Genomic DNA, 115,764 nt, shown 5'->3' with positions numbered 1-115,764 from the left:
GACAACTTAAATGCAATCTTTGTTATACATATTAACTTCCTAGGGCATTAATGGTACATTTGTTTCATTTTCGAGTAGATGGCTGAAATAAAAAAAACAACAAACCCCAAAACAAGTGTGCCTTAGAAAGGGAATTGCACTCAAAAGAGGGGGTTAACTCCTGGTGGCCTGGGTAGCGTGTTTCTTCCAAAAGGCACATTTCATTGACAGAGCTTTTCCATTGTTTGAAGTGCACAAATGGCCTTTCTTTTTAGTGAAAGAAACAGTGTGTCCATCCACTGCCACTGTCCAGCCAGTGTGGCTGCTTTGGTGTTGCAGCATTAAATTCAGAAATGATCTGAATAGTTACATTTCTTGCAGTGAGGGTTCTTACCAGGAATGATGCCTATTTTTTTAACACATCAAGAAAACAAACTATTCTGTTTAATGGCAGTTTGAGACAACTGGAAATTTCTGCTTTTTCAAAAATCCTAAAGGAGGAGATATCTTTGAGAAATGCATCACAGTGGCTTTAAACTGAGAGTAGAGTTAGTTTAGATAATGAGAAGAAATTCTTGACAGTGAGGGCAGTGAGGCACTGGAACAGGTTGCTCAGAGAAGCTGTGGATGCCCCATCCCTAGAAGTGTTCAAGGCCAGGTTGGACAGGGCTCTGAGCAACCTGATTTAGTGGAAGGTGTCCCTACCCATGGCAGAGGGTTGGAACTCCATGATCAGCAAGGTCCCTCCCAACCCAAGCCATTATATGGTAATAACTGACCCTCCTCTTACCAAGACAGCTGTGCTTGTGCTCCTGCCAGTGAGGCAAGTTGAGTTTGAAAAAATACTTGGTAAAATTGGGGCAGAACACGAGTGTGCTATTGCTGTGTTTGTTTCAGAAACTGCTCATCTTGGGCATTGAGAATCTGGCAGCTGACAGGCTTGAAAATACTGCTTGGTCCACTCAGCATTGCAGAAATGAGCAAGATACAGAATGAATCAGAGTGTAGGAAGTCTACTGAATTTAATGGTAATATTACAAGGCTGAATTGCCTAGTCATCTATCAGTGAGTAATGTGCTATGAGAGTAAAAGGAAACTTTTTAATAATTAAAATCAGGTACAGGAATGATCCCATAAAAGTTCTTATCTGGTTTCCCATGAATAAACAGCAAGGTAGGTATTATTACTGTTGTAAGAAGAAAGTTCTGATAATGAAAAATACTACATGTATAAGCATTTTCTTTATAATGTTTCTCATATTAGCAATGTTTCTTCCTCTGAAGAGTACAAGCAGGTATGCTGTTTCCAGTTTCCTAATCAGACAATAAACCCCAAAAGGTCACATGCTAGCAAAAGGACTCCCATGCTCAGCAGTGGAAGCAGTGTGTGCTGAATGTGCCACTGCTTGCTGTAGGTATAGTTCTCATAGTTGAAATAGCAGGGAGCTCCCTTTGCCTGGTTTCCAGCTGGACTGGTCCATATCATAGCCAGTACAGACCAGAGCTTGTGTGAATCTCTCTATGCTCATTGAGTATGAGGGTATTTCTCATGTCAAAATCAAAACCAGGCTTTGGTGCTGGCTTGGATTTAGAAAATGTGCTGGGAATTCCGGGTGATGGTGAGCCTTTGCAGCTGGACAAAGCAGAAATACCCTAGTGGTTCTTTGCCTGTGGTATTTGAATAAAAGGGTTTTTATGGTTAAAACTTGCTATCTAGACTCATAATGCTCTGTGTGTAGTTCACAAGATTGGTTACAGGCCTGAATTGGAGCTCATTTATAGGCATTTTTCAGCAGGTTAATGCTGTGAAATGTAGTGCTACCTTTTATATATTGCTGTGAAAACATCCAGAAACCTCATCTAAAATTCACAAACTATTCAACATGGCCAAAATGGTTTCAGATCCCATAGAAATTCAAACCTGGCCACAGCCAAGTGTTAGAAGTCATACCAACTATGCCAGCAGTTGATTTAGAGTAGTCAAAGCATTGGATTCAGTGGAGGAAACACCTACTGACTACCAATGGAACTAAATGAGATTTTTTTAATTTATATTTTCTTGCATTCTATAATTTTCCAGGGGTGTGAGGGCAGGTCGTTTAAATCCCAAGTCACTGTGCACAAGATGGGCTGATGCATGATGAGGCACCTGGAAAAAAGCTTGGGTTGCTGTTGTGGGTTATGCACCCAAGCTCATTCTATCTTGGTAGGAATCATTTTGCAAACACAGCTGAGTTCCTTTGCATGTTTAGCTGACGCACCTGCCCCTCACTTTGCCTGGAGACGAGCACCTGCACTCACCTATGGGTTATTGACTCAGCCGTGGGTTATGTACAAAGGTGAGGAGGACACTGCCTCGGCAGCAGCGAATGGCGCACGCTGCTCGGAGCCGTGCTCGCCATCCTTCTGGAAGCTGGCAGGCACGGCAGGGCTGAGGCTTTTTGTGCGGGCAGACAGTCGCGGTGCAGCACATGCACGGCTGAGCGCCGGCCCGGCACAGCTGCAGACACTTTGCGGCAGTTTAATTCCCCTCAGTTGTGCTGAATTCCGTGCCCTCGCGTGTGAGGCGTTCTCGGCCGAGGCGCGTCCAGCGCGGGCTCAGCGTCCCGGCCACGGTAACGCAGCCGCTGCCGGACTCCCGGTGCTGGGCCAGGCACGGCGGCCGGGATTGGGCTCCCGCCGGTTTCCAGCGGCCGGGATGGGGCGGTGGAGCCCGGGAAGCAGCGGTGCTGAGCTGTGCCGTGTTCCGCTGCGGAGCGCCGGAGCGGCCGAGCGCGGGGCCTCGGGGCGGAGGCTGAGGCGGTCCCAGCGCCCGGGGGCACCGGGCTGCCGGAGCGGGCTTTCTGAGCTGACAGGTGCGGTTTTTAAAATGTATTATTATTATTATTATATACTTTTTAATTTTTTTAACCGAACTCCCTTTTATGAGTTAACTTTTTACCGCTGCCAGCGCCGCCCTCGCTCGGTGTGAGCACGGCCTGGCGCGGCGCAGAGGCCGCAGCGCCCGCTCCCCCTGAAGCGCAGGGCATTGGCACCCAACGATCAAACCGCGCTGTCTTTGCTGCGAACTCTGCAAAACAGGGTTATCCCAGCAACACAGTCCTCCTTTAAGCTGCCCAGATCGCCTTTAATTGGCTTAGCAGAGCAAATTTGAACAGATGCTTTTGGTTTGGGCTGCTGCTCCTGTGTGTTTCCAGAGAGAGTGACTCTCTCCTACAGGCACCCCTTTAGAAACCACAGAAATTAATTTGCGTACCAAGGCTCCATCTTGGTGCAAAGTACAAACTATTATGTCATTGTCTTGGTTTCTGCTGAACTAGAGTTCATTTTCCTCTCAGCAGCTGGCACAGTGCTGTGTTTTGGACTCAGTATGACAATACATTGATAACACACTGATGTTTTGGTTGTTGCTAGGTAGTGCTTACCCAAATCAAGGCCTCTCGAGCTTTATATTTCAGTTTCATTATGTATGACAGGGATTACAAAGAGCACGTTCGAAGTTCAGAGTCACCTGATGGATTCGGGTGATTTTACCCAGGTCAGCTGTAAAGCTGCTGATGAACCCGAGTCTATCAGATCACCACGGGCGGGTTATGGGGCTGGGGCATTTGGGGTGTGAAGGGTTCCTGAGGGAACTGTGTGTGTTGGGAGAAAATAATGAGGTGCAGGGATGTAGTTACAGCCTGCAGAGCAAATGGTGCCGGGTTCCTCTCGGAGCTTTGCTGCAGCAGCCGGAGCGGCAGCTCCCTCAGTTGGCAGCGAGGGGAATTCCCACCAGGCATAGGGATGATGTTCTTTGCAGCGAATGATAAAACGGGAGAAGTTTGCCTGCAGAGGCACTGGCCTTGGAGAGCTTCAAATCTCTGCTGGACAAGGCTCGGTGCAATCTCTTTCAAAAATTTTTAATGTGATTTTAAAAATTCAAAAATGCAAAACCTTCCAGTTAGTTTGCAAGAACAGTAAAGTGACCTCAGGGAAGGTAAAAATAAACTATACAAATTTAAACAACAATCATTGCATAACTGTTGGATGGGATCGTGATTTATTAAGCCGAGCCAATGATGCAATTCTTCCATTTGAACCTGTCATCGGACTTTAAGCTATGACAGCCATTAAAACAAGGTGTTGAAATAAACTTAACTTAGACCTTTGAATCTCAAAATATTGAACCAAGACTAATAAAGCATATTCAATCACACAATTGTTCTCACTTAAAATAGTAGTAATAATAGTAAAATTAGTAAAGGAAAAAAAGATTTATATAAAAGTTAATACAAATTAATTATAATATTGTTGATTTTATCTTAATTTATTCTGGTTTTAATGTCTAACTTTTGTGTATATTTTATTGTGTATATAATATGTTAGTACAGTAGCTTGTGTGTACAACCTGTAAATAAATATACATATATTGGGGGGGATGTGCTCAAAAATTTCTTGCTTAATCTTTCTTGTATAATCAAGAAAATTTGGAGGTCACAGATGTAGAGGAGTAGCAAGCAGTGTGGCTGGTTAGTAATGTAGGTATTTAGAGAGTAATATAGGTATTTAGTTAGTGATATGGGCATTACCTGGACATTTAAAAGCTGTTTTTCAGAAAGCACTGTGTTTGTATGTGATGGCTTGGGGTTTATATCACTGCAGATAACAGGTAATTTCTGTAGTGTGGGCAGCATGCCAGGAGAGTTAAATTGCATGTTGTGCAGGCTTCTGAGCAGGCAGGGCAGTCAAACAGTGAATATCTCTTGGTTTACCTGAATTAAATTCAAGCAATTGAATTAGCTGTGGAAGACTCGATATCCATTCCCAATACACTAAACTAATCAAAGACCTGAAACCTGAGGGGTAGAGAACTTGAATATGCATTTCCTTCTGCACAAGAAAACTTTAAAAAGCACTCATTGGCAAGTTGTGTGAAGTAATTTTGCCTTTACAGCTTTTGTTGACTGATCATTTAAAATTTAGCAGATGTAGAGGTTGCAGTTTGGGAACTGTAAAATCCCATCCCCTCACTTCACAAATATCACTTCAGTAATCAACCCCTGCTGTTTCTTTGATGTATTTATGTTTCAGTTCAGCAAAGCACTTACATTCACCCTTGAAATGTAACTTGTCTTTAGTCACTTGCTGCTCAGCAAAGTTCTGGTGCGTGTGCTTGGTATTAAATGTTTGGAATACAGGTAGGTGCCTCGGCTGAATTTGGGTCTGAGTGATTTGAACTTTTGCTACAACGAGGTTTAATATCAGGCATAACTGCAGCAATTTTTTCAAGGCAAAAGTGAAATGTTTGCTCTCTGAGAATGTGGTGCCTTTAAGATGAACATGTGTTATGCTATAATTTTGTGTTGGAGAATAAACAAATTGCATTTCATCATGGGCAATGTGTAATATTATACTGGCATGAAACCCCTCCTGAGATTTAAACTGTAGGTTTATTGAGCATGGTAATATTTTCCTATGTGATCCTGAGTTGATGTGTCATCTGAGGGATGTGACTGGAATACAACAGAGAACAGACTGGACAGAGAAGTGAACAGAGATGAAGCAGAATGGTGCAGGAAACTTCTGGCATGGGCTGTGTAAACTTGTCAAAGCCTCCCACATTTCTCCACATGCATTAGCAGTAACAAGATGCCACGTTTCTCTAATCCAGGTGATTCACAATCCTGGTTTGCAAGAAAGACACTGGGAAAGATGTCCAAAGTTGTGGGTTTACCACTGTCTTCTTCTGAAGACGTCAATGTTTTTGTCATGCATTAACTTGCATTTTGAACCATTCCTAGAAAAGTTTGAGCCTGTCAGTGAAGCAGCCCGCCAAGAACATTTGTTTGAGAAGGCGTTAATGGAAAGGAATTCCAAAGGGATTAAATGGAGTTCTTGACTGTACAGAAACAGGAACAGGAACCCACATTTTGTCATCTGTAGATGATATTCAGACCACATTGTCAAAATTCAGACTATGAGAGGATCTTCTTTCATTAAACATTATGAAAAGAGAAAAAGGTAATTTTCTCTAATAGTACTTCACCAACTATTGTAACCAAACAAGAAATCTCTTCTGCTGAATCTAAAGCATAGAGACTTCAAATGCTTTTGTTTATCCTCCTTAAGCAGCAAATTAATCTTGTTTTAAAGGGATAAAGCTTTTGTCCCTTGTCAGCCACACACTATTTAATCCCTTCAAGCTGATTTTTACTCTTAATTAATGATGTGGAAGTGTTAATGCATTGGAGATGTTCTTACATATTTTTAACACACTCTGGTACTTAAGACAGCAGATGTTTTATATCAATACCTCTGTTTTATCAGCTAAATCAATACCTTTGTTTTACCAGCTAAAATATATCTGAAGTAGAGATTTAAAGGCTGAAGACTTAGAGAATTTTGTCTAAACTTTCTACTTAAATAAATATAAAGCTACTGAATTGTTTAGCTCTTCAACAGTTAAAATTGTTAGGGCTTATGTAAAGAGATTAAGAAACTGAAGAAAGACAAATTTCAGGGATGTGATGAAAGATTTATATATTTTTCCCAAAGCAGAAAATAAAATTCTAACATTAAGCATTGTGTTCAAAATTCTGTACTACCATTTTTGAGCATAGATTTTAATCTGGTTTTGTCTCTTTTCTCAGTGAAGTGCTAACTTCTTAAATCCCCCAAACATAGCCATATTGTGAAAACCCAGAAGCCTTTCCTAGAAAGCTTGGTTATAGGTATCTGGCTCTCTCCCATTGACCTGCAGAAGTGCTCTTTCAGACTTCATTACATAACCAGTAAATATGAATACCTATCCCTGCTTGTGCATTCCAATAAGTATTTATTCTCTAATTGCTACACTACCATAGTATAGGAGCTCCTTCCTTGTTAATGTCTCGTGGTTGGGTTTGCCTGTTTAAAAAGAGGAGGCTTGCCATGGTGATTCCACCATTTCAGTTTTCAGGGTGTTTTGATGACTGACAGTGCTCATGCAAGGTATTACTTCAATAGCACAGGGCTGTTACTTCAGGCAATTACACAATGGTTGCTCTCCGAGTAACCTAACAAAGCATGGAGAGTTCTGGGCTGCTGCCAAAGAGAATCCCAAATTCCTTGTCTTCATTTTGGTGTAAGCAAATTAACTGACCCTCCTAAACTTCCTCTTGGAAACAGCATTTTCTCTGGCTCTTGGTAGAAGCAAGGTCACCAGAGATGAGGTACCAGAGCTAAAGGATGAAAGAGGGGCTTTGTTCCGAGGAAATGGTACATGTTGAGTACAATGGTCTGTTGTTTAGAACCTGTGGCAGTGAATGCAGGAAGAAGTGAAATAAGTTTTCACATATTTAATTTAACAGCCCATGTATGGGTGTGCTGTTGAGAAAATTACTGCTATGGTTCCTTGAATGAATTGTATATTTGTATAACAAATGAGTTATTGAACCAATATACAATATCTATTTTAACAGCATGCCCTTTTGGTAACAATTCCATCTCTATTGCCCAGTAGTATGAAAGTAGTAAAAAATGTTTCCTGTTTCTGTATGGGAAAGAAGAATATAGGGATTTGTTATAGGGTTATAAATAGCATTTTATTTTTATAATTTTTTTGCAAATTGCTTATGTCAGCGAATTGGGAATAGAGAGAACTGCTGTCATCACATCTGTGTGATACTGGTGAGATAGTAAGAAGTGTCAAATGGTGGTGATAAATAATTTTTAAATGATGCAAAAAATTTGAGAATGCTTAGAACAAATGATAGACTAAAGGACCTTGAATTTTTTGCTTTCAGAGGAAAGATTGAATTACATTAATATGTACCCATAGTGGGTGCAGTAATACTGAACTCCTTAATCCATCAACCAAATCTGTTCCACATCCACACTTGGAATTTGAAGTCAGATATAAAATATGACTTAAGTATTGGGCTATTTACTACTTGAAATCTTTTTGTTAAAACCACATCTTTTTGTTGTCCTGTATGCAGGACAAAGCCTGCTTAGTTTTGGTTCAGTAGTTTAGGTGGCTTTCCTGTCTTTCTTCTGCAGTCCCAACCTCTCCTAGTAAACACAAATAGTGGTCTGGGCTTGGGTGTTTGTCAGAAGCCAGATTCTGTAAGAGGGAATTAGTCCACAAGTGCTGTTACATGCTAAAACATGTCCTGCATTTATTCACTGCTACTGTTTGTCTGTTCATTGGATTCACCTCATTCAGGAGCTCCTGTCACCAGTCTTACAAATGGTCCAGTTGCAGAAAATAATGTGGCATTTATTAATGTTATTGCAGGAAATAATATGAGGTGAAATCTGCTGAAATCTTAAAGCTTCCACCTGTTGCACCTGCTGCTGAATATGCAAATTTCCCCAGAGGTCTCAGCAGTCTACTGAAAATGCTTTGCTGGAAGCCCCAGGTAATGCATCTGAGCTGATGTTCCTCTGCAGGGAATGCAAAGGAAACTGTTGTTCATACAGGAGGTTCTGGGTGAAAGGCTGAACGTTCAGGCTGCTTGGCTTTATTTGGAGCCAGTTTTCAGTTCTGACATCATGGCTCAGATGCCTGAAGGAAAGTGTATAATTAATTCAATTTCAGGTACATACTGCTGTCTTAAGAGTATAGAGTTAAATTGTAGTATGCACCAAAAAATTGCTTCTGATAAAACAGTAATCCATTTTTTGTTTCATCTTAGCTGCCTTACTTAGGGTCTTTAAAAAAATCATTGATTCAGACAGAATCAGAGAAACATTGGTTGGGAGGGGCCTCTGGAGTTCAGTTAATCTGACTCCTTTCAAAAAGCAGAAACTTTAGGCACCACTCCATCAGGTCAGGTGCAGCTTTGTGTATCCAAATTTCAGAGATCTCCATGAACACAGATTTCTTGCAGATTACCTCCAGAGGCTTCAGAGCTCCTAGGGAATAATTTTTTCCTGCTGTCCAAGCTGAATCTCCCAAGCAAAGATTTGTACCTGTTACTGGCTACAGTTAAACTCTGCCTTCATTTCCACTTCACCCAACTGAGCAAGTCCAGCTCTCCCAGACTCCTCTCATGCATGCTCTGCAGATTCTGATCCTCAGGGAATTACCAGCTACCTTGTGATTCTGGTAATCCTGTTATATAATTCTAATAATGATTCCAAAAAATTGCCTTCATTCTGAAGATACTTGCTACTATCAAGGGATTTCTAGTAGGATATTGCTTTTTTAATGTATTTGTAAGTGGGCTTATTGAACTGTTCAAAAAAAGGCAAGAAATTGAGAACTTTGCTGGGTATTTCTGAATATTGTGTGCTGAATGATCCATTTTGATAACATCATCTAATTCATATATTCAGTGCTACTCAATTACAAATTTCTGTTGTTTTTTTTTAATCTGCTACGTGCTATCACTGACAGGGGAAAAAAAGAAAGTTCGTGCAGGAGAATTTAAATGTGAGAATAGAAGTTCAGCAGTGTCAGGCTGATTTTGGCTAAATGCGCAGGCACCAGTTTCCAGAAGGTGGCACTGTCCTTCCACAAATGCAGGTTCATGGCTTAAAAGGATGCTCTTCTCCAGACTCTATGAATGGTCTGTCTGCTTCTTAAAGCATAAAGCTAATTTCAGTCTGTTCAGGCCGATTTTTTTTGCATTTATATGACATTGGGTAATAAAATGGCTTTAATGGCTTAGTTTTTCATTGCAAATTTGAATAATCATACATTATTCCTTCATTATAAATATCTAATTCAAGCAAAGTGTGTTGATGAGGTTTAAATTACTTAGTGGTTTAATTTCCACTTCTCATAAATTTGAAGAAAATCTTGGGTACAGAAGTTTTTCTGTCTTCCCAGGGCAGAAAGCAGAAGGGAAAAAAAAGGCAAAGAAAAAAAAGCAAATGTAAAAAAAATTCCCAGGCTGCAATCTGTGATATATTAAAAGTTATATTTAGCAACTTGATTATTGATGGTCTTTTAAAAGGGTGCTCAGGCTAGTTCTGTACACTTGATTTATGTGCTTTTCTTGATACTTTTTCCCCCCCAATTGACACTGGCAGTGTCTCTGACAAAATAAGTTACACTGATGTTTTGAATCACTGGGAATGATGCCATTCCCTTTTTATTTCATGCCTTAGTTGTAAATAGGAAACTATGTTGAAGCATAAATTATTTTTTCCTTAGCTTTTTCTCATGTGAAAGAAAAAGAACAAGCAGGAAGAATCCCATTTATAAAACTGGAAAAGGCAACACAGCTTTGATTTGCTTTACCAGTTGCAATTATTCCATTTGCTCTTGATAAATATACTAAGAAAGGGAAAAACCTCACTTTTCTCTTGACAACGTGTAGTTATACAATTGTGCATTAAAAACTGTTTTATAAACCAAACTATGAACTGTGCTGGCATGCTGAGGTCTTGATTGTCTGTGTATAGCTGAAGTTTCTGCAGCTTGGTGTGATGTGAGAGGCAGGAGGCACAGGGTGAATGTGTTTCCTGCACAAAGGAAGGCTGTGATTATTGCAGCAGGGAGCTGCACCCCATCTCAGTCCCTTAGATCAGCACACAGCTCTGGTGGTGTCACCAGATGGGAAGGGTTTGTGTGACACCAGCAGGGCGTTAAACCAAAGCTGAGTGCATTTTGCAAACATTCAGAGCTTCTGGGCTCAAACTGATGTTGGAATTTACTGTTAAATACTCTGAACTGAAGCTGAGAAGGAGTTGTGGGTCCAGTCTTCCTTGTCCTCCTGTGAGGAGTTTGTTTCTGGGACACCTTTGGCAGCCCTGGCACTGCCCAGCAGTGCAGCCTCTGTCCTTAGGTGTCCCTGTGCCATCAGTGACCCCAGCTGCTGCTCGCTGAGGTTGTTCTGCCTGCTCTCAGTGCCTGCCCTGACAGGGTGGGTCTCCTTTTGGGATGGGCTCTGGACACTGCTCCTGCTGGGAATCCTTTGGGCACATCTTCGTGCTCTGATGTCCATAATTGTTGTTACTGTCAGCAGTTGTTGTGAGCCCTCAGTAGATTGATTAGGCTGAAATTGTCTCTGTAACTCTGTGTGGAGTTGCTCATGATGGATACAGTTGTGTGTTTTGTTTTCATCCTGGATGTGAGTTCCTGGCTGTGTCCCTTCAGGGGCAGGCACCAGGCACAGCACAGGGACCTCAGGGTTGGCTGCCATTTCTGTCACCTCTGTTTCCATCTCACCTCTGGCCATCCCAGCACCACTCAGGGTCTGGGGAATGCACGCTGCTTTAGGTGGGAGAGGAGATGCCTTGGCAAACCTTGTGTTTCCAGGCTTTGGGAATGGAGCAGGGCATTGGTATTAATCAGCCCCCATTTCCTTGCAGGACTTTGCCCTGATAGAACATTTTCAAGGGAAATATAGGCTGATATAAGGAAAAAGTTTTTTACAGAAAGGATGATAAAGTTCTGGAATGGTCTGCCTGGGGGGAGGTGGTGGAGTCACCATCCCTGGATGTCTTTAAGAAAAGCCTGGATGTGGCACTCAGTGCATGGTGAGGTGTTGGAACATGGGTTGGACTCGGTGATCTTGAAGGTCTCTTCCAACCTGGTCATTCTGTGAATTTTGTATTTGGATCAGTTCACAATGTCCTGGCATGGAACTGAGCTAGAATAAATTCAATCATGGTTTAAATTCAAGCCTGTACTGCAACTGAGTAGAAGCATTTGTTTGGTTTGATTTCTTCATTGTAAATGTGCATCAATTCCTACATTTCAGTGTGTCTTTGCTCCACAACTCCTTACTTGGTGAGCAAGATTAAAAACTAGTGATGATTAGGCTATAAATGGGTCATAAGACAAATTAAGTGCCAGAACCTGATGTTCGCACAACTGTATTTCTTTAAAGGTCTTTTCAAAACCTTTTTGGCATTTGTATTAACTTTCATCTTATACAGTAGATTTTCTAATAATTCACATTAATTTAATTTGAGAAATTAATTTGGACAGCACTAGAAAGAATTTGGAAAGCACTCCATATCTTAATGTATATTTTGTCATCTGTACAGTGTACAAATACAAGAACCCAAATACAAAAAACATTGTTTATTTAACAATGTGTCTTGACAGGTCTTATTCAGGTGCTGTTGTGAAAAGAAAAAAAATCCAATTCTTGTCTTCTTAAAACAAGTAGAACTTTGTTTTGAGAACAAAATTCTTTAAAATATGTATTTAGTTAGGAGATGTCTCAGGATCAGGGGATACCTTTCTAAGATCTGCCTAGTGTTAGTACTGAAGTCAGTATTGCCTGTGTACAACTGCTGTATCAATACTCCTATCTTGTGTATATATTTATATATTTTATATGGTAGGAAGGATTATTCTTTGCATTGAATTCTGATACTTGATTACTGGTTAAATGTGTCACTTCGTTGTTGTAATAAAAGTACACTAAAAAATCCATCAAAATGTATGAATTGTTCATGTTGCTTAATTGCACAATGCAGTTAATAGCCAGTGTTAATTGATGTTGCTCCAACAGAATGATGGGAGTTGTGCTCTTTGATCAATTGATCCTGTTTTGAAATGATTTTCAGAAATAATAATTCATGTTTTGAATAATTTCATACAAGCTGCCTAACTACTTTTCTGGTGAACTCTGGCAACGAGCAAGGACAGTAAATTGTAAACCTGACAATGGTTGAGTAAAGTAGAATGTGAAATAGAGATTCAATTTGATTAAGACTTCCTGCAGTGCTGCGTGGTGATTCACTTGAAAAGACAATAATATTTTTATCTGGAATAATTTCTTTTCCAGAACAGACATCTGCTGACAGCAGTAACAGCAGACAAGATACTGGAAAAACTGAGGAAGTGCAATGAATTTCTGGAAATAATTCTCAAGGGACTTAATAAATACTTAGACAAAAAGCATCTGGTTTTCACCAGATTCTTTTTTTTTTAATTGAAGTAGGAACTTCTTGAGGTTTTTTCAAAGGCCAAAGAACTTAATTGGTATGGAAGTATTTAACAGGGATCTTGTTGAGTAATACAACCTTTGCTGTAAGGAGAGGAGCTGGTTTGGGTCCCTATTGACAGTGTGCAGTGACTGCAGTGCAAAGTCATCCAAGAACAGAAATGGAAACCAAAATGCTAGTTCAGTGCCAGAGAAACATCCCTACAGTGCAAAGAACAGGACAAGAAATCTTGTGAGGAAAAAAAAACTTAAAGGTGTTGGTTTGTTTTTTTTTTTAATAATGGAAAACTATTGTGTTACCGGTTGTGCCTGGTTGCTCTACTGAATTTCCTTAATGTTTGCTATTGCTAGGAAGGTATAAATAATAACTTTATGTACTGAAGGTGGGTTAGCTGTTGAAGACAGAATTCTTGTTTGTCCTCATTAGTTTATACGTTACAGACACTGTAAGTAAAGTTTTACATCTTTAAACTGATCTTCAGTAAATACAGTGGGAAGCATCTTGCAGTGGGTAGTGCACAAGAATTATTGCTGAGGATAAACCTTTTTTAATCCAACTTTAAATGGTCTTTTAGGTAAATTGTTCAGATGTTTTTCTTAAGTATATATTCTTAGGTAATATTGGAAAGAATAAAATGGAAACAGTAAAAGGACATGGGTGTTTCCTGTGTTGCAGGAATTAAGTTGTGTATGCTGTTTTGTTCTGCAGATATGTACCATTGATATTTTACATTTGGGTTCAAAAATTTTTTTTTCAAAGAAAACTTCAAAACGTTTTTTTACATTTGGGTTCAAAAATTTTTTCTGTAAGAACTTTTGGGTGTCAAGATTACCTTGACTTTGAGTGTTTTTGAACACCAAAGTGAAAAAAAAAGCCTCTCAAGCCCGTGTTGGGCTACTGGTGAATGAATGACATCGTACTGGTATCATAGTGAAGAAGAACTATTTAATACAGAGAAATAAAAGTAGTACAGCAAAAAATAAGAAATATAAGAAAACATAATCATGCCTAAGACCAGACATTCCACTTCTTAACTTTTACAACTTTTTGCAGGCAGCAGAGGATTTTCTAGGACAGGATAATAGACAGACTGAGGACACTGTCACCTTGGTGTGAGGAGAGCTGGCTAAGCAGAATCGAGTGACTCTGGGAGCACTTGTTGAGCTTGATGCTCCTGCTGAGGATGTTCTTGCATCTCTGGTAAGCAAAAAAGGCAAAGATGAGAGTGACTTTGAATGGTTAAGTGAGCTTAGGTGCTGCTGGGAGGTGAGTGATACCTCTCAATCCTATTAGAAGGTAATATCTGTTCACAGTTTTTCAATTTCTGCTTGCTTGCTCACACAGGGAATGGCTACACTACAGTGAGAATTTCTGCTGATAAGAGAATACCTGGAACAATCATTTTATGGATTGCTAACTAGGATGGCCAGTAGCCAGACGTAAACAGTTTTTAATTAAAATTACTTGCTTCGTCTCTGCTGAGTCTCAGTGCATTTGCTGAATTTGCAGGGAATGTTACAGACAGAATTTGTTGACTCAAAGACTGTATTTTGGTTTTGTGATGCTGCAGGATAAAGAGTGCTATAGGGATGACAATTTCAGTTGAAGATTTTAATGTACTTATAATGCACAAATAAAATAATATTGACAGTACTTACTGGAAAATATGAGTGCTTTCACTGGATAATGGTAGGATACAATATTTTACATAAATCAGGACAAGGTCTCTTGTAATACAAAAGACATTTTATGTGAAATATAAAATAATAAAATAAAAAAGTAGGGGTCATGTATTAACCATAACTACAATTATTAGTCATGATTGCTTCTGTTTACCTTTTAGAAAGTCCATTAACTTCCTCAATAACTAGACAAGACAGTTTTACTCTGCAATCCCATGAGGAGGATCTTATTTTAGGTAATGTTTAGTTTAAAAACCAATGGTTTTGTTTCATACTTTATTATCTATTGATTGATAATTTTTTCTTTATTTGGCTTGCATTGAAAGGAGTGTCTCAGCAGTCCTGCAGTTGTTTCCAACAGTGTGCCAAAAAAAGTGATTTTTTTTTGTTTTTCTTTAAATGGGTCATAACCATGGAGTTTTATATGTAAGTATGTATTAAAAAATAGTTAAATTTCATTAAAAGGATTGGTCTATCAGTTCAATTTAACAGCAAAAGAGAGGTGAAATTACTGGTGGGATACTTATGCAAAAAACCAATAGTACAGATCAATTCATGTAAGATACCTGATAAGGTGCAGAGCCTGATTTTCAGCTGTGAATTTTTCTAGGAAGGCATGGAAGCAACATTCTCTTCAGATAGCAACAAAGGTAACATCTTCTTAGAGTGCTGCACAAAATTGCGGCATTCTTGAGATGTCCTCGGAGGTTTCTGATAGTCCCATCCAGCCCACAGGATATTTTTTGGTATGCATACCTTTGATGCATTGAAGAAGTGTGGTTTTTTTGATGCTGTTTCTGATTTGGAACATCTGGAGCTGAGAGTTGAGCAGTAAATCTGCTCTGAGCACCCAGGTCAGTGTGGCCCTTGAAAGCTGAGTCATGGCAGGCTTTTATTTGGCACACCATTATCTGAGAAGGTCTTTGTTACTCAGCTAAAAGATTGGTAACTGCATGCTTGGGGGACTTCTCAGTTTGGGAACAGCTACTAATATTGTAATACCTGCTGTTAGAAAATGATTTCAAAAGGTGGACTTTAAAGAGCTGCAACTTTTACACCCATATGAGTGGGGATTAATTAACTGAGGCTAGTACTTGTAAAGTTCTGCTCCAGCTCGTCCTAGGGACATTGTAGCTTACTTTGATGCTTGGTTTTGGAATGATGAAGAACATTTTCAGTACATGTTACATCCAATATTCCCCTCAGAAAAATATCAGTATAAAAGAGTGAAATCCTCAAAACTGGAAAACAGATCCTGGGTTGTGAAAAGCTGTTAATATTTTCTTTTATTTTGTGTACATACATTTTATGATAATGTCTACTTATTTTGAAAAGCAGGTCCAAGTTAATGAACACTGCTAAAAATTAAGAGACAAGAAAATCAGTCTGTCATTTGAGGATGGATTTTGGATATTATCCTGATTTCCCCTTTTCCTTCAATGCACTTACTTTGGCACTAGAAATACTACAGATATCGAGCATTGACTGTACGTCTGGAAGCAAAACTACTTGTTGAAATTAGAGGATGTATGCTGGCATTCTGATTGTATATGTAATTTTTTTCAAGTAATTATTGTATTAATAATTCAATCACTCAGGCTAAACGGTTGACAAATGTTAATGAATTCAAGACTTGTACAGTTCATCCTCCATTTCACTTTTACACAGCTTTGATCAAAATTCTTTTTGAACTAATGGAAAGATGATTAGCATTTTAAAACTAAATAATGATAGCTTTTAATTTTGAAGGATGAGATAGAATCTACCTCAAATTGATGGTACATATTATGCCTGTAGTTGTGAGTTTATGGCTGGATACTACGACTACAGGAACAGTATAAAATGCAACTGAAGCTTTTTGTAACAACAATTTTTTTCAAAAGCAGAATTAGTGAGCAACCCAAGGATAATTTGCAAACATACCCAGTGACTGCTTATGTATTCCTGTCAATGAAGAAGGATTTTATAGATGATGAAAGCTGTGTGTGTTGGGCTGATATTAGAGAACTATTCTTTAATTATTCAAATACTAAATCTGAAGTGGGATATGCTGAAAATAATATGTGACTGAAACTTTGAAGTAGGGAAAGAAATAATGCAGGTTTTAGCTGAGTTTTACCCAAATGCTAAATTCCTGTTTCTAGACTGTGCTTATCATGCAGGTTTCCTGTGTTCAGTTTACAGTCTGCAATTGCTGCTAGCAGCTTATGTTGAAAATGTAACCTGGATGCATCTCCCTTGGGTCTCTCTTTGGGCACTGACAAGTGACTGAGCCATGTAGAAATCTGGGAGCTCAGCAGTTCTTCCAGTACATTTCTGACCCACTGCTGAACACTGTTATGTGAGAGTCTCTTTCTAGCCCTGCTGATGCTACTGCCTCATCTGACAGATATTCAGGTTTCCAATCCTTATTGCTTCTCCAGACCTATGGTGTTAATCAACTTTCCCTTATCTGTGTTTATCAAATCACTCAAAATCCTTGTAACTTTACAAAGTTCACGCTTTATAGATGTCATGCTGTGCTGTGGGTTATAAATGTATTTCCTGAATCTCTCAAAGCATTTTACCTGTGAAAGCTTTCTTCTCTCGTGGGCAGGCTGCACAGTGTCCCTTTCAGATGTTTTCCTGAATCTTTCTGAAAGGGGGAAGGAAGGCATCCTCCTCCAGCTGGTGATGGGTCATTCCCAAGTACAGTGATCCATAACAGAGGAGGTTACTGCCTTTCATGGTATATTTCTCCACCAAAACTTCCTCACCTAAATTTAGGCTTTCTTCCACAATACCCATTTTCATTAGTGAAAAATTCCTGTTGTTTTAACTTGAAAATATTCACTTATGCATGCAACTGTATTAAAGCTGTTCAAAATTTCAGAGGGATATTATTACTTTGAATTAAATATAAAACTAAATGTGATTAAACTTTTTAGCAGGTAAGAGCTCTTATTCTAAATACATTCTTTCAAAGAGGAAAATTGTTTTTTATAAACAAAGAAAATACTTTAGTATTCACCTCTCTCCTCTTAAATTGCACTGAGTATGTGCCTGCTATGATTTCATACTGATGGGCTTTTGCTGTAATGACAGAAGGGAATAAATTCCCTTAAAAAGCACTTTGAGGTAAACATTTGAGGAGCTGATATTTCAGTTTTGAAAGTTTGTATTTTTCCCTTTGGTAATGCAAGAAGATGGCCTCTGCTGATGGCTCCTTAGGGAGCTATCAAACAAACAAATGAATAAAGAACATGGAAAAAGCCAATAGTTTGCATATAATCAACCTCGGAGACCCTCAGTTTATCACAACACTGGAAAAGTGCATTCAGTTTGGCAGTGCTGGAAGGTTGATGACTAAAGAAAGTGTAAGTTACAGAAGGACCTGGAGGGGGCACCATTAGCTAAAAAATGAAAGTAGTGAATATCCAATGTTCTCATAGTTGAGGGAACTAGATATGGTTTTTCTCTCCTTGTTTTGAATCAAGTGAGTATTATTGAAGCCCGCACTCCAAGTTATACTTAAAACTATACTAAGGTACTTCTTAGCACAATATAATAATCCTTTAAATTTATATATTTAATTGTTTTATGAGAATTGCCATTTCTTTTTTTTCATATTAGAATAATAGTATTGCTACACATTATCTTGCTGGAAAATCAGTTAAGGTGAGAATTCTGAAAATAAATGTGCAACTCTGTTCTAATTTTAAAGTGATTCCTTGGCTAAAACTTGGGAAGAATTCTTGGCATTTGTTTATTCCTCCTCCCCTGCCAACACTTTTTACACTGCTGGGTGACTGGTACCACAAGTGTTGACATTTCTCATATCCGATACTTCACCTTGCAATTCTGACATTCGTTCATCCTGGCAGGAATTTATTTAATTAATTACTTTTATCACCCTTCCCAGCTTGGATCTCCTGATGTTGGTTGCTCACCTTTTTTATAAAAATATTTACAAGACTTAATACAGTAGTCACTTCACATGCAAAAGCTACACTGGGCTTTTTTTATCTGTAGTTAAGTTTAGCAGAACTATTTAAGATATTGCTAGTAATCATTTTAGTCAAAGCTTGGTATTTTGGGATCATATTTGAATGTACCTTTGAGGTAACCTTTATCACCAAGGCAGTCTGTGTTCTACAAATCTAACTCTTTGACTTTAAATCTTACTCTTCTACATCTCAAGAAATCCCCTGTATCACTGTGGGCCTGAATTAGAGTATGCAATAAATAAAATTACCTCACTTTTTGATTCTGAACCTTTCCTTCAGCAGAAATATGAAGATACAGAGCCTGAATGCCAGCTGCCAGTGTAGATTCCACCATCAGCCCCAGGGAATGGTTGGTGTGAGCCCTTTTTGGTGCCTTTACCCAGTGAAGGCAAGAAGCACTCCAGCAGAGAGTCCAGCAGCGACTGAGGAAAGCCACAGGAGCAGCAAAGGCAGGGGTAGGCAGCCCCACAGAAAATGCTCTGTGAATGGATAATTCACATAGCCCTGTTTGGCTTCCTTCGCTAGTCAGGCTCTTCTTACAACAGGCTCTAGGCTGAGATTCTTTTAACCATTCTTTTCTCATTTAAACAATGTTACTTTTGTGACTTGAAAAAAATTTACACTTTGTCCCACAGTCATCTTTGTGTCAGTATTTTGTGCATAAATTGTATGTACATCCATTTAACTGATGAGGAGCCATAACTTTGAAAGAACTTAATGGTAATAATAATGCAGTAATTATTACAGTAATAATATTTAAAATTATCCATTTCTTGTTAACTGAATAGAAAAAAACAGAAATAGATTGAAACACAGATCAAACAACATAGCTTGCTCTCATTCTTGATCTGTCAAAAGCATTACACTTTTTAATTATTATAGATTACAATCAGGTAATTACAATTACCTAATTTTTATGATAATAGATTACAATTAAGTCTCAAATGATCACCATGCCTGAAATACAGGAATGATCCTCTGAGTAGCTCTCTGCCAAGGGCTTGGTGACCTAGGTAATCGGGAAAAAGCTACAGAGATTTTCCACATCTTTGTTTCTACCTTGAAAAAAGAGTTTGAAGTAGTTTCTGCAAATCCTTACACTGCATTTCAAACCACCTGAATGGACTTCACCTGATTTTGGCTGAGGTCTTCAAGGTATTCAGACAAATAAAAAAATTATCCTTCTATCTTACTCTTCATATCTGACCATAACCACTTTCATGTCCAGGTAACACTTTTGCCAGTTCACTTTTCTTACTGTTAATTTAAATGATGAAAATCTATCACCAATATTCAGTGAAATGACCCAGGACTACTTAGACTCTTTAAAAAAATGATTAATTGTGCATTTTTTTCATGGTAAATATGAAGGCTTTAGAAATACTTTTTAATTAAAGAAACAGCATAAAGTATGCAGAGAGAAAGAATGGATTTTTGGTTGGAAATGCTCATAAAAGAGTACAATGAGAGATATTAAAGGAACTTAACAGTTCCAGCTTCTTCACTTGACCAGATTGCAGGAGATGGGCAAGTAATGAAAATTAAGCTTTCTTTGGGCCCTTACAGAAAAAGTATACAGCAAGTTGAGGACTTTAGTTCTTTAGGAAATAGTCACTTTATGGATTGATGTATCAAGTTAAGGGGTAATTTATGCTCAAGACAGGGAATTCATAAATGCTTTGAAGAAGGTTGAAATACATGTTTTTAGAATCCCCAGCACGAGGATTTTCTTTCAGTGGAAAGACAAGTCAGGGAATTTCAAAAGCTGCTGTTCATTCACTGCCTGAGACCTGACAAGTAGTGTACAAAACTTTCACCTTACTGAGAAAGGTCTGTCTGCATCTTAAAAACTAAAAATATTTGCAAGCATGCATGCACTTACATTCTACAACAGCTTCTCATAAAGGAAAATAGGAATTAATATTTTAAAGGAACTCCAGCAAGTTTGAAATTGTAAAGAAAAGCTTTTAAAAACAGAATAGTAGGACTTTAGCCTCTGTTGTTTCAGTTGCACACTAAAAATCTCCAGAGCTCTTCCTTGAGACTGTCTTACACACCTTATTTATTACACCTGCTGTTTTTGCTGGATGTCATTGTCTGGCAGTTTGGTCTGATCTAGAAAGACAGCTTGGGGGTAAGCAGGAGTGCAGACATTGCAGGTGCTTAAGCAATTATTGCAGACACACAGATCCATTTAGTTCCCTGGAAAGTGTTTTGAAGCAGAACTGGTTTGATTTGAGTCTAGGTATAAGGTTTTAATGCAGATCACAGAAAGTACTCTTGTTTTGAATCTTTATTCAAAAAAACAAGTCAGCTTGCTAAAAACCAGAATAGAAGTATTTGCTTAGACATTTTTCATCCAGCGGCAGGGTAGTGGAAGTTCTCTTGGCTCCCCACCAGCAGTAACAAGGAAGCACACGGTGAGAGCCCGGCCATACCTGTCTGTACTCACTCCTGATCCAGGAGCAGTTCTCTACACACACTTCCTCACACCCCTGCTCAGCTTTGGACTCGCATTCAGACCAAGGCAGGAATGTTTGCGCCAAAGTAAGAGACCCCTGCAGAGCCAGAGGTCACAGCTCGCTTGTGCTGGGCTCCTCCGGGCCGGCCGCTGAGCCTCCCGGCTGCTGGGCTGGAGGCTCATCCCCGTCAGGCGGCGGGGCCGGGAGCGAGGGTCTGGAGCCAAAGTAATTCACCAGCCTCTGCCTCGTCGCCGCGACTTCTTCTTGGAAGGAGTTTATTGTGCGGCTGCCAACTTTGCACTTGAATCAAAGCAAGAGATGGAGCCGTTCAGCAGAGCAGTTTAACTCCGTAGTTCAGCCACATTCCAGCCCCCTCTCTTGAGGCTGCATTCGGGTATCAGTGCTTCACGAGAGCAATCATAGCCTGGTCAGCTTAGTGCACAGCCCTCCCAGCTATCTGTGACATATCCTTGGGCCCGAGCGTCTCCACCTGAAGCTGCTGCTTCAAATGTTTTATATACTTAGAAATACGGCCCTATTATGGCCAAGATCCCTTTTGTACCTTGAAACATTGCTCTAAATCATTCACAGTTCAAGTTAGGTAACACCACTCTTAGTCCTCCTTCTAAGATATCACTGTGCCACATTTTTTGGTAGGTTAATCCTAGTTTTTGTACTTTAATCTGTTGCACAGTGACCTTAAATGCTTAACCTTTGACAGTCACCAGGAATATATTTAATACAGAATTAAATAATTAAATTATAATTTAATTATTTAATTATAATTATTTAATATATTTAACTATTAGCAAGGCAGAGGTCTTATTTGTGCAAACCCACCAACAAGTAATATGCAGAACACCTTTTACTGTTCCTCATCAGGGAATTTGGTTCACTTGATCCTTACTGTCCATAGGATTAGGGCTCATAGATCAGCTGATCTTGATCAACTGAGCTGCTCAGTTGTGTGCTTTTTTACATGTCAACACTGTGGCATGAAACCCCAGAAGTGGGGAGGAGTAAAATACTTGAAATGAGCTTTAAAGTTTAATTAGGCAGATTTATATGTTAAACTGGACATGTGAAGAAATAATCTGGTAAAATTTTGTCTTTTTGTGTATGTTGTTGATCCCTCCTGAGAATGATAGAGCTACTCATTCTTGAGTTTTGTGCATTAACTATTGCACCCTATATATTTTTTCTTTGTTTTGATGAGTTGTTGGAAAAACACTTCTAAAGGAAGCAGGTGTGCATTCAAAAGCCAGACAATAAATTACCCTGAGAAGTGCTTAGGTGCAGATGCTTGGAAATCTTAGCAAGAAAAGTTGTTTATATTCTAGCTTTGCATTTCAGATGATGTGGTTAACACTTACAATGCAGGTCCTCAGCCGTGTCATCTCCAGCATGTAGTACTCCTCCATTGTCAGCTCATCAAAGTGCTTGGGAAGGGATAAAAAGTCACAGGTGTGACGTTTGGTGTGTTCCTCCCTGCAGTATAAACCCAGAATAAGAACAGATGTTAAACCCATACAAGTGCATTTCAGGAGAGGAAGAGATCTCTTCAGTACTTGTGCTATCACCAGAAATAGTATCATATAGAAAAGATGAAAAAGATTTTAGTGGATCTCAGATAAAAGCTAGTTGAAAATTTTCACAGTTACTGGGCAAGATAAGCTTCTAGTTTTGTGCACTGTCATACTGGAAATCGACAGGGACATGAACTCACTGTAAAATTACTAAATTGTTGTATCTGTGCTTACCATGGGTCATCATTTGGTTCCCAGCCCACCAGTTCTAACAAGCAAAAGAAACATTTTGCCACATCTGGTTCATTTGTACTTGGACAGTGGATGAAGCCAGCCTTTGCCATCTGCAGGGGACAGTTCAGAAGTTTAGAGCATTATCCCACACACACTACTCAAATTTACTCATATTTCCTGACACTTTGGAATCATATCTAGTCAGAACACCAAAAATTAAGTTTGTTTCAGTAACCAAACACCTTCTCAGGTAACTCTAGCATTATGACTCATCTGTGATTCTGGTTGGCAGTGTCATGTGTGTGCCAAAGTAGAAGTCAGGTGGATTTTTTATTTAAATAATTTCCATTTCTGAATTTGAAGTAGTGATCATTCCACTACTTTATCCTTCCTGCTGGATCCGTACTTGTTTAACTGAGGCTGCTTTGTCACAAATAAAAATTTTCAGTTAGAAAGACTATTTAATACAAGAAATTAAGTTTTAAATTAGAATGTTTTTATGTTTCATTTTTAATTAGAATGTTCTTTAAAAAGAGCAAAAAAAAAAAAAGGAACAAGAACAGTAGCTATTAAAATCTGTAAGCAGACTGAACACAAAAACAGAAAATCCCACTACAGTATTTCTGAGCAGGGAACAGAGGAAAGCTGAGAATTTAACTTTTCATCTTCAGGCTTAGTGGACTCCTCTTGAATCTGAATATACTTAACAATGACTTCACATTAGGCATAGTATATATAAATTAAGGCAGAGGCAAAACAACCATTTTCAGACTTACATTCTCTGGAGTGCACTTGCAGTTTTCCTGGAAGGGCCATGTGGTGAAGGTTTTTAAACGGGTCTCATAGTCATACATCTCCTTAAAGTCAGTTAAGAGCTTGGAAGCTGAGCTGAGCTCCTGCAGCAGTGTCTCCATCTGTGAAGCCTGCAGTCAGTGAAGAGCAGAGCCTCCCTCCTGCTCTCACATTTAAGGCCTTTGCTAATTGGTAACACATTGCATCTGGAGAGTAGGGGAAGGCCTAACAGAGCCTTAGTCCCTAACACAGGTGAGTTTATGGCAGGACAATCAGGGGAAATGAAGCTGCTGGAATTTCTTCCCCTTGGGTCACAGTCTGTGTCCTTGGTCACACAGGACAAAGACACTTCTTTAACTGAAAACTTTTTAAACTTTCCTTTTTTAACTGAAAGCGCCTATGGGTAAGATTTTACAGTTGAAATGTCAAAAACTGCAGGTTAAAAACTCTAGTTACAAATACAGAAACTTTGCATATAAAGTTTTAAAAAATACTATTCTGATTGCAAGCAAAGGGGTTGAATTGACATTGCTATTTGAATCCTTCAGTGTTTCATGAATTTCACATTCAGAGATTAATTAGTAGGATTGTCTTTGCAAATAGTATTGCATTTCTTTAAAGAGGAGGTGGTTATTTTATAATTATTCTCTGTTCTTTTAAAATGTTATAGAGCATGCCCAGATGCTGGATGATAATATTTTAAAAGGTATGTATCTGTAAGGGTTTACAGTATCCAAGCATTAAGCTGTCATTTTATAAACTCTCTCCTATTTTGCTACAGAGTCCAGTTAAATTCAGTAGAAGTTTAAACATCAGTGTCATCAAGACTGCTGCATGCAGCAGTTTTCTAAGCCAAGATCTTAACACCTCTGAAGGATGTTGCATTGTGAGACTTGAAAATTTAAATCTTCTCTGAAATACAGATGGAGTAAGTGCAGAAAATAATCCAGCTCATTATTCTGTCTAGATGTGGTGACAGAAATGAGATTAAAGAACATTTGTATAGGACTTCCAGTGTCAGCTCTTAGGGCATTGTTTTTACCTGGATTTATAAATGCTACATCATTGATTCCTCTGGGACTGTACTGATGTCTACTGTATATGCAGGAATACTGTCCTTAAAGTTGATATTCAGATATTTAGAGTAACGTGTTACATGAAAATAAGACACTTTAATTCCTTGTTTTTTTCTTATTTTTCTAATTTTTAATTTTTTTTTTTTTCCAGATAATACCAATGGTGCAGGAATTTATCATTCATAACCTGGGCCCTCCAAGCACTGACATTAATAGTTTCTCCTAGTTTAGACTCCAAGACAGTTTTTCTTAAGTTTGCTGATGATCAGGTACTTTAATCTCTTTTTTACTGTAGTTGATGTTTGTGTGTGCACGTGTAAGTGTATTTGTATGAAGCAAGGAACTTAGTTTAACTAAAAGTTGAAATGCCAAACCAAACCCAAAACCTATTTTTAACTGCCCAAAAACATGGTAAAGTTTTTAGATCTCATGCTTCTCATTAACATAAGGCACCAATTCATGCACATGGATTGTTTTCAGGAATTAATAATTTGCGTATTGTTTAAAAGAAACTGTAGGTTAAATATTTTGGCATATTTTATAATCTTGTCATCACAAGATTGTCATGATCTATTTAACTAATTAGTTTGTGTCATTTCAAGTAGAAAATGCAAAAATGGGACAGAGCCGTAATATTTTAAATGTTTCTTGTAAGCAGTCTTATCTGAAAATGCTATTTTTTTCAAAAATGCGTTATGTGTAATGTATTATTTAATAATAATTTAATATATTATTATTATTTATTATTATATAATATATATTATATTATTATATAATAATATATTATATTATTATTATTTAATAATAATTTAATATATTATTATTAATTGATATATTATTATATATAATATATAATATAATTATTTAATAATAATTTGATATAATACACATGCGTTATGTGTAATGTATTATTTAATAATAATTTAATAATTTAATAATTTAATAAACGCAAAAATGCGTTATGTGTAATGTATTATTACATTACACAAGTAATGTGTAATGTATTATTACATTACATTAGTATTATTACATTACATTAGTATTATGTGTAATGTATTATTACATTACACAAGTAGAAAATGCAAAAATGGGACAGAGCCGTAATATTTTAAATGTTTCTTGTAAGCAGTCTTATCTGAAAATGCTATTTTTTTCAAAAATGCATTATGTGTAATGTATTATTTAATCAAAAACACCACAGTAATATGGGACCTTGGAGTCCTGGGTGATATTTATGCATCAGAATTGAAATATGGATTTTTTTTGCTTTGATTTTTTTTTTTATGGCATTTAAAACAAACAAAACATTCCCAACAGCCCAAATCAGTTCTTATGTAGAAAAGAACTGCTAGAATACTAGAAAGTAAGATTATACATGTACTAACACATCCTAAGATGTATTTCTTGCATTACCTGCTTATAATTCTGTCAGAATTCTGTGCTGTTGAGAATGACAGGTACATTTCAAGTCTACCTGTAAAGGTGTCCTGCATTTTACACTAGGTTGTCTACATCCTTCAAGAGAATACTGTTTGCAGAAGTGTTCTGACACTGTCAGAATTTCATAGGTCCAGATTAAATGGATGGGGTAGTTGGAGCTTTTCACTGGAAGATACATAACAGGTGGCATGACATGAAAGAAAATATTTAAGTTGTATTTTAAACAATGCAGTACATTAAATATCTGATATCCACTGTCGGATCCTGACTTTTACAGTCAGTGCAGAAAACCTGTGAGTAATGTTGCAACCTTGTAAATCAGTTAAAGCCGACCCTGATGGAAGTGTGTCTATGATCTGGGAGGAGAGAGGCTCAGAAATGAAATAGTTGTCTTCCAATGTAAGGAAAGTAGTTTCAATTACTGCCAATAGCAGAGAACATTTATTTTTTATTTTCTTGCTTGTCTCACACTTCCTCAATTGAAACTTGTTGCTATGCCATTAATAATACAGTTCTCTAAGTGTTTTTTAAGAAAAAGGGAAGACTGGGAAAACCTATCCACTGTTTTAATAATTGGATGTGTATTTGCAATCACATTTTACATTAATTTGCATTGTTTTTCTATAATTAATGTAGATTATCTAAATGAGACTGTGTATTTAGCTAGATGGTCTCAACTGAAAACCAAATCAAACATTTCTACCTCATTTCTTTGGCTAGTAATCAAACTTGGTAAGGATAAAAAAAAAGCTAAAATATTATATGAACAATATTTTATAACATGTTGGTGTTAAAAAATGTTTGGATGCATGGTCTCATACATACATTTGTACCTAATTTATATTAATTAAGTCTACACGAATAAATAGCTATGAAAAATAAAATTGCTTAGAGGTCTTAAGAAACTCTGGAAATGATGCTCATGACCGTTTAAAGACCTCCTGCTGAAGGCCTTTGGTTGCCAAGAAAAGGTTTCCCCTGACTCACAAAGTGTGTGAGCAGGAAGAAGCTGGGCTCTGAGTGCCTCAGCTCTGCTGTGCAGGACAGGAGAAAAGAAATTAACTGTTCCTGCAAGGTGTAAAACATCCTACTGCCACCCCTGCTGGCTGGCTGTGATTTATGCTGTGCCAGGGACAAGAGCAGTCCCTGGCAGAGTGAAAGCAGCCGGGATGCAGCAGAGGAGCTCTGGCAGAGGGAATTTCCTTCCCTGTCTGCAGAGGTGGGTGTTTGCCAGAGCAGCCTCTCGGGAATTTCCCAGCAATACATGGCACTTCTTCATGGTCCAGTTTCCTAAGCAGCCCAGCATGGCCAAAGTCTGTTAGAGTCATGGATGGGCAGGAACAGGGGTGTTCCTTTCACTGTCAGGCTGTAGTGATTTTGGTTATTAATGTGCTTAAACAGGCACGTTCAAGCAAGAACGTCATTAACAGGCAAGTGGCTCAAGCACCTTCACAGAGGTGTTTCTTTCCTGAAGGAGAGTGGGGGGTAGGGAGATGTGAGGGGGATGTCCTCCTATTACTTCACCAAAGGTTCTGAACAAATTACAAATATAGTTCCTAGTAGGGAGGGAACCTTTGTTTGCCCTGAAAGATAATGATTTCTATGTAGTAAACATTTATTGATACTTTTTTGGACTGGTTTGCTTTATCCCAGTTCTCAGTGCATCACCCACTCTTGCCTTCCTGCAAATAATTTTATCACTCATAATTTTTTTCTTTTTATGCACCTAAGAGGAGTCCAGCTTCTCCCAACCTCAAGAATTTAAGTATGTTTGAATTTCTAAAAAAATAGATAAAATTACGAGCCCAGCTATGGCCTTGTCATAGCATACACTTCTTTTAGAAAGATGTCAAACAAATAGAGGTATTTTTAGAAAAGTTTTCCATAAACTTGTATCCAGGGAGTTTCAGCTGCATTACTATGGAAATTTTTAGTGCTGTTTCTCTTCAAAAGCAGCAATGGCTTGGTGACTTGAGGGATGATTATTAAAGAGTATTTGAAGGGCTGGAGATGAAATGGTTCAAGCATGAACTAGCAGAAGTAATTAGCAGCTTTTAAACTTTCCAGTGAGAATTCTGGCTGTTTTCCAAGTGAATTACAGTGATAGTGATAGGGCTGCCCAGGGAACTGCTGGGCTGCTGCTCAGATCACTGTCCTGCTCTCCTGCAGGAGCTGCCAGCTGATGCTCCTCACTGTGACTGGGGAATGCAGTTATGGTGCCAGAGGCACTGACACTGGGATTGGCTCTGGGAGTGTTCTGAAGATGTTGTTTTCCTCGGAATTCATTACAAATGTCAATGATGTACTTGATCCAAGTGGTGTTTATTTTGCCTCTCCTGAAGGAGATGTATGATGTCAGAACAACAGAATTACCAACAGCTTTTTTTTTTTTTTAATAGATGTATCTTTACTGAAACTGATGTGTCTCAGTGTTTTCTCAGTCACTGCTTGGTGGCTTAATCTCATCTTCTTTGAGGCCTTGTTTCAGTAACTTCTAAGAAAGGGACATTATGTAAACACCACCCAATTACTGCCATCTAAATTGACTCTGTGTGAGTCAGCACTCAGGGGACAGTGAGAAACACAGCCCAGTGAAGTTAAAAGCATTTTAAATAAATAGGATAAGAGAAATTGTTCATTATATTTACTGGAGGCAGAAAGGCCACAATAATCAGCTTAATTCATCAGACAGCAGTTGTGTCAGTCTCAGCAAAACACCTTGGAGAGGGGCTGCAGCCCCTTACACTTGGTATCTCATTTTAACAGAATTTTTGTCAGTTCCCAGAATTTTTAGGAATTATATCTTTGTATAATTTCTATGTTAGTTAACACATTTTATTCATCACTCTAGGAAAGCTGTAGTGGTTTTGAAGTACAGCTTGTGGCCTCTTGTGGGATGGTTGGCTGCTTCTGCATCTTTTTTTCTCTAGAGGTATTTTCTCCCCACCTTTTCTCAGTACTGAAGCTGTACTGAATATACAAAGACACTTGCACAGAATCCTTCCCAGAGATCTTTGGAATGGCCACAAATGCTGCTGTTACCAAGGATCAGTCAGGAACACAGCTGCTATTTGATGACATTGTTACACAGGTATGATGCAAAGCCACACACCACCTTACCCTAATTTTCTACTGTATATCCATGTTATTATGCTCACATTCCCCCCTGAGTTTTCACTGTACTTTATTGTGTTGTATCTCTATTCCAGTGAAATTACTTTTCCACTCAAGAATGTTTTAAGGCCTTTTTTTGGGGGGGTTCTATTTTTTCTGTCAGTCTTCCCAAGGAAACATTTTGTGACTGTATAGTCAGTTACAGATCTCCTGCTTGCTCCAGCTTTTAACAGTGTTCAACCCTTGGCCACTTCTAGTCCAGTGTGTAAGCCAGGTACAGTAGTGCCACCACAGTTCAGGAAAAAAAAAAGGCACGGCTGTAGGCAACTGGATTTTGTTAGTTCTAAGCTAGTAACTTTTACTGCAGTAATAGAGGGAATTCTGCTGCTTCAGAGGCAGCAATGCCACAGTGAATGAAACAAGAATAGTGAGGAGGGTTTACAGGTAGTAAACTCTGCTCTGGGCAGACCATGTTTCTGAAGGATGGGAGTGAGAATTTCCCAGGATGGGCAGCTTTCTCCAGAAGAGGCTATGGACCTTTTCCCTGAGCAGTCCAATGGCAACAGGATCAGCCAGACAATCACAATAACTTTCCATGGAATCCCCCATCCACTGTTTTGTTTTCAGTATTGCTCCTACCTGACTGCCCTAGACATAAATGTAGGACAGAGCATTTTTGTTGGTTTTTAATTGTTTAGCAACCCTGTTAAGCCAAGTATTTTGATACCTTCCTTTTCAGAATTTCTTTTAGAGGCTTGTAGTGTTGTCTGCTGAACTGAAAGGAATACTAAAACACAAAAGTAATCAAACCTTAAGAAACTCAACAAAAATATCTGCTCCTTGAATATTTTTTTTATTTTCTGAAGGCTCCTTATGTATAAGGAACATACATAAAATGAACACAACACTGTTGACAATGAACAAAACAGCATTTGATAATTTCCAGCTTTATAAAATTTTTTAAAAATGATTTAGTTATAACAAAAAAAACCAATAGCTCAGCAAGTTATCTTATTGGACCATTATCACATTTTAAACCATAGACTCAGTTGTTAATGGGGAGAGGAGAGAAAAAAAAATAAAAAAAATAATCACACTGCATCTAGCAACTACAACATTTTCTAAGCATAATCACAGCGGATTGAGTGCAATGTGATTTACATCAGAATTCACATGGGATGTCACACAGTGACAGCATTGTAAAATATACAAGTAACATTTATGCCCTCCAACAAATACAAGTTAAATGAGACTCTGGATTCAAGCCAAATGGAATGTTGAAGCCAAGTAGAAATGTAGTGGAATTCAGATTGTCTGTAACATGACTCAAAAGTGTACATTAGAATCATCTGGAATTCAATACTGGTGGAAACATAGAGAAGTCACAGCTGTTACACTGCTCTGTTACACTTGCAATAAATACTAGAAAATAAAAGTAAACAATCCATATTCCATGAAAAATACAGTACCTACCTTCAACGACCATGTTTTTTCCCTTGTCTGAAGATGGTCTTGGAAGGAAGTTAACTATTTTCCTACAGAGGCAGTGTATTGAGCTATAACCACATTCCAACTAACACAACAGTAAATATACTACTGGAAATACAGAAATCTTCATTTGAAAAGAATTAAGAGAAATAAATCTTAAAAAAAAATCATTTGATAAAACACCAGCTGCATAATGACCCCCTTATATTTCAGAATTAACAGAAAAGAAAAAAAGTCAGTCAGTTTAATACAAAAGAAACAGAGATTGTTTAAACTCAGATCTTCAGAAGGTATCCAGGAAGTTTTGTCTCATTGACTTAACATGGGCACTATGCAAAAATGTCATCCGGGAGTTTTACACTGCAGAAATTCAGCAATCTGAAGCTAACAACAGTGTGTTTGCTAATTAGGGTTCTACACTAAACATGTTTAAAGAGGAAAAAAGAAAACCTGAGTTCAGAACATCGAATGGCCACGTGCCTGAACTCTGGGCTTTTGGCTTCTTCACTGAAGAAACTGCACCCTTCTTTGAAATGGACCCTTAATACTGTTTCCTGATACTGCATTAGGAAGAAATACTGGCAACCAACTGATACCTTTAAAACACATGAGCTGCTCTCAGTAAAAGCTAAACTGACGGATGAAGCTTCGAAAGGAAAGGGCCACAGGAAACACAGCAAGTTGAAATGGAATGCAGAGACCCACTGGCTCTCATTAAAGGCGTCAGGATTAAGTGTTTTTAGCAGCTACACTGGCACCAAGCAGACCGGAACTTTAAACTTACGGCACACAGTCAAAGTACAGCTTTTACCAGGCATACACAGTAGAGAGACAAACTGGATGTTTGGAAAAAAAGCTACTGCCATGCTTAGGACTGGTACGACAGAATCAACTTGCACTCCCCACAAACTCACAATTTATTTTTTTAAGGAGATGGGTACAAGAAGAACTAACTCATGTCTGGCAATAAATACCTGTCAGCACAATCTGATCTAGGACAGCTGGTCCCAGCAAGTTAAGGCCCAAATTTTCAGTCTATTCTTCTAAATGACACATACCATGGTTCTACCACATCTGCTTTTTAATAATCTAATTTAAATACCAAAATTGTAAAAAAATATCATAGAAATGAACTCCTTTATACTGGAAGTAGAAATCTTCTTACATATTCTTTACTGCCAGAAATGGCTGGTGTCACAATGTCTGATATCAAGGCATTGTAGGAACAGATTTGATGCGCTGTTACAGTATTGTAAATACCCTACCAGTACAACATACACAGAGCATGATTTAACCCTTGTGTCCAGCTTCAGCAACTAGCATCTTGCACCTTGGTTTAACATGAAGAGGAGAAAACAGTCCAAAATAATAATTTTTAAAAATGGAGAAATTCCCACATGGATTCTCTTGTTAAAAGAGTTTGCACAAATTCACAGCCACAATTCTTCAGTAGTTTATGCTGCAAGTGGCACACAATACATGTTTAGCGTCTGTAAGGAAGAACCAGAAACAGCTCAATAACTCCAAGGTCAGGGATTTCCCCAAGCTAACACTAATTCTAATGCATTTTGCATTTTCCTACTAATACAAAGGAACAAACATCCAATAAATCTCAGCTGGGGAAAAACATCATCAAACTGACCCTCGATAGAAGTTACACTTTGCAGAGTACACGGCAACAGCCTGCCTTCTTACACAGGAGCTTTGCAATGATGGAGTGCAGCTTAACACAGCTTGTAAGAATTTAAACAGTGTTTAGGCTTGGGGCTTCTTTTTAAAAATTTAAGCCAGCACAGTGGTTTCCAGCCATGTCCTGCTGTAAGACAGAATACTTCAAGTCACCACTACGCAGAAAAATCAGCACAGGATTAATACACATATATATACAGAGGTGCACACACACACAAGTATATGTGTGCACATCTGTCTCTATCTACACAGATCTATACATACATAGAGCTGTGAGCTACTCAAGACTCATGTAGCACTAAAAGTTTCCTTGGGTTCCTTGCACAGGTGTGAGTTTCAGCTGCAACATCTGGGTTCTGTCCAAGTGCACTAACAGAATGGTATTTTCCAAATGAGATCTTGTCCTGTACTTTTTCTTTGTTAAGCAAGCAGTGCTCCCTCTACAGCACCCTGACCTTGGCCCTTATTTCTCAGATTTAGGGTTTCCTAAACATCACTCACTTGAGTTTAGGAGTTGTGTTGGGTAAGCTCATCTGATGGGATTAGAGAAAAGCAGAAGCTACTCTAGGCAGAAAGGAACCTCCTGTCCTTGTGTAAGCAGTGCAAGCACCACGTGTCCTGTGAGCAGTGTGCAAACAGCCACACAGTGCAGACTCAAAGCCAGACAGCAACAGATTGGAACCACAGTGATTACCAGCATCAGGTCAAAACTGGATGTCAAGCACTATTTTGTCTTCATAGAGGGCAATCACCAGCATGATGGCAAATCCAAGAAGCAGGCCTAGATTCTGAAGAATAAACTGCCCCACAGGACAGTAACCATGCTCTTCATTATCTCCATCTCCATGAAGCATTTCTGGAAGCTAAAAGATACAAAGCAATTGAGGAAGTTACTTCATCTCTTTTCCATTTATACATGGACAAGTTTATAAGATGATATTGTCAAGGATAAACACTCCAGGGTTCAGATATAAAACCAATACACTAAGATACAGCTTAAACTCTACAGAGCAACTACATTCAATAAAACATGATCATGTAATGTATTTATAAAACAAACTAAAAATGCCTTTCCTTGAACTTTCACTGGAGCATCCATGTAATTGAACATTAAGTTCCTCAAGATAAGGTGCAGCTCAATATTCAAGTTCTACTCCTTTAATTTTAAAAGAATTCAAGTCATACTCAAATAAACATATGACTTTGATTAACCTAGCCATTCATCATCTGAGATGCTTACACATACTCACATACACATCCCTTTTAAATATGGGGTGGTATAAGGAATGGATAAAAAAAACCACACCTCTGTGAACCTCTGCTCACACCCAGGGAGGAATCAGAATCTACTCTTATTGTGTGCCAGGTAAAGAGGTCTTTGAGAAGGAGGCTCATTATGCAAATGCCAAGACAAAACTGGTTGAGTTTCAAGTGTCTCTTGCAGAAGCTTTCCTGCTAATGGGACTTTGACTATTTGGTTACTACTATGATGGCCGAGGGAAAGAAAAAGGAATGAAGGAATCAAAGTACTGCCTTGCTTTCCTTTATCCATGACATCTTCAGTCAAAGGAAAGAAAATAAGTATCAGACACAGAGCTTACAAGGAAGTGATATTTCAGGCATTATAGAACACCTGAAGTTGCAAGAACGATCACTCTACTCAGACATTCTATTTATTTAGCAGGCCCTGAAAAGGACTTATTCACCTCTTAATAGATTAGAGTGACCTTATAAGAACAGTATATTTACAAATTAAAGTCTCCATAATGAAGTGGAGAGCGTGACAAAGTACCCCAAAAATGCAAAACGATCTCATCACCTTTGGGCTGGTAAAGACAACAAGTGAGAAAATTGCCTTATTTAAATGAAGCTCTGAAGCAGCTTAGAGGAGAGAAATCAGGACTGAATATGGGCTGGTAACATGTACACAGCAGCACTGCTGCCTGAAGGGTCTGATCTATGGTGCACACACACTTAGGGTAATGCACCTGTGTGTTCTGGAAGCAGCAGCATTTTTCCACCAGGTAATGTTTTAAAAGGTACTCACCACATCAGCAGCTGCTCATAGTAAAAGTTCAGACTGAGCCTTCCAGAGCCGAATACATGGCGATGAAGTCTCAGTGCAGACTGAGGTGCAGCACCCCAAAGCCCCAGGTTCCCGCCCAGAAGCCCCAGGCCCAGCCCCAGCGCAGGCAGCCGTACCATGTCGACCAGGGCCACGTAGAGGAACATGCCGGCGGTGACGGCGAAGATCCAGAGGGTGATGTTGTTGGCGTACTGGCCCACGGCCGTGCCGATCAGCATGCCGATGTAGGCCATCATGGCCGACAGCAGGTTGTACACGATGGCCTGCTTCACCGTCATCCCCGCCTTCAGCAGCACCGCAAAGTCACCTGCGGGGACAGCAGGGCTGTCAGTGCCGCTGCCGGCAACCCAGACACCGCCTCACCAGAGAGTGCTGCTGCTGCTGCTGCTGCAGGGGCTCACAGGCAGCCGGAGCCACAGGAACTGACCCCCCGGGAGAGCTGTACTCAGGCACAGCCATCCCTTGAGTAATATGATTGAAAGGTGCCTGTTCATCCTGCTGACTAATTGTCACAAAGGTAGCAGTGATTAACTGTGAAGGGTGAATGCAGGAGTCTAGGTCTGCTCTTCCCACAGAGAACACACCCATGTGCACACACTCGGAAGTTCTCCACAGCACGTAAAACCAGAGGCTTAGTTCGGATCAATACCTGTGAAAATTCCTCTTAGCTATACACACTTCATAATGCAAATCCAGGAAGAGGATAATGAGGCATTTGTCCCCACAGAAGATGACAATGAATTTGAATTTGAGCACTAGGAAGAATTACGTGCACAAAGAATGACTTCACATCCACCCTGAATTGGGGTAAAGGCATACCAGGGTAGTGTGTTTTTTTCTGAATTCAGGACAGCTCTGCTAATTTAGGTGCTAAAAGTAGATATTCTATAAAAACCTAGACTTCAGTCTTGTAATCAGCTCTAATAGTTTTACTTCATTCAAATTGAATTCTTGTGACCATGAGAAGTGTAAGATAATGTACAGACATCAGGGAAATTAATGTAATGTAATGTTCTTATACCCATGCCTGAAATTATTTGCCTAATCTAGAATCAAAAATTAGAATCAAGACATATCAAAATTTAAAAAAAAGGTATAAACTACTCACCCCTTATAGAAGGTTCATTTCATCATGCTATGCTGTCAAGTTCTAAGCATTGTAATATACAAATACTGATATTGCAATCCTTTATCTATTGCAGCAGCTTCACTTAATGATTGTACAGCACAGGTCAAACCATGAACACCTGCTCTATTATTTCCCCCCTATGCCCACGATTTACCTGTAGCTCAGGAGCTGCCTATCTAAAATGCTTTCCCTCATCACCTCTGAGGTTTTAGAAGTGCTTGTTTTACCTCACTTTTGATCATTCAGACCCAGCAGCTCTTCAAGTGAGCAAGCTGTGAGTACAGACATAGGTCAGTCTAGCACAACTTCACATCAGTGTGGAAAAACAGAAAATTCCTCCTCTCTCTGGCTGCTCTTTTTAAACTCTCAGGGTGGAGTAAATTTTCATGCAATGTGAAAACAACAGGTCTCACCATGGTTAGCTACCTCCAGAAGAAATGCTTCAATTAGGGGGGGAAGAATCAATGGCACTGGCAACAGTGCCTACAGGCTTTACCCTAAATGGCCACACCTGCTGAACTTGGCCACAACTGGAACAAAGCCTCTTCTGAAGATCCCACATGGAATTTTACTTATGTAAACCTGTGTTTACTTATGTGACTTAACTTTGTGTAAGACAATGCCACACAGAGTAGTGTGAAACTAGAAAATGCAGAGCGCTATGTAAAATGTATGCTCCTAAGAATATTTTTAAAACATGCTCAAAAAGTTTTACAGAAGTGCTGTAACTAGATACTACCAACATAATCCTGTAGCAGTACATACTCTGAAGCAATATTTCTCCCTCACCCTCTGAAGTTCTGGTCACCTCTGCAACTTCTGCACTGCATTGAGCTTAGCACAGTATTACAACAGCTTTTAGATAAGGATTTTGTATAGATGGAGCACAGTTTCTACACTTAGTTACCTAATTCATGGGGAAGCTCGTGACAAAATACTGCTATAGATGTACTAATTCCCCCTGTCAGTCCAGCACTAAAAGCTGCTCCTAGAAAAAAAAGAAAAAAAAGAAAAAAAAATTAAAATTATATTTCTAAATTTTCAGGTCAGAAAATCAATCGACTTTGCAGAGCTGACACCTTTCTGTTAGAATGCACACTAGTATTTTTCAGTATGTCTGTGTCCTGTCTGTATACAAATGGGAAATACTGGAAGCACCCTGGATGTGCATTACCACTGCAGGTGTTATTACTCATTTATCTGAAAGACAAACCCTGGAGAGGAGAACACAATTGGCCAAAAATGAGACATAAAGGCAACAAGCTAATAAATAACACCACTTTTAGGAACTCTCCAGTACATGAGGGCAGTTAGGAATGTACATGAGCAAGAGTCTGGCTCTCGCCTTTCCAGCTTGGAAATCCAAACTAATACTTAACCCATAATCTCTCTAGCTCCTTTGTACTTATTTTCAGAGAACATATCAGCAATATTAGTAAGCCAGACCTGGAAAATAATAAGGGTAAAAACATTGCTATAAATATCTTTCAGTACTTTTGCATAAGCTAATTGAATTCAATCGACTTTAACATCATACCTTAAATAATTCTGAGATGAGAAAACTGGTATTAAATTTCTGTACTGTAGCAGAGAAAAGCACAAAAAGAGCCTGCAGTGAGCAGTCTAAACAGGCAGCATAAAGCAGAAAGAGAAGACACAATCTGAAGACAGAGAGGGAATTTAACTTTCCTTGGGATTCTTCATAGCTTGACACATTAAAAAGATGAGCATGCTTTTCTAAAATCTACATTTTACCACAAATTCAGCTGTTTGGGCTAGACCCAGAAATATTCAGAAATGGAGTTTCAGTGCTGTGAAGTTCTCAACAGAAGGCGTGACAATTATTTTTGGCTTTAAAAGCCATTGTCTAAATGTCTTACCTGTTTTATGTGAAATTGAAGCAACAAGTTAATTTTTAAGGAGTTTAGTTTCTTTAGAAGTCATCAGAAGGAAGTGGAGAAACTATAGTAGATTCAATTGTTAACTAGAGACCCTGACAAATGCCTTATCCTCCATCCTTCAAAATGGGTGTGTTCCTTCTGCCATTAGTTGAGAACCCTGCATACCCTTACTCTTAAGCAGCTACCTTAGTAAAGAATCCAAAGTGTGCATTTCAGTCCTCTCACCATTATCCTGACTTGTATATCCAAATTAATACACTTTACAATTCAGATCACATTTAGGACATTGTGTGACTCCAAGTTGATTTAATAAATCTAATAAAATCTGTTTGGTACTTCCAATTTCTTCTGCACTTGGCTAGAAATAAATCTATACTAACTGTGAGCCAAAATAATATTTTGCTTAAATAAAAATTAAATTATCCTAAGTAATAGTTTAAAAATATTATTTCTGTAACCTGACTCACAGTGTATTTTTATTTGCAAGTAATGTGTAATTCTATGTATTAAGAATAATATAAATAGTATTACTATTATTGTTAGTAAATATCATTCTAAATAAGGCTGAAAGGCATTTATTTATAATTCTAAAGCAACTGAGACCCAAACAAGAAAGGTGTGTTACTGTGCTCCATAAATCCCAAGGTTTGCATGCACCAGTCTCTCCTTGGCAGAGACTGTGATTGTCACTGCTACTGATACACTAATTTATTAACAAAAGGTAAACTATTAAACTATTACAAATGACAGCCTTTTTATTTCTGCTCTGCAGAGACTGAACAATGGCAGTAACCACAGGTGCTAACTGGAAGCCTTACCTGTGATCACTGATAAATCAAATATTAGCAGAGTTACTAAAGGTAAGGAGAAACTGTTGAGAAATACTCAGTGCTTTTGCTTACCGATTGCTAAGCCATCACTAAAGTTGTGAATGCCATCTCCCATAATTACCATCCAAGCAATATTAGCTATCCCAGTATCTTTCAGGTCTTTTCCAGAATGACAGTGGCCATGGGAATGATGGGAATGTTTGTGATGCCAGTGGTGACTGTGTTTTCTAGCTATCATTTTATCTTCTCCATGGCTGTCATACTCGGAATCGTGCAGCTCGTGCTCTTGGGCGCCGTGGGCGACGTCGTTGTGAGAGTGGCGCAGGTTGTTCTCCTCTTCTGCAGACAGGTAGTTCTTGGCAGGGGGCTCCAGCTGCCCGTCCAAGTCAGTCAGTTCAGTTTCGTTCAGTCGGTCTTCAGACAAAACTGAATCATCTGCTCCTGCATCCAGTCAGGTGGGAGAGACACTGAGTTAATTCCTGTTTAAGCAGCAACCACTGCACCCCGACCTAAGGGTTAACTGCTCTGGGAAAGCAAAACAAGTACTTTAACACATCCCACTCTAGCAACTTTGTTGTCAGCATTCAATCCAAAAACTAAGTCTGTCATTGAGACATTTTTTCACAAATGTGCACATACAACATATAAAAGTCTCCACTGCAAGGCAGCAGCACTGCATCCATAGCACTCAAAGCCAGTTTTAGTCCAGCCTACGCTGGTACCTGTAATTTTGCTACTGACAAAGTTTATGGTTCAACACTGGCAAAGCAGAGTTGCCAGAATGATGATAACGTCTTTGAGCTGTAGAAGGGATCTGGGTGGTTTAGGAAACCCTACCTGGCTCTGTCTACATGTGCCCATACAGGTCACAGCTCAGCCTCCACTGTCATGCAGACATTTCAAATATATGTTCCAGCCGCTGCACTGCTGAAAACTTTCCATGTTCTGTGTCAGTGCCCCAAAGCCCATTTGAGATTGTTTGCATGGAGAAGGCTGCAGTCCTAACCCTCTCTTTTACAAACCAATCAAATTAAATAAACCTAATTTGAGCAAATAGGTTCTTCATCAACAAATTAATTCTGCAGCCATGCAGGCAACAGAATCGGAAGGTTATGAAGTAAAGCCTAAAGGGGGGTAGAGCATTTCTTCTGGGTACACACAGAATGAGCATCCACAGGCTGTCATGAAGGAACAGTGTGCAAAAATTGTTTTGGATACTTGAGGAGTATTCAGGATACTTGGTTGTATTTATGGAAAGAAACAGATTTTGTTTATCTGTAACTGGTCAGATGCTGGGATCTTCAAAGTGGAAGATATCCCCATTCATTGTGTGGGTGTTCATTTTTGATCTAATTTTTGCCAGGGCTGAGCTAGTCAGTAACAGCTTAACCAAAACAACATAAACACCCTGAAAACAAACAAACAAACAAGCAAGCAAGCAAACTCCCAAAGATCCACAGCCACCCAAAACATGACTGCTTCAGAAGTCTGAGAACCATCTCTATGGCATATTAGGAAATGTTCAGAGTGCTCTCAGATCTAAAGAAAACAAAATAAAAAAGATTTAATAGGGAAAAGCCTATTAAGTCTTATTAACAATGATTTGCATAATAGCAGCAAAACTGTACAAGAGGTTACATGCCACACACCATGCCCCAGTAACCTGCTCCTACTTTGGATCTCCCAGTCAGGGAATTCTGACAGTAACTGCCTACCTGCAAGGGGTTTCAGCTGAAGCCAGTCAGCATCTGGCCTGTTATTTAATTTGTGATCAGAAAGTTTCCTTCCAATTGGTGATTCTTCAGGCTGGGGTTTTTTGCACCATTTCTGCTTACTCTGCAACAGAAAGCAGGTAACATCTGGTTTGTGACAGGACATTGATGGAAATAACAGGAACTGAACTGCTGTCCAAAAATCTCCTAAATAGATCAAGATATTCTCTCTTAACATGTATGACAGAAATATGTTACCTTCAGAATATTGATCTTTATAAGGCTCAGCAACAATCCCTATTCCAGTGGGAGTTCTTAGCTCCTTACCATGGAATCTCACTCCCAAACTCTTACACAGAGATATGTTTCACTTTAGTAAGAGGGGATATTCTGACAAGGATTGCTCTTACACCTCAGAAATGCTTCTATGCAGCTATTAGATTTGTTCAAGAAGGCAAACTTGAAGCAAGAACAGCTCCTCTAATTTGTTCAACTCTTTTTTTTTGTTGCTTTATATTCCTGTAACTTCCTTGTACTTCCCTTTAAGAAAGCAGCAAGCTTTTCTCTATCTGCAGCCCATAGAGCAGATCCCAAGGATTTGCCAGAGCAGCCTAGGGGATTTTATTATTTAATTAATCTCAAAGAAGATATGCACAATGTAACAGTTTTCATCCTTTTATCAGAAGATCTAAGAAATGCCTCCTCCAACACAGAAGATCTTTTGCTGCCTGTCCAGCTCAGACAGCAGTCTGACATGAAAACAGAGAAGCTGAAAAGTTTTCACAGTCATTTTGGGAGAAGCAAGTTAGAATTTCACCAAAATAATTTTCTCCTCAAAGCTGAATGACAAAAGCAAAGGCTAAAACTGAACTTTCATCCACACTCACACTCCCCAGGGTACTTGCTCTCCTTTTATACCCCTACCATAAATACAGAGTGCTCCCAGCACTAAAAATCCAATCATTTTTTGAGAAACAAGTTAAAATTTGTCAATTTACAGAAAGCAGGTCTGAAAATTGTAGCTTTTTTCTGATGTGGAAAACCTAGATACCTGTGTTACACTGGCATTGTTAGGTAAGAGCATACTGCTACATTTCTTGTCAATAGTCTTGACAATTGCTGGCTCTATAACCAGATCTTCCTTACATGATGCTTTCTCCTGTTTTGGAAAAAAAACCCAGGAAGCTTTAGATGCAGCTTCCTCCATCAGATTTCTACACTGTTTTCCCAAGTTCCCTTGTTGAGAAAAGCAACTTCTTTAGGAAAGGGATCCCTCACATAACCAGGCAGAACACAGAGCAGCAGCAGCACTTGTTCACAGAGCAAACACAATTCCTCAGCACTCACAAGGTAGCTTTAGGGAACTCATTTTTGAACAGCAAACAATTTCAGCACCTACCTTTTGTTTATTGTAATGTTTGTACATTCTTATACAGTGCTCAATGATGAAGAGAACATAAATGCCTCCAAGTGCCAAGAGCCCTTTGAGCACGGGGTCATTTTCCTCCAGGAAGCCCTCGGCGTGCACGGCGTGCGCGTGGCCGTGCCGGTGCGAGTGCCTGTGCTCGTGCACGTGCCCTTGGCCATGGTGGTGGCTGTGGTTGTGGCCTCCGTGGGACTGGTGGGAGAGACAACAGTGACACCACTGGGGCAGCCATGACACTAAAGTGGCACTGGGCCAGAAGAAACAACAGAAACCCCCACCCTTTTTTGCTTTTTCTTCACACTAACACATTTTGCCACGTCAGTTTTTCAATAGATTATGAAGCTTCAGCTTTTCTCTCACAATGCTGAAAATGAGACTAACACTCAGAAATATCATAAGAATACCATTCTTACTCTCCCATTAGCAACCAAGCCTTATGACTTTTTAAACTATTACTGTCAATTACAGCCTAAATTCTGATCTGAAATATGAACTTAAACAAACCTCTAAAACCACAACCAAAAATGCATATTAGAATTATACAAAGAAAACATGTAAATATTAGTCTTTGTGCTAAACAACTGAGGTAACAGAATTTTAGAAGACACTTCCCCTTTTAAGAATTACAGTACACCATCATGAATTAAAAGCTGCTCACCTTCCTTGGGCAATTGCTTGATTCAGTACATGAGAGGTTACTTTCTCCCTCAAATATAGCAAGCAGGCAGGTTAATCCCCAGGAAATACTTTTAGGTACTGATACACAGCTATCAGTAAACAAGAGACAGCAATACTGCTAATTTTAAAATACTCTTGTTGGGTTCCTGAGTGTTTTACAATAGTGTGACATCAGTTCAACAATGAATATCTAACTACTTTTCCCCTCCTTTTGTTTAGAGAAACACATTCCCTTCCCTTCTGTCAGCAGAAAGTCCCCAAAAGTGTTGGTGTCCCTCACAGTCAAGTCTATCTACAGGTGCATCAGTGAACCTTTCTTTATTGACACTATCAAACAATTCCTTGAAAATTCTAGACTCATTTACAATTAAGAATAAAAGGTGAGGAGACCATACTTACATGTGGCAAGAGATGGAGCAGTGCATCTCCACTCATTGTTCCTACAGCCAGAGCTACCAAGAAAGTTAGAAGAAATTTGAAGCACCATTGGTTAATGATGGGAACCAAGATCACACCTAGCAAGGAAAGCAGGCTAATGACGGTGATAGAGATGATACCACAAAACCAGGCTGTGGGAAGAAATGAACACAGAGAGGTTATCAGAACAACACCTGCAAAACTTTTAAGCCTGATTAATGACTTTCAATTATCTCTTAAGAGGGTGACTTTCCTTTAACCTAAGATGTGTGATTGTTCATTGAAAAGGTGCTGAAAAATTTAAAGGCAGTACTGAAGTCCACAGCAAACCAGAACTACACAGGCTTATTCACAGCACAGTATAATGTAGTGAGACATCAGAAGACAATTAGCTAGAAAGAGCCCAGCAATTCTTCCTGATTGTTAGTTCCAGGCTTAGCTTTGCAGCCCTTCATGAAACTAAAAACTAAAGGTTTCATACTGGGACAGAACCATCTCTGCTACTTAACTTACAAGGGTTCTACAAGCACTAATGTGTATGTAACAGTTGTTTTTAATATGCTTCTGATGCAAAATTTTTCTGGATTCTGTATTTCTCCCCATTTGGAATCACATGTTTAGTTTGGCACTGTTTATTTCACCTGGTGCTTTGAAACATACACCTTTATTCATGAGAGGACTCAACCTTTGGCAGAGGAACTCTAAAATCAAATGCTACAGTAAGAACTTGAACAGCTGAAAGCAACTTGCTACCACCAAATAGCAGCATTTATTTCTTCTGAGAATCTTTACAGTTGCCATTAGAAGAAGTGATAATGGGATGTGGTACACCCAACATATTCCTGTTCATGAGGGAAGATGTGAAAATTTCTATGTGACATTGAAAAGAAGGAATTACAGAAGAAACAGATCCTATAAACAAACATGGCTCTTTCAGTCAGCATTTCACTCTAATAAAGTATTTTCTTTAAGTTTTAGTACAGAGGCTTTGATTTTCTTCCACAGGGTTTTTCCTAACTCCACTTTTAATCAAAAATGCATGTCTACCACATTTTGCCAGCTTTAAGGTAAGTTACAGCTCCTGACTCAGAATCCCTAACATTTCCACATTTCAGAGTACAACCTGACTTTCCTTGCATCTCTGAGGGTCCACAAGTAGGGGAAAACATCCTGGAAAATGGGGCAGGGTATGTGTGAGAGGAGAAGAAAAGAGGAACAAGTGTGTTGTAGCTGCTCAGTGTCAACATGAGGGTGAAACACCCCAAGAATTCTATCTGTACCAAACCCACTATGGAGCAGATTTATACAACTCTGCCAACACAAGTGTGGCTGCTGCAGGCTCAGTCTGGTTCAACACCAAAGCTCACAACATCTGCTGCTTTACATTTTATTTTGGGATATTCATTCTTACTAAATCTGTGGCTGTCATTCCACAACACTGCATAAAAGGAAACAATCCAGCTGAAATGCAAGGGATACAAGACCACATCCACTGGGAGAAAATGACTGGAAAAAGCTTTAGCTAGTATGAAGTGTGCACTGACAGACATGAGTACTGAGACCATAGGAAAAGAGAGTTGGTGGCAAGGCAAAGTCTGCTGTCAGATGAGGAACTGAAAAACTGAGGTTGGAAAATGGGAATACGAAAGTAGGTCTAAAGTTGAAGCAGGACCATGATGACCAAAATTGTGCCACAGGTCCCCAGACTGATCCCTGGAGCACTTCAGCCACGTAGGACCGAGAGGCTGTGCTGAAAACCCAGCATACATGGAGCTGTCCCTCAGTGCTCAGTCAAGCACACATGCACAAGCAGCCCAGATAAAAATGATACAGCCTTTGGGCAGGGCACTGCCACAGGGTGGGCACACTGGTGCATGATCAACAGCCTTACATGGAGAAAAATGGAAAGGCTCAAGTTTCATCTATCACAGCAGGGTTGGCAGATACACCTCTGAGAGGCTGGAATACTCCTGTGGATGATACAGGACCTAAACATGGCATCATGATTAACATAAGGCACATGGGATTAGAACAAGGAATCTGTGCCCCTCTCGGATTGAGCCCCAGGGAGCACTGGCATCTGCACAGGCAGAATTACAGCTTGGACTGATCTGAGACACTTCTCCTCAACAGCTCTAAGCCATCTCCAGAGCTCTAAACTAAATGCTCCCTGATTACTTGTGTGACTTCTACTGGCTTCATTCAGTAGCAGGGGGTGCCTTTCCTTTTCAGTTGTTTATGGGCCGCAGTGGTGACAATGCCCCCTCTTCAGCAGCTACACTGTCAAAGGTCAGTTCTGTGGATAAGCCCTTGAAAATCCTCAATTAGAAGATGTCACAGAACTATCTGTAAATTACAGGAAGAAACCCAACATGGCTTCATAAGTTTTTGGCCATAAGTTAATTAAATTATCTTGCTTTAGAAAACCACAGTTAGCAGAGGTAATGGAAACCTAAAGGCTGGTATCAATGAACAGAAGCAACACAGACCTGCTAACATTGATTGAAAGCTTTAACTGAAACTAAACCACAGAAAGCTCATGTTTGAAAGTGACTGGATCCTCCTAACTTTGGTGAATACTTCTATCTAAAACTGTTTATATTAGCTTATAAGGTGAGCACATGCTTTCATTTCAGTAGAGTCCTACAAGCTATAGGTTAAGTTACTCTATGACTGACATTTGCTCTACACCTCCCACAATCCCCACATTCCGATAAGGACTTGTTATTTTTTGATTCACTTCCTTACATAAGAAGGAACAATCATTATTATATCAACTGAAATCTCGCTGTAATTAATACAAGAGAATACAGGAAATTGTTATGAAGAATGATTTATCATTATCTAATCAAGCTGATTTGTTCTGCAGGTTACTATTTGAGAGCCAAATCAATGAGTTAGAACCCAAATTTTTACAGCTAACTGGCAAAGGTGTTATTTATACTCAAGATATCTGATGCCATAAAACATGTTAAATGTTCACAATAAGCTTCACTAATTTTGCAGATTAAGTCTCTTAAAACGTTAAAGGTTCTCAAGCTGAGTTATTAATGAACTCCCTTTCTCATTACAAAAATATAAAATGCAATCTTTTAAAAAGAAGCACTCATCTGTAGAAGCTTCCTAATTAAACTGGTCCAAAGCATGTGCAACATGACAGTTTTGTATAGGGTTTCAACGTTTTAATTGGCAGAAAATGCTTAGAGTTGCTCTAGCAATGCTCTTGGGAATCAGGCAGGGGTCAGCTCTTACTACACTGAGACCACAGCACAAAGCAATTTGCTGTTGTACAAAACACCCACTGTATCTGCTCTATAGCAATCTCTGAGCAGCTAACAAGACAGCAGATGTGTCACTAGAGGAGATTTATCTATAAGAAGTTAATTATTTTAATGACACTGCAATTGGTAAGAAAGATTACCAGCAATGCATTCTTCCCAGCAGTTATTAACATCTATGAGAATGCAGTTATTTCAAGCTTTATTTCTAATGATGCTAATATGCACCTATGTACTAATCAATCCTCACATTACCAATACTTTCATTTTCAAAATATAGACATTATATCTAAGATTTTTTAGATTTTTAATATTTTAATGCAACTAAACATCAACAGTTCCATTATAATTTATGAAAGATAGCAGTGGCAAACATGTATTTGAAAAGTACATTCACTTTTGAAATAACAACAATGGATTCTACCCTTAGCGTAACTGCTTTAACAGTAGTAAAAATATTTTAACTTAGAACCGTGGTGATGAGAGAAGAAGTCTACTCAGTTTTACTCAAGGTATGCACAAAAAAAAAAAATAAAACTGGCAACAGAAGATTTTGATGGAACACTTCTCATGTGCTTAGAGAGAAATACTCAGAAGATGGAAGTACCAGAAATGACAATTTAAATGCTCTTGTACTTGCTTATGCCTAATTTTCAAGTTCACCAAAAAATATGCATGTCAATTCTACAGACTTGTATCACTGTGAAAATATAAAAATAGTAAGACCTAAAATCTTATTTTCCAGTGAATGAACTGTGGTGGTAGTGTTGTTCTCTATTCCTGAATTAACAGATCCAGGTCAAATTTATTAAGAAATTTAGTGCCAAAGTAACACTGTAACTTTCCAGCTTTGAGACAAACATATGGACCGCCTCAGTCCCACTAAGAAAAAAATACACCTACCTGATGCACCTGTTTTATCTTTATTCTCAATTGATGCATTTTTATTTCTTGCAAGATCTTCCAGCTCATCATAATGTACAATACAAAGCCTTCTCTCAATCTGGTAGAGCAAAGCAGGACAGATGTACACGAAGAGCTCAGGAGATATTAGGGAGCTGGCTTCCAGACCATAGTACCGTAGCAGCTGCGTAGCATTTAAGCACTGCGAGCAAATTGTACAAACAAATGAAATATAAAAGCATCTATTTTCATGTATGGAAAATGCAGGATATTATTTGAGAACACAAACAAAGCAGAAACTTTGGTCCAAATGTTCCACCAGTGCTAAAACATGTCTTAAAGCTGATCTAAGTGGTTTATGAGAGAAAGAAACAGTAAAAATATCTGCACTGCACACTCGAGTCTCCCAACACCTACATAAGTTTTGATAAATGTCACTGAAAAGCAGTTTCCATATTCTTCACACAGTACAGCAATGGAGAAAAAGCAACAGGTGAAGAGTGGAAAAATGTAAATCCAAAATAGGTTTTTCAACACTTCTGTTTACCTACCAACCTTCCGTGTTTTGAGTTTCACTTTTTAATACAGCTTGAAACCTTGAACTCAGCACTCCCTCCATCCTTCTAGTTCAAAATTATGACTTTACAAGGTCCTGCATTTGTAGGTAACTGTAAGGGGAAGGGATTTATGGTGCTGAAGGACAAATCAGAAGAGCTTCCACCGAGCACAGTGCTACTGAAGCTACACCTGCAATTGCTTCTTAATCTCTCAGGACAAAGATATCAGAAATGTGCTGAAAAGATGCAGGTATTCTTGGAAAGAGTGTTTGTGCAGTTTTCAAAAATGTTAGTGATCTCAGATTCAGAAAGAAGTCCAAAAAAGGGGTGTGTGGTGGTAGCATTTTGGAATATTGGGAAGGGGAAAAGCTTTACAGATCAAACTCATACACTGTATTACACTATGGTCCCAAACATGCCTCTCTGTTATTTGTGGGTATGCACCTTCAGTTATTATGTGACAGCACTGAAAGCCAACTTACCAGCTCTGCATGTCACACTCACCTCTTCATGCTTGCGCTCATCCTCACTGTGATCCTTGTGCCCACGTGCCACAGGGAGGGCGTGTTTCCTCACGCTGATCTGCTTGTGCGAGGCCTCTCTCTTGCTGGTGTGGCGGTGCCCGGTGGCAGAGCCCACGCTGCCGTCCTGGTGGCCGTGGCCGGCGGAGCGGTCACCGCCGTGCTCGTGGTGGTGCACGTGCAGGTGAGAGGCGTCGTGGACGTGGTCGTGTTTGTGCACGCGGTTGTGCTCGTACTGATCGCCGGCATCGTGCTCCGGGGCGTAATCCCACGTGGCGTCTCCCGACGTCTCGCTGATCTTCTTCTGCTTCTTCTTCTGTTTGCGCTGTTTGCGCTCGGGCTGCTCCTGCGTGGTGTTGGTGTCCGTGGCAGGCTCGTGGCTCTGCTCGGCGGGGTCGCCGTGCCCGCCGGCGTCGTGGCGCGAGTGGCGCGTGCCGTTGTGCTCGTGCCGGTGCGCGCGCGGGTGCTGGTGGTGCTGGTGCCGGCGGCTCTGGTTGTGCACGTGTTTGCCCTCCTCCTTCAGCGAGGGCACTGCCGCCTCTCTCTCGGTGTCACATTTGTGATTTCTCTTTGCAGACGCACCCACCGTGGTCTGGTTTTCTGAATCTGAGTGGCTGTGAGCATGGTTATGAGGATGAAAATGCTTTCCTTCCTGTACTTCCAAAGCATACAAGTGAGAAACATGATCATGGCCAATATCATCATGATTTATCATCACTACTTTTACCTCTCCCAAACCAAGGCTTATTAACAGTTTTTCCAGGCCAAAAAAAGATAATCTTCCATTTTCACCATAGCGATCAAAAATCTTTTCAATGTAGTATTTTTGTTCATTTTCTGCTTCCAACGTTGAAAATTTACTGGGCATAGATTCTGTTCCTCCATTCTGGAAGTATGATTCATTTGAGATCTGATAGTCATTATGGTCGTGCACACGATCCTTTTTGGGACCGTTGTTGTGTCCATCTCCATGGCAATGATTGCACTGATGAAAAATAAATGTCAGCAAACAAATGATGCAAAATTTTGTGTGCATGTGTACCTTCATCTCTGTTTCCTACAAGAAACACAAAGGGATGCACTTAGCTGCAAAGCAATCTCAGTGTCAATTTATATGGCCTATCAGTTTGGTACTTATGCCAACTGAATCACTCACAAAGCTTTTTGGATATTGGCAATAAAAGAATAGCAATTGCAGTACTTTTACTGCAGAAATTGTGTTAATGTACTTTTCTTATCCCACAGTGAGACAGACTGTGTATTTTAGAGATGTGGTTTTACAAAACCATACTGACAGGAGGTGATGATAAGAAAAAGATTAACAATATTTACAGTCAGTCATATCAGAATATTTTTGTGCATATTTTCAGAGGCATCTATACTTATGATAACCAATAATATTGAAAATCTTGATAAAACACAAGCTACAAAAGAACGAAAATTATTTTAAAATAACAATGCTGTAATTTCCTGTTCACAGGGGTGACGGCCAGGTAATACAGCTGAAAACCCACACACCATTTGTTCTCTTTTTGTGCTGCTGAAGTTCCTCCACTAAACACACACTGCACAATTCCCTGTTTTGAATTCATCTATTATCAATGTACAAATAAGCTGCCATTAACTAACTTCAATGTATTGCTTATATGTTCATATTTTTAGTACTTTTCACTTACATTGGTTTACTGACTTCAAAGATCTATGTAGACAGCCATTTAAAAGTAGGGTTATATGGAAAACATCTGCTTATGCAACTCAAAAAATACTGTTAATGCTGACAACTGTTGAGCTGAAAGCACTTAGGGCTGAATTTTAGAAATTATATCATTGGGACAATATGGTTTTCAATTTAGTGTTACATGTAAAAAACTTACAATTCAACACCAGGTTGTGAAGGAGACACTGCAAAAGCTTATCTTGTGTTCATGATTGAAAACAAGTCACCATTTTACACTGCAGCAAATGCAGGCATGTGAGGGGACAGAACACAGGCCAGCTGTGCTTTAAGCTCTTGCCACTCTTACCAGTGGTTTTAGTTCCTGATGTGCACCTTGACTGGAGCTGCCACTGGCCCTCCATTCCCAGACACGAGTGACCTGCTCAGCACATCCTAAGGTGCCGCTGACTCTCACATGAGACAGGTGAAATTTGGTTACCAAGGCCTCCAGAGCTGCTCACTAAAATGTGCTTTGTGAAACTGGCCAGGAAAGTGCTCTGCAGCAAACCATAAACATTTGAAATCCATCTGACTTTCCCAAAATATCTGTTGGAAGCTCCTATACTTGTAACAGGTCGGCAGAGAAAATGAAGGAACTGCCTTCTAAGGACTTTATATGGCAAATAAATGTGTCAACACAGGATACTGGGAAAAACCTTTCTCTTGGTAATCTCTACAAATCCAAAATATGAAAGTTCACTTTTTCACTGGAGCTTCAAGAACTTACAAAACTTTTTTAAAAAGCAAAACTCTCTTTTGCAATGCTGTCCCATTTAAAAACATAAGCCCAGAAGAATATCTGGGCTTATGTTTTTAAATGTAAAATGTAGGCATCTGCATCAAAATTGATTCCATGGATGTCAGATAGGCCAATGGCTACTCATTGTACATTAATGCCTTATTTTTATAAACAACTGGTCAATTATCAGTCTGGAATAACCATAGTTTATCTCCAGTTCAGTCCCCTACATTCCAGTTACTGATTTCAGGGCTAGGATAAACTTTTTCAAGTAGTTCAATATGGTAAGTTCACCCCCAAAATTTCCTGAAATATTACTTTCATGTATTAATATATATATAAAGTAATACTACTTTTGTAGGTAAGAAACCTTTTCTCCCCCTTTGCCACATACTGGTAATACAATCAGAACAAGCAAAGTTAAATAATTCTCATTTAAACAAGCATGATCCAGACTAAAATATCTCTACCAGGAAATTCATGACTAAAGCATGCTCATAATCCTTTTCACAACCTCATGATCTTTTCCATGTGACTGTCTCATACAATACTACTAATACATTACTTGGAAACTTAAGTCATGCATCCCTAATTGTGGTGTTTAGCTTTGAATGGTACCTTTTCTCCATGCCCTAGTGGTTAAAATAGTTTGCAACCTATGACTGTGATTCGTTGCTGAAAAACAAGAGCTGAGCAGTCTCAGAGCAGTTTCAAAATCAATTACTTGTCTGTTTTCAGTTAAAACAGTAATAACCCTAGCACAGTATTTTTGATCTTCTATTGTATAATATTCTCTATCTTCCATTGCAAATCTTGTTATGGAACAGATAATTAAAAAACAAATGTTCACATAATAAAAAGTTTCCAAAAGAACAACCAGAAAGAATTAATTCTTTCTTTTTAAACGAGCTTCATTATTCTCTAGGCAACTGTAAATACCTGTCATGTTTAACCTGTCAGGCAGCACTCATGTGTATAATACTGGAAAGCTGAAGTCCAAGTTCTGTACACTTCAGTGGCACAAAATTGTGTACAGCTGATCTCATTATAGGAACATTAAGACTCTCAAATCCCCCAAGAGAATATGCAAGGGCAGCCTGAGGAGAAGGCTACACCAAAGTTGAGAAAGACTCTGCCTATTACTGCTGTCAGCCTTAGCCTGATTCTGTTCACTGTTTGATTCCCTGCTGCCTGCCCTTCACAGCTCTGAGGGGCAGAGGAGGGAAAACAGCTCCGAGCTGTGGGTCAGTGAAATACAGCACCCCTAAAGGGCAGGGCTGAACCAACAGCACCTGCTGCACCTCCCTGAGCTGCAGGGACAACCAGCAGAGTCCTTCTGACACCTCAGGCAGCGGGACAGCCCCCACGCCAAGCTGCACAATTAGAACGTGTACGTTTGCAGGGGGGCACAGATCAGGTGTGTCCCACCAGAGGGCATCTCAGGAAGGCACACGATGCTGCCTAGGGCACCCATCCCCTCCCCACACTGCAGGGCAAGAGATCATTCCCAGCACGTGGAGAACTGACTGAACTCCCACACACACAGAGCCTTCAGGTGCAAGCACATGGGCAGTAGTGCCATGGAAAACTCAGCACATCTCCGTGCAAACCACTCGCTGCCTAGCATGTTTCAGCTACTTAAACAAAGGCATCAGTCATCAGAGTTGGGTTTGGTTTTGTTTCTTTTAAAATCTTTCTTTCATTCAATGTCCCTTGGATTTCTGAAATTTATCTACAGTGCTTACTATCTATTTCAACTGTTCATTTTACATAGCACTTTATGCCTTAAAGCCTGGAATATAATTTGTGGGGACATCTTTGTTTATTTATCACTGACTGTTTCACTGAGACTAGAAAACTAGTTCAGGAATTAGGCTGTACTTTGAAACAACAAACTTGGATTCAAATAATGCAGTCATACAAAATTCAAACTGAAATGAAAGCCACATCTGTTATTCCAGCACTTGCAGCCCACGCAGTACAGCATTTTTTCTGTGTACAATGCTGACAAGAATATTTTAAGTGCCCAACTTTCTTCCCCCTAACCCTTTTCGTTGTGTACTCCCAACAATTTTAATAACCTGAAATATTTGTAATATAAATGCACTGATTTCTTCCCTTCCCACGCTCCTTCCCAAGTAATTTCAGTTTCACTCCCTTGTTGTTCAACTTTCTTATCCTTGTTTTCTCTGAAGAATGTTCTGCTCATCTATGAAAAACATCTTTGACTCGTCTAAGTTACTCAGCTTGAATGCCACAGAGAGGAAAGTGCCTTAGCAAGATTTCATGGACTTCTACAAGTTCCACACCAAACACATGCTCCAGCTAAGCCAAGAGAGAACCCAGAAAGACAAACAGGTGCTAAAAATAAGGACAAAGCCATATTTTTACCAAACTAAAGCATTCTCACTGTGAGGCAGGGCAAGTTCAGCACTTGTGTAATTAATTTCTATTAGGAACTTCTCAGAGTAACAGCTCTATGAGAAATGCCAATTTCTTAAAAAGAGAAATATTCCTTGAAATAATTATTGACTAGACAAAGACAGTTTTTCTTTCAAGTCCTAGAAATTTAACTGCTTTTCTATACTGCAGGTATTCACTCCAGTGTATGTGTAGGAGAGATGTATGCAGCTTCCCCCCATCCTGAACTGTGCAATACTTCATAAAAATATTCAGTTAAAAGTAAAAAGGCTGGAATCTGAAAATCCAGATGAACCTATATTTTTTTAATTTCACATTTTTAACAAATAGTAGAATACAAAATCCTATTAATCTAGCACACATTTTTAAGGTAAGTTTTTAAAAAAATTAATATGAAATTAATATATTGTTGTTACTGAAAGACATTTTAAGAAAGCCATAAACACATTTTAACTAAATAATAACAATCTGTTTTTCTTTTATCAGTCTTAAGCCGACAGTAGCTTCTGCTAACGGAAACAGGAAAACATGCTACAGATCAATAAAGTTGAAATTAACCATTTCTAACTTCAGTTCTCACCCATCTCCTGTACTTTCTTCCTTCTTCAATTTCAGTGAAACAGGTTTATGGATTTCAGTGAAACAGGTTTGTGGATTTCAGTGAACCTCATTCATTTGAAAACCTACAGCCCAGTAGGAGGGGCACTTTGTAAGAAGAGAGCATTAACTAACTGATCCAAGCCCTCTTTGCCAAGTTAATACCAGGTAAGACTTACAGAGTACAGAAAGCATTTATGCATAACTGAACACACCATGAATACTTCCTAAAAATCTGAACTGTGAAGTATTTGAACAGCCAAGTCCCAAGTGTAATAAAATGATCTTGAACTAATACAGTAGCAATCTACCAGCTCAGTTATCCAGAAAGGAGCATTTATTCTGAACATAAGAAAACTGGAGAGCCTTCTTCAAAGGGTCAGTTATTTGTAAGAAATTGCTGAGTACAGGATCCTTCTCAGAGCTCAAGATAATATAAAAACTTCAGAATACTTGGAAGTTCTGTAAGTACTAGTTCTGCTCACCAAGAATTAATTTGCAGTCTTTCATATATAAATTGGATGTAGTCCATGAAACACCTATTAATGCACAGAATTTATAACAGAGCCAATTTGCTTTTGTGCCAATATTCTGTATTGAATATACTGTTCCATTAGATCGTATTAAGATACCAGCCAGCACTTGTAAGATTGAAATACTTGAAAAGATAAACCACTTACAGCTGCATTTTAATACTTCATTTTTCTTCTGAAAGTAAGCAAACTGTTTTGGTTACAACCAAAGATGAAATTCAACAAATATTTTAAGATGGTGTTGCACTTAAAGCAGCAGTGCTGCCCTCCCCCACTGCTTCACTCTCTCATTCCCATGCCCACAAAACCATTTTTGGACACCAGCACATTTGTTTGCTTATCTGTTCACTGTGCAGCTGTACAACTACATTCTGCTGAAAAAAAAGCCTAGAAAAAGAAAAAAAAATATTATTTTCATGACAGATTACTTTTCCTATCTGGCTCACTGTACAGCTGCACAAAGACCACAGTCCACACAAAAAAAAGAGCCACCCAGCTTTAGGTGGGAGCACCAGTCACTGATCTGGTTGATCTGCACTCTAACAGAACATTCTGAGAGAGCACAAATACAACAACTGGCCACCTCAAAATGCACCTCAAATAACATTGAAACTTATTTCCTGCTGAACACTATTTGAAAATAATTTCTCCAACTTTCCCTTCAGAACAGAATATAACAATATTTCTAATAAAGTGTTAAAACCAGTTGCAGTACTTTTATTCTTATAACTTACACCACTATCCTTGCACTACATTGTAGTACTTGTGGTATGTTAGAAGGCATAAAAGGCAAGTCTTTGATGATTGTTTAATACCTACATCTTTATAATAAACCTCTCTTCATCACTGCTGCAATCAGAAAGGGAATTATGTATGCCTACTGCTACGCCAATGACTTATCTCACTTGAAAAAACCAGAAAAATAAATTTAGAAAAGCTGTCAATTATGAAGTCCACTCAAACATGAGACTGAAGCAAACTTTTACATGTGCCACGCCAAGTTAGTGCCTGATTGTGAAGGCCATTCCTAGAACAAAGAGGTTTCAAATTATATACTATTGAATCAAATCCGTATTTTTAGATCTGTATTTTTAAATAATGAACTGACATCACAGACTTTTCTAAGGTGCCCTACCAACAAGCCACTCAAATTCTTCTTAGCATAGTTACTCAGTCAAGAGAACAAACCAGGGGAACTGCTACTCTTAGAGAGCAGGCAGCTAGCAACTGGAACCAGTGACATCTTGAATTAGTGAGCTTCCAGATGTGTCTTTGTTCAGTAATTGTGGGAGCCAGAGGAGTTTGTGAAGGTGTCCTGGCAGATTCAGAAGTAACACTTATCCAGTCTGACACAGGAATAAGATAGCAGTACATATCTCAGCAGGCAAATCCACCAACGAAATGCCCAGCTGAACCACTTAGTGTCATTTTCATCACACATCCAGGTGAGACCTCGACAGAATTCATGCCATTTCCCTGCCATCATTTATTTGAACCAGGATTATTCTGAAAGATCTACCTGGCTACTCATTACAGGTTTGTGTAGTGATGGAGGCAACCATTCAAACTGATACAAATACTGACTGGCTTTAAAAATCACTCACCACGAACAATAAACCTTTCTTAGCAAGGTATTAGCTCAGAAGTTTAAGATGAAATAATGAAAACACAGTATTCAATACCCAATACTACTCTTAGTGCAAGATTGGAGACAGAAGAGGGGCAAGGAAGCACAATATTACTGGTAATATATCAGGCAGAAATATTAAGGGTCTGGCATTGCTTATTGTCAAGGGAAGTAAAACTGAAGGAAATTGTAACTGCATGTCCAGAACAAAAACCCGCAGAGCACGTGAGGCATCATTTTGGTACTTCACTCCTATTCAATCACTGCTTGACTGAATACAAGGAACTCCTGTATGACACTTTTCATAGGATATGGCAAAACTCAGCAAAAAATGTGGGGTTTTCCCATTGTAGAGATACATTCCTTTTATGTGTAGAACAATGTACTCCTCTAGGTGTTTCACTATGAGAATATTTTGTTTATAAAATATAATTAATCCTTTGTCTTTGCTGATTTACTGTTAACAATTAAGCTACAGTGATGGAGAAAATTCCAGTAAATTAGTTTATTTATAGGATCTCTCAGGATTTTCCACAAATATGTGGCAATCGCCCTTTCTCAACTTTATTTCTGTTTTAAGAACTCAACAACAGTACAATACTAGGCAAAGTATCATCTTCAAAGACTGGGAAAGTATTTTACATCACTCAGCATAACTGTTTACTGCAATTAATTTGAATCACAGAGCTTGATACAAGGGAAACAACAATAATTTGCTATACTTGCTGCATTGTTATTAAAGCATCTCATCTTCATCTGTTCTTTTAGGAGTCAGCATTAACCCCTCACATTCCTTTCCCTACTACTGAACATACACAGTTAGCAAAAGCCAGTGTAAGAATTTTTGCCTAAAGCCACTAAAAATGAACTTGTGTGACTCTGTATCACACTCTGCAAGACACAGATGCATAAATTTAGACTAAACACTTTAGAGAACTCAATCTCTTATCTGGAGTACAAACACAGCAACTCAGTGAAAAAATAACTAGTTATGGGCATAATACAATGAAAAGCAAGAGTTTGTATATACATCCTGATGCAGCTACTGAGTATTTATTTACTGAATGTATGGTGTGGGAGCAAGTGGACCCTGTTAATATAATACAATGCCTCTGCTGGACAATTGCCTCAAAGCACAGTTCAGAACAGCAAGGATGGAAATCTATCCTGTTTATGTATTGTAGCAGACATCAAATAAATAGGAATATTTTATATTTAGATTAAAAAACCTAGTACTGCAAGGCAACCACGTTATTTTGCAACTGAGATACTGTCTTCTAGAGACAGATGTTCAGGTCAGCACAAAAAATGCTGCTATATTCTGCAAACAGCACCAGACAATACATATGGCCTATATGACACCGTTTGCATTTCATGGATCAAAGTGATTATCAGGGTAGAGGAGGCCTGGTGGAAAGAGGCCTTCCTTGACAGGAATGGTTACAGGAACTGCCCAGAGCCCTGGGAAGTAGTGCAACCATCATGTGAAACGGAGTGCAGTCTGCCACTTGGCAGTGAAGCAGCTTTTTGGACTGCTCTGTACAAGATATGAATGAAGCAGGACTGAGAAGCAGCCCTGGTTCACTGCTCCCCCTTGCAGGAACACTCACTTGGGATATTACTGGGGATTGAATTCAACTGCCAGCTGTACAAATGACATATGGCTATCATGAACAGTCCTAGATGGAATTCAGTGCTACTCAATTGTATTTAAAATGCAAATCAGTATTAACAAAGATATTGCTCAAAAAAAATCCATAAAAAGAATGTCTACTGAGACAACCTTGAGGATTGCACACACTTTTCCTTTGTTTTTCTTTGCTGCTCCAATCTCAGTATGGTTGCATGCTATTATCAGCAATTAGCTTGGTTAAAGGGTAACTATTTATAGATATCAAATCACCAGGTGTAAATAATTTATCATTTACAGTTATCTTTGAGAATTCAAGGTATTATTTTTGTCCATTAATAATCATCACCCTAAGGAGCTATTTATGAATGTAGTGCAAGTCAGGTAATCTAGAGACCTGCATCTTTACATGTAAATTGTATGACAACCCCTGCCTGGAATTCATGTTGGATTACAGTGGTCTTTACTAGGAGCTGCGATCGGTAACTATTTCTAAAACATTTATAACCTACATGCAGAAACACTGCACAAAGTCCCTGTTTATTGTATTTACAATTTTATACAGATTCTGCATGAAACTTCTTTCACACATTCTTAACCTGAAGAGCATTTTATCTCACATATGCATTTTATCTTATCTGACCAACCTCAATGTAGATTGATGACTTTCAGACATGATCAGTTAGACAGCAGCTTCCAGTATTCCAAAGACTTTCTCCCAAAGCTAGATTGGTTCAGCTATCTCAGTGACTTCAGAACTGTGTTTTTATCACTTAAGATATTATTCAGACTTATTCACACTTATTCAGAATTGTGCTTATCAATTAAGCACCAAATTGAATGCTTATACAATTTCCTGTGCCTCTTAACAGTTCAGAAACTCTTTCTGGAGTTTTAAGTTCTCTGTGAATATTTCACATCTTGTACAGACGTGCTACTTTAATACTGACTTGTGACTGTCAACACAGAACAAAAAGAGGGGCAGGTTTCTCTCACAGACTTCATGAGGCTACAGAGAAGGTGACAGCCAGATGAGAATGAAGCTCCTGGTCACTGAGAGAAAGGCCAACAGCTGAGTCATTCCTGCTCTGCGGCAATGGAAAAAGCAGCCAGGAAACGGAAAGAGAGATGAGGCAGCACAATGTCAGAGGAGAGCATTTCCAGTCTCATGAATCATGTCCCCCAGCATGGGTGCAACACCCTACATGTAATTCCAACATCCCCTTCTTCTCAGAAGCTTTTCAGACTGACATCAGCAAACCATCATCTTCCAAGTCTTTTATGCTGCTTTCCAGCTTTCTGGGTATTAAAACCTGTACAGACTTTGCACTATCACAGAGGTAACAAAAGTGACTTCAAACAATTATTCTTTAGCTTCTTTACTCCTCGGATTTTTATTACATCCAAAAAGCCTGGAGCAATGGCACTGACTCAACAGCACTAAAAGACTGTGAATAGGGGGACTGACACAGCACATACCTTTCTCTCCTTTAGGAGGTTACACCATGGCAGGAGATGGTTTCCAGCATTTCAATCAGTTTTTGAAATTTAGGAAAAAAACCGTTTTATTAGCTTTGCCTAAGTGGTACACATTTCCTTACCAGACCTTATTAGGTGTATTTCAAGTAATATCTCAGCTGTAATTAAAGTATGATGTAAGAGCAGTAGTAATTCTTTCTGCATTAAGTGTTACTTCAGGCCTTTATCAGGAAGATAAAATTACTAGTTTCATTTAAGATAACTTCAGTAGCCCACCCCCAAAGATAATACTTTTCAGATGATAAAATTGTTTTAAATAATTGCTCTCTAAATTAAGTTGGACTCCCACAGTAAACCAGGAAGTTATACAGATTTTCTTCACATTAGAATAGAAATTGCTTCCCGAAAGGCATAAATTCTCCTAAGGAACTCACCCTGCACCTAAAGCTCAATCCTGTGAAAAAATACCTGCCCAAGGAACAGAACTGCCATCAAACTTTCCTTCTCTGAAACTTCTGCTGACATTTTTAAATGTGTTACAGGAAGTCAAGACACATTTGACAATTCTGAAAACATCCTAAAAAATAATATGCTGTGAAATACCAAGGGTTCTGACATCGCTGATCATCAAACTGAGAAGAAAATGGAATGAGGTTTTCTCATTCTAGTATCATTTTCACTGCTGACACATGCAGTTATGTCTGTCCATCAGTTTGTACAGATGCCACCATCCTTTCACCAAGTTTCACTGCAGTAAATGACCAAATTGTAACTTGCAGAAAAACTTTAATGGAGTTTGGCTTTTAAGTAGCTTTCGTAATTTTAATCAGCAATTCCATCTGATGAAAACATGTAAATATTCTCAAATTGATTTACTTCATCACTGATTTATCAAGTGCCTATCACACAATCAAAACAAACTTCCACTTCTGTAAAAACTGTGACAGAGACAGGAATAAGTCTTTACAATAGGCATAGTCATGATCAAACGACATTGAAACTGGAGAGCAAAGGCAAACAAGTCCAAACACACTTCCTTTAGGACTATATACGAGCTTAAGTCAGTGTGATCTGGGCACTACTTAAAAAGTCTCTTCAGACTTGAATCAGTCACTACTTTGCAGAAAATGTATTAAGAATAGAAAGAGTAAATTAAAGCTGCTTGACTTACGTAGTGAAGACCAGGAAGTACCTATTCCATGTTGGATACATTAATTTTGCCATACATATATATATATATATATATATATATATATTTATCTCACTGTCAAAGTAATGGTGGTCAGCATGTGCTTTTTCATGTCAAGTAAACTTTCTAGAACGTGTCTGAATTACCCTGATGATCCAATTTAATGAAATTATTTTCATGCAATGGGAAAAACATCAATTAAGACAAAGCCTGTGAGCATATTTGAATAACTTTAAACCACAGCTCTGCTGTAATTGCACATTTTATGACTGACTGGATATATGCTGCAAACTTAATGCTCGGGTTTTATGTAAGCCAACCTGGAAAGCACAAAGACCTACACAGATATTAACTGAAACAAAGCCCACTTTTTTGGATTTTTTTTTATGTAGCTAGAATCTCCAGTCATACTGCCTATTCCAGATAGGTAACAGTGTATAACAACCCCTCTGCACCCACCCATGGACACTAACGTAATGCCAATATGGAACTGCCACCATTAATCTCATCAAACACACACAATTAATTCAGTCTGTCCATCTATCTAGACCCTATTCTCCTTTAGAAATAGATTGCATGGCTGCATACTTTTTTACTCCAAAGTATGAGCTAAAAGCAGTCTAAAATAAAAATGCTACAGGACACCACCACTAATAAATGGTTACTTTAACCATTAATTTAGCACAAGAATTTAGCTGGTAAAGTATAGTGACACTGATCAATGTTGTTGGGGACCTCAGTGTTTTTTCCAGTTCTTGTCTTACATGACCACGCCAGACTATTAGCCTATAGAGCAACCATTAGTCCCTCACTTTGGAGTTACATACTGTGCCTCAGTCCCAATTCCTGTTTCCCTGCCATCTGAAGCAAAGCACATTATTCAGCAGAGGAAATCAGACTGCATTCTCTGTTAAAGTCCAATTAAAAACCCTCATATGATACCTTTTTAATATAGAAAGTTTTCTATATTTATGTCACTGTGTCAGTTACTACTACCCAAAGGGATACAAGAACATACCCACTGGAACATGCCAGGAATTACTTTTGTTAACTAGATGACAACTGCTTCCGCTCGTCTGAAAACTAACCAGGTCTTCCAGTGTGCATTTCTCAGTTCTGTATCAGGCTCGAGGTTATCACAGGCTCCCTTGGTGTTATGGTACAAGATCCTACCTTAATAAAAAAAACACATTATGATTGCTACTTACACACATACAGCGTTACGAGTGCTACAAACCAGAAGTATTTCTACTCACGCAACTCTTGTTCAGAAAGTTTTATCAACTAGCAGGCATGAACACTTCTACAAAGAGGCCCAAAAACGACAAAGATTGCTAGAGATTTTAAAGAGCAATTTTATTCCGCAGTTTCAACGTTAAGTGGGTATTTCCAAAGGACGCAGCATAAGCAGCAGAGATGGTCGAGAACAGGAAACCAATGTTTTTCCCTCATCACTTCTGTGCCTGTACAGCACAGCGACAAAGCCTCCTGACCCTTCCGCCCTTACCCTTAATTTAAGGTTACGTGCGGGTTACAGCCCGAGTGATTTTTCCTCAGCTGTTAGCGCTAAATCCCTGCCGTAAGCCCTGCAAGATTTAATGGCCTGGCTTGTTCATCACCCACCGTCCCAGACTGTCCGCAAACACCGCCAAGTCCGGCGGGCTCCGCACGGCTCCCGCACGGCGCTGCCGCCCCGCACACCCGCAGCGCCCACGCCGGGCGGGCAGGGCCGGCTCCTTCCCCCCGCACCCGCGGCCTCCACGTGGCCGCACCGAGAGCGAGTGAACGAGCGAGCTCGGCAGGGCCGGGGCGCGCCCAAAGCCGCACTCCCGGCAGGAAGGCTGCCGGAGGGAAGCGGCAGAGCGGGCACCGCGCGGCTCGAACCCGCCGGGACACGGGGCCCACCGCACCCCCCGACCCCCGCCGCCCCCCTTTCTCTCTCGGCCCGAGCAGCCCGGGCAGCCGCAGCGCCGCGGCCACGTCCCGGGCCGCCCGTTCTGGGCGCGGGGGCGGGGAGGATTTACCTGCCGCATGGTCGCCTCACGAGCAGAGGAAGAAAGGGGGTGGGGGGATGCGCCAGGGCCGCGGCGGCGCCTCGCGCTCCGCCTCGGGGGGAGCCCGGGCGCGGCCCCCCCGCCCGCCGCCCCCCGGCCCCCCGCGCGCACCCCGCGGCCTCGCGCCCCGCCGCCACGTGATGAGGCGGCCGCGCCGCCGCGCGCCCCTCTCGCCGCTCCGCATCGCGGGCGAGCCGCTGTCCGCTACCGCCGCTCGGTCCCCGCCGCGGCTCCTCGCCCGCACCGCCGCCCCCCCGCCCCGGCGCGGCCCGGGCCGGCCGCCACCCGCTCCGCGGCGCCGGGCGGCTGTGGGGGAGGGCATGTAAACAAATGGGGTTTTATAGCTACCTCACTCGAGTGCCGTGTGCATCTCCCTCTCCGCTCGGTACCAAACCGCCGCGGCGCCTCCTCCTCCTCCTCCTGCCGCTCCGCCGGCGCTATTCACAGAGCCGGCTACGCCGCGCTCGCCCTGCACACGCGGCCCCGCAGCCCGCGCTGCCCAATGCGCAGCCATTTCCTCCAGCGCTACGAAAGTGGCGTAGCGGCCCTGCCCGCCCGCCCCTCGCTGCGGCGGCTCCGCGCACGGCCCGGCCATGGCCGCGGGGCCCGGGAGCGCCGGAGGGAGCGCGGCGGGCCCGGGACAGCGCGGCTCTGTCCCGGCCGAGGGAGCCCGGCCTGCGGGACCGGGGCCGAGCTGCCGCCTCTGCAGCCGCCTCGGGAGAGGGTCCGTCTCTCCCCAACAGAGAGCAACAACGGGGTATTCGTACCTTCCTATGGAGCTACCTTCCTACAGGGGTACCTTTCTGGGCCGAGGTGGGCACAACCCCCGTTTATGTCACTCCACAAACTCCTGTCAGGCTCGCTCAGGCCCCCAAAGCCTGTGCAGGCAATGAGCGTCTCCCATGGCGCGGTGGAGCCCCTCGTCACGACACACTCCATTCCTAGACAACAACTACAGAGCTAAATAAAGCCCCCAAACCAAACCTTAGGTAAATCAAAACCCTCGCTAGCTCAACGCCGAGGATCAGGGGACATTTTGGTTTATAACGTAAGCCCTACAATATAGTGGAGTCTTTCACAACAAATCATAGTTTAAAATAGACCAGCATGTTTTGTAATGGTTATTTATAGGAAGCACGTTCAAAGGCTGAAGCACAGTTATAGGAACGTTTCAGATAAGTTTTAGGCGGTTTCATTTTTCTCTTGGAGAAATTCGCATACAATTTTCACGACATTTTCCTCCAAAAAATAGCTAGTGTTTCCTTTGCAGGCTTCAATCTGGAAGAAGCCTGCAGTGTATCTAGAATGTATCTAGAAGCAAACCGACCTTCCCTCTCTTTGTTAAGGATGCACACATTTTGCTTTTAGGTTCTTGTATTACTGAATGGAACTAACCTTTTCATTTCTAAAAATGTTCCTTTGTTAGACCAGATGATTCACACCAGCACTACCTTAAGTCTGGCCTGGCAGAGCCAGAGCCCTGTCCTATCCTGTCCTAGTCATGTCTGAAGTCCAGGGCATACCCCATGGTTGTCCCCTCCAAAAGCCTCCAAAGTTACATGATTTTTCCTTGGTGACATGTAAAGGATTACTTCTATTTGTTTAGCAACCAAAAGAAAGTTGTTACCTTTAAGAGTCCAAAAACCACATAAGCATTAAACTGAAGTCACGGTGTGAGAGAAAACCAGAGTAAACTTCTCTAAATATGATAAATGTCCATTATAATGCAGCTACTGTAGCAAACAAACAAAGACATGTAGACCTCTCAAATGACCTAAGAGCACATCAGCTGTGTGCATTACACCCAATTTTTTAGTATGTGATGCCGAATCTTTTCTGAACTTTTCTGATTAGTCTCTTATTTATCCATGAGGTTCATGTCTCAGTAACAGAATTGATAATTTCGTATCTCCTCCAACATCTTTTTCTCTCTTTAGTATTTATTTTTTGGGAAAAAAACCCCAACCATAATCCCTCCCTCATTTTTTGCTATATGTCTTACCAAGTCCATCACTAGAATATAAACCATACTAGTCCAAAGTCAGTGGCTCACATCAAGTTTTAGGAACTAATATAAAGTGATTATGAGGTAGCATACCAAAGCATTACACCAGATCATCTTGTATGTCGATTTGAATGATTTTTACCTTGAAGCAGGACCCTTATCTCTCAGAATTTTAGCACAACAAATAAAATACAGATCTGATTATGACAATAGTTATTAGACATTTATCACAGTGCCACTATTGATGACTAGGTGTGACTGATTTGTATTGCTGTTTGCTCTAGAGATAGATCCACTGAGTGGAAAAAGAAATTTAAAAATTAAGTTTTCTTTTTCCATCAGAGTTTATTCAGGGAATTGTACTCAGTAATAAATAGAGCATATGGGGTTTGTTAGCTTTTCTGAGTAAAATTCAAGTAATGCAAAATCTCCTTAAAAAAAATCAAGAGCTCTAATAAAATGAAATAGTGATGGTACACAGTGACGTTCCAGAAACTCACCCAGCCCAGGTGTACCAATAAATAGATCTCTGTTAGTGGGTTCCCTACCCTCCAGCTGTTCCCCACTCTAACATGTATCTGTTCATTTTAAATCCAGAAGGGGCCATTAGCAGGCCTGCCAGCACTCTGCTAACATTTCCTGCTAACAAATGAGTCTCATTTGTAGTTTGAGTTAGGTTAGAACCTTCCCAGTCAGTCTGCTCCTGGCTTTCTCCTGATACATTGAAAAGCCTGCTTGTATCTAGAATATTTTCCCTGTAGTTGTACATTGTATCTTGCATTTAGGCTTCTTCTCTGCAGTTTTCACCATACATTTTAGTGCAAGAACTGCGCTAAAGTATCTGAGGAAAAGAAAGTAGGACTTTCTATAACATAAGTTCAGAAACCCAAACCAAAAATTATTGGATCAGGCATTTACCATGAAAAAAAGCTGAGGAGTGTGTTTCCCTGTGAAGCCTGTGGAACAACTTTCTGTGTTGCAGGGAAGCTGGAACAGCAGAGCAGGGCAGCCAGCACTGCAACAGTGCTGAGAGCTTGAGAAAACACCAATGTATGCAACAAACCCAGACTGACTTTTCAAGCTTCAAAAGGAATATGTTACCATACTTTTAGAACAGAACTGGCTTGGGGTTTTTTCCCCTCTCCTTTCACAGGGCACTTCCTTGCTGAGTAGGACTCACACTCATATTTTGGGCTGAGGAAGGGAATTATCTATTTTTATATTTATATATATATATATATTTATTTATATACAGATCTCACTCACTTGTTTCCTGTCCCTCCTTGCAACAACCCAATTGTAGGTGAGGTGGTAGAAGGTTGACATGTATATGTATACAAAAGAAGTAGTTTGTTTAGACAAATTATTAAAAAAAACCCCAACCAATCCAAAAAAACCCAACCAAACCCCAAAGCTACTCTATAATTCTGCACACAGATTTAGTTCTTATATCGTGATAGTGCCTCTGACTGTAAACAGAAGTAAGAGTCTTGTGAGTATTCCTTGGAGAACTGGAAGAGTAATACTGAAAAATATTTTAACTGGGAGAAATTAATGTGGAAAGCTGATAGTTGAAGGTGTACACAAATCTTGTTATATAAGTGGGAGAAAAATGTCACTACTTGTTGCCAAAATGAACTTACTGGCAAATTCAGCTTTTTTTGGTTGAAGAACCCAACTTAATTTTCTTATTTTTGAAGTACTGATGTCTCTTGAAAAAGCCAAGGTAATGGCTTGAAACATCAACTTCCTCCTTTTATTTTAAATCATCTTGTCCAAGATTTAATGAGAAATTAAGGCATTTGAATGTTAGTGTAGCTGGGTTTGTGACACATGCTACATGCATATTTTCTTTCCTGCTCTTTGAAACATTTTTTCTAGTTTCTGTCCTTGCATTTCATTCATTCTGGGAGCCTGAAACAAAGTCAGAAATGCCAACGCAGACTTGCCAAGCAGAAGGATTTTACCCAATTCCTCAGGAGTGGAAGAGCTTTGCTGCAGGAAGCTTGCTCACAAGTATACTGATAAGAGCTCTGAAGTGAAATACCAGGGAATCATACAGAAATCATCATTTCCTACACTGTGTCTCAAATATGACCTGCTGACAGTTGTCTCTTCTGCTCTGAATTTCCTGGTGTATTTTCTGTAAGACCATCTCTGGTTTTACCTGCACTTTGACTGCCTGGCACTTTGGGCTGTGCTCATCTCCAGGCAGTGAGGCTGGTGCTGAAGCAGCAGAGACTTTGCTTATGGCAAGGACAGAAGGGAAGTGTTTAAGCATCAGGGGGAACTTAAACAAGAGGGTAGTGATTCTGTGATTAAAGGTTGTGCTTGGAAATAGGAAGTGGTGTCCTCTGAGGGATTTCACTGCCTCAGGACTGCTTAGTTTGTTTGCAGTGAATTTAAAGCCCAAGTTTATTTTACTCCATGGCCATATATATAAAAATGGGACCTTTAGTAGAAACTATATATGCTTCTTTTTCCACCCTCCTGCCAAACTGAGTGCTCTCTCTGAAGCCTTCGCTTGGCAGGTTCCTTTAATTAGCTCTAATTAGTTTCAACTGTGTGAATTCCAATGGTAAATCAAAGTAGATCTGGCTAGCTTTGCATGAACTAGTAAGTATAATTTGAAAGTTACTTTAGTTTTAAGATGGGGAAGAAAAGGGAAATCCATCTGAGCTTTTTTGTTTTGTTTCTAGAAACCATTCTTATGCTCCTTCTCTTACAACATGTAGATACCCCTCTGTTCAGTATCTAAACATGTATGAGCATTTGTATAGGTTTTGAAGGAAAACTATCAAAATCAATGATACCATCTGCATAATTTTAAATACAATATCAGTGTAAGTACCAATGGGAAGTCTGTTCAAACAGAAATTTAGGAATTTTTTATTTATTATTTTTTAACATGCCAAAACAAGATATAGGTTTTAAAGGTCTTTGTTTTAGAAGTTTTTGAATTGACTCTGTGGGGAAGGGCTGGGCTTTTTTGTTTTGTTTTTAAACATGGGCTGACATTTTTAGAAAAAATATAAACCCTTTTTCATTGGCTCTAGACTTAAGGTTACATAAACATTAAAGGACATAAGCAGAAGGGTGTGATGCTGCAGCAGCAGCTGAAGTCTTTGGTGCACTCAAAGGTTTGTCTGCAATTTGGGAAACAGCCAAGATGACCTTTGGCCAATTTTGCAAGGCTAGCAAACACTGGCATACTTATCCACAGGAAAGCTTGCTGGCAAACTTGGCTTTGTTAAATGATTCTTCCTTTGTTTAGTTATTATTTGTTTTAAACATAACTGTCTAGTCCTGCTCTCTAAGGCAGTCAAAAGCCCTTTCATTGGATCTGAGACAGGCGGGATTTTCTGGTTGCAGGTCTGGGATAAAATTTGACTTGGAGGATATTATAAAGTGTGTCACAGCCTTCTTCCTCTCTTGCAGGCTCAGGTTTATTTATTTTCTCCCTTCCTGCCTGCCTGCTGAAAACACCTGTTTGCTTGTGGCATCTTGTCTGTAGGCAGTGGTTGTGGGGAGATACCATCTTCATTCCAAAGGAAGTGGTGGGTGGGAAAGGCCAGTCATCTGCTTCCTGCAGCACGAGTGGGGTGAGATTGCAGAGCACAAAGAATTTCTGGTCATGTTCACACAAGACCTCTGTATCAATAAATATGGATATTATCTGTTGGAGCCAGGCAGGGTTCAAAACATTAAACAAAGCTGTGCTAGCTGCCTGGGTGGGGTAGAAATTCCTCTAAAGGCTTTCACTTATAAAAGCAAACGACTGATTCCAAAACTGACTCACCTGACCAAAGAGAAAATATTGGCTTTAATGTAATCTCTTTACAAGCTGAGGAATTTGTTTTACACCCTCTTTTCAAACAGAATGGAAAAAAATTAATGAGACTGGCCCTGACATTATTTGAAGAAATCAATGAGGAGCTTAAAATAAGAAATCAAAGGTCAGCATCTTTTTATTGTCAGTCCCTGTCAAATTTTAACCACTAATTTGGTGAATTGGTATTTTTATATATGACCTAGATTTAGCTGAGTAATGGAAGCACAGCTCTGCTCAAGCTGGATTTTAGTAGGCTGCTGGGGTGAAGTTTCCCATTTCTTTCACCTCTGTTACACATGGGAGTGGAAATGACAAATTTTGAACTCCTGCAATTCTGCCATTATCAGCAGGAAGAATCAGGAAGCCAAGACATCCTTAAGCTGCTGGCTGCCTGTTTGGCCATTGCTCCTCTGTGAAATTTTGGCAGTGGAAAGGGAAACCCATATGAATTTGAATGGATGTCTTACAGCCTCATCCCATCTTTAGCACAGATCCAAAACCTCAGAGACACCTACAGAGAACAGGTGGGACAAGAACATGCAGTGGCAGGGAAAACAAAGGTATTGTTTGCAGAAATAAAGCAAATTACTAAATGGGTGTTTTGTTTACTTTTCTTTAAACAAACTGTACCGGTAACAAAATCTAAAATCAAGAGAAAGGCTCTGAAAATCAAAAATATCAAAGGCTGGCCCACAGTTTAGGGAAAGAATTAACTTAAGGTCAGCTGTATTTTTCCTTCCATGCCTGGTAATTCAGAACTGGGAACTGAAGGGACCTGCTGGCCTTTAGGGCACTGTTAAAACTGCATGACCTTTGATTTGAAATGCTGGTATGCACCTAAACTTTGATAAATTTCCCCCATCGTTTACATTTGTGATTTTTACACCTGTATTTCACGATTTCTAGATAAAATAAATAAAGAGGCAGAAGGAAGGCGCAAATGATGTTAGGGAACACCCTAATTTCCAAACCTTTAAGTACAGCCATTTGACAGTGCTTTCAGGTGTTGCAGCTTGATTTTCTATGTTGCTGCCCTGATCCTTTGCACAGTTGGATGATAATTTTTGGGTTTAATGATGCAAGAAGGAGTGTGAAATTAAGCATAAAGATCTATGAAGAAGGGAGTAAACTTTAGCTGATACACAAGAAGATGAATCATGGAGACACCTAAATATGGTCTAAATGACAAGAAGTGTGAAAACCAGAGATGAGTATCAGTGGAATTACAGGGAGAGACAGACAATGGGGATGTGGGACAGTAGAACTGGGAAGACAACAGAGAAATGTAAATATGTTACCTAACTATTTCTGATCTGCATGACTTAGCAACCTCCTTCTGTAAACCAGCAAACTCCTCTGAGAGCAAGTACAGCAGCAGCAGGATAGACTCTCACAGTGGTGAATTCTTCCTGTTGTTGCTTAGAAGGGAACAGAAGTTTTGAAGCATTTTCTCAAGCATGGGACTAAGGAGACTGCTCGTGACAGAGGGGATGTGGTCATGTGTCTTTGCTGACCCATCAGGTGATGCATTTGCCATGTTCTAGAGCACTGAGAGCCCTGAGGACACTCAAGGGTGGCAATGCCAATAGGCAAGCAGAGAGAAAATAAAGCATTTCTGCAATGATTAGGCTGGACTAACTTTGCTGAGTTGTTGGACTGACCATTCTGTCCATCTATGGATATGTCATGCAAGTAAATGAACTCACAAGCTCAGGGAAAGAAAATCAGTCTGAGAAAAAACTCAATGCCAGTTTTTTCAACACTAAAATTGAAAAGAAAAATTTCAAACTACATTTGAAAACACTTGCTTTCACTCACACTGTTAGTGTCTTTCTACTTCTCTCAGATAACCTTGCCTTGTATTTCTTACCCCTCTCTTCATAAATACAAATGAAAAATCATTCCCATATACACAAAGGTTAACTCTTAATGAATCTTCTATAGTAGCTCTAATAAAATTATTGTGCACTTCTCCAAGAAAAAAACACGAGTACATGCCTTTTCTTGGTTAAGGAGAGCATCCCAAGAATGTTCAGAATAAAATGTTGAAGAGCAAATGCAGTTTGTTCTTTATAAAAGATTTACATTATTGAATGTATACCAAAATGCACCTCAAGTATGCAGTGATATAATTCAAAGCTAAATATTAATTGAAAAAAAACCCCAAATACTACTGCCTTTTGGACAGATAGGGGCAAAATTAAAGGACTTGTGAGTGAACTGATATTTATTTTTTCATTTAACTATGGTGCCATCTCTCACCAATTGTCTGCTCATGGAACTGCTTCCAACAGTTGGCTTTCCTTAAATATGTGAAGAGTATATATATGATTCTGAAGAGTTTTTCCCTCCTGCTCAGGTTTGTCAGTTATTTCTCAGAAGAAAAAAAATTACCCATGAAGTTGCTTCCCCTGTTCATCCATTAAAGTGAGTGGGTGGTGGCTCTCACTGAAAGCAATCTCACAGCAGCTTTTGCTTGTCATGCCACTTATGTAGTTACCAACATCCAGTACCTTAAAACAGTTCATAGAATCACAACCTTACTTGGAGCAGCATTTACTTCAGAGAATCACCATTCTCTATTTTTTGCAGACAGTTTAGCATAAATGTAGATGTGTATGATATAATTTGTAGCTGGGTAAGCATTATAATGTCATTTACATTTCCAAATTAGTTTTCTGTTAATTGTTAGATGTATGAGAGAAATCCACTGGATTAATTGCAAGTGCAGTCTAAAGTTTGAAGGCCTGTAATCTGTCAGATTTTCAGTTTACTAAAATTCTGAGAACAAGGCTCCAAAGCACGACAGAATATCCTTTGGCAAATCAATACACATAATGGAAAAAAGGAATTGGTACAGAGGAGCTTCAAGGCATTGCTTCTTAAAGATAAACAGAAACTAAAACTAAAGTCAATACTTACTAATGGTTTGCAAGGAAGCTTGAAATGAGAATATGAAGATATTGAGAATATCTTCAAGCCAGGTACTTGAAGAGAGACTGCTTGGGGCTCTCCTGCTCACATGAACCTAAGCTGGGCTGGCTCATTGCCAGATTCTAGGAAATTCTCAACCCAAAACCAGCTGACAGAGTTTTACTCAAGTTTATCTCGGATGACAGAAAAGCACTGAATTTGGACAGTGTGATTCTGGGATAACATTATTTATATTATGGAATCTGTCAAATTCATAGCATAAGAATGACCAGAATTTGTTCCTGTTTTTCCAAGGGGCTTTGGTTTTAAGGTAATGTGCTTTTCTTACTGTCAGAGAAGTATACAAATTTTGGCCCCATTGTCTCAGAAGACATTAACACACAGCTATCACTAATTAGATGAAAAATAGACTGGGTATGCAGCTTCTAAAAACAGTGAATCAGAAAATGAACTGCCAGTGCCTGGAAGTCCTGCAGGCATCCCCTTCTTGAGAGCAGCATGCACACACTACAGATCAGATCAGGCCACTTACACTATATTGAGTGCCAGCTCCATCATTCAGGACAGCAGTAGCTGATTCTTGTCATTTCTCTCTTTCTTCTCTTCCTCCTGTACAGGAGGGAAAGACTGCATGGCCTTTACTCATTTCCCTAAACAGGAAGAGTTGCTGTCTATGCAGTTTCTTTTTTAAACTACTGTATTTTTAAGGAGCTGTTTGAAGAGGGTTTTGCTATTTATTATTGTATTGAAACTGAACCTTGAGCTAGTAAAAACAATATTATGGTAGTGCTCTAGTTATAAAACCAGAGCTGCTGTTTTCACAAGAGGACACTTCAAATTGCTGCACAAAACCTTTGACTGTTGAGCACTGAGAGGTTTGCAGTGTACAAGCCCCAGTTACTGTGAACAGCCAAGCAGCAATAGATGGTTTTTCAGAGGTTATTGCTGGTAATTTAACTGTAATTTAAAACATAGAAAAAAGTGATATTTTTAGGGAAGGGTTTGGTGGATCAATATTACTGCAATGCTTTCCATTTTTTAATGCCACTTGTGTTGTACAGCAAAACAGCACAGAAACTGCATTTGTTTCCAAAATCAGTGATCTCCTGAGGCCAAAGGACAGAGTCCTTTGTTAAGGACTGTGTAAGTCCACTCTTAATTTTAATATAACCTGATCAGCAGTCACTGAGAAAGCCGAGTGAGGAGGAAAGAACAGGACTTCAAGAGTTTGGCAGAGGCAGATGGAATTGCCCCCCAAACATCTCTGTCTATTCATTGCACCCTAACAGCTGTGTCTTCCTGACATATCCCAGAGCTTTCTGTCTTGGTATGGCTCATGTTTCGCCCTTTGGCTGGAGCCACCAGTGAAGTCACCCAGCCACCTTGGATTACAGGTTATAATGCTGTCTAAACACAACACACAACTCTGCTCTCTTGTCCTCAGAAAATCTGCTTTCCTGAAGTGTGACAGATACAGTGAGAATTGCCACAGAAAGCTTTTCAGAGATGATAAAATCACAGAATCATCAAGGTCAGAAGAGGCCTTTGAGATCATCCAGTCCAACCATCCATCTTGTACTACCACTAACCATGAGATGATTCTTTATAAGGCAGTTTGTATTTTCAAGAATCTGCAAAAGCAACCAACCTCCTTTTTCCTAACATGACTTAAGTGTACGGTCTTACCTGGGTGGAGGCCCCAAAGGGACATTCTGGCTTCCAGTTGTAGGAAACTAGGCCAGCAGTTATGTTTCTTCTGGGGGCAGTATTTCCATGTCCTTTCCTGACAGTGTATTCTTCAAAAGAACATAATCTACCTGTCACTCAGTCTCACCTGAGTGCCTGGCAAGATCATGGAGCAGATTCTCCTGGGAACTATGCTAAGGCATATGGGAAATAAGGAGAGTGATGACAACCTGAGGGCATGGCTTCACAAAGGGCAAGTCATGCCTGATGAATATGTGGCCTGCTGGCATGGAGTTATGTTGGTGATGGATAAGAGAAGAGCAACTGACATCATCTGCCTGGAGCTGTGCAAAGCACTTGGCACTGTCCCTCAGTGACATGCTTGTCCCTGAAGTGGGAAGACATGGATTTGGTGGATGGATACTTGGTGTTAATGGATTGGTTAGATGGTCACACTCAGAGCCAACAGCTCAGTGCCCCGGTGGAGACCAGAGATGAGTGATGTTCCTCAGGGGCTGGTGTTGGGATTGGCACTTTTTAATATCTATGACGCAGACAGTGGGCTGAGTGTGCCCTCAGCAAATTTGGCAACAGCACCGAGCTGTGTGGTGTGCTTGGCACACTGGAGGGAAGGGATGCCATCCAGAGGGATCTGGACAGGCTGGAGAGCTGGGCCCATGAGAACTCCATGAGGCTCAGCAAGGCCAAGTGCAAGGCTGTTTGGAGATTTTTTGAAGGTCAGGAAACAGTACCTAAACTCGTGCTGGTGGTTCCTCTGTGGCAGCATTTGCCAAGGTGGAATTGTAACTGAATAGTAACAGGCACAGAGGGATGAATGAGAAAAATCTGTTGCTGATAAGGGCTCAAATATGAGACTTCAGGTAACTATTTCTCCTCACTGCCCAGTCACTCTTCTCACTGCAGGCCCTTGAAGTCTGTCACCACTGACTGCTGTCACACAGTGTCTCTCTCAGCCAGCCAAGCCCTGGTGACACAGAGGACATGCTATATGTGTGCATTTGGTCCTGAGATACTGGTGAGGAAGGGTCTGCCCAGAATTAAGTTTTATCCCTCAACTACAATGCAGGGAGAGACCTTGAGAACATATTCCTATTTGACATTTGCATAGTGAACCTACACTGGAGCAGACTTTCACAGCACCACTGAAGTTAATGCCTTAATAAAAACAACTTCTCCTCAATGGACTTTGTTTGCTTTAGCCTGACCTTATTTTCAAGGGATTAAAATTTAGCAATAATATTTTTATGGTCTTGAACTCTCTTCTGTTTTTGGAAAAAATCATGTTGTTAAGTTCAGAAAGGAGGCAGAAATTTTTTTCCTTTAATTTCACTTTGTCACATTCTAGGAGGAGCAAAACCACACACCAGAAGCCTCCCAGAAAACAAAAAAGCTGACAGAGCTTTTTTAGAGAACTTAATTCCACACTGATTTTAAAAATATATATATAAGTGATGTACACGATTTTGATACCTATAGCTCTACTACTTTGTTGAGATGTTTGAAGCTAGGATTTAGTACAATTTAGTCTCAAGTACTGCAAAGCATCCACAAACTACAGGGAAGGAATGATTACTGAAATACCTAAAAAACGGATGACCCATGTGTGAGTGACAAGGTTTTAATCTTTACCCACACACTCCAAACGTGTCCATTATCTTTGGCAGAAAGACAAAGCTGTTCGGAAAAATTGACACTGGTGTTCAGTAGGGAACAGGGAGTCCTGGGGAGACAATGGGATGTAAGACTTTCCTCCCTCCGCCCCCCATTGTGCTTGTGGCTGGTGAAGTTCCAAGAGGAAAAGATTTCTAAAGGTTTCTATTACCCTGAAACAACCATTTTCAGTAGACACCTAATGAACCCAAAGAAAATCCACTTGGTTTAATTTTTTTCCCTGAAAACGATGATCAAACAGATTTACAAAGGAACACGGTACTTACCCTTTACCAGGCTCTGATTCAAGAGTTTAAAGCGTTTTGCTGGCTTTACACAGGCAAGTAAGTATTTACCTCACTCAGTTGCTTAGTAGCTCCTGTCAAATCAATAGGAATGTAAATGTGCTATTAGAGAGTGTGTTACTCTTGCTGAATCATGTCCTTTGCATGTCACAGTCATTACTGAAAAACGCGGTTGCGACCATGCACCAAATTTGTTATGGAAGGCAGAACGTGCCATGACATCGGGCTAGTGTGTGAGTGGTGGGGTAGAAGAAGGGGGATGATGAATATTTTCAGCTCTGAGACTACTAAAGGTTTAGATATTTAGCAAATTCTGCCATTTCCAGAGAAATCCTAGATGCTGGAATCCAGGCATTTTGAAAGCCATGTGATTTGTTTAGGTACACTACATACACATTAAAAAAAAAAAAAACAAAAAAACAACCAAAACAACAAAACCCCAAAAAAACCAAAACAGCACTTTGATTTCTGCCAGGTATGTGACACCATAGCAACCACCAAAACAACATAACAAATCTGCTTTTTTAAGGAAAGGTTTCATACACACTCAATTCAGTATGGACCAAGATGACAGTGTTTGCTTCTCTATTTGATAGCAGCATTTAGGACCCTCTGGTATGCAGAGGAATATTATCCCAAATATTACATGGCTGAATGAGAAATGTAGTATACCAAGAAGCTGATACAAAACCTATGAAAATCAATATGCTCACTTCAGTCAGCTGTGAAATAAACTTCAACATTAGTTTTGGTTCTCAAGGTTCAGTTTCAATAGAGATTTTTTTTGGATGAAAATGACAGAGAAAAATATAAAAGATAAGCCTAACATCTACAATGAAGCAGTAATGCTCAGCTATCATTAAGAGTCATGGCTTGCTTTCTTTCAGACAGAAATCTTTGCACAGGAAGAAAGCTTCCCTCTCACTCCTTCATGAAAATTGTTTTAGTTTTTAGTTGCTTGAAGCCATCACAGAAAATTTCTGATTTTGTTGTAAGCAGCAAGGTGTTTGTGTTTGATTGCTTCCAACTGCCAGAAGCTGTTGCAGAAAAGTCTGCAGCATTGCTATTCCAGAAATTATGTTCTGTCTGCCTTGCTGCATTGCCTCTTTGCTTATGTTCATATGATATAATCATACATATATCATATGTTCACATATATATCCCTCTCTATCTAGTCTATATCTGTGTATCTGTCTTCATAGATATGCCCAAATCTAAAAACATTTAATGCAGAAAATCAGGGTGAGTGATCTTGCAGAGGAATGAAGCAAGCATCTTGCTATGAAGAAAATAAAATATTTATTGAGGTCAGAGGTGGACGTTTACTAGATTAAGGCAGCACAGTGGGAATAGGAAACTAGCTGTGCCTTGAGGATGGTTGTGTAGCTGAAGCAGGGGAAGATATGCTCAGAGTGCAGTTAGCTCAGCCAAACCTAATTAGGTACGCAGCACTCAGCCTGTTCATAGACCCTGTCTCCAATGATTGACACTTCTCTTATGATCAGGCTGTTTTTATTAGAAGGCTGGGGGTTTACCAGATGATTTTAATCATCAATAAGTTGAAAGTAAAAGACAGGCTCATGATTTACCTGATATAAATCTGGAAAATACACGCATGATGCTTTGTGTTGTCAAGCATAAATTACCATGTTCTTTCCAGAGTGTGATGTCTCTTGTGGGAGTAACTGGTTTGTTTTAGGATTCCTCATGTTAGATAAAATTAATGATGATATTTTCTTCTATTTCCTTGTTCAGAACATTTATTTGTAAAATCAGCTCTAAACTTAGAGTTTTCCAGGCGAATTTTTGAACACAGAATGAAATACAGGAATAAGAAAAACCCTTTCAGACAGTAAAGCTGCATTTTTAATCCCAGCAGTGATCTGTCATTCTCTGTTAAAGAGAAGATGCTGGATGTATTTTTAGACCAGCTTAATTCCACTATCTGCATGAGGTTTCTCCTTGCAGTAACAGGAGTAGTGCTTTGCTGTGGAGAGTTGACACCTCATCTGTGCAGAGGCAAGGTGCTTTCTTTTTTGTGAGAGAGGATGGTTTAAGGTTAAGCCAATAATTATGCCAAAGCTATATGCAATGAGTAGTATTAGGTCTACATTAAGAGGATATGAACTTAGAACAGCATTGCAGGGAACACCTGCAAAGTCCTTCATCTGAGAAGTCAGCCAGAGATTTGCTTCTCTTGAACTATGGTTTTTCTTCTATTATCTCTTCTGGTTACTGAAGACTTTTATTTACGTGCAGATTTACTGGAGGTGAAGTGTGAAAGTGGGCTAACTTAACTCTCACTGTTAGTCCTGCCTCTTGCTGTTTTCCTCAGAGTTAGCAACCAGTGATAAGAAATCAGAGAAGGGTATGGGAGTGCATACCAATAGAGATAACAGTGAAAAAATTGTTGAGGAGGTGGTAAGCATCTTTTATGCAGATGGAATTATAATAATGTTTTTTCTTGGCCAAAACAAGACAGATACAGTCATAAAAAGCCATGGGTTTTGAAATTCTGCTAATCTAATTGCTCTTTTGAGCCCCACGTGTTTATACTGGTGGGTACACTTTTAAAAGTCAGAATAAAAGAAAGGCACAAAGTGAACAACTCATGTTCCTAACCAGATGCATTGCCTTGCCCTTAATTCTCTCCTGAGAGGATGGAAGGGGTAACTCTACCAGCTACCCCACATCTGAACTAGAATTGGAGGTACTGCTCTAGAGAAAGGCTTGGTGGGGGTGGGAGGTGTAAGTGTGGGTGTATGTTCACTACAAACCTCAGTTTTGGGATGCAGTTCAAATATAGCTGAAGACTGGACAGCAGGAGTCCTCAAACTGAAAAATACAGTTAAGATGTACAGCATGGGTCTGCTTCACAGAGGGTTTTAAAATTCAAGTTCAAGATCATCTCAGAGTAATTAAAATCCAAGGGTCAGGATCAGTTTCAGACAAAATTAAAGAGGTAGAAAAAGCTCATAATTATACGTTCAGTGCTTTAATAGAAGAAAATATAAGGTTTGACCTGAAATGGAAAATGGAAACTAATCTGCAATATACATACGTCACTTGAGTCAGGTGCCTAAAGGAATTGGCAGTGCCAAAAAGCCTTCTGCTCCCTTCCCCTTTGCACAGGTGGATGGCCAATGCTCTGAAGTAGTATTTTAGAGAAAATTCAAAAGCCATTGCTGGCCTGGAAGAATGTCTGAAAGGAAGCATTTGAGAACACTAAAGTATCTCTTCTGACATACTTCACCAATTTTCCAAGGGACACAGGTTATGAGAAATTTTTTTATCCTCAGTTTCAGCAATTTCCAGGCTGTATAGTACTGTCCCTGAAGCTCTTGGAAAGCAGTTCTAACTATTAGTCATTCACAAGCCATTCTTCCCACATTCAGGCTTTGAGCAGATTAAGATTCCAGATTTCTCTCACTGGTACAGCTTTAGGGAAGAGTCTTAAGAAGTTCCTTTAGCAATTACCTCAGCAGTGACAAACTCTTCAAAAGTCTTAAAATTCAAGTATGACATAGATGGAGATCCCCATGAATATCTACTGGTGTGAGATGATCTGGCCAGTGATATACTTTCGTGCTTCCTAGGAATCTTCAGGTCCTGGATAGAATCTTTTTTAAGAGAATAAATGCTTTGGCATGTTGATCCCATTCTCAGTGAAAGCCTTCAGACTCCTCACATGCAGTTATTGCAGATTTGTGTAGTTGTATGAGGGTTTTCACACAGGATTGGCTTTTATCTGGAAATCTGTGGTATTTTACTGCAGCTTACATGCAGGAAGTTGAGGTTCCCTATATGTGCCACATTTATTACATGCATAGAAAGGGGTCCCCTTGCAAAGTCATAGCTGTGAGCAGACAGACCCTTCAACCTGCATAGAAGCTCAGAGATGTTGTCTTTTCACCTTAATCAGAATGGAAAACTGAGCCTTAACTGACAGGGACATAAAGGAAAGATATTCTTCTAGAGCTCTCTTTCAATGATGTCTAAAGAATCATGTTCTGAACATTAACTTTTTCAATTTAACATTAACTGTATCAGAAATGATGACATAAAAAAAGAATGGCACAGTGACATTCCTGGTGCTACTCAAACCCTATGCAGAGGGACTAAAAGTGACTTAGAACAGTGATGAGAAATGCAAAACCTAGAAGCCATTTAATGTATCTGCTATTCAAAAAATTTGATGTGTTTGGTTTTTATTAGTTTTCCTGTATGGACTAAAAGCCCACTTAGTGTTTCAGTTAGACACAATTAATTAGCAATATAATTTCTACTGGTCTGAGGAATAAGACTTGTAAATGAATGCAAATAATTAGACTATGCTTGCAAGAATTAAGATAAGCATTGCAATGCCTAAGCTTGGAGCTTGAAATTAGAAGCACAAGAAAATCCCAGTAAGTTACAAACCAGGAGAGATGCACAACTGGAAACACAATACAGAGTCTTTGACAGTCACTTTCACCCTGGCTCTCTGCCAGTAAATCCTAATTTCCTTTAGAAGGAAAGAGTACAACTCATGGCTTTACTTTGAGAGAATCGAATAGCCAGTACTTCTTTAACACCTGGAATGAGATGTAAATGTCAAAATGGGAGCTTAATAGAATTAGTTTGAGGGAATAATGAGAATATATCAAATGATGTGAGAGAACATAATAATCAGAAATACTAAAAACCCCAAACCAACCAACCCAATACAGTGGTCCCCCTTCCCCAACACCTCCCTCAAATATGTCTTGGACCAAGTTAGAAATCATAAGGGCAATGGATATAAGAACAAGTTTGATAGAGTGAAAGGTTAAGCAGTACTTAAAACCTTAAGATATCTGAACAGGCAAGACACTTCTTAAAATTTATCAGCATTGATTATTTTGTAGTATTCATTCAGTCCCAAATAACTTCAGAATTCCTCTCCCCTTCCACTGAGCACTCCTTTGTACTTTCAATGTTCATTTCCTTTGGGCCTATCCAGGAGCAGCCATCACCTGCCTGGAGAGTAATCAGATTATGCTAATGGTGCTCCAGAAGCCCAGATAAAGTTTTAACCTGCTGTGATGTAAAACACCCTTTCTTTTCAAGCAATTCAAGACACAGTCTGATGCTGTTTTCACACAGCTTGTCATGCAACCTGATACTTCATGTGCATATGCAACCTGCCAGTCTGATTTAATTGTATAACTCAGTTTACCTGCAGTTTATCAAAGATCAGACCTTAAATCAAATGCTGCATTTTGTAGAAGTGCATTTGTGAAGACTATCTCTTCTGCTCCCTGAAGCCTTTCCCTCTGCATGTTGTTTTAGGGGGACACTATGATATTGCAACCCCTAGATTTGGTGTCTGACTTGAGGTGGCAGCCCTTACCTGTGCTTGATTTTAGCTACAGATGATGCATCAGTAGCAAACTAAATTTTTAATTCTATAACGCATTTCTTAATCTAACAACAAAAAAAAAAAAAGAATCACTTTTATGCACACTTGAAAAGATTCCTTGTCTCATCAGAATGTAACTAATTTATAATAAACCTTTTTAAATGCAGGTGTTTGATGAATCCATTTGGACAAGTATGTAACCTTCTGCTCCACCACTTTCACATTAGTGCTTATCTGTTTAATGTCTAAACCAACCCTAGAGAATAGTTAAAGAGGAAGTGATGTAGTTTGCTTGTTTCTTTTGGAGCTGCTCCTGTGCACATGCCTTTAACAGTCTACATATAAATGATGGGAAAATAGTCATGGTGTGTCATTAAAGGCTGATGATGAACACACTGACAGCATATTTCTCTCATTCATTACTGCTCAAACACAATACAGCTAATCCAGCTATGTTCTTCTCTTATTCCTTACATGCCTACTCTTTTTTTTTTTGCAATCATCCAGCAGGTCTTTACTTATCAAGCTCCCTGTTTGCAAAGTAAATGGCACATACTGGGAGCCAGCCTTGTGCTGTTAATCCAGCTGCTAAGTGCATTTGGAGCGCAGCATGCTTTCATCTCATAGAGCTCTGCTTAGAGCTTTAGCACCCAGCACTCCCAAGTGAAGACGTTGCAGAAGTTACAGCACTTTTGAATTCATACAAGAGATGGTCCCATATATCACTATTACATCTGATAGCATGTTTCCCACTTGAGAACCAATTTCCTGGAAGAGTATTTTATCCCACAACAAATTTTAATCTAAAAGTATGAGCCTGAATTTTCACGTTTATTACTTCTCTTTACAAACTGAAGGATTACTTCTCTCTCTTTGCTCTCCCTGATACTTCACAATCTATGGGACAGACAAGCTAATTGATTTCTTGTAACTCCAAATTTATAAAGTAAGCCAGTTTTTAATCCTTGGGTTTACACCTGCGTCCTTAAAGATTGTGGAGCAAACTCAAACTCATTCTGCATCTGCAACTTTCTGAAGAATTCTGTAGAAGTTTTTTATGTTTCACCATTTCATTGTCTGGTAACATACTGTCTGCTCAGCTAGGATAACAGAAAGAAATAAGATAGCCACTATACTTACTGCCTGTCCTGGAGATGGGTTCTGTCTTCATAGGGAGGGAAAAGAGACTACTATTAGAGATTTTACTCTAATAAATGTAAAGCATTCCCTAAGCCTCTCCATCCACAGCAGTGCCACAGAAGACTACTGGGACAATATTTTATGGAGAAGGAGGTCTAAAACACGTGGAGGATGTTTACATGATACTGTTGCCAGGAACTGACCATGAAACAGGGCACTTTTGGGAAAAAGCTTAGCATGAAAACTACGTAAAATTCCCACCTCTGACTGCCAGTAGTGGCTTCATGGATTCCCCTGAGATGATTTACAAACAAAGGGCACCTAACTGTGCAAAGGACATGGTTATGTAATTCTGAGGCAATTTCTATGCTACAGAAATATTAGAGTAGTAATAAATTATTTCCTTTTTTTTTTCTTTGCGTCAGACAATAGAACATCAACTATCAAAGAATTACGAGAGGTAATTTCTTTCCTGTTGCTTTTACATCAGTTTTGACAGGAACTAATTACAGGTAGTTTGCTCAGACATGACATTAATAGTCTTTGTGTATCTGCTGGAAAAATAGCACATTTAACTAAATAGAGTTAGTATTATAAACAGAATTAGTGTGGTAAACATATCTGAGATACTAAATATCCATCAAATATCTGTCTGTCTAAACAAGCTGTTTCAGCACCGCAAGCCAAGTTTAGACACATGCATTTTACCGTGTTAAATATGAACATTATTCAAACCAGGGCAAGTGAGCTGTAGAGTAGAATTATTTGTATAGGTAACTGAAACAAATTAAATGCTCCCCATTACAAGCCCATATTCGAGTGCTAAGGATTTACTCATTCAGCTGGGGTAGAGTTACTTACTTAGATAAAATGCTAGAAATCTGATGCAACTGTTTGTGAAGACTTATTACATTTCTCCTGGGCAAAGATTAAAGATCAGCATTAACTTTCAAGACTTAATTTAGATGATCAAGGTTACCTTTCATATTTGCAATTGTGCATTGTCTGTATAATATAATGCTTTGCCATGAACATCTTATTTTGTTACAAGAAATTATATTATCAGTGGAAAGATTTTTAAATTGTGTGAAAATCCAGTGTGAACATACCTACATAGAGAATATTTTAGTACTTGAGAAGTAAAAAATCATCACGATTACAGAGCAGTTAGAAGAACTGCTCAAAGATGATCTCTCAAGTAGATTTCTAGGACAGAAAATAACAAGTAGCTTACTAAAATTTCATATTTATCTATGAACTGTCTTCTAGGTGCTGGACTTTCATTACAAGGTTAAGGCTAATACAGTCCAGATTTGTAGACCTGTGAGTTTTCTATCTAAATAATTCTCAGAGCTATTACAAAATAGTCAGAAACCTTTTATTTCTTGCACAAATAACAAACAAACAAACAACCCCCCACACCCATCAAGTTTGTAAACAGAATGTTCTGAATACAAATACTCTGTCAAACTCACAGGACTTCAAACCAATCTAATTGTAAAAGTTGACTGATTGAACTAAGACATAGTTAAGGGATATGAATTCAGATATCTGCCAGAAATGAAATGAATTTTATTTTTAGGTGATGCAATAAGCAGAAAGAATAACACTGCTACAGGACATACAGGAGACTAATTTATGTACAAACCCTGAGTTGATGAGTGACACATATTTTAATGCAGATAGATGTAAAAGAGTTAGATAGGACCAATGAATAGATATTTGCTGATAAGAATGAAACAGATGTGAATGCAGGGCAAGTAAAAATAGACACATCTGTTAAAGAGACACCTAAAGCAGCTAAAGTAATTTGAGAAAACATCACTAATGAGGGTGGATTCCAGGGAAGAAATGCCCAAAGTGCCTCTCACATAATAAAAATAAGCAGTGGCCTGATTTTATACTTTTTTAGATCTCCCTTGATACAGTCCTTTTTCTGAAATACACCACAAACCAGACTTGAGATACAAATATATTTCAGAATGCTCAGGAAGAAAACCAGGAGCTATGCAGGGAATCCTTTGCAGCAAAAGCAAAGCTGTTACTTAAGTATTCAAAGCTGAATACTGAAGACACACAGTACTTAACTTTGGCTGTAATCCCAGTCATTTTCAATGCCTCAACTTGTTGAATATTTCCTTTCATTGCTGTCACTCAGCTGCCCTTGTAACTCAGCTTGCATTTACCAGCTGAGTTCTGTACAGGCTGTTTAACAGAACCCCACATGCCCTAAAAGTACAGTCCTGGAAGCCAATTTTTAACTGGAGGGTGGTTAGAGAACCTCCAGATTTTACATGCTCTCGCACAAGAGGTAGCAAGTGAATTCATTTGTTTTCGTAAAGGTAAGATTTGGAACATTTAGGATTTGACACGTAACATGTCACTGAAAGAATGAGAGCTCCAAACAGAGCTATCCATTAAGGGAAATAATGCCAAAGCAAACTTTGTTGTAATAATTTCTGATTTGATTCGGAAGCAAGGGGAGTGATGGCTAGGATCTGCCATGGGACAGCCTTTCTTGGAGAATGGAGGGTTCTCATCTGTTTTTTAGAATGAATGTATTTAAAAACTCTGAGGGTCTTTGGTGATCAATAAAATCCAAACCTCCTAGATTTTTTAGATTAAGTAGGTAGGCTTAGGCCAAGGAGAGTGGGAGAGCTAGCAGCAGACAGCACCATGAAGCTTCTTCTGGGCCATTATTAAACCAATGCCTTTGCTGGCTGTAGAGATTTCAACTACTGGCTTGAGGTTTCTTTTCTTGGAATCAAGATCAAAGCTCTGATTATATAGTGGCATTAACAATTTAATGTCTTTTTTTTTTTTTCAAGAGGGGGCCTGTTACTGTTTGTGATGCTCATCCTGCCAAAATCCAGTTTGGGCTGTTGAACACTCCCTATCCAGAGCAATCTGGTTTTGTTGCTGCCTGTTTTATTGGAAAGAACATCATGCTGCAGGGTATGCATTTAATAGTTAATATACTTATTATCAAGTGCAGCTTTTGCCATCCTCTGCATTTCACAACCATGTAGGCTGGTGTTGAAGGATCACAAAATTCTAAGTATTCTTTGTTTTTTCATGTGGATGCCCACCAGGTGAAGAAGTGAGATTGAGCAAGAGCCCAAGCTGTTAGGACAGACTTCCACCAAGCTCATTATCAATGGCCACCTAGAGCCACACAGTGGCTTTAACTGACTCACACAGTCTGATTAAAATCTGGACTATTTTCTGAGGGCAAAGTCATCTCCACAGAGCCTATATCTGGAGCTGCTTCACTCAGCAGCATTGCATATGAATTTGGCTGATTAGCATTGAAGGAAGGTAACTGAGGACCTCATTGCATATAGAGGAGTCAAAGCAGAATGCTGTTGCCCAATCATCTGAAATCTGGGGCTTCAGCAGATTCTCAGGGAGAGGAAAATGCCACCTCCTCTCACCCAGCAGCTCTCTGGTTTGAGCTGGCTGTCAGTAGCTGTCCCTGTAACAGCCAATTTTTTGACAGAGAAGCTGCCAATGTGCAAAGCTATTGATGGTTTGGAGACAATGCATCTTCTGAATTGTGTAGGTGTTAATTCCAATATATTTGCCTTTCTCTCCAGACCAGACACTCTTCCCCACTGTTTGCAAAGCCTGTTTCATTCCTATTCAGAAAGCAGCAACATGAATATCAAAACTCCATGGTAGCAGTGTATTTGAAACCTAGGCTTTTGAGAGCAGGGAAACAACTCACCTAAATATGGAAATGTTTGCTTTCCTGTTTGGAATTCCCTCAAGCATGTACCTATTACTACAACCACTTACCTATTTTACCAATGAGCAGCTAAAGGGTGATGGTAGATAACAAATATTTAGTAACTAAGGATGCATCTTTTTGCTTTACTCAGAACTCTGGATGAGGGCATCCAGTTCCCAGTGAGTCTGGAAGTCAACAGGAACCCAAGAGCTGAGCTTAGCCTCCCTTTTGGCAAGAAAAGCACCACCTGGTGAACCACTTTGAAAGGCTGCAAGAAGTAAACTGGTTTGCAAACACGTAGTGAAGCCCTTTGTTCTCACAGTTCTCACAAAGAGAAAGGTGGAGATACTTCCCTGCAGTGACACCAATCAGAGGGGGCCTGAGGATGGCATGAGGGGCAGGATAAAAGAAAGGGATGGTGTTCATAGTACAATGCCCAGCCCCATGTGCTTCCTGCACTGTTCCTAGCCAGGTTCTCAGGTACTGGAAAATGATGTGTTTGAAGGTCACCCATTCTTCTGTGTTTAAACAAAGTTTTTGGTAAAGTGTTAGTCATTCACAGAAGAATTAAACCATCAGAGCTGTAGTTTCGAGCCAAGAAATCATAATATGGTTACACTCTGGGCACAAGTCCAAAGTGAATGTAGTTTGTAAAGCCTAGTTAAAATATTTGTATAGTTTAAGAATTTTTAATGCTCTCTTCCATCCTTAAAATCCACACCCATGTATACACACAGTTTGAGCATTATCTGTCTGTTTACATGCTCTTTAATCAGCTGAATTGAAAAGCATTCCTGCAAACTGCATGTGTTCATAGGAAGTTTATGGAGGTCACTAGATTTAGTAGCACTGTATATTACCTTATCTTGTCATTTTCTGAAGGAATGCATTCCTGACAATGTTTCCAACTTTTGAGTTAGGAAAAAAGGGACAAAGGAAACAAACATTTGGGACAAAGCAATCAATGGTCCTAATCTGGAAAAGCCTTCACTTGAAGATGAGGCAGTGTGATGATTTGCTGCCTTATCTACATTACATACTGGAACATAGTGCAGAGGTCCTGAGGGCAGTACTGGAGGTGAAGGCAGAGCAGCTGAGCAAATGTGGCTCTGTAGGACTGGTCTAGTAGCTGTTCCTCGCTGCCTTTGGCCGTGACTGGATGTAGGGGACAGAGAGGATAGTACAGGCAATGGATTTGAGTTGGAGCTACTCTGGTTACAGATCGGAAAGAGTTTGGTAATTTCTGGTAAAAAGTGAAAATATCTTCCAGTGGAAAAGACATTTTCTTCCACTCACTTAGAAACCTTTTGTTATCCCTGCCAGCTGTTTCCCCAAGTCTATGATTATCATATTCATTTTATGAAGTATGTATTTTATTGTAGTAAGCCCCAATATCTGTCAATGAGAAGGTCTTGCCTGTCATGCTAAACCAGCTGGAGCTAAATCAGTGTCATGGTCCAAGACAAGCAGTAGAAGTGCCTTGCTGGAGCATAGAAAATTATGCTGACAGTTCTGCAGAAATGTAACTTCTTTAGGCTCTCAATCTCCTTCTAGCATGTCCAAAACAGAAAGAAGACAGAATAAGTACTAGCTCTGCTATGGACTGGATGGAGCTCTAGGAAGCTTGTCTGCAGTTTCCAAAGTTATCCTTTGGAAAGGACTGTTTTGGAAAAAGCTTCAAAGCAAGAGAATACATCCAGCTTTTAAAGCTATTGATCAGTTTATATGTTTTAGACTTTCACCAGTACAGACTAGAAAACTTTTGATAAAAGCAGTCTCCTGGTTAACCTTTGCTATTCTCTTTAGCTCCTAAGTTGAAGTCTGCTGAAGTGTCCTTAATCTTTGCTGCATGGGCCTCCAAAGCCCTCTGTACCTTTCAGTGGATCCAAGCCCACACATTTGGGATTGTGAGCAAGGAACAAAGAAAGAAGGAAAGCCAGGAAGTCATTAATCTAGGAAAAAAGTAAAAGTTTTAACTATGGCTCCTCCCAACAACTGATTAAAGGCTAACACAGCATTTTGGCTGGAAAGACTGCTTCCCTCCTGAGCCCCAAGGTAAGCAAACACTGTAAGTGCTCTGGGGGAGTGGCAGCAGAAAAAAGGTGGAAAATTTCTCTTAGCATGGACTTTTTTGATATGGGCCCAAACAAAATCTGAGTAACTCTTCAGCTATGAGATGTGCTGATCTTAGCTATGGATGGGAGCCCCACAGCTCATAACCATTGTTAGGTGAGAGTTTTTTGTGGAATGTTTAAGCACAAAAACTGATGTAATATGGCATATGGATGTGTTGCCAGACAGCAAACAAGTGATGGCCACACACAAACATGCACATGATTTCTTTGGTGCTGGAAGTTTTACCATTCAAAACAGTTGCCCTGAATGATGGGTTAAAGATAAGCATTCAGCTTAGAACTGGGCACCATTAACTGTGTGGAAAGTACCTGCAAGTTGGAGCCAAGTGCAGTGGTAAAATATGGAGGTATTGCCTTAACTCTCTGCATCTGTGATCATAAGTGGGAAAACTACCAGCTTATTGTGATGTTGGACTGAAACAAAGTAAAGTAAGACACAGAAATAGCTTCACTAACATTCAGTGGCTGTCATGTGTACCAGCATCATCTGTATTTAACAACAGATTAGCAAGATTGTTAAAAAAACCCAAACAAAGAGAATTGAAACATAACCGAAACCAAAAACCCAACTCAAAACCTCCAAACCACACCCCCAAAATTACAAAGAAAAAAGCTATTTTCATTGGAGAGTCTAGAAGAAGCTGTGAGTGGCTATACTGCCAGGTTTACTCAAACTATATTATGTATAATTATTAAGTGACATATACATGAACTCATTTATGAGAAGCTATTAGGAGAGCTAAGGATAGAATGCTTTGAATTATGATGCTAAGAGTCCAAGCTAACTGTAAGTCCATATAAAGCTACTGAAAACCTACAGGTAATTACAGACCATCAACAAAGCTGAGAGCAAGCCAGCATCACTAAGGGAAAAAAAAAAATAAACTAACTCTAAAATATTCCACCATAGAAAACTAGGAATGGCAGTATAAGTTATGATGTAAGAGGCATCAATACCACAGTTCCACACAGTAACTCCAAAACAGAGGCTGGATACAGAGTACAAGGAAAACCTTTCCCCCACACCAGCTAGAAAAGCAATCTAATGATGTGAGTTAATGACATGACTGAGGTGTTCAAACACTGACTAACCATGGTTATCCCTTCTCTGCAGTACCACCCTGACTGCCAAGCTGAGTGCAAAAACCCCATCCCAACCCAAAACCCCTACCCTTGGCAGGCCTAGATAGAAGTATGGTACAACAGGAGATATTCTGATGCTGAGTATGGAAAGCTGCCCCCTGCCAAGTTCACTGTAGCTTGAGAAGAACTTAATAACCTCAGTTGCAGGGAGATGGGCCCAAGGCTGGAGGTGCTGCTCTCTGCATTGATCCTTCTGGCTCTTTTCAAGAGCTGCAGCAGATTAGGGGTGGGGGACAAGAGGAACTTCAAGGCGTCAGGACGATGTAATGCTGGCAATAAATTATTGAGTTCTATTTTAAACATCACTGCTTCCTGTCATTGCAGTTACAGCCACAGTCAAGTCAAAATGTTTCTTTAATTGAAAGTACTGGAAAACAACATTTTGGGCTAGGCCTTCTGTGAAAGTCCATTTGTTATAACTAGATTGCTGTAGGCATTGGGCTTTATTGAACTCAAAAATCTCAGCCTTAACATTTGCTATAGAGGTTTAAGGGAGGATTTGTGCATGTTATTGAGAGTAAAGTTAAGTGGATTTCAGAGAGAAACTTTCCAGAAATCAACACTAATTATGTTGCTTTGGTAGTAAGAGATCAAAAAAGTCATTACCAGATTAAGCATACTTTTCATATTTTGGAGGCTTTGCTAGATCACATGGCTCAGGTAGTTAATTTAAAAACTAGTCCCCCAGAGTTTCCCACTTTGCTGTACAGATAATGAGCAATTCTAAACACAGTTGGTCATTTTTCTTTTGTAAACTTCGAACAACAAAAAACCCACAAAACCCTTACGATCCATCACTAGTTAAATTTGAAAATTCAGTTCCTTGAATTAAATTCTTCTGCCTGACACTTAAAATTACTTTTACTTTTCAGCCCATATCCATAAAGTATTGCTACTCATAAAACAAATCAAATAGATATAGAAAGAGACAAGAGCAAAAATTAAAAGCAAAGTCTGGTTACCAATGCCATTTCCAGTGGAGAGATGAATTTCAAGAAGGTATGATTAATTACTAGTATTAAGAGCTGAATTATAACTACAGCGGTTCTAAATAGAGCCAGCATGTTTGGCTTAATTAATGATGGGAACAGCTGGGAATATAGACAGAAAGCATGAAGGAATGGTAATGGCTACTGGCACTTGACATGACTAAGTGACAAAACAGGATGTGATTGTTGTTGTTTCCTTGCTTCAAGTCCTTTGGAGTCAAAAAGCTAGAAGGCATTTTAAAGTTTATTTCTTTCCAAGCTCATACCTTATTCATCCTGATGTTCTAAACTCACACGTCACTTGCTAAAATTCTTTAACATCTAGAGGATTACAAATGCTTTATGAGTTTGATATAAAAATTGCCCCTTTATGGCATGGCAGCAGCAGGGAGATGGGCCCAGAATTCAGTTTCCAACAATCACAATGCCAACACAATTGAGAGCCCCAGGTCCAGCTGGGGTTGGTTGTATGCTTGTCACGAGATTAGCAGTGAATGCATTTTAGACTGCTGACAGTGGAATCCTAGGCAATTTCTTTTTCTTCATGCAGCGTTTGTTAACCTCAGTTAATATTCTAAAGAAGTAACATGATCCAGGTTTATTTATGTCTATAATCTGTTCCATCAATCTGTTAAATCATATGTTTACATTTCGAGTAAAGGCCCAATTACTAAACTTTATTCACCTCTTCCAGTGCAACTTTAGCAAGAATTACTGCTGATGGTAACTCATGATATTTTAAAATACACTGCAGTTAGGTTTCACACCACAGTAAGATTCAATCTGCTGTTACTGAAGACCCACAATATTTATTGCAACTTGACTGTGAAAATTCCTGTTTGTTAAATCTTTTAACCTGTAGTTCAGCAGCTCATTTCTCCACATTTCTGTGTGCTTACCATTAGGTCAGCAGTACAGCAGTGTTCTCAGAAGTGGATAAATGCTTTGGAATGCTCACAGGGATGCAGTGCTATCACATAACAATGCACACACTCACAGAGGATTAAAGGCAGTGATACAAGCTTGCAGGCAGCTTTGCCCTACAACAGGGGCAGACAGTCCCTGCAGGATCAGCAGAAGGCATTTTACTTGCACACACAGATTTACAGAGCTTTACCTAGGAGGTACTCAGTGAAGTAAATAAGATTATTTATCTGCATAAAATAAAGCATGCATGGAACTCTTCAAGGCCTATGGACTCAAGTTTCTACCCACCTGTTCCCCAACTAAATGTGTTGGATTTTCACTACCCAGTCCCTTGCACGTGCCATTTCTCTAAAGGCCCCAAATTTTTAATGTGGAGTGTAAAATGTGTGTACATGCCTTGTTCATTGCAGAGAGAGGCAGTGAAATGAACTTCATCTAGTTAGGAGACTTCAGCTCAAGAGATGACTTTCAGTTCTTCCTGTACACCTGCTCTGACCATAAAACTCATACTGTATCTCAGGAAGCTTCAGAGCCTGTCCTTGAGGTGCTGCCACAATATGTCCCATGTTTCAGTAAAAAACCCACCAGAATTTATTTCTCTAATGCTCTAAGACTTTCAGTTCTCATTTGAGTTTTACATTGAAGAGTCAATAAAATGATTTGTCAGTTCAGTTTCCTTGATCCTATCAGTGCCTCTAAATGGAAGTAGATGTCTTCCAAGAGACAGTATGGTTTTTTTCACAGAGATTCTGTCTCAGCTACATTACCTGACTACATGGCCAAATAAAAAACGTCAATGTAGATATTACTGTGAGTCATTTGGCAGACAGCTATTTGTAAAAGATTGTAATTTTGCTGTGTGCCGAAACCACAGTTCAGCCTGTCTGTGAACGAAGACTTGCTTTCTCATATTTCAGATTTTCAACTTGCAGCCTGCTCCCCAACACATTAATTAAGGGCTGATTGTCTTTAATCTTCATATTGCAAAGGTTTTATGGTCCTGCTTTGTATAGAGCATAGTATTTAGAGAAAGAGCGAGCTGATCTCAGCTGGCTTGTCTAGATGCTAATGATGTAAATATGCATCTCTGGAGAGGAGCTCGTTCTCCTCAGTTACACTGACACTGAATCAAAAGCCAGTTGTATGCAGCAGTGTTCAGACCAGGCCACTATCTAGTGTTGAATATTTTGGTTTGCACCGAGCAGAACTAATGTGAGATAGGGTAATCTGCATGTGCCTTGTATTAAAAAAAAACCTGAAAACCAAGCCCATAAAAAACCCCAAGCCCCCCAAACCATGACAAGAAAAAGCCCTACACATATGATATCCTGCCATGTTATAATTTCTCAGCTGCAAAATTAAAAGAAGATCAGATAATGAGAGAACGGAATCTAAGGAAACTTGACTAATTATTTGTGACCACAAAGGAATTCTACTGGGAAGGGGAAAGAGGAAAAGCAAGACCAGAAAAAAAGGAATCTGACTGACAGGGGTGGAAAATGAAGGAACAATTCAAGATTTCACACATGCCAACACATCACTTTCAACTTCTCTGTTTTTTGTAGTTATTTCAGGCTCTGATTAAGACTTTTGCTCCTTCAGAGGGTCACTGGTAAGATTTCTTTCACTGCTGTGTTTAGTCACGTGGACTCTAATGTGCACCTAGAGTGCTGCTTTTACTATCAGCGGGTCACTTACACATGTGCTCTCTCATTTTTCTGTTGTGTTTTGCTCTCTCTCCTTCCCTTGACCATCAGTGCCACCCCTGAAGATCTTGATTCCCCCTCCTGCTGCAGAAATCTGTTTTCTCTCTGAGCCATGACCATGTTGCTACATCTTTTGTGAGCTTCATGTCAGTAGGTCACCACTAGCTGAAGTAATAGCAAAGTTCAAGTCACCTGTAGGTCTAGGAGTTAAATACTTCTCCATGTCCATTTCCATTACTTCACTGGAACAGAAGGAGCCCCAAGACCTTCAAGGTAATTTCCTGCTCCGCATGAGATTCCTGGGTTGTTGTCTGGGTGCAACTCCCATGCTCTCTTTTGTACTGGTCCAATTTTGTCTTCATTCTCCACTATCCTTGATTATTTCCCTAAAACTTGTCAACTGGAAGATATTGACTCCAGCCTTCTAATTTCCTTACACCAACATTTCAACTGAACATCTGGGGCTCAGTTGTAATGTTAATAAATATTTGAATACAGGAAATGGGATGCTGTAGTGCTAGAGATAATGTGTATGTTCACTCAGTTCTTACAATAAACATCTCTTCCACATCTCCTTTCCTCCCCACTGCATCTGCTATGATAGATAACCCCTCAAAGCTTTGCTCTCCTACAGAGAAACTGGAAAGAGAAAGGGGAACTAACTGCTCCATCTGTCAAGATTCCCTCTGGCCCAAATCTGTGTACACTCCCACAGGGGATTTTCAGTGGAAGCACATTTTGTGCTGCAGAACATGTGCTAGTTTACATCCTGTTTTCATTTCTGCAGAAAATTCACTTCCTAAACAGTAATGGGGAATGGTTCTTGTGATGTCTTGATGGGCCAGGCTGTATAAGAAGCCATGACTGAGCAATACAAAAACCTGGAGGCTTCAAGTGGGCACAAGGTGTGCTGGCCTGCTTGAGACTCACTGTTACTGTGCACAGAGTGCTGTGCAGACCAGCAGGATTACCTCTGGAGACTTCATTAGGAAAAACAATTATTGATTAACCTTCACAGGAATATATACCCAGTACAGTACTTCCAGCTGATTCCTGCCTCTGTGCTATCACTTCTAAAACACAAAGAAATTATACCTTACTAATGTCTAATTATTCACCATCTCCACCACCTTTGCACCCTTTCCAGCAGCACCACATTTCAGAGTATCTAGTCCTCCATATTTCTTTCACCTTTATATTCAGCTCACTCATTTGATAAATTATGTGGCCTGGTAGATTAATAGCTTCCTTTACTAATGTTAAGAGTTTTTGCTACTTTTATCTTGTCATCTCTAAAAGCCCAGCCAAGAATATGCTAAAAACTTGCTTTTTCCTAGGTCTTCATTAATTAAAAAAAAAAAAAAAAAGCTGAGAGGACAATTGCTTATTTTAAGCCAGTAGCAACTCTATAAGGTTACGCAATTGTCAATGAAAATCTAGTTTGACTCACATACGTTTTATTAATGATGATGAACCAAAACAAAGGAAATAAAATCTTATTACTACTATTTCACAAGATTAATAATATTTGATATGAAGTTACAGAGAAACAGATACAGTGTTTTATACTATTTTCTAGTATGTACTAAACACTCTTCAAAAGCATCCTGCATTTCAGATGTTAAGATGTAAACTTTCCAAGAATAAAACCTCATTTGTCCCTCTCACTTAACCAGTCTCATAACAGGTAAGTGAACTATAAAGCCTAATCTGAAATGGTTAATGTCAAAGCTTCTATATTAAAAGGTATTAATGTGCTTGCTCATCACTCCTCTCTCACAAGGCACATAAATATTTATCATTTGGGCTTGAACATTCCATGGCCAGTACATGGCTGAGTTTGGATTTTTATTTTTAAGAGTGTGGGTGAGTATGTGTGTAAAGCTCTGCCAGTTCTAGCTATTTACCAAGAATTATGGTAACAATTTTCTATGTCTCACAGAGCAGACTGTATGTACAAAACAAAACGAGAGAATGAGAGGAACACGTGTCAAGGATGGATCCTGTGCTGTTTCAAGAGAAAAAAAAAACCACCCAAGTTTGGCCAAGTTAAAAGCTTTTGATAGAAGCTCATAAATGCCATTTGGACCTTCCTGCACCAGCATCTAAGTATCTGGCTCTATTGCTGATTGTGCCCAGCTTTCTTAGAGTTCCTAGCACTTATTGGCTCTATTGACAGCTCTTCAAACTAGAAAGGGGAAGAGATAGATATTCCTGGTGGAGCTAATTTTGGATCAGGGCAGGCACTGAATGCGGGAGCAGCCTGTCCTTTTTTCCTAAATTCTTGAATATTATTTTTCTATGATTGTTGGACTTGATGGTCTTAAATGTCCTTTCCAACCTTAACAATTCATAATATTGTATGACATTCAGGAAGAGGGGGGAAAAGATTTTTGGTTTTAAAGCAGAAGGTCAGAAAGGTACTTGACTTATAATGAACAACACTTGTACTAGCTAGTCCCATGCAAAACTGTGTAGAAAATGAGTCTGCAAGTTCTCCTGCTGCCTTTCTTTTTTTTTTGGTGAAAAATCTTATTTCCATGATATTCATGACTTAAAAATATGAGTCATCTCTACACTCATTAAGAGGAACATAAAATGATAACCAACCCCAGCATCCTTCTCACTCTGCAGGCTAACAAAGAGAGAACAGCACAATGGGTTATACAGCTCTTATCTTCTAAATCTTACCCTAATATCAACAATATGCAAATGAGTGCCTACTTTTAAAGTTAAACATTGATTAACTTTAATTAAATTAATTAACTATAATTTAATTAATTCAATCTCTCCCATCCTGAGTCAATATTGGAACTGTGGGCCTCATGGCATCTTGAAGCTTGTTCTTCCCTAGCACCTCTATCAAAGTCCCTTTTCTGATCTTCAGACTTCCACATCTCACCAAAGTCATTGCAGGGCTTTCATTTCCATACTGTTTGAAAATGGCAGGCATAGAAATAAAGCTGGCTCTTCATTTACTGTTCTCCTGCCCCCACCAAATCCCATTAAACAGGGGGAAACTATAGAGTTTACTTTATCACAGGACCCCAGTTTTAAATCAAGAATTAAGGAGTTGTGGGATTCCTTTGTTGTATGCCCATTTTTGGCACAGCTAGTGGTGGATTTGGTGTGGCATGTTACTGACTCTAGCCCTGATTTCCTTGTGACCCCCAGTGTGCACACAGCAGTAATCCTGCCTTTTGGGCAGCAGGGAAAAGCCCAGACTGCATCTCACCTAGGCAGGAGGAAAGGCAAGGCTGCCCGAACTGCAGTGCTTTGTTTGCACATCATTGGGTTTTTCCCTGGCTGTATTGAACCTTGTTTTGTTTTAGCCATTGTTCAGGTCTTGGCTGTACAGGACTTATGTTCTAGATCTCTATTTTTTCCTGTAATTTATTGGCCTTATCAGTAAAGATGGTTCCCTGTGGAGCAGTTATATTTAGTGATTTTGGATTCAGTTTTAGTCTTATAGTGACAGCTGTGCCCTCAAAAGCAGCTTGTAAACAGTTCCATGGAAAGGCATAAAGCACTCCAGGGGCTCACCCGAGAGGAAATGGGGCCACAATTGTAGGACAGATAAGATCCTTAAGGGGATAAAAATAAAGTTTAACTACAGAGACCAATCATTTCAAATGAGATTATGATAATAGGTGACATGAAGGTAGGCAAAGGGTTTTGGGGAGCCACACAGATGAGCTTTGGGTGACGTGTATTAAAGAAGAAAGTGTGGTGCAGGCAGACTATAAGAAAGCCAGGTCTATTGCTTCATGCAGAAGAAGAAAAGTGAGATTTCCACTTTGTTAAATAGTAGTAGAACAGTTAGGAGAGGAGAACAGCTCCTTAGTGAGCTGTTGCAAAAATCTGGTTTAAAAATTACTCCATTAACAGCATAGAACAATCCTGTTGGAAGGAGAGAAGCCATATTCTTGCCCTCAGACTCACACCCTTAGCTACTCCTACTCTACTTTCCCCTGTTTCTTGGGAGAAGCCCTGCAGCTTTTCTCAAACCTCATCAGGATCAGCCTGAGCAACACCAAACATATCCATGGGCAGTTTCTCTAGCATTCACTATAGAAACTCTCTTTCCTGCTCATACAACAGCTCTCATAAAACTTTGGGGAAATTCATTAAATTTAAAAGCTCTCCCACCAAATTGGTTAAAAGTGTCCAATGTCTCCAAAACTGTGACGAACGAGGCAATATAATTCTAAAAACATTGGTTATCTTAGGTCCTTGTCTTTGCATTCTAATGAAGCTTGCAAAGGCTGTAGCAAATTATGTACCTTCTGCACACCTGTTATAAACACTTAAAGTATTTGGCTAGTGGTTCTTTCCTCCCAGTCTCTTTGATTTCCCCTAAAAAGAGTTGAAAGCATGCCTCATGAAAGGAAATCCAAAAACATTTGCTACCTTCTTTGCAGAAGCTGTTTTACCTGGATTCATTTTACACATCTGATAACACTCTACTAAGATTTCTCTGAACTATCACAATTAAATGTTGCAGTATGAACAAGGGTATTGTTCAAACATTTTCTGTCTTAATTCCCACAAATTTCTCAGAAGAAAAAGCCAATCCCCCGAAAGAGTAAATGCTTCAATCTCTTATGAGGTTGGATTGTGCACCTGGACAGATGAGAGTATGTGAGAGCTGCACTTGCATTGAAGGCACAGGTATATTTTTAAAGTAACCTGTATCATCAAAACTTTTGTTTACTTCAAGTAATTTGGTGATCTGTTGTTTTATATGTTGTGACACAGAGTTCATCCTGATTTTCAGCAAGGAATAGCATCAAGCAGAGAGGAAGACTTTTCCAGAAAAGTTTCTGTGTGGCCACCCAGCCTTGGCTTTTTGCACTGGTCATTGGCCAATCTATGTGCATTTCAACAGGGCACTTGGTCATCTTGACCTATTAAAAAATGCACTTGAGGCTGATGTGATTTGGTTCAGGAAGATTTACAGAACTCACCCTTCATCTATCAGCATGGTCTCAGGCAAAGTTTGGGGATTCCACAAAAGAAGGGGAGGAAGCCTAAGGTATGGTAAGGCACCTGTTGTCATCTTATTGCAGGGGTTCCACACTGTTGTCTCCTTATCACAAAAGTTCCATGCCTTCTTGGTGTTTTCTCATAGGCTGCTCCTCCAAGCACTGACTCTTTCTTCTTCACAAAGCAGCCAACTGACTCCAATTCCCTTCCTAATGAGCCACCCCACTCTTTTATAGCACTCTTCTTCTCATTGGTTACAGCTGTGGCCTGTTGAAGTCAGGGCTGCTCCTAATCTTTGACAATTGGCCCAGCTGCAACTCCTTAGGGGTAAGATTACCTTCTACACTATCTTTATGTTCTTATATTCTATCCCCCTACAGTACCTGACCCAGGTATGCAAATAATTACTGTCCTATGTTATCCAACATTTTGGATATTTTTCTGTAGCTAGGTTATTCTGGCTTGCATAATTATAAATACACAACACATTTAGAAGGGCCAGAGCTAAAAAAAAAAAAAAAATTAGATCTTGTTTTCTTTATTGTTTTCCAGTGAGTTTGTTCCATTTTGCAGCATGAGAAAACCCCCAGCATTCCAGTTTAGCCCTTCACACTGCTATGGCTCATCAGATGTTCCCAGCACTGCTGGTGCTCTGTGGCTTTCTATCCCCACTAAAGGGACAGTGACTTTCAGTGTGGATGGCCATAGGCTGTACAGCCCCTGTTTGCATGTAATTCATCTGTCCAATTCCTGGCACCAGTTTCAATGACAACTTTTCACCTGAGACATGTCTATCAAATGTTCTCAAACAGAGAAAAATATCTTATAGGCAAAAAAAAAAATAGTTCTCAGAAAGATGTTATAAAAACACACATGTAAGGACTGTAGACAACCTGTACAAGATCTTTCATTTCACTTATCAAATGGTTTACCTGGGCTTGAGAATACCCAGAACACAGTCTGGCAAATGCTAACTTAAGCCTCTTCTTACAGAACCATTTTGTCATATAGTTGTTGTTTATAAGTATTCTCTTCTTTATTTCAAACTTCTCATTTCCAATGAAAGTTTTTCTCAAACAAATGTAAGCCACATCTGAGAGGTTGTTTTGTTTTGCCATACATAAGACCTTGAGATTAATTGCTTCATGTTTTGTATGGGTAAAAGTAAACCACAGAAACCTGGCAACAATATTTGAGTCACTAATTCTCTTTTTCAAGCTATGTATTAATGCCAAGTAGCCCCCAAATTAGCACAGATTAAAAAGAAATCATAAACCATACTAACATTTAGTGAAGCACACTGACATTTCACTTGCATAATGGAAAAAAACCGCAGCAGCTCCAGCTGAACTGTGCTGAAGCTGAGTGTGAATAAGCAATGTTCATCAATGGAAACATTCAAGGAACATAGACCACAGTTTCAAAGAGTTTGAGAGATTAAAGTTACTAGCAAGGTGTGGTTCTGATCCCATAAAACACACTAGCTACATCACACACATGGAATTTTATGGTGAGCTGAAAGGGAAAGTGAGTAAAGAAAGTTTGCAGGGTTAAACTTCTATTGTGATGAAGAGAAAGGGTTGTAGCAGCTTTATAAAAGAAGTGCCCAAGTAAAGGAGGGAAGAAATCTGTAGAACTTTTTCAAAATTTAAATGTTTGTCTTGAGTATAACAGAAGTTTTACAGAGAATACAATTAGTTTTTCTCAGTTTTCCTAGGCCTTTCAGTGTAATCACCCATTTGAAGCCAGTTCTAAGAGCATAAGCAAACCCTGTCCCCTAAATAGGATTGTCACCTAAGCCCTGATTATTTCTGGCTTATTGAGAATTTAATGGGCATGGCCAGAATTCATACTTTGGATTTGATTATTTTTAGTCCTTGTGGCACCATTTCCCCCTCTCCTGTTACCCAGGAGACAGCTATCCATTGTTTTCTTTTGAAGAAAACCCAAAGCTGTGCAAAGCTATACAAAGCTCTGCCTCCTGGTGCTGTGTATTCCACACCTGATAACACCCATTTTTGGCTTATTCTTCAAATGTGCCATTCCTATACAAAATAGGTTTACCTCCCTCCATAACCCAAAATATTTCCTGCCTTCTTTCCCCAGATTTTGAGGCTAGGAGCATATGTAATCCCAGACATCCACTGATATCCTACAGATCTCTGCCTTACAGAGGCTCAGTGAGCAGCAGCACCAATAGCAGACATTGCTCTGTTCTAGCAGCCTGTCCTGATTCATACACCTTCCTAATGGTACTTTTCCTTCTGCCATCCAGGAATTCTCTTAGCTAAAAACCACTGCTGTATTTAATCTAATTTCTTAAGGATTAAACAGGGTACAAAAATCCAACAGAAGATGCACTGAGCCTTCTCTGGTAACCATGCTGCCATTTCCTGATCCTCCAGACTCTTACCTGCTGTGATTGTGGCAGTTGTGTAGCTGGATAAGAATACCATCTTTATAGAAGTATCCAGATCATCTTCTAGAATCATTTAGGTTGGAAAAGACATTTAAGATTGAATTCAGCCACAAACCTAATGCTCCCAAGTCCACCAGAAGTGATGGGATGAGCAAATATGCTTTTCCAGGTGCTCTCTAGAGTACAGCTGGTGGTGATGATAGTGAAGATGAGGATTATAATATTATATTATTTTTGCCGTGCTTCTCTTCTAGTAAAACAGATACTTCCTCATGGACCTCCCCAAACTCCCTGCTGTACTGTTCCCACCTGCTATGCCACTAGAACTGACTGGAGTGTGGTTGAACAGTAATTGGAAGTGTTCAAACTGACTGTTAAGCTTCCTGTGTGATTATTACTGAGTGATCTTCCACCATCCCAGAAAGTGATCCCCTCCCCTGAAGGCCTTACAGACAAGGAGTGCAAAAGACCCAACTCTCAGGTTTCCCACTGCCCTTCCTGCCTCAGAGTGTAGGCTGGTTCAGGCTGGTGATTCACAGATCCATCTATTTTCAGCGTGGCTTCTTGGCCTTTTAGGTCATGGCACTATTTTGCTTGCAGAGACCTTGCTTGTGTGAAGATACCTGCCTGATGTCTGCTCCCAGCAGTCTTACAGCAGCTGCCTCACGTGCCCTGCTTTGCTCCAGAGCAGGCTTATCTCTGCACTCAGCAACACACTGCACTTATCTGAGACAGACATTATCTTCTCATTTGAGTGCAGCCCATTCACATTACCGAATGAATGCTCTCTACAGCACATATCCTGGTGGGAGGTCTCCTATCGTCTCTCTGAGCTTGTTTGCTCAGTTTGATGAGCTGCTAATTCTGTTTGATCTGGGGAACAGGCACAGCAACAAGACACACACAGTGCCCCCAGCACCAAGTCAAGACAGAGGACACCCAAAAGAAGCTTTGGAAGGAAGTAAAAGATTTTCACTGACTTCCACTCTCCAGTCCCATGACAAGAACTGCTCCACACAGTGATCTGACTTCAGGGACACAGAGCCTTTTAGAGAGGCTTTGCTGAAGTGTAAAATCCTCAGAATATCTTGGTAGAGATTGGTAGATAGTCATCTTAGTTATGAATGGCTCCAAATCAATTCTCTGAACACCACTGAGTCTTAAAGGCAAATAGTACAGAAAATAAGCTGAGAAGAGGCTATTTAGAGAGATCTATGTGTTTCTCAACACTAGGACCACCACAGCTGTCAGGCAAAAATGATGTGAGTAAAAACCCAGTAATCCTGAAATAAGCAGTGTCTAGGCAGACAGTAGACAGCTGGATGAGTACGGAATACTCTTCAGCCACACCTACCCTGGGAACTGACCAGCAGATTTGCCTGGTTAATGAAGACCTATACAAAGCAACCTATACAAAGACCTATACAAAACCCTTATACACAGCCTGCTGGGGTCTGTCTATAATGCATATTTTGAAGATACGTTGTTTGTATAAAGTTATGATATTATTTAATCACACTATGAGCAATGCTATCAGCATCACATAAACTACTTCATATATTGCAAGTTGATAATTAAAAACTATTAACTTTTTTTGATGCTCAGTCCTACAAGAGAAATCTGACCTTGATCTTCTGTTTACAGAACAAACCCATTACATTAAATTTGCAAAAAAAGAACGGTACAGATCCCATGGAAGTCATTGGCCTGAACTAGCCAAGCAAGAAGTCTTCTAGTGGAATCCTGAAAGAAGGATTATGGTACAAGCACACACCTATTAGAAGGATAATTATGCTGAAGAAATTAAACAACCTACACATGATGCCTCAAGCTGTTGTAGAGTTTTCTTGCAGTGTGCTTTAGAAGGCCATTGGCTGCATCCCCTTTTTTTCCAGATGCAGGGAAATACCTTCCTTTGAGACTGTGCCAATCTAAACTACAGAGGTAATCATAGACAATAATGGCTTAAAATTTAGACCAACTTCAAGATGAGAGCACCGAGTTCATGTTCAGGCTGGAACTGTGACCCTGGTTGTTCCAAGTCCAAGGACAGCCTACAACCAGACTCTGTTCTTATATAACATTGTAAAACATTTCTAGGAGTCTCCCTCTTAATCTTTTAGCAAGAAATGCTTCTTATCCCAGACTTAATGGGGTATGACTGGGCAGCGCAGGAGAGCTGTGCCAACTGACAGTGCTTAACAAGGGCAGAGCTCTAGCTTTTCATCAAGAAAAAGCTTTTAAATAACAAGTCCCCTTCTGCTGCACCTTGCAAACTGAGCCTGAAACATACTTCCCCAGCTCTCCTTCTGCAGCACTCTGCATGTAACATTACAGAGAAAATAAAAATTAGAGCAACTTCAAAGGGGTTTTTTTGTTGTTGTTGTTGTTGTTGTTTTTTTTTTTTTAAATTAAGACACCAACTGTAGCTGTTTTAATAATCAGGAACCAATACCAACAAAGGCTTTATTCTTGCTGGAGATATGCAATAAGGAAACATAGCACTAAGATTTTCAAGGTGTCCCTTTTCCTATAAAGATTAGATTAAAAATGTCAGTTTAAACCAAACAAACCCCCCCCTTCCTGCCTCCCAACCTCCACACCACAAAACCCAAACCTTCTGAGACAGAAACAAAAGCCAGAAGTCCCTGGAGCCTGTCTGTTGTTTCTGGAGGTGGGTCAGCTGGACACTGCCTTAGTTCTGTTTCCAGTTAACTGATATTTTTAGGCCATTCCCACTTTGTGCGTACCATTTGCTGAAAAGAACACAAAGCTGCAGTAATATGATCTAAATGTCCTAAAGCCCCTCAAACCCTGATAGAGAACATGAATAGATTGAGTTCTGTTCTATACTGTCATTTTGACAAACTAACATTTATGGTTTATACATAATTACATTATTAATACATAGGAAAAAATTTAATTCTTTACATGTTCTCCTTGTATCTAATAGTTTTGCACTTGACTCAAGGACCAGTCCTTAAGTAACACCTGTTTGCTCATAGGAATATGACTTCAAAATGCAGAGAGAGCAAGGGCCCAAACCCATCATTACAGCCAAGCGCAGTTTGTAATACTGTGGGTAGTTCTATTACACCACTGGTGAGGTTTGGCACAACTGAGCCTTCCAAGACAAAGGCAGACAATGAATCAAAGTAGATCCTCTGTAACAAGCTTAAAATTTTAACAGCAAAAAGCAAATCATTGGCCTTGAAGTGCAGTTCCTGCAGTCCCACAGCACATAGCCCATGCTCAGCCTCAGCACACGGCACAGTTTTCCTCAGCTGTTGCTTAAAAAGCAGAGCAGTGCAAACACACTTACCTGGCTGTCCGTGGGCTACAGAGGTCCTGGCACAGGCTGGATCCCCTTTATACTGCAGGCCTTCCACTGCTCCCTCTTCCCAATGTTCAAGTAAAGGAGAACTGTTTATGCTACTGCACTGATAAAAATCACCTCAGAGGGGCCCAGAGCTGCCCTCATGGCTCATAAATTATATAGTTTTACTCTGCTTGGCACAGGCTTGAACCCTGTTATAATTTAGGTTAAAAGACAACACAAAGTTTCTGCCTTTTCAGAGCCCTTCGGCAGTTTTGCTGCAAACCACAGGGTCTGGTCAGGCCTCTACAGGTGTTCTTAATTAGGAGAGAATCCATGTAAGGTACAAGCCTTAAAGATATATGGCTCTTAAGCACAAGCCTTCAAAACTCAGCCATATCGCACCATCATCTTCACTGAGTTATGCTTACAAAGAGCACAGATAAAATAGTGTTTAATCAGAACTGCTGCTTCCCTTTGCAAGCAAAAGATAATGAAATAGCTATCCTGCAGTATGAAAGCATTGAGTTATCTCATCCTAATGTGAGGGCATGGTTGAATCACCTCCCTGTCTTTGACTTGCTTTAACACTTGGATTTAAAAAGTACTTCTGTCCTTAGAGGTAAGAGTTGTGTATAAAAAAACAGCATGGAGACTTCTTGCAGAATGTGATTATTTTTGGGAGCAAATCACCTGGTCTCTTATTCACATTTTCAGGAGAAGACTGAATGACTTTACAAAGCAAAGACTTCAGAGAGACAGCATGAAACCATGCATGGAAATAAATACACAGCTCTGGCCTGGATGGTCATTAATGATGCATAGCCTGTGAGGATGTATGGGAGTAACATCCTTCATTTTGAAAGAGTCAGAGGAAAAAAGCCACTAGCAATTATGCCACACAGTGCCATGAAATATATTAGACCCTTTCTTAATGCTGGATAAAATGAGACAGGTTTAGAAAAGCATTGTCACTGTCATAACCCAAAGGATTTTCCAAAACAAGAGCCCTGACTTTCCAAGCACCAAATTTCCAGAGCAATCTGTAAAGGAATTTATCATATAAAACAGCTAGAAGGTCTGGTATCATAGACATTTGTCCTTTCAAATGTCATAAAGTATTGTCAGTGAAGCATATTCCTGCTCCCTACATTATGAACAGCAGACCTGCTCTGTGGCTGAGTTGGTTGGACCTTAATTTTTGTTTGTTGAGGGAGTGAGGATCATTTATGGCCCGTGGAAATTCCCTACCAGGTTCTGTGCAGTGGGTCTGTGCTCCTGGGGTTCCTGCTGCAAACCACTCGGAAGATGTTGCAATGTTTCAGGACTCTTCAGATCACCAACTCCAGAAGAATTTCAGGAAGATGTCAGGATTGAGGGAGCCAGCTTGGGATTCCACCTGTGCAAAAGCAACATAAGCCAGTTATAAAAGGCTCTAGGATTGTGCTACCATATTTTGAGTGCTGTTGTAGTACCTGGGACATCTCTGAAAGTTCAGGGATAACATAAGGCCTCTATCTTTTCTAAGTATTGGACTGTGCCATCTAAATAAAATTTTGAGAGTCACGAAGTAAGAGGGAATGTTCATGCTCCTTTTGAACCTAATTTAGCTGTTATTCTGAACCAAGTCCTATAACTGTCCCCACTCTCTGTTAATGTTTATAGAAAGCCTAGGAACATTAGCTTTTGCCTTTGGGCTTCTCATCAAGATGTCTAAAGCATGTAAATAACTTTATAGAATCAACAACTGAACTGTGAGGAAATTTGGACCACCTGATAAGGTCCCAAAATAAAGTTATGCAATTTCTGTAGTGGATTCAGCAGACCTAAACATGAAATACATTCATAGGCAAATCTTCCCAGAGAGAATCTCTAGGTTAGATTTTGATTGTATTTATCTTAGCTAATTTACAGATGACTTTTAGAAGGGTGCTTTTAATGTCTCTGTACTCCCACACATCCATGGCTATTTTCAGAACTACCTAGGATGCATTTGCATTGATTACGGTGCCCAAACAAGAGCCTGCCTTGATACTAATGCAGAGCAGCTGGGTTTCAGGACCTGGACTACACATTGCTACAGCAGCAGCCTGAACTGCAGCTGCCCTGCGGCAAAAGCAGGAAGGGATATTTTGATTTCCTGATTCTGGCCAGTGGATGTAAACCAGAATATATGGGATGTACAGGTGATGGCCCTCAGACTGTGCTGGAGTAGGCAGGTTTCAGCAGCAGATACTCAGACTTGCCTAGGATGCATTTGGCCATGAGTGTACAGCCACAACGTGGGTTCAGGGAAAGTGAGAAAGAATCAGTGCACATCCCTGTTGGTGTCCCATAATAGCAATACTGTAACATAATAATATTTTTATTCAGTAGCTGTTGTTTCTGAGGGCTTCTAAATGCTTGCTGAATCTTCTTCCCCATCTTTCATTCCAGAAACCCTCAGCATTCCCAGCCTCCAGTTTAACAGCACCTGACTATCTCCACTGAATTCAGAAGTCCCCTGGATGGACTTGGTGGCTTAGTGTTGGTCAGTGTCACCAGCTGAGCTAGGAACCTTCATTTGGTGGTGGAACTGCTTACCAGTGCTCTTCTAGAAGTGTATTTTAATTCTGGATGTCTAGAAAGTCCTCAGCATCACCTCAGAAACGTGCCAAATTGACATTAATTTTCAAAAAGTTCAAATATGAGAAGCAATTATGTCAAATAAGATTCTTGGCTGAGAGAAGCTGATATTATCATTTAAAAAAAGGTCTGGCAAAGCATGTTAATGATATGAAAAGTAAATAAGCACAGGAGATAATGCAAAGATGCTGAGTTGGGCAGGAAATTATTTCTAATATGAAGTAAGTTTCTCTTTTATAATACTCACTCCACCAAAATGGATGTATTTAAATTGCTGTTATGTGCCCTTATTCATTGCTGTTTACAGAATATTTAAATGCAGAGTTCATTTAATTCTGGCTAGGTCAGTAATTGTGGTAATGAACAAGGCCGACCATTTGCTTTAAGAGGAATAAGTGCTCATTTACAAAATTAAATTACTTTATTTTTGTGAAAATAAAATTACTTTATTTTTGTGATTTCATATAGGCATAAAAAAAATCATGACCGTGTGCAGGCTCAAGTGAAAAGTTAGATTCCATGAAAGCTTAATTTAAAGTCATGACAGTTCCTTGTGCACTACAAAATCTGTCACTGCTATGAAACAAGACCCTATTTAATACCCACACATGTCAATTCTCAGCAATAAAAGTTTCAGATGAAAAAACTAATTATTATTTGATTAACTGGTAAAATGTGGTGGTATAAATAATACCAGATAATCTGATAATTTCCTTTACTCACTGATAAATTCTTGATAAAATTACTTGAGTACCAATGGTCTACAAATAGTTTTGATTAGGGCCTCCATATTTTCGGTCAGTGGTTCCACTTTGAATTGCTGTACAATGAATAAATATGATTTAAAGCTTGTAGTGAGAATGTCACATATATAAACAATTGTTTAATTCACAAAATAGATGATGAAGCTGGCTAGGTGTGTCATAGTTCAGCTTTTTAAAGTGGTTAACTTGCTTGTCTTGCCTGTACAAACAGAGAAATGGCTGCTTGATTTATTTTTTTAATAAATATCTTCAGCATATTTTGTAATATAACCCAAAGTTAAAGATTTCTTCTTTAAATCTCCTAGCTTATAATAGAATGCAATCCAATTACATCCATTCTCAAAGGGTTCAATTCAAAGCTTTGAAACTAATGCCAATCAGTTTCTTCATTATTTCTTAATAAATCACAGCGTGATCAGTGGGTTCTATGAGGCACTTCTGTGTCTTCTGCATCCTCTGTAGAGACTGCATTGGAAGCCAGGTCGATGTCTAATTTGGGGCACAGGCATGACAAGTTAATGCAGACAAGAAAACCACAGAAATGAAACTCAACTGGTGTACGAAAAAGGTGGGAGTGGATTTAGGGTGTAGTTTTGTAACAGAACTTCCATTTTAGGGCAGTAGTGCCAGTGTGCTCACTGACTAACTTGTACCCTGGCAGAGAATCTGACAGCTCTGCCTGGCCATGGGGAATGAGAGAAAGGCCTCCCCAAACTGTTCAGATCTCTCACTGAAGAAGTGGGATGTTTATTTCTGCAGGAGTATGCTATATTTAAAATTTGTAAAGCAATAATTAAAAAGTAATAAAGTTCTTTCAGTTTTGTAAAAGAGAAGAAAAACATTCAAATTAGGGTTTTGTCCAGTAAGGCAGGAGATCTCTTTTCTGGTTTTAGCAGAGACGCATATTTTAAAGGTGCACAAGTAAACCAACAAATTATTTATTGCCTGTGCCAATTTCTCAGCTGTAAAATAAGTTTAGTAGTGCAGGCAGAGCAGCAAAATGCCACATGATAGGTATCTATTTCATGGTGATGGTGAAAAGAAACAGGAAACAAAAAGAACTGTGATATGCAAGTAAAGACTGAAAGAATGTCACTGAGGATACTACAATGGAAAAGGACAAGCAATTGGAGAAAAGAATATGAAGGAAGAGAATTATGAAGTAAAAAGGAACAAGAAGCAGGTGGGAAACAGCCTGGTACTGTGATACAGATACTAATTTACAGTAAAGGTAAGTATGAAGTCTTATTATATACACAACTATAATGCAAAAGAATACTCTTACAAACCTTGTTTTGTCCAGATGCCTGTACTCCCAAATCCTCTAAAATATAGTTAAGGTATACCTCCATTTAAAGGCCAGAAGGGCTCTCCTAGTCTGACTTCTCTTCCATATACAGTGAGCATCACATCCAGCATTCACTGTGTGGAGCACAGTAACTGTGCAGAAGGAAATACCTGGCATTTTTTAAGAATCTACATTTCTCCCATATTCTCTGCACCTTCTTGGAATATCCAAAGCTTCAATTTATTGAAGGCACTAAGTATAGTTTCTTCTTTCATGTGGGCAGAGATCAGTCATTGTGTCCTTAGAAGAGTTGCCAAGAACTAAACTGACTTTGCTATAGTTTTCAGTTTAGGCTCAAAACCTTTGTAGCTGTTATTTTCTTCATTTAACACAAGCTTTCAGTGATAACCTGTGAATCCATTTACAACGTCTTACTCAGAGGTTTTTGCTTTTCTTAATTTCTTTATAAACAACAAAAATGTTCCCTTAAAAATGTAAAATACCTTTTAATTTATGAATTCATTTGAAGAGATGCCATCATTCCACTTACTACCCTTGTGTTAAATTAGTACTTTTCAATTCATAGACTTCACCAATGAGCCTCAAGGACTTTGTTCCTTCCCTGCACATAATAGGACTTCCTACCTTCCTTTTTATCCTAAGTAGAAAAGAGAAATCATTGCCAGTGTTTAGGCTCTAGGCACTTTTTGGCCTCCAGTTTTATTCTCACAGTTTTTTCTCCCCCAGTGCAGAGGCAGTGGTTATGCCTGTGGTGATGTGACGTGCTGGTGCCTGTGTGTGCAGGAACCTCTCCTTGCCAGGGAGGCTCTGCCTAGGCACCGAGCACAGGAGTGTTGATCTCACTGTGAGCTGAGGCTGAGCCCAGTACCACAGGGCAGTGTTCCTCCTCCTGCACGATCACCTGGAACACAGGCATTCCCACCATCCATGGGTTTTATCATCATTTAACCCCAGGCTTCCTAAAGTTGGAAGAAGGGAATTCATGAGTGGGTGACAGTATTGTGTCCTCAGTTTAATTCTGGGCATAGATCCAAGTTCTGAGGTTTGAAAAGGAGCCTTCTTCCCTCAAGTTTGCTTCCGCTACTGAAGCCAGCGCAGTTTACTTCCTATAGTCTTCTTGGAATTATGATATTGCCCCCAAATAGTAATTTATATTGGTTAAAATTATAGAAGCCAATGGATTGCTTATCCATTTGACATGTTTGCATTTACACCAGTCTCTGATAGTCTGACTTACAAGATTATAGTTAATTTGGAGTTAAGAGTAGTTTATTTATTGAATCCAGTTTGGTGGATCATAATAAAGGGAAAAATACTCATCTGCATTTAGAAATACAAGTATATAACTCTTCTGCTTATGTTCCAGTGGGGATGGTGAAGAACACTCAGGACTGAAAGGATCAAATAGGAGGCTACAAGAACTTACTAGATTTTTATTTATAAAATCTTACAAGCTAAGAGGGGATCTGAGTGCTCCACTGACTTCTGGGGCATGCATTGAGTGTTTAGCAGATATTCCATTCAGAGAGCACTTTCTTGTGTAAAAGGGATTCTTTTGTTCGTGAGATTTTTCAGCTATTAGGTGAATCTTTATTATATGCCCTTCTCTAGTGCCTGAAACTGTTGTTGGAACTTGCATTCATTCTCATATTCAAAATGATGTAATGAGAAAACAGCTAATGTGCTTAGTTTCTTTAAGGAACTAACATGGGAAGTCTTGGAACGCAAATTTTGGTAATTAACATGTTTGCTGACAGAAGCTATTTGTGTGTTGATGGCAAGCTGCTTCTGTACTGTATTTTATGTGCAGATGAAACTGCGTGTAGGTACCTTCAGAGCTGGAACATGCCTGATATGGAGCGCCTTTCCTATCTTTTGGTAAAGTGCCTGAAGGGCAGGATTGAAGAGAAATTGCTTGGGTATGGATACCGACCTTGAAGGGTAAATCTCAGCTACAAGGATAATTTATACCCTCTTTTAGGAGACTGTGTTGTGAGTCATTTCTATTGCTGGGTAATGTGATGGAGCACAATGCTGCTGCTGAAGCTGAGATATCCCTTAGGTGTCTATTGAATCCATTAGGCTCTGAAAATGCAGCTCACTGATTATTGACTTACTCTCCAACAGTTTAGTGTGTGTGTGGAGCTTTTGCGATCAAAAAGCTTTGGTGATTCCACATTAGAAAGTAATTTTCTGTATGGCTTACTGGGAATTTAGGCACATAAACAGATACTCAGCAGTGATAATTAATGTAGTTTATTGAACAGCTTTCAGATTAGGGACATAATTTTCAGAGCTTTGTCAGTTTCTGTCTGAACATAGTGTTTATGTGCCTGGGAATTTGACTTTTCCTCTTGTATTTTATTTTCCTTTGTTCTCCATTTGGATGATAAAAGGTAAATGCAAAGGTAGGATTGTGCTGATGCAGTGGAAACATACTTCATTGCAGTTTATAGACAGAACCTCTGCAAGAAATTATGTTTATGTGATCATCTCATCTTGCCACAGATGTTTTAGATTAAGCTGCTTCCTACACAGTCTGCACAAAGTACACGAGCAGATACTGTAATATGTTGCCTAGAAAATTGGTATGGAGTAGGAGCTGATGTGAAATTACAATGAGCAGTTTAAGTGCAGACGTGGCCATATCCAGTTGTTTGCACTTAAATGTTTATGAGCAGAGGAGGAGCTGGAAACAACAAGGACCTGCTCCATAACCAGGTCTGCTGGGTGTCCTAAGTGGATATAAATATAAATAGCAACATATGGGGTAGGGATTCATTTGTACTCTAAACAGTTCTGCAACATCTTTCTTTTGATAGAAGGAAAACAACCAAGCACAGCGAGCTTATGACACTATGCAAATCTGTCACAGGCAAGGAAAACACAGCCCCAGCCTCATCTGTTCTGAGCCTCCTCCAAGAGGAGAGGGGGAGGGTGTGCCTGGGAACTGCAGCCGTGCACATCCTGTCCAACATCCTCAGGGAAGCACAGGCCAGCAGGCCTGCAGCTCTGACGCCGTGCTCCAGCGGAGCCACCGCGCTGTCAGGACAGAGTGCCCCAGTGCACTGAGAGCCTCCTGAGCTGGCACCCAGCTGAGCAGCAGCACTGCCACTGTCCCTGACCTGACCTCTGGGGAACAGCCCGTCACCTCACATCTGGGAGTTTTGTCCTGAATTTGGCCTTCAATAATTGTTTGGGTTTGGAAACTTGTGGTTTTTTCCCCTATAAATTTACTCTCTCCTTTTCTCCCCTGCTTTTCTTTAGTTTTGGTGTTTGTTTTCTTTTGATTTTCATGCTTTCAGGTAAAATTCGGAGTTTCAAGTTCATCTTTTTTAGTAATTGGGGATGTTTCTCTGGTTAATGAAGGTCATGGGTAAGGTTCCAGGATTAGGTATTGTTAAAAGCTGCTCTGCCAAGTTCCTCATAAATTCCCAGCAGAATTCTCTACTAGTGTTTGTCATGCTAACATAATTTCAATTCAGAATTAAAGACAAATGCTATTAGGACTCAATGAAGCAAATGCAGGAAAGGATCATTTAACATAACACTGATAAAACTGGCCATAGATTAGAGGAAATTTCTTGTCTATGCAAGTGTTGTAAGTTTCTGCATTTATGACATTTTCTTTTAAATCTGAAGGTTTGATGCATTCATTTTATGGGTAAACAGATTTTTCTTTTTTTTTTCTTTTTTAATAAATGCTCTTTCATGTATAAATTTTGCAGCCTGATTATGAACTAACAATATTTTTATATATAATTCATAATAACAGAGAGAGAATTTTGAAGAGATTTGAACACTTAAGAGATACTATGCCACTATAACTTCATAATACTTTGGTAAATTCTAAAGCTTTTTGTGGGCTCAAGCTAATAATTGTGAGTTCACCTAAGATTCATAATATAGGCAGAGAGTCTGGTAACACAGAATCTGCATTTCAGTGACTAATATCATCCAAACTCTTCAGTGACTACTCTCATCCAAAAAAGGTCTGTTCTTTGAAGTCAGCAGATACTGGGTCAGACTTTAAAGGGAATTCATGCATAATTATATTATAAAAAGGTGAAGTTCCTTTTAATTTTTATATAAATACCTCAGTGACCAACATCATGGATTCCTTTTATATTTTTTGGTGTTTTTTGGAGTGGGGTGGGGCAGGGGGAGTAATAAAAGATAAAAGTATACCTAGTGGGGGAAAAGGATTTCCATAATAGGAAACACTTCAAGGTTTCTATCTCCCTTTTAAATATGAACCGGTGTGAAAAAAAATTCGGCTTTTCAGTATCTGAAATGCAATTTGGAAAATGCTCTCAAGCTTGAAATAGCTCATTTAAGAAACTTTAATGCCTTTTTTTTATTTTGACTCTGCTTTAATATGAAGTATATTTCAACTTTTTATTTTACTCTATTAAATCCTAGGAATTGCTCTGTATCAAAAGAGATATAAGCATGCTTTTGAAGAAGTGCTTAATCGTTTTTCATATGACAGATCTGGCTTTCTCAGTAGCAGCTTGTGCTATCACATTCTGGTTAAGCTGACACAGAGAAACATAAAGACACCTCTCATAAGAGCAAGAAGTTCTCCTGGTGCTCCTGAAATATCTCATCCTGGCTACAGTTTTTAGAGGAGCCCTACAACAACTGACACTGCTTCTTCACCTCATCAGACAGGACTCCTCATCTCCCATGAAGCAGCCTGTAAAAGCCTGTGAGTATTATGGGCCAGGATGCAGATGCTGCTCTTTCATGGAAAGATTTATGCTGGCAGAACTCACTTGGATACCTTTGAAGAAAAGCAGCTGGAAAAACAAGGCATCTAGGTGAATTCTTGAATTTCTTCCAGAGACAAAGTGACCCAGACTGATAATCCATGCATTCCTACAGTGGCAGGAAAATGCATAGCTCTGTCCCAGCAGTAATTCCCTCTCCCAGCTTTACATAGTTTTTCTTTCTATTCAGACTCATAGATGATACTGTTAAACAGGCACAAGACTTTGATCTTTCCCAGAGTCTAAAGGTTTCAAACTGTAAATCCTAAGAATGCTGCAAAAGTCATTAAATGCGATACTGAAGAGGTTCTTTAAATAAAAAGATTTTGAGGTTCTACTGTAATGAATTCTCAAGCTGTTATCACTTGCACATAACCCTTTTTAATTGTGCTTCCAATTTCTTGTGAAAATTCAAATTCAGAACAGGTATTTTTGACCTCACCCAGCTTTAACCGTTCCCTTAGTAATATCTATGCAAAGTATTAATTACTAAATTGAACTTGCAAACATTTAAAAAATGCTTTCCTTCTCTCTTTGAAAGCATTTCATTCACAGCACAATTTCATTCATCGAAAGCATTGAAGCATCTCAGGATACCTGCATATTTATTTTTTCCCTTGGCTCCCAGCTGAGACACTAAATCTTATGCTTTCTTTTCAGACTTTTTGCTGCTCCATGGAGCAGTCAGGCTGAGAATCCTCTGCAGTCCTCTGGGGTTAAGGAAGATGGCGTGAAAAAGAAGCCACAGAAGGAACACCTGTGCAACTAGCAGGAGGAAATATTGTTTTGGGAACAGAAGAATTAATTGCTGGATGTTGTGGCTGTGTGGAAAATTAGGTCACCCTAATTTTTCATACTATTTTAAGAGCAGGTAACTAATCACGAAGCAGTAGTGTAATAAGGTCAGAGAGTTTTTATGGGGCTGTTAGACAAGTCACACATACTTGTACAAGTGGAAGTGCTCCCAGGATGTGTGAGCTCAGCAAGGAGCAGCTCAGCAAGGGTTTTGCTCGATATCATACCATATCAACACTTCATTTTGTGCACTTTCTGATTAATCATAAAATCTCATCCAGCTGACTTCCAAAGCCAACTGGATGGGGTAGTCCTCTGTTCCTTAGACACACAGCCCCTCCCTGTCCCTCTCCAACAGAAATTCTCCAGGAAATGTCTGATGTAAACCATGCTAAGGTGCCACCAGGCTGAAGTTCTTGCTACAATTTTAGTATTTCTCTGGATTTGACTTGTTCCTTATAATGACAATTATTTTGGTTATACAGAATGTCTGCCCTACCTTTTCTCCTTGACATGTAGACGTTTGAACACTACTGTATCTTACTTTCTCTTTTCTTTTTTTTTTAATGCTGTTTTGACAGCCAATCAATTTTTTACCTCCCTTTGAAGAAGCTAGCTCAAAAGGGCAGGAACACATGAGCTAACTTCAGGGATGGTAAAGGAGAGGTATTTTTAGAGTAAGGAGAACACAAAAAAGAACTGATTTATTTATTGTAAAAAGCTGTGGAGGTCCTTAACTTTGAGGCAGGCTGATGGCATGTCTGCCACACTCATGACAGACACTTCAAAGTGCAGAGACATTGTACTGCACTTCAAGGAATTTCCCACTCTGCAAATAATGCTGCAGAAGACACACTCAAGTAGAAGGCAGCGCAGCATTGCAGAAAATCCAGGTGGGATGTTTAACAAACCTAGTTTTATGAAGTAGGGGAATTCCATTAGGAGTGTGGACTATTTGCTTTAACACAATCATTCATTGGGATAAGAGAAGTAGAACTTGCTCTATAGGTTTGTAATTGCTGAAATTAAGTGTGGCTCATCACTCTCTGCAGTACTATACCAATTTACCGTGCTCTTTTATCTCAATTACTTTCTGTGTGTGTCTTATATTTCTCTATTAAACTTCAGTAATTGTAACACTGTGGTAATAACATTGACATACTCAGTACTATATGATGGGCTATTTTACATTCCTCTGACTGCTTTATTTACATAATAATTATTAGTGTCTATATAAATGTGATTCATTGAACTAATAAAGTTTTCAGACAACTGCCATAGCTCACTGATTTCTTCTGTGCAGAAATGTACCTTGCTGTACTCTTAGCTGGATTTCCCTTCTCTTTCAAGGCTGGCATTGGACAATAAAGACCTTCCACTTTAGCCCCATAGAAATTATATTTAATACCTCATTTTATCTTGATTTCATTAGACTGACAAAGAAATGGGAAGTACCAAAGTCATATTTTCCCAACTGATCTGTTCTTTTGCTCAGAAGTACTGCCAAATGCACCCTTCTCACTCATCCTGATCATCACCAAATGTTGATTTTTTGAGACTAAGAAGTTAGCACTCTGAAATCTTAGTGTGGTTCATTAGCCATGCAATTCTCCCCCAGAGGAATTTGGGCAATGCCTTTTGAAATGGCACAGCTGCTTCAGCCTTTCTCTATCTTCAGAGCTGAATGAGTTCATGCCTCATGTGCTGTGTACCCTGTGTGTCCTGCAGGGACCAAGTCTGCAGCCACTCCTACCACAATTTAAAAGTCAGTTAAAATGTGGCAAATGAAGATAAAACATAATCCAGATTATAACCTCATGCTTTTCAGGTCTTCTTCATTTACTGGAGTTTTAGCAAATCCTTCAAACTCCATCTAGCACACCACCAGTTTATAACTTTAAAAACTACACATAGCAGATTTTGTGATAATAAGAAGATTGAGATAAATAACAATTATCAAAGAGATAGGTAAATATGGACTGTAAAAAGTTAAATCTATTTATGGTTCTCCTCCTGTGCCCTGGTCTAAGACAACTCAGTTGTCAGCCATTTCATAGGAGACTGAGATTTCTCCCTGGTGGAATGCAGTTGTTTCCAGTTGCTTTTCTTTCCAAACAACTGTGATAAGACGGATTTCACTCCATCTCTCTTGTTTCTCTGAGCATTTGTTGACAGTAAACTGTGTACAGCACTGTGGGTTGGGATAATAATATGTTATATTGTGTGTTGGCCCTTTGTCCTTGGCATACATTGATTTCTTTTCCCTGAAGTGACCTTCATATCCTGGCTGTGTTGAGCACAGAGGGTATTTATTTCAGACTCCTTCCCTGCAAGCTTAGCTAAGTCCTGCTGATGCTACCAGAAATTACAAAACCACTGTGTCAGGAGATCCCAAATTGCCATGTCTGTGGGTCAGAGATCCCAGTGCTGTGATTCCAAGCGGTGTTAGAACCCACTTTTAAAGCTTTTAGTTTTCCAGTGTCTGACTTACATTTCAGATATTTATTCCAGCTGCTGGAAACACTCATAGCCTGTGACACCACCTGCTGGGTAACACCTCTGTGAAATGTTTATCTCACTGTAATCACTAGTGTTTGCAAGGGATAAAGGACAACGTAATTTAAATGAGGAACAGAATTTAGAACCATCAAAGGTCTGTGTTAAGTTTTTGCTCTTTTGAGGGTTTGATACTTTGTCATTAGTGGCACATATTCCCTGCTCTGTTTATTGGTGTAGTACTCATGCAATTACACTCCCTATAGCTTCTTCTAACTAACCGTGTGGGGAAAACCTGCAAAAAGGATCTTTACACAGACAGTGACTGGTAAACTTTACTGTAGCAGAGATTATGCCCTGCTATAGTAATATCGAGATGCAAAGCCTTGTTATTAATGCAGACAGTTCTGAATGGAGGAGCAAACAGTAAGAAAAATGGCTTTCAAAGTAATTATTTTGGAGACCAGGGAATAACTGTGGTATACAAAGCTGATTTATCTCTGTTTCTTTTCTGTCCACAGCACATTAATGCAGTACTTTTGGTATCTTCTCAGTGGAAAGAAAAATGGACAAAATAAGAAATTACTCAGCAGCCACAGGGAACTGGTGTCTAGGTCTGGAACTCTGATTATACTCTAGGCTTAAATGATTTGCATTTTTACTGAAAAGTACATTGTGGATAAAAGGTTAAAGTCTAAATCCAAAGTAATACAGACCCTCTTTTTCAGGCTTTGATCCAAGAATCTGTGTTTGTGGCTGTGTAAGGACTGCATAGTCATTCCCAGACTACATTGGAAAGGAATGGGAAACAATACAGCTCCTGAAATGTTAGCTTCTAGATAGGGGAATGCCACAGATCTTCAGTTAAATCAAAGAGGAGAAGCATGATTTGACTCATTTTTGTAGTGCCCCAAAGGGATAGGAGGTATAAC

General features: G+C 39.6%; 2 protein-coding genes and 1 long non-coding RNA gene across 9 annotated transcripts; 1 reads left to right on the top strand and 2 right to left on the bottom strand.

Moving 5' to 3' along the window:
• Positions 1–20,837: 20,837 nt before the first annotated feature.
• On the bottom strand, positions 20,838–24,038 carry LOC118688881 (baculoviral IAP repeat-containing protein 5.1-like). Its single transcript, XM_036386814.2, has 4 exons — positions 23,521–24,038; positions 22,745–22,854; positions 22,358–22,472; positions 20,838–21,284 (listed from the first exon to the last, which is right to left on the bottom strand). The coding sequence occupies exons 1-4, from the start codon at positions 23,656–23,658 to the stop codon at positions 21,096–21,098; spliced, it is 552 nt and encodes a 183-aa protein (XP_036242707.1). The 5' UTR covers positions 23,659–24,038; the 3' UTR covers positions 20,838–21,095.
• Positions 24,039–30,000: 5,962 nt separating this feature from the next.
• On the bottom strand, positions 30,001–103,456 carry SLC39A10 (solute carrier family 39 member 10). 7 transcript variants are annotated; one of them, XM_036386489.2, is made up of 11 exons: positions 60,732–60,798; positions 47,765–48,838; positions 46,704–46,905; positions 42,505–42,674; positions 41,401–41,619; positions 40,005–40,125; positions 38,362–38,730; positions 36,466–36,546; positions 34,546–34,736; positions 33,038–33,206; positions 30,001–32,144 (listed from the first exon to the last, which is right to left on the bottom strand). In XM_036386489.2, exons 1-10 carry the CDS (start codon positions 60,741–60,743, stop codon positions 33,048–33,050), a joined length of 2,598 nt encoding a protein of 865 aa, XP_036242382.1. In that variant the 5' UTR covers positions 60,744–60,798; the 3' UTR covers positions 30,001–32,144; positions 33,038–33,047. The 7 variants fall into 7 exon arrangements, with proteins under 7 accessions (XP_036242382.1, XP_036242386.1, XP_036242385.1 ...); XM_036386493.2 differs by lacking the exon at positions 60,732–60,798 and adding an exon at positions 103,323–103,456 and having other exon boundaries at positions 30,001–33,206; XM_036386492.2 differs by lacking the exon at positions 60,732–60,798 and adding an exon at positions 62,116–62,217 and having other exon boundaries at positions 30,001–33,206.
• Positions 103,457–111,294: 7,838 nt separating this feature from the next.
• On the top strand, positions 111,295–113,609 carry LOC118688718 (uncharacterized). The gene is made up of 2 exons (XR_004980503.2): positions 111,295–111,480; positions 112,202–113,609. It is a non-coding gene; the product is annotated as an uncharacterized LOC118688718 (long non-coding RNA).
• The last annotated feature ends 2,155 nt before the right edge of the window (positions 113,610–115,764 follow it).

This window comes from Molothrus ater, chromosome 7, assembly GCF_012460135.2.
Source record: "Molothrus ater isolate BHLD 08-10-18 breed brown headed cowbird chromosome 7, BPBGC_Mater_1.1, whole genome shotgun sequence".
Lineage (NCBI taxonomy): Eukaryota > Metazoa > Chordata > Aves > Passeriformes > Icteridae > Molothrus > Molothrus ater.
This window is presented reverse-complemented; position numbering and strand designations above follow the sequence as displayed.

Coding starts and splice junctions, on each gene's coding strand:
- SLC39A10 (XM_036386488.2), bottom strand. Junction 40,126..41,400: donor AACATTACAATAAACAAAAG/GTAGGTGCTGAA, acceptor TTTCTGTTGCAG/AGTAAGCAGAAATGGTGCAA. Junction 34,737..36,465: donor CGAGCTTCCCCATGAATTAG/GTAACTAAGTGT, acceptor CTGTCCCCGCAG/GTGACTTTGCGGTGCTGCTG.
- LOC118688881 (XM_036386814.2), bottom strand. CDS start 23,658: ATGGAGACACTGCTGCAGGAGCTCAGCTCAGCTTCCAAGCTCTTAACT. Junction 22,473..22,744: donor GAACCAAATGATGACCCATG/GTAAGCACAGAT, acceptor TTTATACTGCAG/GGAGGAACACACCAAACGTC. Junction 21,285..22,357: donor CACGGCTGAGGACCTGCATT/GTAAGTGTTAAC, acceptor CTTTGATTCAAG/TGCAAAGTTGGCAGCCGCAC.